At 41.9% G+C, this 119533-nt stretch overlaps 6 protein-coding genes across 14 annotated transcripts; 3 read left to right on the forward strand and 3 right to left on the reverse strand.

Moving 5' to 3' along the window:
- Positions 1-9284: 9284 nt before the first annotated feature.
- LOC121535190 (corticoliberin-1) lies at positions 9285-10823 on the forward strand. The gene is made up of 2 exons (XM_041841999.2): positions 9285-9551; positions 10148-10823. The coding sequence occupies exon 2, from the start codon at positions 10168-10170 to the stop codon at positions 10681-10683; it is 516 nt and encodes a 171-aa protein (XP_041697933.1). The 5' UTR covers positions 9285-9551; positions 10148-10167; the 3' UTR covers positions 10684-10823.
- Positions 10824-10879: 56 nt separating this feature from the next.
- LOC121535189 (E3 ubiquitin-protein ligase TRIM63-like) lies at positions 10880-21111 on the reverse strand. The gene is made up of 9 exons (XM_041841998.2): positions 20749-21111; positions 20208-20383; positions 18179-18359; positions 17750-17845; positions 17321-17554; positions 16903-16925; positions 16693-16817; positions 15080-15462; positions 10880-11495 (listed from the first exon to the last, which is right to left on the reverse strand). Exons 1-9 carry the CDS (start codon positions 20914-20916, stop codon positions 11400-11402), a joined length of 1482 nt encoding a protein of 493 aa, XP_041697932.1. The 5' UTR covers positions 20917-21111; the 3' UTR covers positions 10880-11399.
- Positions 21112-21773: 662 nt separating this feature from the next.
- On the reverse strand, positions 21774-33028 carry LOC121534615 (dnaJ homolog subfamily C member 5-like). The gene is made up of 5 exons (XM_041841191.1): positions 32974-33028; positions 30936-31059; positions 23383-23596; positions 23029-23200; positions 21774-22222 (listed from the first exon to the last, which is right to left on the reverse strand). The coding sequence occupies exons 2-5, from the start codon at positions 31040-31042 to the stop codon at positions 22137-22139; spliced, it is 579 nt and encodes a 192-aa protein (XP_041697125.1). The 5' UTR covers positions 31043-31059; positions 32974-33028; the 3' UTR covers positions 21774-22136.
- A 5481-nt stretch (positions 33029-38509) lies between these two features.
- Positions 38510-92220, forward strand: LOC121535191 (high affinity cAMP-specific 3',5'-cyclic phosphodiesterase 7A-like). 9 transcript variants are annotated; one of them, XM_041842000.2, is made up of 13 exons: positions 38510-39467; positions 79665-79734; positions 81400-81489; positions 82908-83062; positions 83180-83243; positions 83583-83678; positions 83855-83955; positions 84260-84391; positions 86878-86969; positions 89351-89495; positions 89751-89847; positions 89977-90057; positions 90371-92220. In XM_041842000.2, the coding sequence occupies exons 1-13, from the start codon at positions 39330-39332 to the stop codon at positions 90595-90597; spliced, it is 1488 nt and encodes a 495-aa protein (XP_041697934.1). In that variant the 5' UTR covers positions 38510-39329; the 3' UTR covers positions 90598-92220. The 9 variants fall into 9 exon arrangements, with proteins under 9 accessions (XP_041697934.1, XP_041697935.1, XP_041697936.1 ...); XM_041842001.2 differs by having other exon boundaries at positions 81403-81489; XM_041842002.2 differs by having other exon boundaries at positions 79665-79725.
- Positions 92221-92726: 506 nt separating this feature from the next.
- On the forward strand, positions 92727-100369 carry LOC121535193 (armadillo repeat-containing protein 1-like). Its single transcript, XM_041842011.1, has 7 exons — positions 92727-92904; positions 93495-93682; positions 93940-94031; positions 95537-95723; positions 95955-96071; positions 98374-98448; positions 98743-100369. Exons 2-7 carry the CDS (start codon positions 93521-93523, stop codon positions 98932-98934), a joined length of 825 nt encoding a protein of 274 aa, XP_041697945.1. The 5' UTR covers positions 92727-92904; positions 93495-93520; the 3' UTR covers positions 98935-100369.
- Positions 100370-101672: 1303 nt separating this feature from the next.
- Positions 101673-104441, reverse strand: LOC121535192 (piggyBac transposable element-derived protein 3-like). The gene is made up of 2 exons (XM_041842010.2): positions 104302-104441; positions 101673-103696 (listed from the first exon to the last, which is right to left on the reverse strand). Exons 1-2 carry the CDS (start codon positions 104433-104435, stop codon positions 102220-102222), a joined length of 1611 nt encoding a protein of 536 aa, XP_041697944.2. The 5' UTR covers positions 104436-104441; the 3' UTR covers positions 101673-102219.
- Between the last annotated feature and the right edge of the window lie 15092 nt (positions 104442-119533).

Genomic DNA, 119533 nt, shown 5'->3' on the forward strand with positions numbered 1-119533 from the left:
GTGAAGAAAAAGGATGGGGGGTTACGCCCGTGCATTGACTACCGTGGTCTCAATCAGATCACGGTGAAGTACAGTTATCCACTCCCGCTGATTGCGACCATGACGGAGTCATTGCACGGGGCGCGTTTCTTCACTAAATTAGATCTCAGGAGCGCGATAACTTGGTGCGCATTAGGGGGCGATGAATGGAAGACAGCCTTTAGTACCACCTCGGGCCATTACGAGTATCTTGTCATGCCATACGGGTTGATGAACGCTCCTTCAGTTTTCCAATCATTCGTGGATGAGATCTTCAGGGACATGCAGGGGCAGGGGGTGGTCGTGTACATAGATGACATTCTCGTGTACTCGCCTACCCGAGTCGAGCATGTGGCCCTGGTGCGCCGAGTGTTGCGGAGGCTGTTGGAGCACGACCTGTATGTCAAGGCAGAGAAGTGTCTGTTCTTCCAGGAGTCGGTCTCCTTTTTGGGTTATCAGTTGTCTGCGTCAGGGGTGAAGATGGAGGTAGTCCGGGTGTCAGCCGTGCGTAATTGGCAAACGCCAACCACTGTGAAGGAGGTGCAGCAGTTTTTGGGGTTTGCGAATTACTACCGGAGGTTTATCCGGGGTTTTGGACAGGTGGCAGCTCCCGTAACGTCTCTTTTGAAGGGGGGTCCGGTGCGTCTGCAGTGGTCAGCCGAGGCGGACAGGGCGTTTGGGAGGCTGAAGGACCTGTTTACCTCGGCCCCGGTGCTGGTGCATCCGGATCCCTCTTTGCCATTTCAGGTAGAGGTGGACGCGTCAGAGGCCGGTGTAGGAGCCGTGCTTTCGCAACGGTCCGGCGCGCCACCTAAACTCCGCCCCTGTGCTTTTTATTCCAAGAAGCTCAGTCCGGCGGAGCGAAACTATGACGTAGGGGACAGGGAGCTGTTAGCCGTGGTACAGGCCCTAAAGGTGTGGAGGCACTGGCTTGAGGGGGATCAACACCCTTTCCTCATTTTGACGGACCACCGTAACCTGGAGTACATCCGGGCAGCGAGGAGGCTGAATCCTCGCCAGGCGAGGTGGAATATGTTTTTGACCCGGTTCACATTTAAGATCACGTACATCCCTGGGTCACAGAACGGTAAGGCAGACGCACTGTCTCGGCAGTATGACACGGAGGAGAGGTCCGTGGAGCCCACTCCCATACTGCCGGAGTCTTGTCTGGTGGCACCGGTAGTGTGGGAGGTCGATGCTGAACTCGAGCGGGCGTTACGCACCGACCCTAGTCCACCTCAATGCCCGGAGGGTCGGAAGTACGTTCCGCTCGAGGTTCGGGATCGATTGATCTATTGGGCTCACACGTCACCCTCCTCTGGACACCCTGGTATCGGCCGGACAGTGCACTGTCTTAGTGCCAAGTACTGGTGGCCCACGTTGGCGAGGGATGTGAGGGTTTATGTTTCCTCCTGCTCGGTGTGCGCCCAGTGTAAGGCGCCTAGACATCTGCCTAGGGGTAAGTTACTACCCCTGCCCGTTCCACAACGACCATGGTCTCACCTCTCGGTGGATTTCCTCACTGACCTTCCTCCTTCACAGGGGAATACCACTATACTGGTCGTTGTGGACCGGTTTTCTAAGGCCTGTCGTTTGCTCCCTATGCCGGGCCTTCCTACTGCCCTGCAAACCGCCGAAGCACTATTCACCCATGTGTTCCGGCACTACGGGGTACCCGAGGATATTGTGTCTGATCGAGGTCCCCAATTTACCTCCAGAGTCTGGAGAGCTTTTATGGAGCGGTTGGGGGTCTCGGTGAGCCTCACCTCGGGTTACCACCCGGAGAGTAATGGGCAGGTGGAACGTGTGAACCAGGATGTGGGTAGGTTTCTTAGAACATACTGCCAGGACCGGCCGGAGGAGTGGGCCAGGTACGTTCCCTGGGCCGAAATGGCCCAGAATTCCCTACGCCATTCCTCCACTAACCTAACCCCTTTCCAATGTGTGTTGGGTTACCAGCCGGTTCTGGCACCTTGGCAGCAGAGCCAGATCGAGGCTCCTGCGGTGGATGAGTGGGTGCGGCGCTCGGAGGAGACATGGAACGCTGCACACGTCCACCTGCAGCGGGCCCTCCGTCGTCATAAGGCGAGCGCCGATCTCCACCGCAGTGAGGGACCGGTGTACGCACCTGGTGATCGAGTCTGGCTCTCTACCAGAAACCTGCCCCTCCGCCTGCCCTGTCGGAAACTGGGTCGGCGGTTTGTAGGGCCATTTAAAGTCCTGAGAAGGTTGAACGAGGTGTGTTACAAATTACAACTACCTGTTGAGTATAAAAGTATTAACCCCTCGTTCCATGTGTCTCTTCTCAGGCCGGTGGTAGCTGGCCCACTCCAAGAAAGTGAGATCAGGGAGACTCCAAAGCCCCCATTGGACATCGAGGGGGCACCGGCGTACTCCGTGCGGTCCATCTTGGATTCGAGACGTCGGATGGGGGGTCTCCAATATCTAGTGGAGTGGGAGGGGTACGGCCCGGAGGAACGGTGCTGGGTGCCGAGGAGAGACATTTTGGACCCGTCTCTCCTGACGGAATTTCATCGTGGGCACCCGACGCACCCTGCTCCGCGTCCTCCTGGTCGTCCCCGAGGCCGGAGTCGGCGCACGTCTGGAGCCGCGCGTCAAGGGGGGGGGGTACTGTCACGGTTTCGGCAGAGGCTGCCTCTCTTCCTTGCTCGGGCAGGCTTCGGCGTTCGTCGTCTCCGGAATACTAGCTGCCGCCGTTGCATGTTTCTATGTTCGTTTGCTTTTGTCTGATTGTTGTTACACCTGTTATCGTTTAGTGTAATTAGTGTCCTATAAGTTCTCGTTGTGTTTGTCTAGTGTTGTTTGTTATTGTTTTACTGTCGTGCCGGTAGGCTGTTATTCTACTGTTTGCTCGGTTGAGCTATTTCTCCATATTGTTTGGAGTGTTTTGTCGCACCTGTTAGTGCGCCCTTTCTTTTCGCCTACGTGCGGAGTTTTCGCCTCAGGGCATTTATTCGTGATTGTTTTTGTGTGCATCTACTAAAGTCTGTTGGACTAACGTTCTGCGTCCTGCGCCTGATTCCACCACCACACCCACCTACATCTACCTTGACAGTGACCCCATTTTCATATCAGGCGACCCCACATGGGGTCGCGACTCCTAGTTTGGGAACCGTTGATCTACTCTGATTGAATTTGATTTAACAAGTGACATCAATAAGGGATCATAGTTTTCACCTGGATTAATCTGGTCAGTCTATGTCATGGAAAGAGCAGGTGTTCTTAATGTTTTGTACATTCTGTACATCCATTTCCCATCAGTAGTTTTCAGATTCATTCTATATGTTGTTCTGGATACTCTAGTGTATATTATATGTATTCCATAGGGGAACTCTGTGCTAATACGTGTATGGTGTATTCTGCATGGTAAAGTCTGTCCACAGTTACAGTTAAGTGCACAAATGCCTGTATTGTATCTCAAGTGATGTCTTTGATCACCAAATCGTGGAGGTATTTAAGCTTGTGAGGACTATTACAATTGGAAATATTAAACCAATGAGAGCGAGCTTGTGTGTTTTGTCATCCTCAATCACTCATTGGCCGATAAAGGTCAAAGAGTGGCGGGGATCAGGCAGCACACCACACACAGCGTCAACAGACACAGGAGAGGAAAAGGCCAGAAAGCATGGATTTTTTTTTTTACCATCATTCAAATCTGATCATGAAACAAAAGGACAAATTATTCATAGGCCTATTCATAAAGGCCTATTCATGCAATCACTATACCTTGTTTACCCTAAATAGCTATATTTATGCACACATAGGATATGTCACACATGGCTATGGGCCCTGGTCAAAAGTAGTGCACTAAATAGGGAATATAAGGTGTCATTTGGGACGTAGTCCTGAACTTCACCATACAGATGAGCTCCTCTAATGACCTCTTCAGGGACTTAGGGGCTCATCCATTTTCCTACCAGCAGCTGTTGATGTATATGTACGTTTCGTCATTAACAACACAATTATGATTCCGACCGCATTTAAATTATTGATATTAATGCCATCGGATGACAAACATAAAGTCTTCAATAAAACATGATGTATACTGCTTGTGGATAAATCAAGCAACTGCAAAATGGATGAGGAACATACAAAAGATTAATTGACCGGAATGTTTTCTATATTCTGACCACGTCTGTAAACGTTGCATAAAATCAATATTTATTCACTCATTATAGCACAAAGAAAAAAAAGTACACATTTTCATATATTGTTGAATCTCACACTATCAAGCAGGTGCTTAAAAAGCTGTTTGTGAATGTAGTGAGAGCATCAGAGATACCCAAATACATGTCTTATCTTGTAATCATCACTAGGCTAGCTACACATACATATTGGAAAGCCTACAAATCCATATACCATCTATGCCTAGTGGTGGTCCAGCAACTAAGGAGCTGATTAAGATTGTGAGTGGGCAGCCTGGTTTCATAGACTAAACGTAACATAGTAAAAGTAAATCCTGGACACTCAAATTAGTATGATATGTTACGTTTGGCATGGTTACATAAGACAGAAGGTTACTTAAGGCAAAAACGAAAGGAGGATGGTTGGTCGGGGATGATGGGTGGGCGTATAACGCGAACATCTAGCAACCCATAAGTTGCATGTTCAAATCTCATCACGGACAACTTTAGCATTTTAGCTAATTAGCAACTTTTCAACTACAGTACTTACTACTTTTTAGCTACTTTGCAACAACTTAGCATGTTAGCTAACCCTTCCCCTAACCCTAACCCTTTTAGCTAACCCTACCCGTAACCCTAACCCTAACCTTAACCTTTTAACCTAACTCCTAACCTTAACCTTAACCTTAACCCTAACCCCTAACCCTAACCCCGAACCCTAACCGTTAGCCTAGCTAACGTTAGCCACAACAAATTGGAATTCGTAACGTATCATACGCTTTGCAAATTTGTAACATATTGTACATTTAGCAAATTCGTGACATATCATATGAAATGTAATTCGTAAAATATAATATGAAATGGATGATGGACATCCACAAATTAATACATACCATATGAAACGTAACTAAGTTATACTAAATGGAGAGTCACGGATTTACGTACAGAATAATACGACATACGAAAGTTGGAGGGAGGGAAGCGTTGTGTCTTTAAAGGCTGAGAGCGAGTGGCGGAGCTGACTGTTTCTCTGGCATAGATGCTAACGAAGCAACTTTAATTCATCCTTTTAAGCGACCTCTCAGAGGTATGTGTGCGTGCGTGCCTGTGTGCATCCTCCTCCCAGCCCTGTCCGACAGGAATGCACTTCAAAGACTATAACCCCCCTATACATATCTTATGCTGTCCCAATAGAAGTCCTCCCATCATGGTTCATTCATTGGATAATTCTGGGACTGTATAATGAGCTTGCTCAGGAGATGGCTTGGTAGAGCAACTTAACTCCATCTTGTATCTTTATGAGCTTTTGAAAACAGACCAATGATTTCTCCAAAATGTGAATGAAGCTGACAGCATTTTTGAAGTTATGAGGAAGTTCAAAGATCTCACTTAGATTATTCACTGTGGAACAAAGGTGTGACCCCCTAAAACTGTGGGAGTGTAACAGACAAATCCCAGGGAATGTGTCCTGCACTCCCTTAAGTTATTTCAAATACATGTACAATAGATACACATTTGATTCCAAGATCATATATTGGTGAATCATCATAATGCATCTTCTGTCTTTTTAGAGGCATTGAATTAAATTCAGATTTTGATGAATTGGCTGAGTGAAGAAAGCAGAGATGATGAATTAGAAACACTCATAGTCATTTACTGCCTTCATCAGACAGCCATCGGACTGCTGAACACCTGAGCCAACCACCTGCACGTCAACAGTGTAATTTCATTGAAATGACTTGGAAACAACGTTGATTCAAACAGTGTGTGCCCAGTGCGCTTGCACTGACTCTTCGTACCTTAGCAAACATGCACTCGCTCACACATTCACTCACACATCCTCCTCCCCTCCCTGGCAAATGTGTAAATATCCTACTCTGCATTTATTTGAGTGACTTCCTTGTGTTTATATTCTGCTAAATGTACTCTATTTTTATTACATTGAGCTTATATATTTGTCCTTGTTATGTTGCATTGTTGAGAGGTGAACCTGCAAGTAAGCATTTCATTGTACTGTGTACCATGTGTATCCTATGCATATGACAAATAAACTTGACTTGACTAATGATATTCCTGTCTATTTCCATTCCTGGATCTAGTGGAACATTTTGTTTGAACAGCTGTTTGTATTTCTTGTCATTATTCCCAATTAAGCCTAATATGACTGTAACTGCTGAATCAATAGTTTATTGAACTCCATTGTTGGTTAAGTGCTTGTAAATAAGTATTTAACGGTAAGGTCTACACCTGTTGTATTCGGCGCATGTGACAAATAAAATGTGATTTTATTGATTTTGTTTTATTTGATACAACATGAATATTTGGAGTGCGTCCCAAATGGTGTCTATAAATATGCACTACCTTTGACCAGATCCTGATCAAAATAAGTATAGATAATAGGGTGTCATTTGGGACGCAACCTGACCTTATTTATTGTGGGAAGAGAAACATTCAACAGCTCTAATTATGATCTTAGTGAAACTTGGCCCTTGAAGGGATGCATGACCTAATTTTCTTATAACATAATTCTTAGTGAAAATATGTCTTACATAGCCTGAGCTCAAATAATGTTTCTCATGTAACCATGAAAAGTGTTTGCCATGCTCGCCCTCTTCTACAGTCCAGTGGACTGTTCATTGAAATGCCAACTTCACACACCTACACTTTGTGCATGAGTGGCATAATGCCAGGGTTTTAGGCTGACCTAAACCCATAACCAGGCATGTGCACAGAAAGCGCTAGGGGTGCTGGAGCACCTGCCCTTTTGCCCTCCTATTTAAAAAGTTCCCTTTTGAACTAATTAGGCTACTTTTCATTTTATTTTTAGTCTCAATTCTCTCTTGTAACTTTAAATGCAACTAATTGCCTATCAAACTAGATAATTTCTCAAGAACTCATTAATCTTGAAAAACGTCCCGTCCTCCGCCCTTCTTCCACTGCTTCCAGTGCGCAGTCGCATGCACAAACTTCCTACCTGCTCGAGGCGGTGAGTTGGAAATGAATACCGCCAGTAGGTTACTTTGGAATTGCTAGCATGTTTTGTCTCACAGTCAGGGACAGGGAAGGGGGCAACTGCAGTTTGACTGTTTGTCAGTAACAGAGTAAATACTATAGTAGTTAGCCTGCTAGCCTATTTTGACAGCATAGCCTAGCTAACTCGCTGTTTCATCTAGCCTACATTAGCAATGATCAGCTGATATAGCTTAACCCCAGTAGCTGTTCTTCTAGCAAAGAAGTAGGCCTAGTGCTTCTTTCTAACTCCCTTTTATCTGTGGTTCTAGCTTTCTTAGCTGAGTTTTTTGCCGTTTTTTGCAGAAAAAAACAAGGGTGAATTTGGCTATAGGAGCGGCCCAGCCCATACCTTTATAATGCCTTGGATGTTGTTCATCTCTCCTCTGTGTATGTGCAGTCAGGGAAACATACAGACATGTGAACAGATTGAGACCTAGGTTATAAGGTCATATCTTTCATTATATATTATATACTGTATGAATGAACTATATGCATAACCTACTCTTTAATAGGTGATAATATGATTCAGTGAAATACTTGAGGAAATTGCTTTATTTTCTCCCTCAAATGCAACTTCTACCTCGTAATCTGTTCTGATATTTCAGGTTGTCCTGTGTGAAATGTTAATGATTCAATCCAAATAATTTCAGTTGGAAAAGGTCACAAGTGTCTTTCCTGTATTCTATAAGTGCAGGCCACCCACCTCTCTTGCCAGTTTGGCAGGCTGGTAGGTGTACCTGGACCTTTGCCATTGCGTTGACCCTTGCCATATCGAATCACCTGTTGTTTAAATATACTGAAGAAAAATATAAGCGCAACATGCAACAATTTTAACAAATGTATTAAGCTACAGTTCATATAAGGAAATCAGTCAATTGAAATAAATTCATTAGGCCCTAATCTATGGATTTCACATGACTGGGCATAGGCCCACCCACTGGAGAGCCAGGCCCAGCCAATCAGAATGAGTTTTTCCCCACAAAAGGGCTTTATTACAGACAGAAATACTCCTCAGTTTCAACAGCTGTCCGGGTGGCTGGTCTCAGACGATCCCGCAGGTGAAGAAGCCGGATATGGATGTCCTGGGCTGGCGAGGTTACATGTGGTCTGCGGTTGTAAGGCCGGTTGGACGTACTGCCAAATTCTCTAAAATGATGTTGGAGGCGGCTTATGGTAGAGAAATGAACACTAAATTCTCTGGCAACAGCTCTGGTGGACATTCCTGCAGTCAGAATGCCAATTGCACGTCCCTCAAAACTTTAGACATCTGTAGCATTGTGTTGTGTGATAAAACTGCACATTTTAGAGTGGCCTTTTATTGTCCCCAGCACAAAGTGCACCTGTGTAATGATCATGCTGTTTAATCAGCTTCTTGATATGCCACACCTGTCAGGTAGATGGATTATCTTGGCAAATTAGAAATGCTCACTAACAGGGATGTAAACAAATGTTTGCACATAATTGCTGAGAAATCAGCTTTTTATGCATATGGAACATTTCTGGGATCTTTTATTTCTGCTCATGAAACATGGGACCAACACATTTACACGTTTTTTACACGTCATTTAGCAGACGCTCTTATCCAGAGCGACTTACAGTTAGTGCATACATTATCAATCAATCAATCAATTTTATTTTATATAGCCCTTCGTACATCAGCTAATATCTCGAAGTGCTGTACAGAAACCCAGCCTAAAACCCCAAACAGCTAGTAATGCAGGTGTAGAAGCACGGTGGCTAGGAAAAACTCCCTAGAATTATTCTTTTTTATTTTTCATACTGGCCCAACACTTTACATGTTGTGTTTATATTTTTGTTCAGTATATAATACTTTGCATCCACTTTGGAACAAACAATATTGAGTCATTCAAAACCAATTCCTTACTTTATTGTGGGTAAAAATCTGTATCATAATGATGATGATGGTGGTGGTGATGATAATGAAGATTGCATTTTACTATTAACCCTGTACCACTGTCCATATAATTAATGAATGAATGAATTAATTAATTCATTCATTCAGGAGCAAGGCCACATCCATAGTTAGTTGAACAATGGCACTCTAGAAAACAACACATTCCAATTACTGTATGACTCATCTGATATTAACCCCATTGTGGGACCATTGTGGACTGAGGGATGCTCCCCATTCATATTCAGGTTTGCCTTGTCTTCTTTACATTAGCGCTTGCGCAGACCATCATGATTCATGTCAGAGCGCGATGATGGCCTCAGGTCTATGATATATAAGTCTTGTTTCAATGCTTTTTTGAAAACGCACTGTTGCAGGTTCATTGGAAGGCAAAATTATTGTAGAAGAGGATATCCTTTTCATAGCAACTTCAAAGAAAAATCTTCTGTCACAGTTAAACTCAGGTATTTGACAACATTTACATTTACATTTTAGTCATTTAGCAGACGCTCTTATCCAGAGCGACTTACAGGAGCAATTAGGGTTAAGTGCCTTGCTCAAGGGCACATTAACGTCATTTAGCAGACGCTCTTAGCCAGAGCGACTCACAAATTGGTGCGTTCACCCTATAGCCAGTGGGATAACCACTTTACAATTGGGGGACAACAACTTGAATTGTTTGTTTATTTATTTTAGGGAAATAGTTGTGGTGTTGTGTGCAGAGAATTAAATTATTGATAGAAATGTAGCCCATTTACCATAAATTGCAGTACTTAACTGTTGACTTTTATACAGTATTAAATACTATTATTCGATGAGGTGGACATAGTTAACATAAAAGCAATTAAATAATAACATATTATAGTTATACTGCTTTTATTTTGTTTTCAATGCAAATAAAATACAGATAAAATACAAAATCAGTCTTTGTAGCATATGAAAATACAACTTTTTGTCAAAGGGACACTCCCAGCCTAGGCTACTTAACATGCATCTTCACTTTAGTTAATTTGATTGTGATTATGCATATGATAAAAATGTGCCCATATTTTATTCTCAGAATCCTCCCAATCTCCTGAGATGAAGTTGAATGTCTTCGTTTCCGCCGTGGCTCTACTTGGTGCCTTCCAACCTCGCTATGAATGTAGAGCTATTGAAAACCCCGGGGCGGTCCATCCATCCCACAATCTACAGGCAGAGCTGCAACAGCAACTCCCTGTTCTTCTGCGACTAGGAGAGGAGTACTTCATTCGGCTTGACAACTCCAATACAAATTCACTCCAGTCGTCCTCGCCGAACACATCTCCTGAAGCTGCTGCGCCCTCAACAACGGTCAACAGGGCTTTACAACTTCAGCTCACGCAGCGCCTTCTGCAAGGTAAAGTCGGTGACATCAATCGGTTTCTGAACAGCTACGCTAACCAGATGGGTGATTCCATGGAGAGAGGAAAGAGGTCCGGGTTGGGCGAAGAGCCACCGATCTCTTTGGACCTGACATTCCACCTGCTGAGGGAAGTTCTAGAAATGGCTCGAGCCGAGCAATTAGCACAGCAGGCAAATAGTAACCGGAAAATGATGGACATATTCGGGAAATGAAAGGGTTAGAAATACATTTGCCAAATAATTTGTTTACATCTTGCACAAAGTGTACGGTACTATTCCATTTCTGTATTACTCTTTAACGTTCGTTATTTTATGTATCATTTGTATGTATTTAAACGAGAGCTGTAAAATCGAGTTGTAATTCGCTGTATAGTTATTACACTGTTTGATGAGAAGCACATTGAAATGCTGAAACTGAACAAATATCCTTTAATTGTATTAATTTATATTCAAGCATAACATATTTTGTATATATTGTTAGTCACACATTCATCATCTCTTTCTGAAATTCCTTCTCATTGTACAACTGGTTAAAGTTTGATAATAAAATACAATATGAGCAACCAATCACATTTGTTGTGCAAGAGAATGTCTAATATTTATATTTGTAATAAACAAGTTTAAAAGTTACATTTATTGCTTGCTGTGTAGCCTAAATTGAGTGTCTAAATACATTTCGACCGTAAATCTATTGCACGAAGGTGTGCCAAATTACGCCAGCTTTCTCAAATCAAATATCTGCCCAATGACGTTTGTTTTCACAGTATGACGAATATACTGTAAGTGCTAGAGAGCATTTACAGATAAATTACAGTTATTCAACGGTAACAGAGTACTTATTTAAACCGTTCCTGCAGCAGGATGCTGACTCAATCAAAACAATGTAGTATTACAACAATTTCATTATAGTCTTGAGGTAAGATGATAATCTACTTCTGGTTGTTCAGCCAAGAAAAGGAGAAGACATGTTTAGGTCCATCTTTGTCATCTGTGTTTTGCTGACTTGATGCGGTATCAGAGGACATCTGTGAAAAACATAGAGCAAAACCATTAGATGTCCCTTATGTCACTGAACTATTGCGAAGCTACTCGAAGTATAAATAGTAAATTGTTCAGAATGGGGTTTGTAAATGCGATCAAAATAAAAACTCGCAATGCATACTGAACAAGTAAAGTCTTATTTAGACAGAATACTTATAAATATTTCTGAAATCTATAAAATTTCGATATGACCATGCAAATTAACTAAAACGATGATAACATTTGACATTCAGAGTGGAATATATATTGTATTTTCATATTCCAAATCACTAATTTAACACAATTTTCATGAAGGAAATCAAGTATTTAGTAGTCTTAAGAGCTACTTTGAGATACGAGATTCAAAATTACTCTAAAATACATAGATGCCCACATGATTTCCTGTATCAATCAACATGATGTCCTGAATTACCACATCCATACCCATACAATAACTTCAGAGTATACAATAGCAGACAGCAATTTGATCTGATAAAATAAAATTGCACTGAATTTAAGCTTCTCATGTTTTCAATTTAAAGGTAACCTTTTAAGTGTTATAGACTGACTGCTTAAGTATTAGTCAGTGCACAAATGAAGAAATAAACATATCCTACCCAAAAGTTCAATAATGGTAGACTTTATCAGACTCCAAAGCTGATGCAGTACAATAAACAAAGCCACAACTGTGACACAGAAAGCTACTTCCTGTGAAGAAACAAAACAACCCAGCTTTATTTCTTCAGGATTATTAGAGTTCTTGTATGCAACATGAAGTGATGATTTTAGGTTATGCGTGCGCACACACACACACACACACACACACACACACACACACACACACACACACACACACACACACACACACACACACACACACACACACACACACACACACACACACACACACACACACACACACAAACACACTTTTACCACACAAAGACCCTTTATGATAATCGCCTCTATGAATCAGTAAGCTCTCCAAGCCATTTTTCCCCTCTGGAATGAATACAAACTGTTCCAGGTGGCTTTTCACTTTTAATTTGAATCCACCTGATTATGTTGGTGTGAACTCTATGCTCATTCAAATTAGCACTTCACATGTAAATTAACTCAATGGTGATGACATGTAACAGAGTGGCTGATAATTATCCCAATGAAAACAGCAGTGTCCCCCTCCTTGCTTCACCCCTCACACGCAGGACCCCGGCAACCAGAGAGCAGGCAGGTGTCTCATCATTAAAGCCTCCTGCTGAGGTGAAAGCCACTTCTGTAACCCTGGCCAGGTTCCATGCAGGCTAACTCGGAGCTGAGCAGAGCACAGCTGCTTTAAATAATGACTGGAATATTCTGATACAGACTGGATATTGACTGGTTTTAACAACCATTTTTTCCTCATACAGAGAGCAGGAGATTAAAGTCAAGCAAAATTAAATGTAAATGTTACAATAAATATATATATACAGTACCAGTGAAAAGTTTGGACACACCTACTCATTCAAGGGTTTTTCTTTATTTTTACTATTTTCTACATTGCAGAATAATAGTGAAGACATCAAACTATTATATTTGAGATTCTTCAAACTAGCCACCCGTTGCCTTGATGACAGCTTTGCACACGCTTGGTATTCTCTAAACCAGCTTAATGAGGAATGCTTTTCCAACAGTCTTGAAGGAGTTCCCACAAATACTGAGCACTTGTTGGCTACTTTTCCTTTACTCTGCGGTCCAACTCATCCCAAACCATCTCAATTGGGTTGAGGTCGGGTGATTGTGGAGGCCAGGTTATCTGATGCAGCACTCCATCACTCTCCTTCTTGGTCAAATAGCCCTTACACAGCCTGGAGGTGTGTAGGGTCATTGTCCTGTTAAAAAAATAATTGTCCCACTAAGGGCAAACCAGATGGGATGGTGTATCGCTGCAGAATGCTGCGGTAGCCATGCTGGTTAAGTGTGCCTTGAATTCTAAATAAATCACAGACAGTGTCACCAGCAAACCACCCCCACACCATAACACCTCCTCCTCCATGCTTCACGGTGGGAACCACACATGCGGAGATCATCCGTTCACCTACTCTGCGTCTCACAAAGACACAGTGGTTGGAACCAAAAATCTCAAATTTGGACTCATCAGACCAAAGAACATATTTCCACCGGTCTAATGTCCATTGCTCGTGTTTCTTTGCCCAAGCAAGTTTCTTCTTATTATTGGTGTCCTTTAGTAGTGGTTTCTTTGCAGCAATTCGACTATGAAGACCTGATTCACACAGTCTCCTCTGAACAGTTGATGTTGAGATGTGACTGTTACTTGAACTCTGTGAAGCATTTATTTGGGCTGCAATCTGAGGTGCAGTTAACTCTAATGAACTTATCCTCTGCAGCAGAGGTAAATCTGGGTCTTCCTTTCCTGTGGCGGTCCTCATGAGAGCCAGTTTCATTATAGCGCTTGATGGTTTTTGCGACTGCACTTGAAGAAACGTTCAAAGTTCTTGACATTTTCCGGATTGATTGACCTTCACGTCTTAAAGTAATGATGGACTGCTGGACAGAGTGTGGTCCTCTGTAGCTCAATTAGTAGAGCATGGCGCTTGTAACGCCAGGGTAGTGGGTTCGATCCCCGGGACCACCCATACGTAAAAATGTATGCACACATGACTGTAAGTCGCTTTGGATAAAAGCGTCTGCTAAATGGCATATTATTATTATATTATTACTGTCGTTTCTCTTTGCTTATTTGAGCTGTTCTTGCCATAATATGGACTTGGTCTTTTACCAAATAGGGCTATCTTCTGTATACTCCCCCTACCTTGTCACAGCACAACTGATTGGCTCAAACGCATTAAGAAGGAAAGAAATTCCACAAATTAACTTTTAACAATGCACACCTGTTAATTGAAATGCATTCCAGCTGACTACCTCATGAAGCTGGTTGCGAAAATGCCAGGAGTTTGCAAAGCTGTCATCAAGGTAAAGGGTGGCTATTTGAAGAATCTCAAATATAAAATATATTTTGATTTGTTTAACACTTTTTTGGTTACTACATGATTCCATATGTGTTATTTCATAGTTTTGATGTCTTAACTATTATTCTACAATGTAGAAAATATAAAGAAAAACCCTTGAATGAGTAGGTGTGTCCAAACTTTTGACTGGTGCTGTATATATATATATATATATATATTGTAAAAAATGTTGTCATTTAGCAGACAGTCTTATCCAGAGCGACTTACAGGAGCAATTAGGGTTAAGTGCCTTGCTCAAGGACACATCAACAGATTTTTTTACCTACTTGGCTCTGGGATTCAAACCAGCGACCTTTCGGTTACTTACCCAATTCTCTTAACCACTAGGCTACCTGCCGCCCATAATCCATACGGTTAGTGAACTCAAATATGACCTCGACTGTCACTGCACTTGGGGTTTACTTGAGAAATACACACTCTCTTTAAAGGCCCTTACAAGACGGCTGCTGGAATGGTTGTTAGCCAGGGCTCATGTATTATTGTTATTATATAATTTATTATGCAGAGACATTTACAGTAAGTCTCCTGGCTAGGCTGTAGTGTGTCACAGATGTTTCTCTCACCTGTGTCGGTGGCTCTGCTGATGGGAAGTTGACCGGGGTTGTGTTTGGGAACTGAACCGGGGTTGTGGTTGGGAAGTGGACTGGGCTTGTGGCGCAGGCCTGTGCGCTGGCAGTTGGGGTTGGGTTTAAGGATGGGAATTGTACTGGGGTTGTTGCATGGGTGGGAGCCTGTGGGGTGGCCAGGGTAGCGGTGGCGCCTAGGGTTTCAGTAGGTCTCTGAGGCAGGGGTGGGTGTGATGTCTGCTGGGGCTTTGGAGGATTGGCCCCAACCGTTCCCGCCACTGTGGCAGCAGGAGAGACCTCTGTACGGGTCACCCCTGTCACCCCACTAACTTCTACTTCCTCTTCTCCATCTTCAAACTCATCATCATCATCTTCATCATCTGAACAACAATTAGAGTTCAAAATAAGAGTTGTTTTTATTGTATAATTGGAAAGTGCTTCTGAGTTTTTCTTTTATCTTGTTCTTGTTATTTACAGTGCCTTCGGAAAGTACTCAGACCCCTTGACTTTTTCCACATTTTGTTACGTTACAGCCTTACTCTAAAATTGATTGAATAAATAAAAATCCTAAGCAATCTACACACAATATCCCATAATGACAAAGCGAAAACAGGATTTTAGATTTTTTTGGCTAATGTATAAAACTACGATTTTTTAATTTCTAGGATTCATATAATGTTCAGTAATTACCTCGCATCCAATTTGGACCAAACTTTTTTCTAACAATGAGCAAGACATGAGGAATCCAAAGAAATGGTCAAAAGCCATCCACTGACCCCCACGCCAATCCCACCCCAACAACGAGTATATAGTATCTGTTCTCTATGTTTGAGAAGTAGTATGGAGCTGCGGCTTAGAGTATATGTTACTTCATCCTAGCTAATGTATTCTCAGTGAATTTGGTGATGTCCCAGATCCTTGATGAAAATCTGCTCCAGAGTGCTCAGGTCCTCAGACTTGGGCGAAGGTTCACCTTCAAACAGGACAACGACCCTAAGCACACAGCCAAGACAACGCAGGAGTGGCTTTGGGACAAGTCTCTGAATGTTCTTGAGTGGCCCAGGCAGAGCCCAGACTTGAACCCGATCTAACATCTCTGGAGAGACCTGAAAATAGCTGTACAGCAACGCTCCACATCCAACCTGACAGAGCTTGAGAGGATCTACAGAGAAGAATGGGAGAAACTCCCCAAATACAGATGTGCCACACTTGTAGGGTAATCGCTGCCAAAGGTGCTTCAACAAAGTACTGAGTAAAGGGTCTGAATACTTAAGTAAATGTGATATATATATATATATATATTTTAATAAATTAGCAAAAAATTCTAAAAACCTGTTTTTGCTTTGTCATTATAGGGTATTGTGTGTAGATTGGTGAGGAATTTCTTTTTTGGAATCAATTTTAGAATAAGGCTGTAACGTAACAAAATGTGGAAAAAGTCAAGGGGTCTGAATACTTTCCGAAGGCACTGTATATCATTAGTTTAAACAGTCTCTATGGCAGTGGAAGAAGTGATTTTGGACACATCGTGAAAGAACATTGAAATGCCAAGGGAAGTGAAGTGGGTGTACTGGCACTGGTATACTCATAATACTCATTATACTCCCGACCTTTCACAAAGTCTATGGTGAGCAGTGACCTCCTCTCCCGCTCAAAGTTGGCTGTGTAGTGATCCATGTTGTCATAGCCCCGCTCCACTTTGTCCAGGTGGGAGATGATAGTGCCTGCAAGGAGCCTGGTGGACAGGGAGAGATCAGAGGTACACTGTTCTACAGATCAGCACTACAGACTAAAACTGGCGAACGGGTATGTGTACTCACTTTTGTAGAAGAGGCTTTGCAGTCTGTGGGAGCAAAGATGAGAAAGGAATTATTTCTCAGAAAGCTCTGATGTGAAACATTAGAAGACGTTGCACAACATGTCTTCTGGGAAGACATCTCAGAAGACATATCAGAAGACAACATGTTTGTAATAGCATGTTAACACTTTTTATTTAGACATGGTACATTTACATTTACATTTTAGTCATTTAGCAGACGCTCTTATCCAGAGCGACTTACAGTTAGTTAGTGAGTGCATACATTTTTCATACATAACTTAATAACTTAATAACTTAATATAATATTGATATATCACTGATGCAGAATTTCAGATGCCTATATTATGCTGTGGTTATTTGTTATTTTTTAGATAAAATACATTCTTGTCCCTCCTGGACAAAAAAAAGTGTATCATCACCTGCAGGAAAGTAGCCATCTCTGACTCCTCCATTGTCTGTATCCCTGTCTCCACGATCTTTGCCATGTTCTCCAGGTGCTCTCTATACTTCCCCATGAGGCCGTTTATATAGTCCAGTTTCTCCTGTTGCTCTGCGTTGATTTTCAGGGTCATGTCCCCTTTCTTCTCCTCCAGGATGGCATAAAGGTGATCAAAACTTTCACACACCTTGGATTTCTGCCTCCTGCCATTCTCCTGTAAGACAACCATGATTGTACTGTACGGTCGAGCTGACAGATAACTGGGTCATAGATATTGTCAGAAGTCAAAATTAGGGTGCATAAAAATTAATAATACATTTTTTACCATGAATATTATTGCAGTTTTATACAATGTGGAAATGCTGTTATAGATGGAACATAGGAAAGGAGAAAAGGTTGAATGCTTCACCTCAACGGTCTTACAGGTCTCATCCAGTTGACTCATAATGCCTTGAATCCTGTCATTGTTCCCCACTAGCATGGCTATACAGTCAGTCAACTCAGTCTGGAACACACACACAGAGGAGTTTTTTTTACAAAGAAGGACATTTTATGTACCAACTCTGATAGTCGGTTCATTTATTTCTATCTAGAACCTAAAAGGGTTAATCAGCTGTCCTTATTGCAGAAGAACCCTTTTTGGTTCCAGGTAGAACTATTTTGGCTTCCATGTAGAACCCTCTGTGTAAAGGGTTCTACATGGAACCAAAAAGGGTTCTTCAAAGGGTTCTCCCTTTTAGGTTCTAGATAGAAAAAAAGGTGCAAAGAGTGTATACCTGTAAAGCATCATTATGAAAAAGGAGATAGACAGATATAAATGTAAAATAAATAAGTTAACCTTTTGCTTATTGAACACTGTGTTGAGTGGTGCCACATCACAGTCTTTGTGGGCTCCGAACACCTTACAAAGAGAGCAGGTGGGCACGCCACACGTCACACAGTAGATGTTGATCTTCTCATCCTCATGCTCCTCACACATGGGCTGGTCACACTTGGCAGGCTCAGGCTCAGGCTTGCTGCTGCAGATTGAACCAGAGGGCTACAGTACAGGTTACAGTCATACTTTGGGGATCCCGTTTAATACACTCTTAGAAAAATTGTACTATCTAGAACCTAAAAGGGTTCTTCGGCTGTCCACATAGGAGAACCCTTTGAAGAACCCCTTTTGGTTCCAGGTAGAACACTTTTGGATCCAGGTAGAACACTTTTAAACAAGCTCAGTAACGTCTGTCACACTGGAAAGTCACAAAAACTGTAATTGAGACTAAAATACTAAGTGTCTCTCTTTAAGCCATAATAATGTCACTTAAAAGTCAATAAAATAATGTAGTACAGACAGACTTTCTCCTAATGGATAGTTGGCAAGTCAGAATAGCCATTACTTTGTAATTTATGTTTATTTGGCAACCAAGAGTATGTTAACATTTGGAATAACTGTTTTTAATAGGCCACTTGTGTATGTAAACCATGGTTGATTGATTATCACACTGTTGTGGCCAAAATGCTGGTACTTGGTACCCAGAGCTGTGCTTTTCACACCGATTCAAACAACGTGTCCATGTGAAAATGGTATTTGTCTTGTCGCTGCAATCTACTCAATAACATTACATTGATTATGATAGCAGGAGCAGATTATGTCTTTCCAGAGACTACCATGAATGTAGTTACAGTAAGTGAATTACATTAAGCTACTGTAGATACGTATTCTGTAGGGAATCTACAGTGTATAGTTAGTGACAGAAGTATTTTTAAAACATATTATGTTTTTGTCAACTACTTGTGTGTCTATCCCTCCTAAAAGCAGAATATATACTATATTGATGTCTAGAGAATGTAGTAAGGCTCAAAGTGCAATAAAAATAGGCCTCTCTTAACTGACTGCTGCCTCATTGGCCTACCTTATAAAAATAGATCAAACTAACAGGCTACTTGTCCAGCCACCCATGAGTCAAACCCTGATTTCACAATGGTGCTCTACAAAAACAAATATACACTGAGTGTACAAAACATTAAGAACACCTTCCTAATATTGAGTTGCACCCCCTTTTGCCCTCAGAACAGCTTCAATTCGTAGGGACATGGACTCTACAAGGTGTTGAAAGCGTTCCACAGGGATGCTGGCGCATGTTGATTCCAATGCTTCCCACAGTTGTGTCAAGTTGGCTGGATGTCCTTTGGGTGGTGGACCATTCTTGATACACCAGCAACGTTGCAGTTCTTGACACAAACCGTTGCACCTGGCACCTACTACCATACCCTATTCAAAGGCACTTCAAACTTTTGTGTTGCCCATTCACTCTCTGAATGGCACACATACACAATCCATGTCTCAATTGTCTCAAGGCTTAAAATTCCTTCTTTAACCTGGCTCCTCCCCTTCATCTACACTGATTGAAGTGGATTTAACAAGTGACATCAATAAGGGATCATAGCTTTCACCTGGATTCACCTGGTAAGTCTATGTCATAGCAGGTGTTCTTAATGTTTTGTGCATTCTGTATATTCTCCTTTAATTTTCAATTTCCCATCAGTAGTTTTCAGATTCATTCTATATGTTGTTCTGGATAGTATGTAGTCTTCTTGATGTCCAGATTTGTTGGTGTGGGGGTTTGCTGTATGTCTAATGGGCCAGACATACATGGGACTGCTACTGAGTGCCTCCGACTAGATTGTCTGCCGCAATATTTTTAAATAGGCCTGTAGTGTCTCACCTTGGGGACTCCTATTTGTATATATCAATGATATTCTGCCTGTCTTAGGCCCATTGTCTTAGACCCATTGTCTTAGGCCTATTGTCTTAGACCCATTGTCTTATACCTATTGTCTTAGACCCATTGTCTTATCTTATTAGGCCTTTATTTCCTCACCTTGAGGACTCCTGTTCCTGTTTGTACATATCAATTATATTCTCCACCAGCAGGTTCCTCTGGAGGCCATAGACACCATGCCTGTCCAGGACCACCTCATGTCTGCAGGACGGGCAGCGGAAACGCCCCCCTGAAGTCACCGTGGTTCCTCTGGTTGATAGATAAGGGTTTGAGGCCTACACAGATCAGGACAGCAGTGTATCAGTAATGGCGTTAGATAAACCCGGTCATGGAATTTTTAAAATATAGGCCTACCGTTAGTAGTATTTGCATTGGTTACTGAACATGTGTTTTAGATGGCATGTGTCAAGAGGTATACATGATGACAAAACACTTTTTATTTATTTTCAACATTACCAAATAAGTGGTAATTGAACAGTGACAATTGAAGGATGAGCAATACCTTCACGACAATTTCAGAATGCTGTACATGTATATGAATGGTTTTTGACAGAGATAAACCTTTAACTTTAAGTAGCCCATCAAGAGACAGCAGTAAAGGTTAAAAGTTAAAAGTTCAGCTGTAAAATAACCAACCTACCTGGAAAATATCTTGGGCACATTTTCGACAAAGATTGTGTTGACAAGGGAGAATGACCACCGGTTTGGTAAACATCTCCAAACAGATAGGGCAAATGAGCTGTTTCTCCAAGCTGTCCATGGTGCTGTCTTGATTTGTGGAATGTGAATACCCCAGAGAGATACTCATTGCACAGTGGAAAAACAAAAACACTACTGGTCTTTAGGGATACCAACAAATGGTCCCCCAACGGTCCCCCAATCCCTGAAGAACTGACTTGGCAAATATCAAAGACGTCTACTTCTTTAGAACAATGCAGAGTCACTGGGCCTGCTTAGGCGCTCGTTGCTGTCCTCAAAGTTTCTTCTAACGGATCACATTGCTCCCTAGCTGGCAATCCACTGAGTGTCACAGGCTGTTTTTAGAAACCCCCACGTCAAGGGTTGCCATGCTTACTTGCCCATATATGAAAATGTCACGAGAAGGGTTAGGGGGTCCAGCTGTTAGCACCTCTGAAACAGGAAGGGGTAGGCCCATACCGCTACTAAACAGAGTAGGCTGAAGTTGCCGCTAGACGCTGATCTTGGGTCAGTTTTGCATTTCCCCCACTAATGGTTAAGGTTAGGATTGGGGGAGGGGGAAATGATCCTAGAGCTGTACCTAGACTTCACCCCGGATGGAGCCTTTCGAACAAACACAGGCAAGTTCCTGCTTTGACTGTTGAATAGTGGGCTATAACTTATGTTTAGAGTTGTCAATCAGTAAAAATTGCACTATAATGCAAGAATGCTTTTGTAGAAAATATGCAAGTTAGCCTACATCTGCGAAATGATTGAGATCAATGTTAAAAGACTCCAGTCCACCTCCCAATGACAAACATGATCTATTGCGAAACAGTGGTCACCTAATTTTTTAAAACTAATTAATGAATGATACTGTAAGCAATACCCCAGTCCCACATTGACTCAAAACCTGTCCTCAGGCTATAGACTTTAAAAATATATATACCACACTCTTACCAATAAATCAGATACCCTTTCATGTTGACTGTATAGATAGATAAAATCATACATTTAATTTCGACAAAATGCTTTAGTTGTATTTTATACATACACGTAATCTTTACACACTGAGCTATTTGCAGTGTAGGTGACAAGCAAAACCAATGCACTCCAGAGTGTTTAGTTAAGTGAATGGAGATGATGGATTGGTTTTGCAGGGGAACAATGACATCAGCTACATCCAATGAAAACCAAAAAACTGAAATCAAGAAAAGTGAGAGAAGAAAAAAAAAAGCACTGATTTCCAGAGAATGTAATGGGGTTTGTGTGGGAACAGACATTGACATAGAAATGGGCTGTGTAGTGTTTAAGTAGTCTAGTGCCTCTCCTGTTTGTAGACGTCCAAGTTCAGGTGTAGCTTCGGTACCCATCCCCGATCAACTGTGTCTTCTCACTGGCATCAGTTGGCTGGTGCACAACTGGAGTGTCCACATCTAGGATTACACAACAATGTGAATAATGACACAAAAAATCCCTACAATATCAAATGATCAGCATAGATACATTTGTCCTTCTTATTGTGGTATTTTCTCTCATTCTGTTCAGGGATACATTGATGTTAAACTTTAAGCTATTTAACGGTATGTTTAGTTTTTTTTTTTTTTTTTTTTTTTTTTTTTTTTTTTTTTTTTTTAGTTTGTTTGTTGTTTGCAGAAGATATAAAGGTATGTTTAGAAATTATTTGTTCATCTATTATTTTCCCATGATGTTATGGGAAATTGTTCTGACTGGCACAAGAATGATGTATCACATCAACACAAATCCAGCACACCTACACATTGTAGATAATTGCTCCTTAACTTCCCATAATTGATGAGTTGGCAGAAATAATTAGCTATTTATCTGGCTACGCTGCTTCCCATACATTTTAAACATGTAATAAAACTAACATTCACAGTGATAATTAGTCTGGTCATACATTGTTGTGTATGTGGGCAGTAGTCATGAACTTTCACCTCCCTCCATGTTTGTGTAAAGTAAGCTCACCTTACCATATGGGCATTGGTCATCAGTTCCTTCTTGTGAAGTGTGTTAGTGGTGTGACGGGACCATCTGTCTACTGGTGCTTGCAAGCCGCACACTTTAACTATATCAGTTGTTGTTCCCTTTGCCTCTTGCCCTCCTCAAGTGTGAAATGCTTGTGTGTGAGCCTGTGTGAGTTTATGTGTGTGTGTGTGTGTGCGTGTGCGTGTGTGTGTCTCTGTATATGTGTCTGCCCTCACTGAGTGTGTCCCCTCACCAGTTTCCATGTTGTGCTGGATCTCCTCCTCCAGGTCTTCAGGGGAGACATAGCTATCTGTTCCCTCTCCAGGGTGCATGGGCTTTAGCTTCCCACAGCAGCAGTTACAGCAGCAGCACAGGCAGCAGCAGCAGTAGCACCCCGTTATCACGCCACACAGGGCAAAGAGACCCTGACAGGAGAGAGATATAGGTTAACACAACACAAACAAACCAACATTCAATCATGAACTAATGCACACACACACACACACACACACACACACACACACGCACACATGCAGTGATTCACAGCACTCTTTCCCCTCTATGCACAATCAAATCATCCAGGGACTGTATGATTGTGAAGGCTCACCTTAGCCCACCAGGTAGAGAGCATGAAGTAGGTGTTGACATTCTCCTCTCCAAACTGCTGGGCAACGTAAAGGCCAAGGGAGCCGTAGCTGTCATAGATGTTTCTCTTTGTGATGTCTGACAGAATGGAATTAGCGCTGTTGAGCTCCTTGAATTTATCTGCCGTCTCTGGGTTGTCAGGGTTCTTGTCCGGGTGGTATCTCAGAGCTAATTTTCTGAAAGGCATTCAAAAGTAAACTAATGAACACTCAATAATATTGATTTAAATGGATAAAAATCAGGGTAGAAAATGGACAGCAGAATTGGTGAACCTCTCATTTGTGGTTTCAGAAACTGGAGGAGAGATGGTGTGTAAAGCTAGAGGTTGTATTGTCTGTTTAGTGTTTACCCTACAGCTCTATGCTCGCTCTCTAGCTTGTATTTCATTGACATATCTAGACACACACTTGTTTGTATAGGTTAGTTAATGAACGATTTGATTAGCCCTGCTGGAGCTAAGCCCACCACCCCATCTAGTGTCTGGCAGAAGACAACACAGGGGAGATGTGGCGTCTGATGAGGTGAGTGAACATGAAAATGTATTTTTTACTATTATAAACTACTTCAGAGTTAGTGATGTTCATAAAAATGGCTAACGCAGGATCAAAATTCGGAATGAATACAGTTCAGAGAATATAAAACATGAATATGATTAAGGGTTATTCGTGTCTGCATTTACAGTTTTTCTCAGTCGCTTTGGTGCATTTTTCACATCATCCTAACATGTGCAAAATAATAAGTGCATTTCTCAGAACAATTTGTACAAACTGCAATATACAATAGATATGTTTCTAAAGCTAGTCAGTCACTAAAAATCCTTAGTACATCTCTCAAAAGTAAATATTCATACCAATGATCATGTCAGTGTCATCAGAATGATAAGTCATTGAGTCATTGTTCACGAACAAGGTTGTCAAAATGTTTAGGCATGTTGTCAATGGAACTGTGTACTTTGACAGTATTACCTGATGTAAACTTAGGCTACAGTTTGGATGACAGTTACTGTATTGAAAATGCACAAGGCTGCACTTCTATGGCATATATCAATTTCAACAGTACTATTTACATATTACTGTATGTGGGTTATTGATTGAAAGAGACTGGACAACCCAAGGGGCACAAAGGAAAAAAAACTAAATTAGAAAGAAACACAGGAAACCACCCCTAAGGCACAACTTTGCCCACAGCACTGTTCTAGTGCTGTCTCTACACATCCAGACGTTCCTGTCTGTCAGCCCACATATTCTCATCCACATCACACCGGATATTTTCCCTTCCAATGCAACGTGGAAAGAATCTTTTGGAATGCCTTATCCATCCTCTGCAGGCGTCTACTGTGGTGTCCTCACATGCTGCATCCATTGCAGCCAGCAGGGTCATCTGTGTGTGTGGCTGACGATCGTACACCTTCCACCTCCATGCTGAAAAGAACTCCTCAATTGGGTTAAGGAATGGTGAATAAGGTGGGAGGAATTCTATGAGCATCCTCGGGTGGGTCACAAACCATTGCCTTATGATGTTTGATCGATGGAAACTCACATTATCACAAATGACCACATACTTTGGCAAATCCTCTCTAAACAGACCCCTCTCATCATCAGGGATGAGAGCCCTGTAGAGAGTCTCTAAAAAAGTTGAGTAGATGCTGGGTGTTGTATGGCCCTAAAAGGGGGATATGGGTTAGGACACCATGCTCCGAAATAGCAGCACACATGGTGATATTTCCTCCCCGTTGGCCTGGCAAATCCACAGTAGCTCTGTGACCGATGATATTCCGACCCCGCCTTCTGCATTTGGTCAGGTTGAAGCCAGCCTCATCCACGTATACAAAGTTGTGAGAGGGTTCACTTGATTCCAACTCCATTATACGCTATATCCCAGAACACACAGTTGAATTTGTTTTGGTAAGGAAGAGTGACATAAAATGTACATATATTGCATGTTCCTTCCACAGCAATGGAAATGTGTGCAGTTTATGCTTACTGTACTATGTAACACTATAAAATGTTGCTGTAAAGTAGTTACATAGATATATGTTTTACCTGTACATACTGGTACCGTAGCTCCTTAACTCTGTCCTCATTCCTTTGGAATGGTACACGGTACAGCTGTTTCATACTCATCTGGTTTCTATGCAGCACCCTGTCGACGGTTGAGATGCTAACCGTATGGATGTTTTCAAAGACATCGTTGTCTTCTATAATGGTCCTTTGTATTTCCCTGAGTCTCATGGCATTGTTTGCTCGGACCATGGTGCAAATAGCCTCCTCCTGTTGAGGTGTGAAAAGGCGTCCTCTGCCACCGGTTTGAGGTAATCTTGCAGTCCTATGTGTGGAAAAATGCAGTGATGCATCGCACACTTTCACATAGACAAAAACTATGCGAACACACATTTTACTGTAAAACATACAGGTGGGTGCATGTAAGGTGCAGTATGTATCTGTATAGAGTATATTTCTGTATGCTGTGAAATACAAGTGGACTACTGTAATATGAAGCATTGTAGGAAGTATACAGTATACTGCTTATATACAGTAACAGTGCACTGTACATTGGTGGACATACCTGTTCTCTCTTCGAAACGTTTGTACTATTGAGGACACGGTTGATCTCCCAATATTCGGCTGCACCCTTCGACCCGCCTCAGCCATTGTAAGGCCATGATTGACAACATGGTCTACAATAGTGGCCCTTATGTCATCAGATATGCGCCTATGTCCTCTTCTGCCTCTTCCTCTGTTTTGCCTTCCACCACGCATCCTTGCTCCTCTTCTTCCTCCTCTTGGCTGTTGACCCTGTTCGTTTCCTGGTCCATCCATTATTGGAAAATTGCAACTCTGTGTTGTGGTCTGTCTATATATGCTTGCCAATTGATTCTTCATGAGATGCACCTTTGAGCAATTTAGACAACTGGTTGATTGTTGGTTGAACTAACACTTTACATTCCTTCATGAGTGAGGGTTAATTTCACCTGCACGATTCAGCAATTTACGTTTTTGTACAAAAGGTCTAATAGAAATGTGTAAAACTATGCTTGACAGTTTATGACAAATAGTTCAACAATTTTGCATGTAATGGCTTATGCAAGGAACTAATGCCTAGATGTTTTGAGGGGTAAGACTATTCAACAGAGACCCATCTACTATATTTTGATCAACATGACATGAGCAATTGAAAATGTGGAAAAAAGCTGACACTTGTACATTATCAATTGCAATATGTACAAAAGCAATTGCAATTTGTTCAAAGGAATAAGAAATTGCTTTAATGATGTGCACAAGTGACTAGATGATTTGGAATTTGTACAAGTAGTATCAAGAATTGCACTTTTGATCTAAGAAATGCACCAAAGCGACTGAGAAAAACTGTAATAATAGCATGTCAGCTACCATTTCCGACAAAATAGGTCATAGGGGCATAACACATACACTCCCCTACATACAGTGGGGAGAACAAGTATTTGATACACTGCCGATTTTGCAGGTTTTCTTACGTACAAAGCATGTAGAGGTCTGTAATTTTTATCATAGGTACACTTCAACTGTGAGAGACTGAATCTAAAACAAAAATCCAGAAAATCACATTGTATGATTTTTAAGTAATTAATTTGCATTTTATTGTATGACATAAGTATTTGATCACCTACCAACCAGTAAGAATTCCGGCTCTCACAGACCTGTTAGTTTTTCTTTAAGAAGCCCTCCTGTTCTCCACTCATTACCTGTATTAACTGCACCTGTTTGAACTTGTTACCTGTATAAAAGACACCTGTCCACACACTCAATCAAACAGACTCCAACCTCTCCACAATGGCCAATACCATAGAGCTGTGTAAGGACTTCAGGGATAAAATTGTAGACCTGCACAAGGCTGGGATGGGCTACAGGACAATAGGCAAGCAGCTTGGTGAGAAGGCAACAACTGTTGGGGCAATTATTAGAAAATGGAAGAAGTTCAAGATGACGGTCAATCACCCTCGGTCTGGGGCTCCATGCAAGATCTCACCTCGTGGGGCATCAATGATCATGAGGAAGGTGAGGGATCAGCCCAGAACTACACGGCAGGACCTGGTCAATGACCTGAAGAGAGCTGGGACCACAGTCTTAAAGAAAACCATTAGTAACACACTACGCCGTCATGGATTAAAATCCTGCAGCACACGCAAGGCCCCCCTGCTCAAGCCAGCGCGTCCAGGCCCGTCTGAAGTTTGCCAATGACCATCTGGATGATCCAGAGGAGGAATGGGAGAAGGTCATGTGGTCTGATGAGACAAAAATAGAGCTTTTTGGTCTAAACTCCACTCGCCGTGTTTGGAGGAAGAAGAAGGATGAGTACAACCCCAAGAACACCATCCCAACCGTGAAGCATGGAGGTGGAAACATCATTCTTTGGGGATGCTTTTCTGCAAAGGGGACAGGACGACTGCACCGTATTGAGGGGAGGATGGATGGGGCCATGTATCGCGAGATCTTGGCCAACAACCTCCTTCCTTCAGTAAGAGCATTGAAGATGGGTCGTGGCTGGGTCTTCCAGCATGACAACGACCCGAAACACACAGCCAGGGCAACTAAGGAGTGGCTCCATAAGAAGCATCTCAAGGTCCTGGAGTGGCCTAGCCAGTCTCCAGACCTGAACCCAATAGATAATCTTTGGAGGGAGCTGAAAGTCTGTATTGCCCAGCGACAGCCCCGAAACCTGAAGGATCTGGAGAAGGTCTGTATGGAGGAGTGGGCCAAAATCCCTGCTGCAGTGTGTGCAAACCTGGTCAAGACCTACAGGAAACGTATGATCTCTGTAATTGCAAACAATGGTTTCTGTACCAAATATTAAGTTCTGCTTTTCTGATGTATCAAATGCTTATGTCATGCAATAAAATGCAGATTAATTACTTAAAAATCATACACTGTGATTTTCTGGATTTTTGTTTTAGATTCCGTCTCTCACAGTTGAAGTGTACCTATGATAAAAATTACAGACCTCTACATGCTTTGTAAGTAGGAAAACCTGCAAAATCGGCAGTGTATCAAATACTTGTTCTCCCCACTGTATTTACAGTTGAAGTCGGAAGTTTACATACACCTTAGCCAAATACATTTCAACTCAGTTTTTCACAATTCCTGACATTTAATCCTAGTAAAAATTCCCTGTCTTAGGTCAGTTAGGATCACCACTTTATTTTAAGAATGTGAAATGTCAGAATAATAGTAGAGAGAATGATTTATTTCAGCTTTTATTTCTTTCATTACATTCCCAGTGGGTCAGAAGTTTTCATACACTCAATTAGTATTTGGTAGCATTGCCTTTTAAATTGTTTAACTTGAATCAAACGTTTCGGGTAGCCTTCCACAAGTTTCCCACAATAAGTTGGGTGAATTTTGGCCCATTCCTCCTGACAGAGCTGGTGTAACTGAGTCAGGTTTGTAGGCCTCCTTGCTCGCACACGCTTTTTCAGTTCTGCCCACAAATGTTCTGTAGGATTGAGGTCAGGGCTTTGTGATGGCCACTCCAATACCTTGACTTTGTTGTCCTTAAGCCATTTTGCCACGACTTTGGAAGTATTCTTGGGGTCATTGTCCATTTGGAAGACCCATTTGCGACCAAGCTTTAACTTCCTGACTGATGTCTTGAGATGTTGCTTCAATATATCCACATAATTTTCCTTCCTCATGATGCCATCTATTTTGTGAAGTACACCAGTCCCTCCTGCAGCAAAGCACCCCCACAGCATGATGCTGCCACCCCCGTGCTTCACGGTTGGGATGGTGTTCTTCGGCTTGCAAGCCTTTCCCTTTTTCCTCCAAACATAACGATGGTCATTATGGCCTCCAACCTAAGTGTATGTAAACTTCCGACAACTGCTGTGGGGATGTTTTTCATCGGCAGGGACTGGGAAACTGGTCAGAATTGAAGGAATGATGGATGGCGCTAAATACAGGGAAATTCTTGAAGGAAACCTGTTTCAGTCTTCCAGAGATTTGAGACTGGGACGGAGGTTCACCTTCCAGCAGGACAATGACCCTAAGCGTACTGCTAAATTAACACTTGAGTGGTTTAAGGGGAAACATTTAAATGTCTTGGAATGGCCTAGTCAAAGCCCAGACCTCAATCCAATTGAGAATCTGTGGTATGACTTAAAGATTGCTGTACACTAGCGGAACCCATCCAACTTGAAGGAGCTGGAGCAGTTTTGCCTTGAAGAATGGGCAAAATTCCCAGTGGCTAGATGTGCCAAGCTTATAGAGACATACCCCAAGAGATTCTTGATACACACAGGAAACTGTTGAGCATGAAAAACCCAGCAGCGTTGCAGTTATTGACACAAACCGGTGCGCCTGGCACCTACTAACATACCCCATTCAAAGGCACTTACATATTTTTGTCTACGCCCATTCACCCTCTGAATGGCACACATACACAATCCATGTCTCAATTGACTCAAGGCTTAAAAATCCTTCTTTAAGTGTTGGTGATCGCGTGCCCACTGGAGACGCTTCTTCTTGTTTTCATCTGATAGGAGTGGAACCAGGTGTGGTCATTTACTGCAATAGCCTATCTTTGACAAGGACCGACAAGTTGTGCGTTTCGAGATGACGTTCGGCACACCACTGTTGTACTGCGCTGTTATTTGTCTGTTTGTGGCCTGCCTGTTAGCTTGCACAATTTTTGCCATTCTTCTTTGACCTCTCATCTACAAGCTGTTTTCGACCACAGGACTGCCGCTGACTGGATGTTTTTTGTTTGTCGCACCATTCTCGGTAAACCCTATACACTGTCATGAGTAAAAAGCCCAGGAGGCCGGCCGTTTCTGAGATACTGGAACAGACGATCATACCATTATCATATAGATGTGATAAATGTGATAGTGATAGATATAGATGTGGACTCTACAAGGTGTTTAAAGCGTTCCACAGTGATGCTGGCCCATGTTGACTCCAATGCTTCCCACAGTTGGGTCAAGTTGGCCGACACTTAAATATTTTATCTTGCCCATTACATTTTAGTCATTTAGCAGACGCTCTTATCAAGAGCGACTTACAGTTAGTGAGTGCATATATTTTTCATACTGGTCCCCCGTGGGATTCGAATCCACAACCCTGGCGTTGCAAGCGCCATGCTCTACCAACTGAGCTACAGGAGGCCCTCTGAATGGCACACATACACAATCCATGTCTCAATTGTCTCAATACTTTAAAATCCTTCTTTAACCTGTCTCCTCCACTTCAACTACACTGATTGAAGTGGATTTAACATGTAACATAAATAAGAGATCATAGATTTTACCTGGATTCACCTGGTTGGTCTATGTCATGGAAAGTGCAGGTGTTCTTAATATTTTGTTCACTCAGTGTAGCCAGATAGATAGATAGATAGATAGATAGATAGATAGATAGATAGATAGATAGATAGATAGATAGATAGATAGATAGATAGATAGATAGATAGATAGATAGATAGATAGATAGATAGATAGATAGATCGATGTGAACTGCTGGTGCCTTTGTTGTCAATTCCCACCTGTAGGACTTCTTGATGTCATCATGGTTACAGCCTTTCTCTAGCCCCAGAACTTGATACAGAGACTCTCCCGAGGTGGACAGAGAGCGCTGCCTTGGTTCAGACATCCTACAACCATTACCTGCTGGAGAAAGAGGGGGGACAATGGTAAATTAGATTCAAACCAATACAACCATTCAAAAAATACACTCAGTCAAACCATGTAACTCTTATTTGACAGCAAAGAAATGCACAATCAAGAAATTATCATCCAAAGGTACAAAATAGATACCTGGCTTCCTTGTTCTAATTTTATGCTGCAGTAGCCATCGTATTTCTTTACAGTATTTAAGTACTCTCTACCTGGTGTATGGTAATGATGGAGTTGCAGTGGACTGCTAGCTACTGTTTGTCAGACTAAACCTGAGACGCGGTTAAATGAAACATTCATAAACTAGAGGGCTTGAGTTTCACAGGCCACCAATGGGCCTGCTATACACTCCTGTGTAGGCTTGATCAGGTTTCAGCCAAGACGGTCTGCTGCTTGAATTGTGTGTGACTGAATGTAGGCACGACAACTCCTGGGTAGGGGTCTGAGAGAACAGAGGGGAAGATGCTGGAGATGAACCACACTCAGACTACTGAGAGGGCTCTTCTTTATAATCACTATGACTAGGGACTGGGGGTCGAGAATCAATATGGAGAGAGGATTCTGTAGTTTCTGTATCTGGTTTCTAAAACAAGAGGTTTATGTTGATATGAAGTTCACATGGCAGGTTTACTTTTCAAGTTATCATCTCAAGTTAAACAGGTGTTTTGACCACCCAAAGATCACTCCATCGAGTGATTATGTGTACAATGATTATTTATGATGTAGTGAACCAATTTGTATCTCTTCTTGAGGCAAAATGTTGTGATTTCTGTTCACATTTAAAATATTTTAAGGTAGGGCCTACATTCACAATTTCATAGGAAATAGCGCCACATCCAGTAGTTCATGGAAATGGGTAGGGGAGGATAGTTGTGAATACTCATTTTCCCAGTGTGCAAAGGTTTGTTGTAGCTTACTGTCACTATTGTATGTAATAGCATATTTTCATCGCAGGGTGGTGACAAACACACAGGAATGTTTGGTGTATTGTTACATTACTGCAGTCTGGAGGCACTGAAGAACTTGGAAAAAATGTAATTGTAATGCCATATAACGTTGTACATATAATGTAATGCCAGTGACAGCTTAACAGCTTAACAGCTTCTACCCCCAAGCCATAAGACTGCTGAACAATTAATCAAATGGCTACCCAGACTATTTGCATTGACGGTGCTGCTACTCTCTGTTTATTATCTATGCATAGTCACTTTACCCATACCTACATGTACATATTACCTCAATTACCCCGACTAACCTGTACCCCCGCACATTGACTCGGTACCGGTACCCCCCGTATATAGCCTCGTTATTGTTATTTTATTGTGTTACTTTTTTTTTTTACTTTAGTTTATTTAGTAAATATTTTCTTAACTCTTATTTTTCTTAAAACTGCATTGTTGGTTAAGGGCTTGTAAGCATTTCACGGTATTCGGCGCATGTGACAAATAAAATGTGTTTTGATTTGATTTTACATATAAAGTATCACATTTGAAATGAGAATATAGTATCAGATTTGAAATGACAACACATAAGGCATATGGCTGATAAAGTGAACAAATGGCAGGAGGAGTGAATAGTTTGTCCTTCCTGTTTTAAGAAATGTCGTCTGACGTAAATGCAAATGTTCCTTTGGGAGAAAAAAACCCTGTCATTGATTCTGCTTAGAGTGCACCTCTGCTAATCTCTGAGCCATAATTGTTATTTGGACTCCTCCCTGTGGGATGACATGTGATGGTGGTGACTGAGCACACAGTACACACACACACACACACACACACACACACACACACAAACACACACATAAACACACACACACACACACACACACACAGAAACACACAGACAGCCAGACAGCCAGACACACAAAAACATGAGTGTGGGTCTCCTGGGAAACAATGGAAGACTCACCTGTGCTGTATTAGTGGCTTCCTGGCTGGCTCCTCTAGGGTCCCGTTGACGAAAAGCATGTCTACACTGGGACTAGTCTGTGGTGAAAACGCTGTGCTGGGGAAATCATTAATTGAAATGAATACCCTTTGACTTGGCAGTTGAAATAATAGGTGTAGTAAAGTTTCAGTTACAATCATAGAGAACCTGAAATGTAGAAAAGTGTATTAGTTGTGACGTCACGAGAGGCTACACAGCTTTCAGCGGGATTGCTCAAGTAGTGCAAGGAGACAAGGTTCAAACAAAACAAGGATTTTATTATAGGTCTTGGGAAATTAACGAAAATATAACAAAATTCTGTTCTCTTGTGGCTCTTTAAGGGTTAACAGTTCAGGGATGTCTCTTCCACATCCAAAGTCATAACTCTCACTCGCTCAGATAACTTTTCCCCAGCCTTACTGTAGTCCACGTTGCAGCTAGTGGCCAACCCAGCAAAACGTCCTTCCAAATGTCCCACACGTATTTCCACCGGTGCATATATCCAAAGGTGAGTATTTCCCCAAAGGTAAGTATCTCCAAATCCTTATATTCCTCCTGGAAGTGGACGTGCAGCACTCTTGTCCTCCAGAGAGCCCAGGTTGGAGACTGTGTCTCTTCCCTTCCCAAACCTTCAGCTCATCAGCTCCTCATTTGTTTCAGCTGCGTGGGAAGATTGGCCATAGAGGGGTGGAGTTCCCGACCATACCAGCAGATGGAGCCATAGCTGTCTGGGTTTGCAGCCACCTCAGGGGGATGTAACGTCCCTCCAGGACACAGCCTCTCGTGACATCACACATCCCCCTCCCTCGGGACCGACGTCCTCGTCGGGTAAAGGCAGCGAAGAAGGCATCCCGCCGGGAGAGGGCGTCCGCATTGCCGTGGTGCTTGCCAGACTGCTCTCTCTTCAACTCCTCCAACTCTAGGACCAGGGACTCAGCCTCCTGTTGTCTCTCCTTGAGTTTCTTACTGAACGCATCAGCCTTGGTTTTAGCAGAGTTTAGCTTCTGTTGAGCAGCTTTCAGTTCCTTCTCTCTCTCTGCCTCCGCATTCTTCATCTTGTTCTCCAACACCTTGTACTTCTCCTCTGCCTTCTTCTGGACCTCCTTACTACTGCGCAGGGTCTCCTCACACTCCTCGATGGTCCTGCGCAGCCTCTCCAGCTCCTCCTGTTGCTTAGGGAAGGAGCTCTGTTGGAGTTTAGCCTGGAGGATATCTAACTCTTCTGTCTTCATGTCTAACTGTTGCTTTAACAAACGATACCTCTCAGCGGTCCCCTTCAGACCAGACAGTTCTTTGTCCAGATTCTGTAGCTCCGTCTCTGTGTCGGTCTGGGCACCTGCCATCCCTATCAGAGCCCGGGCGGGAGTGAGTAACTCGGAGGATTGCACCGGAGCCTTCCCAGGATGAGTCTTGCCTCTCCGTTTCCGAGGTACTCGGGTTATCCTCTCCTGAGACTCTCTCCAGAGTGGGTAAAAGGCTGGGCAGTCTCGTCCAATTAGGACAGGGACGGGAGGGAATCAACCACCCCCGCCGTCGTGTGTATGGTTCCCCGTGTGCTGGTCATTGTAAGTTCAGTAATGGGGTATTCTCTGGTGTCCCCATGGACACAGGAAACTGGGAGGACTTTCCCCGGGGGTCAGACACGTTGGGCCCACCAAATCCTTACGCACCAGGGTGGCCCGGCTACCAGAATCCAGTAAGGCCTCCACATCATGGTGATTCACAGTTACCGGGCAGGTGGGGGGGTCGATCTGGGCCGCCATCTACGACTCCCAAGAGCGAGGCAAAACGGTGTGTGGGTGCTGAGCTGGAGGACTCCGCAGTGGGCATAGGTTCATCGGCTGGTTTCCCACACTGCCAGGAGATATGTCCCATCTCCCCACACCGGTAACACTGTCGAGTTTCCCCCCTCCTGGTGTACTCTTCTTGGACCCGCCTGGTTTCTGGCTCCCCCTGGAGCCGGGATAAGTCCTGACGTGGCTGGGTTCGAGACCTTGGGGGTCCTTTGGACGGGTTCTTCCCATTTGTGGTGGGGCCGCACTCCTGGGGTCTTTTTCGGGAAGCATTCAGCATCTCCGCTGTGGCCTGGTACTTTTCCACAGCTTCCACGGTCAGATCAGCCGTGGTCAAGGCCTGTTGACTGATGAACCGTTTTGCCTCATAAGGCAGGGCGCGTAGGTAACGATCCACCACAACGGCCTCCACCACCGCCGCTGCTGTATTCCTCTGCGGATCCAGCCATTTCCTTGCGATTCGGACAAGTTCATGCATCTGCGCCCGAGGAGGTTGGTCTGGTTGGAAGGTCCAGCTGTGAAAGCGCTGGGCCATACCAAACTTTGTGAGTCCATATCTGCTGAGGATCTCAGACTTCAGGGCATCATAGTCAGTAACCTGGTCAGGGCCCAGGTCCCGGACAGCATTCAGCGATTCCCCGGTTAGAAAGGGGGCTAACAGACCAACCCACTGTTGCTTGGGCCAGGCTTCCCTAGTGGCCGTGGCCTCAAATGCATGCAGGTATGCCTCAATGTCATCGGTAGCTCCCATCTTAGATATAAAGTCACTTGCCTTTATTGGGCGGGTATTTTGGACCACCCTCTGTCTCTGCAACTGCAATTCCTCTGCCTTCAGAAGGTTGGCTTTCTTTTGCTCCTCCAAGAGAGCCACGTTTGCTTGCATCTGGGCTTGCTGGCCAGCAACAAGGGCTTTCAATATGTCCTCCATTTCAGTCGGCGGGAGCCTACGGCCAACTTGGAAAACTGGGTGATCAAACCTTCGGTATCCTCCTCTGACATGCACTATTAACGCTTGAGCGTGCCCGTATTCTCCACCATCTGTGACGTCACGAGAGGCTACACAGCTTTCAGCGGGATTGCTCAAGTAGTGCAAGGAGACAAGGTTCAAACAAAACAAGGATTTTATTATAGGTCTTGGGAAATTAACGAAAATATAACAAAATTCTGTTCTCTTGTGGCTCTTTAAGGGTTAACAGTTCAGGGATGTCTCTTCCACATCCAAAGTCATAACTCTCACTCGCTCAGATAACTTTTCCCCAGCCTTACTGTAGTCCACGTTGCAGCTAGTGGCCAACCCAGCAAAACGTCCTTCCAAATGTCCCACACGTATTTCCACCGGTGCATATATCCAAAGGTGAGTATTTCCCCAAAGGTAAGTATCTCCAAATCCTTATATTCCTCCTGGAAGTGGACGTGCAGCACTCTTGTCCTCCAGAGAGCCCAGGTTGGAGACTGTGTCTCTTCCCTTCCCAAACCTTCAGCTCATCAGCTCCTCATTTGTTTCAGCTGCGTGGGAAGATTGGCCATAGAGGGGTGGAGTTCCCGACCATACCAGCAGATGGAGCCATAGCTGTCTGGGTTTGCAGCCACCTCAGGGGGATGTAACGTCCCTCCAGGACACAGCCTCTCGTGACATCACATAGTGTAAACACATCTTACATCCATTTAAAGAATCCTTTAAAAAATGTGAAACAACATTTTGCTTGTGAAATGGAGTACCTCTATTATTTCTACAAGATTGGTGTTATTTTTCTCTTTGATTCCTCTATCTATCTTGATACAAGCTGGCTGCCACAAGGACTGTACTGTATGCAGTGAGTTCATGTTGCAGCATCAGTACTGTAACAGTGTTTAGCTGCAGATGTAAATCCTTGCCCCATAGTTTGCCTTTGCTGGCCTGGAGCTCCCATGCATGACCTACTTTTGGACTGGAGCACTCTCTCACGCACACACACACACACACACACACACACACACACACACACACACACACACACACACACACACACACACACACACACACACACACACACACACACACACACACACACACACACACACACACACACACACACACACACACACATTACTGTACCAAATAATACATCCCTTATCCTATCATGACCTCATGGTTGGATGAGGCTTTTTCTCTCTCTCGAAGTCAAAGTCCAGGGGTCAGAAGTAGTGCACTAGGGGATAGGGTGTCATTTGGGAAGGGGCCAACGTATTTATTGTTCTGTGAGGCCTGTTTCTTGTTAAGGAATTTAGTGAAAATACTCTCTGCAAATGACATATTTGTTTAAAGGGCCAATCTGCAGTTGCCACATCCATGTCTGGACTTATGAATTAATGATATATACCCATTGATTCTTGAAGAATATAACTTATAAATGCCTCATGAGCTTAGTTCAACTGTTGTACCCCATCAGAACCCAAAATATGAGCTTGTTATACTCCAATGTTTGTAAACATTTGAAATGTAAACAAACCCTGTATAGCCTCAACAAGTTTAAAACTATAATTTTGATATATTGGATGGTCAGTCCATGCATCAATAGCTCTGTCTATGAATTTAAGAGTGGTTACATTTCTCCATGCTCATCCCTTTTTTTACCAAAACAGAGGTGGGTTGACGGCTTTGTTATTGTTTCATCTGCGGATTGCTCCTTTAAGAAGGTTTGCCTATACTCCTCACCCCTACTCCATCTAGGCCGTCCACCTTGATGACTTCCTTTAGAATCTGAACAATGTAGAACAACAATGCAATAAAGATACACATCTAAATGTGTCCAGACTAGCATATATCTGATTTACATTTGTTCCAAAGTAGGCCTATTAATATCATGACAAAGTAAGACACATTTACATTCTGTTCTCCATTGATGCAGAAGTTATCTCTGCAATTATACACTAATCATGTTACCTGTAGTTTACACTGTACAATTGGTATTTTAATATAAGAAAACCTATGTAGCCTATAAATACATTATATCTGTGACAGGGTCATCTGGTGATAGGATTATCTGTGATAGGGTAATCTAAACCCTATCTAACCCTAGGCTAGTATGTAAACAAGCAAGACCTACCCAATCAAATACGACCTCGGGAAATAGGGCAAAATGGTTGAGTCAACATTCTTTCTACACAATTTCACCAAATCACTCATTTGCATCATCATGCTTTTAGATTGAATCTTCAAAACGTCAACATAACACCATTTTATTTATTTCATCCAGTTTTAACCCAAAACATACAAGGTTCAATAAAGGTTTAGTTGAAATACCCTATATTTACTTGTGTTGACAACTCACTCAAATATCAGTCAACTTTGAACTGACTTCTTTGCCCAGGGGTATACTACAGCAGTGGTTCCCAACCTTTTTCGCTTACTGTACCACCAACTGAATTTTGCTCTGCCCAGAGTACCCCTGAAGTACCCCCTCATGTGCATTTTACCAGTACGCCTATGGTCACATGAGTCTTCTCAAGTACCCCCTGTGGATAGGCCAAGTACCACCAGGGGTCCTAGTACCCCTGGTTGGGAACCACTGTACTACAGTGACAAAGGGGGACGAGAGTGCGCTGCGCTTTCCATGCTGCCAATAGACTTATATGTATTATACGAGCTGTTCCTCTTCATCCAATCACAAAGAGGGTAATATCCCATAGGTAAATACAATTGGACGCTTCAGACAGGGCGCATCAGATAGTCGACAGCTCCACCTCTGGTGGGAATTTATGTTTGGGAAGAGGGTACAGTCAGCGAAAGGAAATACACGGACTCCGGTGGCGTTGTAGCCTTTGTTGTCGTTTGCGTCTTTACTGTTAATTATTGGACCGATGGTTACTTATTTGTTTCGAAGTGTACGGTCATGAAGAACCCATATTAACCCCGTGATGCTACATGGACAGTCTGTGCGCTACCTTAATCTATGGCAGCAACGTGGGGGAAATGGACTGAATGCATGCTGATTACTTTCTCTACCACCACCACTTCAAGCAGGGACAGAATAAATACACATTTAGTTGTAAATGTACGTTTTATATAACAGGGTAGATGACAGCTTTTATTTTCGGAATATATCTTTTTTCCGTCTCCGAATCGTTTTCATCGTCTGGTTTTGATTGCTTTGGCGTGCACAGTCCCCATTAAAGAAGGATATGTTTTTTTTTCAATATGAGGAAGCAATATATTACAGAGATAGCAAAAAGAAAGAGGCCTTTCCGTTTTCAGGGCCGGATTTGAGTTCAGTAGGGGAATAATGGTGAAAAATCCAAATGGATAAAATATGGATATTGGAACAAAATATTAGAGCAGTGGGATTTCTATCGATAACGTTACGTGCAAGTTTGATGCATCAAAAAAAGAGAACAACCCATTTATTCTACACTCAATAAATCTATTCGACTCAAATAAAAGGAAGTGGAACTGTTATTGGAATTGCCACATTTGCAGTTGTGCCAGCAGCTTAAATGCACATTTTTATATGAATTTTATGTTGCATTTTTATTGCAATTTGAGCTGGACCGAGCTTTGACTGTTCAATGGAAGTATGTTATCAGTTACCGGTTTTGCCTCTAGACAGGCCGGTTCCTAAACATGTTCTTAGCCGCAGGGGAGCCATTAGCTTCAGCTCCAATTCGTATTTTTTTGGAGGACCTGCCCCAAGACAGCTGGCCAAGGTAAGAGCAAGGGAAAGAGCAATCTGGGGTATAAACAAAAACAATTTGATGCTTTAATTTTCAGCTATCAAATCAAGGTTGTGCTTGATGGCAGGAAATATTTGTATATTTATATATTTTGATGGAAACTAAGTAGCCATATTCCTTCATCTGTTTACATTTTTAGTGGCCCACCAAATTAATTGTTATCACAACAAGCCTCATATTGATCTAGTTGACCCCTCCACAGGAATGCTCTCAATGGACTGATCTATCATTCTTTATAAATCTTTATCATATTCTCTTAGATCAGTGAGATGCCTGACTTGACCTGTGTGACAAAACCCTCATCCCTAATAATGTGACCAATGAAAACGTTAGTGATATTATTGTACTAATGTTTTAAGCCCCCCTAATCTGAAATGCATAGAGGTTTTGAGCCATAAAAGCTTATTGAAGTGAACCAAAACAGCTCATCTGTCTCTAAGTGAAGCACAATATTACATGGACTCGCTGGTCTGGGTTGTTGACAACATTGCACAGTAGAGGCCTTGTTTTTCATGCCATGTGTTCAAGACAGTTTTTGAAACGTGACAAGTGTTTCCGTATAGCTCAAACAGCTCTGGATAACTTGTGAAGATGGCACAGTAAACTTTTGAACTAGTCCATCATCTGTAACTGTAATGTTTTCCTTGGTGTTGAACCATCCATGCAGAAGGGTAGGCCTGGGATGGCCTGGTGTACGCTGGAGGTTTCTATGCTCCATATGACCTCTGTCTGCATCTGTATGGCAGATATACTGTAGTAGAAGCCTGTTGATATTTTAACAAACAAACCTACAGAAAACAGAAAAACGCATAATAACCACAATATAACCCTAAAGTATACACAAAGCTGTTATTTTAATAAAAGTTGCTCAATCTAAGTAGCCATAATAAAGGACATTGGATAACACATAAAGTGGAACTGACAGCCTTTTAACTACACTGCTCAATCTTATTAAATACTTTTTTTTACATAGTTGAATGTGCTGACAACAAAATCACACATAAATTATCAATGGAAATCAAATGTATCAACCCATGGAGGTCTGGATTTGGAGTCACCCTCAAAATTAAAGTGGAAAACCACACTACAGGCTGATCCAACTTTGATGTAATGTCCTTAAAACAAGTCAAAATGAGGCTCAGTAGTGTGTGTGGCCTCCACGTGCCTGTATGACCTCCCTACAATGCCTGGGCATGCTCCTGATGAGGTGGCGGATGGTCTCCTGAGGGATCTCCTCCCAGACCTGGACTAAAGCATCCGCCAACTCCTGGACAGTCTGTGGTGCAACGTGGCGTTGGTGGATGGAGCGAGACATGATGTCCCAGATGTGCTCAATTGGATTCAGGTCTGGGGAACGGGCGGGCCAGTCCATAGCATCAATGCCTTCCTCTTGCAGGAACTGCTGACACACTCCAGCCACATGAGGTCTAGCATTGTCTTGCATTAGGAGGAACCCAGGGCCAACCGCACCAGCATATAGTCTCACAAGGGGTCTGAGGATCTCATCTCGGTACCTAATGGCAGTCAGGCTACCTCTGGCGAGCACATGGAGGGCTGTGCGGCCCCCCAAAGAAATGCCACCCCACACCATGACTGATCCACCGCCAAACCGGTCATGCTGGAGGATGTTGCAAGCAGCAGAACGTTCTCCACGGCGTCTCCAGACTCTGTCACGTCTGTCACGTGCTCAATGTGAACCTGCTTTCACCTGTGAAGAGCACAGGGCGCCAGTGGCGAATTTGCCAATCTTGGTGTTCTCTGGCAAATGCCAAACGTCCTGCACGGTGTTGGGCTGTAAGCACAACCCCCACCTGTGGACGTCGGGCCCTCATACCACCCTCATGGAGTCTGTTTCTGACCGTTTGAGCAGACACATGCACATTATTGGCCTGCTGGAGGTCATTTTGCAGGGCTCTGGCAGTGCTCCTCCTTGCACAAAGGCGGAGGTAGCAGTCCTGCTGCTGGGTTGTTGCCCTCCTACGGCCTCCTCCACGTCTCCTGATGTACTGGCCTGTCTCCTGGTAGCGCCTCCATGCTCTGGACACTACGCTGACAGACACAGCAAACCTTCTTGCCACAGCTCGCATTGATGTGCCATCCTGGATGAGCTGCACTACCTGAGCCACTTGTGTGGGTTTTAGACTACGTCTCATGCTACCACTAGAGTGAAAGCACCGCCAGCATTCAAAAGTGACCAAAACATCAGCCAGGAAGCATAGGAACTGAGAAGTGGTCTGTGGTCACCACTTGCAAAACCAGTCCTTTATTGGGGGTGTCTTGCTAATTGCCTATAATTTCCACCTGTTGTCTATTCCATTTGCACAACAGCATGTGAAATTTATTGTCAATCAGTGTTGCTTCCTAAGTGGACAGTTTGATTTCACAGAAGTGTGATTGACTTGGAGTTACATTGTGTTGTTTAAGTGTTCCCTTTATTTTTTTTAGCAGTGTACTTTGCAGATGTGAAACAAACAGTCAATGATAATATCAGTAAATTATATCAAATTCCCAGTTGATGCTACAAAACCAACTTTATAAGAGGTTTTAAAAATAGGTTATATTTGACTCAACATTCCATGACGTACACTAAGGCATTGTTGGCAGAATAGATGGATGCAGTTCAATGCATGATTAATATAATTCACCAATACATTTCTTGCTAGTCCCAAAAATATTACCATCAGGTTGTAAATCACAGCCGGCCTGGTACATTGTTTGTTACCTCTATTCGGGATGCACTGTTTCAGTTTCAATTACTCAATATTTTGGACAAAAACGGACGAATGTAACTAAAGCTGGGAATGTCAATACAATCAGACTAGCAAGGGCAATGATCACAAGTCAGTCATAACGTGGCTAATAGGCCAGAGTATCTATTTATGTAGCAAGCTAAAAACACTGAGCCTAATGTTAGCTAGATAGCTAGCCAGCTGCTATGAGGATGTCATGTCATTGGAGGAGTGGGTGAGTGACTGACCTTTTCCCCTCATATAGTTTTTCGGTGGCTATACACTATGCTAGAGATGCAGGTGTCATTTGGTTAGCTAGCAAGAACTTGAAAGACTGTTATCCAGTTAGCTAGCATATCTCTTGCGTTCGCAAATTCACTCTGGCTATCTAGCTACTCCGATTTCAGAGCACTCTCATCTGAGTGTGCCGGAGCGCAGAAAAGCTGATGAATTTATGAACGTGCAACACCCGCTGAATATGACAGTGTCAGTAAACGTAGGCAAAAAAAAGTTAGTCAACTCTGCTAGGGCGAGTAAAATGGTCAGAGTGAGGTGTTCTCTCATTTGTGTCTGGAAGAAGCTAGCTAGCAAGCTAGCTAACTTTAGCCAGTTAGCTTGGGTGCTTGGTAGGGACAAGCGTGCATTGGCAGGCAAGCTGCAGAAGGACGAGTAGGCTACAATTCCCCATTGTTTATCAGTGCAATTTTGCCAGCCATCTAGCTGAAAGTTTGAGAGGGTTTATCTAATGTTCCTTTGTTAGATTTTAGCACATCTTGCTCTGGCTAGCATTAGTTGTTGATCACTACCTGCCTCCGTCCCATCTGGGCTGGTCCGCGGAATACCCCTTTCCCTCCCGGAGTGCTTTGATGGCGCGCCAGCGAGATGCAAGGGATTCCTTCTGCAATGCGACCTGTACCTTGCTTGCTACGCCGAGGCTGTCTCCGGGAGAGACAGGGTTGCCACAGCCATCTCGGCACTGACCGGACGGGCCCTGGACTGGGGTGCCATGGTCTGGGAGACGGGCGGACCCGAGGTCGAGTCCTATGAGCACTTCACCCTCCTCTTCCGCTCGGTGTTTGATCATCCTGTGGAGGGCCGAGAGGGGGGTGAACGTCTACTCCGACTACGCCAGGGATCTAGGACCGCCTCTGAGTTTGCCCTGGAGTTCCGGACCATCGCGGCCTCCACCGGATGGAACGAGTCGGCTTTGGTCACCGTTTTCCACAGCGGACTGCAGGAGGAGGTACAGATGGAGTTAGCCTGCCGTGATGACAACCTGTCAATTGACCAGCTCATCAGCATGGCGATCCGGTTGGACAACCTCCTGCAGTACCGAAAAAGACCTGCGCGGAATCCGGAGCCCATGGCTACATCTGCTCTAAGGCCAGAGCCGATGGAGGTGGGCTCTGCACGTTTGTCCGAGGCAGAGTGTAGGAGAAGGAGGAATCTGGGCCTCTGCTCCTATGGTTGAGAAAGGGGTCATTTCTCCCCTCGGTCCACGAAGTCCTGGATTCGAGGTGTCGGACGGGGCGTCTCCAGTACCTCATTGACTGGGAGGGGTACGGCCCAGTGGAGTGGTGCTGGTTCCGCACTGTGTTCCTGTGGTCGTCCCCGAGGCTGGTGTTGTCCTGCCGGGGGGTACTGTCACGGATCCCCCCTGTACTGCTGCTCATACCGTTCACCAGTTCCGGAGGTCTACGTCACCGGCTTTCTAGGCGTCACTGGCGTCACTGACCTGGTTCATTACCACCAACCCCAGTCTGTTCCCCATTGTCCTTGTCGATTATTGTCCCATGTCCGTTGGTCTCGTGAGTGCCGTGTATCGTGCTCTTGTTATTACGGGTCTCATCCTGTGGATTGTTTAGAGGTTTACACCTCGCTCTTTTGTTTGGTTTACAACCCTGTGTTTTATTTATATATATATATATATATATATATATATATATATATATATATATATATATATATATATATATATATATATATATATATATATATATATATATATATATATATATATCGTGTTTGTGTTGGGTGGAGTAATAAAAAACCCTAATACGTATTCCTGTGCCTGTCTTCTAATCATTATACAACGTGACTAAGTATATGTAATTCCCAAACATTCTACGAATTTATGAAAACGTTACAATTACCATATCTAAGTGCTCGCTTGTCAGAAAATTTAATATTTAAAAGTTTAATATTCTTCCTGGGGGTGTAAATCTAACTCTGTGTTGTTGTTTTTATCGCACTGCTTTGCTTTATCTTGGCCAGGTCACAGTTGTAAATGACAACTTGTTCTCAACTGGCTTACCTGGTTAAATAAATAAAAAATTATGAACAGATTTGAATAAGATTTCATGTTGCTAAAATGCTGTCAGTTCCACTTTAAGGTACCCTTTAAGGGGGTTGTAGAGAGATTTTTTTGGGCTGCATGTGACTGATAAAAGTTAATTTGATAGAAAGGGTTTATACAGTGGGGGGAAAAAAGTATTTAGTCAGCCACCAATTGTGCAAGTTCTCCCACTTAAAAAGATGAGAGAGGCCTGTAATTTTCATCATAGGTACACGTCAACTATGACAGACAAAATGAGAAAAAAATATCCAGAAAATCACATTGTAGGATTTTTTATGAATTTATTTGCTAATTATGGTGGAAAATAAGTATTTGGTCAATAACAAAAGTTTCTCAATACTTTGTTATATACCCTTTGTTGGCAATGACACAGGTAAAACGTTTTCTGTAAGTCTTCACAAGGTTTTCACACACTGTTGCTGGTATTTTGGCCCATTCCTCCATGCAGATCTCCTCTAGAGCAGTGATGTTTTGGGGCTGTCGCTGGGCAACACGGACTTTCAACTCCCTCCAAAGATTTTCTATGGGGTTGAGATCTGGAGACTGGCTAGGCCACTCCAGGACCTTGAAATGCTTCTTCGAAGCCACTCCTTCATTGCCCGGGCGGTGTGTTTGGGATCATTGTCATGCTGAAAGACCCAGCCACGTTTCATCTTCAATGCCCTTGCTGATGGAAGGAGGTTTTCACTCAAAATCTCACGATACATGGCCCCATTCATTCTTTCCTTTACACGGATCAGTCGTCCTGGTCCCTTTGCAGAAAAACAGCCCCAAAGCATGATGTTTCCACCCCCATGCTTCACAGTAGGTATGGTGTTCTTTGGATGCAACTCAGCATTCTTTGTCCTCCAAACACGACAAGTTGAGTTTTTACCAAAAAGTTCTATTTTGGTTTCATCTGACCATATGACATTCTCCTAATCCTCTTCTGGATCATCCAAATGCACTAGCAAACTTCAGACGGGCCTGGACATGTACTGGCTAAAGCAGGGGGACACGTCTGGCACTGGAGGATTTGAGTCCCTGGCGGCGTAGTGTGTTACTGATGGTAGGCTTTGTTACTTTGGTCCCAGCTCTCTGCAGGTCATTCACTAGGTCCCCCCGTGTGGTTCTGGGATTTTTGCTTGTGATCATTTTGACCCCACGGGGTGAGATCTTGCGTGGAGCCCCAGATCGAGGGAGATTATCAGTGGTCTTGTATGTCTTCCATTTCCTAATAATTGCTCCCACAGTTGATTTCTTCAAACCAAGCTGCTTACCTATTGCAGATTCAGTCTTCCCAGCCTGGTGCAGGTCTACAATTTTGTTTCTGGTGTCCTTTGACAGCTCTTTGGTCTTGGCCATAGTGGAGTTTGGAGTGTGACTGTTTGAGGTTGTGGACAGGTGTCTTTTATACTGATAACAAGTTCAAACAGGTGCCATTAATACAGGTAACGGGTGGAGGACAGAGGAGCCTCTTAAATAAGAAGTTACAGGTCTGTGAGAGCCAGAAATCTTGCTTGTTTGTAGGTGACCAAATACTTATTTTCCACCATAATTTGCAAATAAATTCATTAAAAATCCTACAATGTGATTTTCTGGAAAAAAATTTCTCAATTTGTCTGTCATAGTTGACGTGTACCTATGATGAAAATTACAGGCCTCTCATCTTTTTAAGTGGGAGAACTTGCACAATTGGTGGCTGACTAAATACTTTTTTCCCCCACTAAGTAGTTAATACACTTAATTATTAGGTAATATGTAGTTGATAAATCATTAACAAGCTGTTGTTTTACTACTTTTATTGATATAGAACCGTAGACTATACTTGATTTGTTTATCGTTCCTAGCGTTAGGACAATGACTGGAAGTCTATGGGTATCTGCTAACATGCTAGTAGATACCCATAGATTTCCAGTCATTGCGCTACCGCTAGTTAGCATTGGCTCGCGAAACTACCTCTCTTTCTTCATACTGGACGCAGACACATAAAAATGGTATCCACAAGTTCATTGCCAAAATACCGAAGTATCCCTTTAAGAGTTTCTGAGGGGTTTCTTTCTTTTAGTTGAAGACATCATCATTGAATATAGTTGTTTTCTGTTATTATTGAGATATTATCTTCATATACATACTTTATTCTAGTGACTCAAAGTGAGGTTAAATTGTTATATGTTTACATAATAAGATTGCAAATGGAACTATTCATGAGGCCGATATGACATGATGGTCCTTACCTCACACTCCCCTGCAGGCTTCACAGCCCTGCATCACTCTGTGTTCTGTGAGAGGCCAGTAAGGGTCTGTGATTAGTTTATGAACCCCTCACAATGCTCCAGTCCAGACTGTTTGCCTTTCCCCTATATCGCTGATTGTCTTTTATGGCCCTCCCTGAGCCAGACCACGTGGTCTGTCCCATTAAGAGAAGGGCCCATCCAGAGCAGACACACACACCCTCTGAAGTGGGATTTACTACAGGCAACGCACTGGAAGGAATGTGGAGATGCTCACGCTACTTTCCACACTGAAGTGCCACAATTCATGGGGATACTTTGAATTTGTGAAGCACCTTAGAACAGTTTTAGCTCTTGTTTCTTTTACAGTTTAGAGACCGCTTGTGTTTTGGGGACAGGACACTCAAAGGCTAAGGGAGCGTTCATCTGTCCTGTACTTTCCTCCTCTTTTCAGCTTTATTAGTTACATCTCTGTAGTCAGCCAGCCCATTAGAATTGATATGGGATAAACCTGAGCAATGCAGGGTTGACTTGCCCTAGAGTAATAGCCCAGATTAATAAGCCTGATTGGTCTGACTGCTTGATTGATGGATACAATTCAGAATTGAAATGTCAAGGCACCTCAAACACAGTCATTTGTTGCAATGGACTTACTGTACAGCTACAGCACAATGAAAATTACAGTCCAGGTATTTCTGAGTCGCTCAGTGACGCAGCTGCAATGCATTTTTTCAGAAGCACGCCAGAATGTGTCAACGGCTGTGGAAGTGAATAATCTGTTTTAGCTGTTTAGTCATGTAGCCAGCCAGCCAGGCTACTCATCAGACTAGCTCATAGTTAATAGACCTGGCTGTCTGTGACTAAGGTGTGTGTATACTAAACTTTGCTCAGATGTTTAGACCTTTTGAATAATAAATGATGATGCAGATGGAGATAAGGGGACTGCTGTTGAATGGGCAGGGATGGGCCAGTGACGTAAAGAGGTGTCAAGATGCTGTAAGAGTGATGTGGGTAGGACCAGGGAGCCTGTTTAAACATGACAGCCAAAGCCCCTGTGACTGTGTGAATGTGTGTCCATAGTTGAACCACATCAAAGGCATCTGATCTGACTGACAAACAGTCATCTGAACATGTGCATTGCATTATCTGTCCTCTGCAGCAACAAGATAGTTTTGGACTGCAGGTACTGTCTCTAGCCAAGTGGTATTGTCTCTAGCTAAGTCAGGGATGGGCAACTTTGATGGGTTAGAAAAATAAAGAAAAACTCTTGAATGAGTAGGTGTGTCCAAACTTTTGACTGGTCGTGTGTGTGTGTGTGTGTGTGTGTGTGTGTGTGTGTGTGTGTGTGTGTGTATGTACACACAGTGGGGAGAACAAGTATTTGATACACTGCCGATTTTGCAGGTTTTCTTACTTACAAAGCATGTAGAGGTCTGTAATTTTTAGCATAGGTACACTTCAACTGTGAGAGACGGAATCTAAAACAAAAATCCAGAAAATCACATTGTATGATTTTTAAGTAATTAATTTGCATTTTATTGCATGACATAAGTATTTGATACATCAGAAAAGCAGAACTTAATATTTGGTACAGAAACCTTTGTTTGCAATTACAGAGATCATACGTTTCCTGTAGGTCGTGACCAGGTTTGCACACACTGCAGCAGGGATTTTGGCCCACTCCTCCATACAGACCTTCTCCAGATCCTTCAGGTTTCGGGGCTGTCGCTGGGCAATACGGACTTTCAGCTCCCTCCAAAGATTTTCTATTGGTATCAGGTCTGGAGACTGGCTAGGCCACTCCAGGACCTTGAGATGCTTCTTACGGAGCCACTCCTTACTTGCCCTGGCTGTGTGTTTCGGGTCGTTGTCATGCTGGAAGACCCAGCCATGACCCATCTTCAATGCTCTTACTGAGGGAAGGAGGTTGTTGGCCAAGATCTCGCAATACATGGCCCCATCCATCCTCCCCTCAATACGGTGCAGTCGTCCTGTCCCCTTTGCAGAAAAGCATCCCCAAAGAATGATGTTTCCACCTCCTTCTTCTTCCTCCAAACACGGCGAGTGGAGTTTAGACCAAACAGCTCTATTTTTGTCTCATCAGACCACATTACCTTCTCCCATTCCTCCTCTGGATCATCCAGATGGTTATTGGCAAACTTCAGACGGGCCTGGACATGCGCTGGCTTGAGCAGGGAGACCTTGCGTGCGCTGCAGGATTTTAATCCATGACGGCGTAGTGTGTTACTAATGGTTTTATTTGAGACTGTGGTCCCAGCTCTCTTCAGGTCATTGACCAGGTCCTGCCATGTAGTTCTGGGCTGATCCCTCACCTTCCTCATGATCATTGATGCCCCACGAGATGAGATCTTGCATGGAGCCCCAGACCGAGGGTGATTGACCGTCATCTTGAACTTCTTCCATTTTCTAATAATTGCGCCAACAGTTGTTGCCTTCTCACCAAGCTGTGTGCCTATTGTCCTGTAGCCCATCCCAGCCTTGTGCATGTCTACAATTTTATCCCTGATGTCCTTACACTGCTCTCTGGTCTTGGCCATTGTGGAGAGGTTGGAGTCTGTTTGATTGAGTGTGTGGACAGGTGTCTTTTATACAGGTAACAAGTTAAAACAGGTGCAGTTAATACAGGTAATGAGTGGAGAACAGGAGGGCTTCTTAAAGAAAAACTAACAGGTCTGTGAGAGCCGGAATTCTTACTGGTTGGTAGGTGATCAAATACTTATGTCATGCAATAAAATGCAAATTAATTACTTTAAAATCATACAATGTGATTTTCTGGATTTTTGTTTTAGATTCCGTCTCTCACAGTTGAAGTGTACCTATGATAAAAATTACAGACCTCTACATGCTTTGTAAATAGGAAAACCTGCAAAATCGGCAGTGTATCAAATACTTGTTCTCCCCACTGTGTGTGTGTTATATATATATATATATATATATATATATATATATATATATATATATATATATATATATATATATATATATATACCACACACACACACACACACACACACACACACACACACACACAGTGCCTTGCAAGAGTATTCATCCCCCGTGGTGTTTTTCCTATTTTGTTGCATTACAACCTGTCATTTAAATGGATTTTCCTTTGGATTTCATGTAATGGACATACACAAAATAGTCCAAATTGGTGAAGTGAAATGAATAAAAATAACTTGGTGCGTACATATGTATTCACCCCCTTTGCTATGAAGCCCCTAATTAAGATCTGGTGCAACCAATTACCTTCAGAAGTCACATAATTAGTTAAATAAAGTCCACCTGTTTGCAATCTAAGTGTCACATGATCTCAGTATATATACACCTGTTCTGAAAGGCCCCAGAGTCTGCAACACCACTAAACAAGGGGCACCACCAAGCAAACGGCACCATGAAGACCAAGGAGCTCTCCAAACAGGTCAGGGACAAAGTTGTGGAGAAGTACAGATCAGGGTTGGGTTATAAAAAAATATACAAAACTTTGAACATCCCATGGAGCACCATTTAAATCCATTATTTAAAAAATTGAAAGAATATGGCACCACAACAAACCCGCCAAGAGAGCGCCCACCAAAACTCACGGACCAGGCAAGGAGGGCATTAATCAGAGAGGCAACAAAGAGACCAAAGATAACCCTGAAGGAGCTGTAAAGCTCCACAGCGGAGATTGGAGTATCTGTCCATAGGACCACTTTAAGCCGTACACTCCACAGAGCTGGGCAGAAAAAAGCCATTGCCAAAAGGCATGTGGGAGACTCCCCAAACATATGGAAGAAGGTACGCTGGTCAGATGAGACAAAAATTTAGCTTTTTGGCCATCAAGGAAAACGCTATGTCTGGCGCAAACCCAACACCTCTCATCACCCCGAGAACACCATCCCCACAGTGAAGCATGGTGGTGGCAGCAGCATGCTGTGGGGATGTTTTTCATCGGCAGGGACTGGGAAACTGGTCAGAATCTAAGGAATGATGGATGGCGCTAAATACAGGGAAATCCTTGAGGGAAACCTGTTTCAGTCTTCCAGAGATTTGAGACTGGGACGGAGGTTCACCTTCCAGCAGGACAATGACCCTAAGCATACTGCTAAAGCAACACTTGAGTGGTTTAAGGGGAAACATTTAAATGTCTTGGAATGGCCTAGTCAAAGCCCAGACCTCAATCCAATTGAGAATCTGTGGTATGACTTAAAGATTGCTGTACACCAGCGGAACCCATCCAATTTGAAGGAGCTGGAGCAGTTTTGCCTTGAAGAATGGGCAAAAATCCCAGTGGCTAGATGTGCCAAGCTTCTAGAGACATACCTCAAGAGACTTGCAGCTGTAATTGGTGCAAAAGGTGGCTCTACAAAGTATTGACTTTGGGGGGGGTGAATAGTTATGCATGCTCAAGTTTTCAGATTTTTTGTCTTATTTCTTGTTTGTTTCACAATAAAAAATATGTTGCATCTTCAAAGTGGTAGGCATGTTGTGTAAATGAAATGATAGAAACCCCCCCAAAAAATCAATTTTAATTCCAGGTTGTAAGGCAACAAAATAGGAAAAATGCCAAGGGGGGTGAATACTTTCGCAAGCCACTGTGTGTGTGTGTGTGTGTATATATATATATATATATATATATATATATATATATATATATATATATATATATATATATATATATATATATATATATATATATATATATATATATATATATATATATAGAAACATGTGGGTGGAAATGTATCTGCGGGCCAACTCCCGTGGGCTAAGTTCTTCTGAAAAAATACATTGATATTGGTTATTTCAGCTTTTAGCATAGGCTGTTTCACCTTTCAGCGCAATGGTCATTTCAGTTTTGTCGGCCTACACCCTAAGGTTCTATACAAAATAGCGATGACAGTACGCTACATGGTACATGGTGATGTGTCCGTTACAACCTTACAATACAGTATGCATTCCACAGGCCTGTACTTGATAGGATAGCCTTGTTCAAACTTCAGGTAAATTTACCTATCACACTGTTCATGGACCAGTATCCTGTCAGATTTGAATATATGGTCAACTTTAGTTTGCATTAAGTCTGAATTTGCATACTTGACAGCTCTGAGGCCTAAAGGAAGGATGAACTGATACTAAACGCAAGCCCAGGTTGCGTCCCAATAATCTGTCCTTTGATAAAGAAAAGTTTGTCTTCTGACCTTATTTGCAACTAGTTTCATTTGCTTGTTTGTGTCATGCCAAACCTGAATTACAGTTCAAACTAGTCTTCTTTCAAACCAGCTCACAGGTGATTTCAGAATGAAATGCCTTGTAAATCCATGAATGGGAGGGCCTAGGATGCGTCTTAATATCTTATTGTAGCTCTCCCCAACCCGCCAGAAACATGATGAGCTGGAAAAACAAACAAACCTGTGTTATGCTGTTTCCAGCACTCAGATGGCTTTATCATCATCACACTAGACTATGGGACAGAAGCTACGTCCCTATGGGCCCTGTTCAAAAGTAGTGCACTATATAGGGAATAGGGTGCCATTTGGGACGCAGACAAGAGACCTGTCCAGTATAAGATTGTTTGTTGTCACATTATTACACTGGAAAGTAGTATGTGGAATATTATCTATGGTGCATTCGGAAAGTATTCAGACCCCTTGACTTTTTCCACATTTTGTTATGTTACAGCCTTATTCTAAAATGGATTAAAAAAATTATATATATCCTCATCAATCTACACACAGTACCCCATAATGACAGTGAAAACAGGTTTATAGAATTTTTTGCAAATTTATGAAAAATAAAAAGCAGAAATACCTTATTTACATAAGTATTCAGACCCTTTGCTATGAGACTCGTAATTGAGCTCAGGTGCATCCTGTTTCCATTGATCATCCTTGAGATGTTTCTACAACTTGATTGGAGTCCACATGTGGTAAATTCAATTGATTGGACATGATTTGGAAAGGCACACACCTGTCTATAAAAGGTCCCACAGTTGACAGTGCATGTCAGAGCAAAAACCAAGCCATGAGGTCGAAGGAATTGTCCGTAGAGCTCTGAGACAGGATTGTGTCGAGGCACAGATCTGGGGAAGGGTACCAAAAAATTGCTGCAGCATTGAAGGTCCCCAAGAACACAGTGGCCTCCATCATTTTTAAATGGAAGAAGTTTGGAACCACCAAGACTCTTCCTAGAGTTGGCCAGGCATCCAGCTCTAGGAAGAGTCTTGGTGGTTCCAAACTTCTTCCATTTAAAAATGATGGAGGCCACTGTGTTCTTGAAATTGAGCAATTGGGGGAGAAGGGCCTTGGTCAGGGAGGTGACCAAGAACCTGATGGTCACTCTGTCAGAGCTCCAGAATTCCTCTGTGGAGATGGGAGAACCTTCCAGAAGGACAACCATCGCTGCAGCACTCCACCAATCTGGCCTTTATGGTAGCGTGGCCAGATGGAAGCCACTCCTCAGTAAAAGGTACATGACAGCCCGCTTGGAGTATGCCAAAAGGCACCTAAAGGACTCTCAGACCATGAGAAACAAGATTCTCTGGTCTGATGAAACCAAGATTGAACTCTTTGGCCTGAATGCCAAGCGTCACGTCTGGAGGAAACCAGGCACCATCCCTACGGGTGAAGCATGGTGCTGTCAGCATCATGCTGTGGGGATGTTTTTCAGCGGCAGGGACTGGGAGACTAGTCAGGATCGAGGGAAAGATGAACGGAGCAAAGTACAGAGAGATCCATGATGAAAACCTTCTCCAGAGCGCTCAGAACCTCAGACTGGTGTGAAGGTTCACCTTCCAACAGGACAACGACCTTAAGCACACAGCCAAGACAACGCAGGAGTGGCTTCGGGACAAGTCTCTGAATGTCCTTGAGTGGCCCAGCCAGAGCCCGGACTTGAACCCGATCTAAGAGCTTGAGAGGAACTGCAGAGAAGAATGGGAGAAACTCCCCAAATACAGGTGTGCCAAGCGAGTAGTGTCATACACAAGGAGACCAGAGGCTGCAATCACTGCCAAAGGTGCTTCAACAAAGTACTGAGTAAAGTGTCTGAATACTTATGTAAGTATCATATTTCAGTTTATAATTTTGCTAACATTTCTAAAAACCAGTTTTTGCTTTGTCATTATGGGGTATTGTGTGTAGATTGATGAGAAGAAAAAAAAACTATTTAATCCATTTTAGAATAAGGCTGTAACTTAACAAAATGTGGAAAAAGTCAAGTGGTCTGAATACTTTCCGAATCTCTTAAATGGATTTCCATTTTATCTTTGAAAGAGCTTATTTTACACAGTAGCTCAGCATGAACATGTTTTTGTAGGACACTGCATGCTTAGTTTTTATATTCCCATTTCCACCAAATGGAAAAGAGGAAGTTAACTCTACAACTGACATTTGATTGATATTTAGGTCTGCTTTCAAATGTCTGCAATCTTTTTGTATAAAAATGTTCTAACAACTAACCTTTTGAAATATGACATGTTTAACGTTGAGGTCTGATGTTTGTCATTATTAATAATTTCTAGGAATACGCATTTATCGTAGGGAAATCGTAACTGTCTTCGCCACTAGTGTATTAGTGGCCCCGCAATGACACTGAAGTCGAGGGAATAATCAGGAAACATCCCAAGTGTCCTGTTAGCTAGATTCTAGAGTGGAATGTTTGCATAGCTGTCCTTGCAGGAACTCTGCTGCAGCATGGAGGACAAGAATTTCCCAAGCCTTGTGTGTTGAGTTCACAAGACTTCCTGTGCCGTGCTGTGGGTTTGAGGCCCTTGCCTGATGATTTTTGGGCCGTCATGTGTCATGGTGGTCTATTTCTGGTCCCCGTTCACCACACTTATCAGCTGTGATGTCGACGTAGGTTGGGGGTCTAAATCGGGCTGTGCTCTGCCTGGGTATGAGGGCATACCTAACCCCTGTTTTGGGACAGCATTTATTCAAGGCTACAGCCCCAGAGCATCTCAGAGAAACTTTCCCCTTTGTCTCTCTCCCTACAACAGCCTGCCAGACTGACTTGTATTGCGTAAAATTGAAACGTATGTTAATAGTATAACTGAATCTTTCTCTAAGCTTATGTAGCGAAAGGAGCCACATTGTTCTGATGACGTTAAGTGCATAGTAGAACAGAGACTGGGAACGTCAGTGATCTCATTCCCCTCATGTTTTAATTGGGGGATTATTATCAGAGATGATTGCTCATAGTATAAACCTTTTGTCTTAATCTTGGCAGCAGAACCCACGCTTTTATATTGTAGGACTCATGTTGTGGCAAACTCAAGTACATGTACCGTAAGTGCAGGGAAATAACACTAGTTTGATCCTGGGAGGTCCAATGGGAATTGTTCTGATCTGGTCCTTGGTTGTGATTCTAACAAGGTGGATTTCCTAGAAGGTACAGTGAGGGAAAAATGTATTTGATCCCCTGCTGATTTTGTACGTTTGCCCACTGACAAAGAAATGATCAGTCTATAATTTTAATGGTAGGTTTATTTGAACAGTGAGAGACAGAATAACAACCAAAAAATCCAGAAAAACGCATGTCAAAAATGTTATAAATTGGGAGATCACGTGACCCTTGAACGAGATGGCCGCATGAACTAGGAGCTCCGCACAAGTAGTTTCCAATTCCTAATCTTACCTCCACTTCAAGTTTAAACTCATTTAGCTTTAGTCAAAAAGTCATGGCGGCTTCAAAAGGCAACACTACAGGGGACATTTTTACCCGGACTCGAGTACTAGCGACGGAAAAAGCCTCCAAGAAGCAGCTAGCTTCAGAAAAAGCTAGCGCCATTAGCCAGGAGAAAGAGGACCCGTCCCCCCCCGAGGCCCAACGAATGCCAACCTCGCACTCTGTCGAAGACATCTTTTCTGAGCTGAGATCCCAACGTACAGAACTCAACACTAAACTAGATGCCATTAACGCTCAGCTCAGTGCGATAGGGGGCAAGGTGACAATCCTGGAAAATGCCTTGCCTGACATAAACAACAAGATAACCATAAACGCGGGGCGCCTGGACGAGGCAGAGGGGCGAATCCTATCCACGGAAAACTTATTGACAGACGCCATGGAAACAATAGCATATGCTAAAAAAAAATAGAGCAGCTGGAAGAGAAAACAGAGGACCTGGAAAACAGGGGCGAAGGAATAATTGTGTTCTATTAAATCTGGGCGAAAAAGAAGAGGAAACATGCCACTGATCCGCTACCTGCAAGACAAACTTCCCGAGTGGCTCCACCTGTCCACCGACAGGCCCATAGAACTCGAGAGAGCTCACCGAGCACTGAGGCCCCCACCAGCAGCCAGACAACCACCGCGCCCAATCACCATACGTTTCCTGAGATTCACCGACAAGGAACGAGTCCTACAGGCGGCGAAAACCAACACCATTACAGTGGGAAACGCCAAACTCACCTTACTCCAGGACCTGTCAGCTGGAATACGCCGAAAGCGCCGAGAGTTTGACGAGGTGAAGAAATGCTCCATTGACCGAGGCATCTTTAGGGGATTCAAATACCCAAACGAGCTCAGGATTCTTCACCAAGGAGCCCTGCGACACTTCAAAACTCCCGAAGAGGCAAAACGTTTTTTTGAAAGACAACCCCGGTCAATGAGAAATGGACCATTGACTAAATGCGATTAATGCGATTACTGTTATTACTAAAGGAGGTAAGACAACATATAGCCGATATCCAAAGACCCACCGCCCTGCTAAATTTCATTATAGCCGTCCAATCTATATTTATGTTCCTTTAGCTGAGAGGGATAGGCCCCATATTATAACTTAGGCCTACTGTATGTAGGCTGGGCTATTGATTTTATTTTCTCCCCTTTCTTAATGTGGTCTGGACGGGGGCTATGTTGTCAGTTACTCAATGCGGGCGGAGAGGATGAGGCATTTCTTTGGTGGGGAGGGGGAGACGTTGTGCGTTGCTAACTGTTCCCGGTCTTTTTTTTTGTTGGAACACAGAATTGTGACTGAGCGGGGAGGTAATAGATCCAACGGGATATGTCGAGTTGTTTGGGAACTCGGCTGGGGTGTTCAGAGATTGTTATTTTATGTAAACCATTTATTTTCCTTTTATGTGAACGCAGCTGTAACTACGATCCACCTTTACCCAGAGATGACTTGCACTAAAGTTCGATTACTGTTCGATGACGATGACTAGTACCTTAAATCTATTGACATGGAACTGCCACGGTCTAGGCCATGCAATAAAACGGAAAAAGATACTATGTGCTCTAAAAAAGGAAAAAGCAGACATCGCGCTATTGCAAGAGACACACCTCTGTGATGCTGAACATGCCAAACTCCGCAGAGCTTGGGTGGGACAGGTGTATTTCTCATCTTTCAAATCCAACAGTAGAGGTACAGCAATACTTATCCATAAGAATGTTCCATTCATAATTGACAAAAACATATCTGATCCGGAGGGGAGATTTGTCTTGATAACTGGGTCACTGTATGGGCAACCAATTACTATCTTAAACATATACGCCCCTAACACAGATACTCCTGCTTTTATGTCGAAAATGATAACTCTGTTCAATGAGCATTGTGTTTCCTTTGGAGTGTTGGCCGGAGATTTTAATTGTACCCTGAACCCAACCCTAGACAAATCATCTCAAATCACCACCACAAATCCTAGATCTGCAAAGATGTTGAACTCTCTTACTAAAGAGATGGGACTGATAGATATCTGGAGAGAGACTAATAGCTCAGCTATGGACTATACATACTACTCTAATGTCCATAACACCTACTCCCGTATAGATTACATTTTTATCCCAAAGAGTTTCATAAATTCAGCCACGTGTACAATCGGACCCATAGCGCTTTCGGATCACGCCTTTGTCCACCTCCGCTTTGACCTCTGCAAAAACATCCCGAGATCAAAGAGCTGGAAATTCAACACCTCCATGCTATCAAACGAAGCATTCCATACATTGGTAACTACATGGATAGACAACTACACACAAGACAACAAAGATTCTCCTGTTTCTCCGGCCACAATGTGGGACGCTGCTAAAGCCACACTAAGAGGTCATCTAATTGCATATGCTTCCTCTAAGAAAAAAGCAATGGAAGCACACAGGCTAGATCTGGAGAGGGGAGCTGGAACGCTGTGAAAAAGTACATAAACAATCCCCAGACAGCACCTCCTGAGTCAACTTAAAGCAGCCAAAGCCAAACTGAATTTGGACTATACTCGGGAGATTAAAAAAAAGTTTTCTTTACTAAACAGAAATACCATGAGTATAGCAATAGGCCTAGTAGATTGCTTGCTTATCAATTAAAAAAAGAGCAGTCAGAGCGTACAATTATGGCTATCCGAACAGCAGAGGATGAGGTCACATATGATCCAAAAAAGATCAATTTAACTTTTCATGATTTTTACTGCAAACTATATACCTCTGAGAGAAAACACACGGAGGCAGAACTCCACTCCTTCCTAGAGGGAATCTCGCTACCTAAACTATCAGAGACCGACCAAGAAGATCTCAACTCCCCCTTCACTCCTGAGGAGATCCTGGAGGCAATTACCTCCATGTCACCTAACAAGTCCCCAGGCCCAGATGGATTCCCCAGAGAGTTCTACAAAGCTTTTTGGCTCCAGCTTAGCCCTATTTTCATGCCAATGCTGGAGGATTTTTGCAAAACGGAGTTCTCCCAGACTCAATGCACACAGCTCGCATTACAGTGTTGCTCAAAAAGACAAGGATCCCCTATCCTGCTCCTCCTTCCGGCCCATAAGCTTGTTGGATTTTGACTACAAAATAATCACCAAATTGCTCGCCAAAAGACTAAACACTCTTCTTCCCAAAATAATAAAAGCGGACCAGACGGGATTTATTAGAGACAGATACTCTTCTGATAACATTCGCCCGTCTTTTTGATATTATTGATCAAGTAAACGCACAGAAGACCCCTGTCCTGCTGGCTTCACTGGATGCTGAGAAGGCGTTCGACAGGATGGAGTGGAGCTTTCTGTTCTCAGTCTTAGAGAAGTTCAACATGGGCCCAAACTTTATTAAATGGATCAAATCACTATACTCTCATCCAAATGCCATGGTGACTACTAACGGACTGAACTCTGACAGATTCCCTTTGGGACGGGGCACAAGACAAGGGTGCTCGCTGTCCCCCTGCTCTACTTGTTGGGGGCGGAGCCTCTGGCAGAGTTGATAAGGAGCAATCCAAGTATTATGGGTGTTCCTGCAGGCGGCCTGCAGCACAAGATTTCGCTTTACGCGGATGATGTCTTGCTCTACATATCCAACCCTGAGAAATCCCTTCCTCCCATCTTAGATACAATTGCTCAGTATGGCACGTTTTCAGGTTATAAGATTAATTTTAACAAATCCACTGTCTGCCCTCTCAATATTATACTCACCAGTTCTATGAAGACACTATGCCCATTCCAATGGAAGACACAGGGGTTTCAATACCTTGGGATATTCATAACACCAGATCTGAATAGGCTTTTCAAAGAGAATTATCTTCCACTCCTGGATCAAATCAAGAACAACCTCCAAACCTGGATCTCCCTCCCAATTAGCTTAGTAGGAAGAATTAATGTAATCCGTATGAACATCCTCCCTAGACTGAACTATTTATTTCAGATGCTCCCATGCTATCTCCCAGCTTTCTTTTTCAAAACAATTAACCAAAGCATCACCAAATTTATATGGGGCAATAAAAAACCTAGGATCAAGCTTTCCACTCTATCGAAACCTGAATCTAAGGGTGGTCTTGCCCTTCCCTCCCTTCAATTGTACTACTGGTCTGCCCAAATCCGCAACATGCTAACATGGATCACAAACAGACAAGAGTCAACGTGGAGCCAGATAGAAGCCCAATCTTGTGGTTCATTGCCACTAAGCTCAACTATATTCATTGATAACTTTAGTGAAGTGGGCAACATAGCCAAAACATTTGTGATTTACAGTACCCTACGAGCGTGGAGGGACTGTAAGAAATACTTGGGCATCTCCTCCCAAATATGTTCTCACTCGCCTATAGTAGGCAACCCAGACTTGCCAAAAGCCCTGAGAGATGCCAACTTTAATCTTTGGCATACTCTAGGAATCAGGACCTTTTCAGACCTATTTCATCAGAAGACCACTACACTGAAATCCTTTCAAGAGCTCTGCAATGAATTCAATGTGCCAAGATCCCATTTTTTTAAATATCTACAAATTAGACATGTCATCTCCTCATTTACTTCCAAGAGGAGGTTTAGAACTCAGTTGAATGAAGTTGAAACCCTTCTTGTCACAGCACAATCCATTAAAGGCAAAATATCCTATATCTATAGACTCCTTTCTGAGAAAGGAGGATCCTCCTTTACTCCTTTGAAAATAATATGGGAAAAGGACCTTGGTCTGACTATCAGTGACGAGTTATGGGCGGAGGTTTGCGACAGGGTATACTGCTCCTCTACTAATGTAAAAATGAAAGAATCTAATTACAAATTTTTGTACAAATTTTATTACACTCCCCTGAGACTCCATAAAATGAAAACAGACATTTCTCCTAATTGTAATAGATGTACCTCTGAAAGTGGAACCTATATGCATGTATTTTGGAGCTGCAGAGAGATTGCCAGATTTTGGCAATCTATACATACTGCTGCACAGAAAATACTAGATGTACAGTTTGATATGACCCCGTGTCTCTATCTTCTTAATGCCCAGCAGGACTTTGTTCTTGATCCTGACAGAGAAAATTTGCTCATGACCATTACATACTTTGCTAAGAAATGTATTCTTCTATTGTGGGCCTCTAATACTTATCCTACATTTAAAATGTGGATTGACCAGATTGTTGACTTTCTCCCCCTTGAAAAGCTCACTTATGACCTCCACAAGAGACAGCCCAAGTTTGATAGACTCTGGTCTCCACTACTCAACTATATTTCAAATTGGACAGAGTGAATGGGGGAATCAGGGAGATGGGCAGATGCGTGTTGTGTAAGGTGCTGTAAAACCTAAAAACTAATTATTGGCTCGTCATCTCAGCTAAGGCTGGAAATAGCTAATAAGAACCTTGATAGTGCTGCTGCAAGTTCTATAATTTAAATTTTGTTATAATTATTATTTGTGTGTGTGTGTGTGTATGTATGTATGTATGTATGTATATATATGTATGTATATATATATACATATATAAAACATTTTTTTTTATTTTTTTTTATTATTATTATTTTTAAAAAAAATTGTTTAATTCACATCTGTGAATGTGGAATGTGTTTGGTTGGTTGATTGAAAACTTAATAAAACTTTAAATTGAAAATAAAAAAATGTTTATAAATTGATTTGCATTTTAATGAGGGAAATAAGTATTTGACCCCCTCTCAATCAGAAAGATTTCTGGCTCCCAGGTGTCTTTTATACAGGTAACGAGCTGAGATTAGGAGCACACTCTTAAAGGGAGTGCTCCTAATCTCAGTTTGTTACCTGTATAAAAGACACCTGTCCACAGAAGCAATCAATCAATCAGATTCCAAACTCTCCACCATGGCCAAGACCAAAGAGCTCTCCAAGGATGTCAGGGACAAGATTGTAGACCTACACAAGGCTGGAATGGGCTACAAGACCATCGCCAAGCAGCTTGGTGAGAAGGTGACAACAGTTGGTGCGATTATTCGCAAATGGAAGAAACACAAAATAACTGTCAATCTCCCTCGGCCTGGGGCTCCATGCAAGATCTCACCTCGTGGAGTTGCAATGATCATGAGAACGGTGAGGAATCAGCCCAGAACTACACGGGAGGATCTTGTCAATGATCTCAAGGCAGCTGGGACCATAGTCACCAAGAAAACAATTGGTAACACACTACGCCGTGAAGGACTGAAATCCTGCAGCGCCCGCAAGGTCCCCCTGCTCAAGAAAGCACATATACCGGGCCGTCTGAAGTTTGCCAATGAACATCTGAATGATTCAGAGGAGAACTGGGTGAAAGTGTTGTGGTCAGATGAGACCAAAATCGAGGTCTTTGGCAACAACTCAACTCGCCGTATTTGGAGGAGGAGGAATGCTGCCTATGACCCCAAGAACACCATCCCCACCGTCAAACATGGAGGTCGAAACATTATGCTTTGGGAGTGTTTTTCTGCTAAGGGGACAGGACAACTTCACCGCATCAAAGGGACGATGGACGGGGCCATATATCGTAAAATCTCGGGTGAGAACCTCCTTCCCTCAGCCAGGGCTTTGAAAATGGATCGTGGATGGGTATTCCAGCATGACAATGACCCAAAACACACGGCCAAGGCAACAAAGGAGTGGCTCAAGAAGAAGCACATTAAGGTCCTGGAGTGGCCTAGCCCGTCTCCAGACCTTAATCCCATAGAAAATCTGTGGAGGGAGCTCAGGCTCGAAACCTTAATGACTTGGAGAAGATCTGCAAAGAGGAGTGGGACAAAATCCCTCCTTAGATGTGTGCAAACCTGGTGGCCAACTACAAGAAACGTCTGACCTCTGTGATTGCCAACAAGGGTTTTGCCACCAAGTACTAAGTCATGTTTTGCAGAGGGGTCAAATACTTATTTCCCTCATTCAAATGCAAATCAATTCATAACATTTTTGACATGCGTTTTTCTGGATTTTTGTTGTTGTTATTCTGTTTCTCACTGTTCAAATAAACCTACCATTAAAATTATAGACTGATCATGTCTTTGTCAGTGGGCAAACTTACAAAATCAGCAGGGGATCAAATACTTTTTTCCCTCACTGTAGGTTATTTGACCCCAGCACACAGTCCGTTTGGACTACTAGGTATCACTGCATTTTTATCAACACTGAGTTGATTTGACTTAAATGATATCTCTCTCATTGTGTGTCCCATGTTTCATATTGACTATTCATACAGTTGAAGTCGGAAGTTTACATACACTTAGGTTGGAGTCATTAAAACTTGTTTTTCAACCACTCTACAAATTTCTTGTTAACAAACTATAGTTTTGGCTTTAGAAGCTTCTGAAAGGCTAATTGACATCATTTGAGTAAATTGGAGGTGTACCTGTGGATGTATTTCAAGGCCTACCTTCAAACTCAGTGCATCTTTGCTTGACATCATGGGAAAATCAAAAGAAATCAGCCAAGACCTCAAATAAAATATTTGTAGACCTCCACAAGTCTGATTCATCCTTGGGAGCAATTTCCAAACGCCTGAAGGTACCACGTTCATCTGTACGCAATAATACCCAAGTATAAACACCATGGGACCATGCAGCCGTCATACCGCTCAGGAAGGCGACGCGTTCTGTCTCCTAGAGATGAATGTACTTTGGTGCAAAAAGTGCAAATCAATCCCAGAACAACAGCAAAAGACCTTGTGAAGATGCTGGAGGAAACAGGTACAAAAGTATCTATATTCACAGTAAAACGAGTCCTATATCGACATAACCTGAAAGGCCGCTCAGCAAGGAAGAAGCCACTGCTCCAAAACCGCCATAAAAAAGCCAGACTACGGTTTGCAACTGCACATGGGGACAAAGATCGTACTTTTTGGAGAAATGTCCTCTGGTCTGATGAAACAAAAATAGAACTGTTTGGCCATAATGACCATCGTTATGTTTGGAGGAAAAACGGGGAGCTTGCAAGCCGAAGAACACCATCCCAACCGTGAAGCACGGGGGTGGCAGCATCATGCTGTAGGGGTGCTTTGCTGCTGGAGGGACTGGTGCACTTCACAAAATAGATGGCATCATGAGGAAGGAAAATGTATGTGGATATATTGAAGCAACATCTCAAGACATCAGTCAGGAAGTTGGTCGCAAATGGGTCTTCCAAATGGACAATGACCCCAAGCATACTTCCAAAGTTGTGGCAAAATGGCTTAAGGACAACAAAGTCAAGGTATTGGAGTGGCCATCACAAAGCCCTGACCTCAATCCTATAGAACATTTGTGGGCAAAACTGAAAAAGCGTGTGCGAGCAAGGAGGCCTACAAACCGGACTCAGTCACACCAGCTCTGTCAGGATGAATGGGCCAAAATTCACCCAACTTATTGTGGGAAGCTTGTGGAAGGCTACCTGAAACGTTTGACCCAAGTTAAACAATTTAAAGGCAATGCTACCAAATACTAATTGAGTGTATGTAAACTTCTGACCCACTGGGAATGAGATGAAAGAAATAAAAGCTGAAATAAATCATTCTCTCTACTATTATTCTGACATTTCACATTCTTAAAATGAAGTTGTGATCCTAACTGACCTAAGCGGGAATTTTTACTAGGATGAAATGTCAGGAATTGTGAAAAACTGAGTTTAAATGTATTTGGCTAAGGTGTATGTAAACTTCCGACTTCAACTGTATGTACTGTATGGCAACTCCCAAAACCGCAATGCCTTTAGCAAGGCACACATACTGTTGAAGCCAGGCAAGGCAGTCATCTCTTTCTGACCTTTTTGGTTTCTCAAACCCCACGTCATGAATAACGTGACATTGAGGTGTAGTACTCTGGTACAACGTGCCCCTCTACCCTCCCCCCTTCTCTGTGAGAGTGTTTATGATGGTGTTTGGCCGTTGCCACAGTGCAACACCATCCGTCCATATGGGGCTGAAGGGAGAGAGCGTGGTGTGTGCCCCTCACACCAGCCCTTCGCTTGACTGGCAGTCAGTCAGCCAGCCCAGCCAGTCAGTCAGGCAGTCCCAGGAGTGTTAGGACTGGGCAGTCAGTCAGGTGATAGGTAGCTAGAGCTGGAGTTAAGACAGCTGCACAAGGCTCTGCTTACTCCCCGTCCGTCCCCTCCTGCCTGCCTGGGCCTTGAGCTGTCCTTCATCTGCCTGTCTGCTAATATTTATCAGGGCTGGACCCACGACACAGAAACACGCATGTACATCCAGGGAGAGGGACTATGAACCTCGGCAACGCGGTCCAATGGGAATTGTACTGATCTGGTCCTTAGTTGTGATTCTAACAAGGTGGATTTCCCACAAGGTAGGTCCTCTGACACCAGAAGACAGTCAGTTTGGACTACTAGGTAAACTCTCTCTGCTTCTTTATCAACACTGAGTTGATTTGACTTTGAAAAGGTTATCTCTAGCGCAGACAGATGACTGTGTGTCTGTTTACTGCCTTACTAGGAAAGGAGGTGTGGTGAGTCACTATGATTTCACATTGTGATGGTGTGTACAGTATGTCTGCTATTCTCAGGTACTGATATTTTGACTGGTTTCATCAGGAACAGTTAAGACTTTATAATGATACAGTGTAAGCAGAATACCACATTAGATATAAGTGACATATATTGTTAGGAGTAGTTTTGTCAAATGTTTTTGTGTTTTTAGTTTAGGACACCAGTGGGGACCTGTTAAGGTTCCATCATGATTTGAGTTTTTAATGACAAAGGTTCTGTTCAAAATCATTGAGGCATCTTTGGGTGGTGGGAAAGTAAGTGAGTGGTTCTCTTTGCTCGATGTGGTTTGTGTGATTTCCCAGTGGCCAATACTGAAACCCATCCTGTTGCTGCTAATTAGACAGCATTCTCTGGGTGAGCAATTTCCCACAGGCCAGCAGTGTTTAGCTTCATTAGCTGAAACTGATCTTGGGTAAGGGTTTGGACAACAGTACTGAGAATCTTTCACAGATCCCTTTAAATCCCATTAACTACGTACTTTACCAAGAAGAGGCACATTTTAATTGAGAGTTTGTATTGAGAGTTTGACTACCATCTTAATTATAGGTCTAAGTTAAAGACAGTGATTTTTGTGTATGAAAGAAGTGGTAGTTAGTGGTAGTAGTAGTAGGGTAAATCCATGTGAATTCAATTACTTTTTGACAGCATCCCTTTTTGATTTTAAACAAAACATTTCCATACATGATTGCCCATGGAAGAAGCGGTCAGAAATTGACTTTTTGGACCTGAATGCCAAAACATTCAGGAGATAATGGCACTCAAAGTTGACCCATTTTGCATACACCACCATACCAAATTGCAGCAGTCTGAAGGGATAGGTCCATTCTATGAATTCCATTTCTATGATTGAAATTACACCTACCCTGTGTTCAAGAGCATGTTATGTCTCAACCGATGGCGGGCACAAAACAAAAACCTCAGATTATATAAAATAGGGTCTAAGCTACAACATATGCGAATATGATTTTTTTTTTACTTTACGCATTTTTGGATAATTGACAATTAAGCTTAATAAATGACATAATTTGTATAAAACAGTTTGACAACCCTGTTTGTACACTTTTAAATGATATCAGTCTCACCGTTTTTTATTTTCCAGTGATGAAGACATGGATGTCTCATGGTATGGTGGGGTATGCAAAATGGGTCGACTTTGAGCACCTTTATCTCCTGAATGTTTTGGCATTCAGGTCCAAAAAGTCCCTTTCTGACCACTTCTTCCATGGGCAAACATGTACGGAAATGTTTGTTTAAATCAAAAGGTATGCTGTCAAAATGTTATTGAATTCAAATGGATTTACCCAATAGTACTATTAGTAGCAGAAGTAGTGGTTGGTTTATAGGTTTATTGATTTAGCAGCAGAATCATATCATATAATCCATTTCACAAGACATAACATATACTGCACATACTGTACATACATTGCACAGGAATTTTTTGGCTCATTTTATTGGTGGCTTAAAATACGAGGTCTTGATAACACAGTCTTAGGAGTTTTGTGATGGATAACTGAATTGGGACAACACAGAGTTGAAGTAAAATATCTGAATGTGATGTTGAGTTGGAAGAAATTGTGGGTAACAAGGAATACCATTGCATTTCTGTTCATTCACCAAACTTGCTGGTTTGGATGAAATTGTACCACTGTGTGATGTTTTAAAGGATGTTGTATCAGTACCAAATGTCTGATTTTACTTTTGACAACCATGGAATCAATCATGATGACGTACTGAGATTTATTTACTGAATGATGAAGCCAGTCCACTTGCTTTGAAGAGAGCAGGGGCCGATTCCACAAAGCGTCTGAGTAGAAAATATTTTACTCTTACTCTTATGGGTAAAAATAAAAGCTATGCATGAAGTCTCTTTGGTCATTAGAGTCCCACCTAGTCTACAGATAGTTAGGAGATCTCATGAGGTGTCCTAACCAGTTAAGAGGTGTCTTGATAATAGAAGAATGCAGCGAGTCAGTGGTTACTGCGCCACATGCAGTTGCTTTGGAGTTGTTGAAAGAATGTTTTGATATTTCTATATGATCAATCCAAAAATAATCTAGACCTACATGCTTTTGAAAATGATTTCACATGAGCCCTATTTCACATGATATGCCTAAATACTTATAACCACATAGGGTAATAAATAATGTCATTTTTCTTTCAATTATTGAATTAACCGACATCATGTTATTTCAAGTTATCCCTTTGGAGCGCAATAACACGTTGTTAAAAAATATGCCTAAAATTGGGCATGCCTAGAAGTTGGGCAATTAAAGGCATCTAGGGCCTATGTTAACTTTATTGTGTTCAATTAAAATTATAGACCCTTCAAACGTTTTATGCAACATTATCGGCAAGTGATTTGATGCCAACTGTGCCAAAGCGTTGTTAAATGGTAGTGACGAGTGTGTTTGATATAACGGTAATATTATAGGACCTTTCCTGGGATGCTTTGTGGATACGGGCCCAGAGTCGTGAGCAGCAGTCGTGTGTTGACTTGTGAATGTAGCATTGAATGTCAAACATTTTAACAGGAGCGAGTGGCATGAGGGATGGAGGCATATGTCTGTTCCAGCCTGACAGACGCCACAGTGTTTGGAGTGCAGCGAGGCAAGCCGGTAGTGACGCACGCTGGGCCTGACACAGCCCACATAGCGCCATGTGAAAGGAGATGCCAGTTGCTTGTCTGGATAGCTTGTGTGAAGCACATATGGGCAAGGTTGGTTGTCTAACAGCCCCCGTCCCTGTGAGAGCCTGATATATCCCGGCTCTGGCTGCCATAAACAAAACTGATTTGTCTAAACACTGGCGTTGTTTGTGTAAACACTGGCGCCTTCAAACCAAGGTTTTTATATACTGCTTTGTCTGTTTAGTTCATATTAGATTAGCTTTTTTAAACTATAGCCTAGGCTATATGTAATGTTTGTAGTATTGTGTCGGCCCATAAACTAAGACCCTACTGTTTGTGCAATTGCCAGTATCTGGTTTGAATTGAGGATGATAAACTAGAGACAGTATCATGGAATAGATTACTCTAACTCAGTAAAAGAATAGTGAAGTAGTACAATGTCCAATCCATGTCAGCATACTGTATCATTAGCTGCCACATAAACACAATAGGAAAACACTCAGCTAACAGACACAGGGAGCAGCCAGTATTAACAGTAGCACTGTCAAACTTTGGCAAGGCTTCTCTTTTCACAGATAATCAAGCGGAAGAGACGTGCTTTGAAGTGTCAACAAAATCTTTGGCACGTTTTCTTGTCTCATAGTTCATACAACTGACTGTTTAACCCTTTACACTGCTACCCGTATACGGGTTGAAAATGGCAGATTTGGGCACTAAGCGGAACGTAGTGGCTGTACAGTAACATGCTATACACTGTATGGGTTTTGATTGACAGCCGTTCTGAACTTGACAATAGAACAAGCTTTCAAATCATGCCCACCTGACCCAGATTGCAATTTATAATGGGCCGTTTTTTGGATTGCATAAACAACAACAGTAATTGTGTGATGGCGGGGATGCAGGGTTGTGTTCCAAATGAAACTACTACAAGTGTGCTTGCACTAGTTCCTCAACGTTACAGCCAGGAGAGCTAAAAAAAACAGCATATATATATGCATGCATGCATGTATGTATGCATGCATGTATGTATGCATATACAGCGCAAACTGGCTCTAACCAGAATAGAAAGAGGAGTGGGAGGCCCCAGTGCACAACTGAGCAAGAGGACAAATACATTAGTGTGTCTAGTTTGAGAAACAGGCGCCTCACAGGTCCTCAACTGGCAGCTTCATTAAATAGTACCCGCAAAACACCAGTCTCAACGCCAACAGTGAAGAGGCGACTCCGGGATGCTGACCTTCTAGGCAGAGTTGCAAAGAAAAAGCCATATCTCAGACTGCCCATCTTAATCTTTTCTTTTTATTGGCCAGTCTGAGATGTGGCGTTTTCTTTGTTCTGTGAAGGGAGTAGACACAGGGTTATACGAGATCTTCAGTTTCTTGGCAATTTCTCGCATGGAATAGCCTTCATTTCTCAGAACAAGAATAGACTTGACGAGTTTCAGAAGAAAGTTATTTGTTTCTGGCCATTTTGAGCCTGTAATCGAACCCACAATTGCTGATGCTCCAGATACTCAACTAGTCTCAAGAAGGCCAGTTTTATTGCTTCTTTAATCAGCACAACAGTTTTCAGCTGTGCTAACATAATTGCAAAAGGGTTTTCTAATGATCAATTAGCCTTTTAAAATGATAAACTTGAATTAGCAAACACAACGTGCCATTGGAACACAGGACTGATGGTTGCTGATAATGGGCCTCTGTACGCCTATGTAGATATTCCATAAAAAATCTGCCGTTTCCAGCTACAATTGCCATTTACAACATTAACAATGTCTACACTGTATTTCTGATCAATTTGATGTTATTTTAATGGAGAAAAAAATTGCTTTTCTTGCGAAAACAAGGACCCAAAACTTTTGAACGGTTGTGTGTGTGTGTGTGTATATATATATATATATATATATACAGTGAGGGAAAAAAGTATTTGATCCCCTGCTGATTTTGTACGTTTGCCCACTGACAAAGACATGATCAGTCTATAATTTTAATGGTAGGTTTATTTGAACAGTGAGAGACAGTATAACAACAAAATAATCCAGAAAAACGCATGTCAAAAATGTTATAAGTTGATGTGCATTTTAATGAGGGAAATAAGTATTTGACCCCTCTGCAAAACATGACTTAGTACTTGGTGGCAAAACCATTGTTGGCAATCACAGAGGTCAGACGTTTCTTGTAGTTGGCCACCAGGTTTGCACACATCTCAGGAGGGATTTTGTTCCACTCCTCTTTGCAGATCTTCTACAAGTCATTAAGGTTTCGAGGCTGACGTTTGGCAACTCGAACCTTCAGCTCCCTCCACAGATTTTCTATGGGATTAAGGTCTGGAGACTGGCTAGGCCACTCCAGGACCTTAATGTGCTTCTTCTTGAGCCACTCCTTTGTTGCCTTGGCCGTATGTTTTGGGTCATTGTCATGCTGGAATACCCATCCACGACCCATTTTCAATGCCCTGGCTGAGGGAAGGAGGTTCTCACCCAAGATTTGACGATACATGGCCCCGTCCATCGTCCCTTTGATGCGGTGAAGTTGTCCTGTCCCCTTAGCAGAAAAACACCCCCAAAGCATAATGTTTCCACCTCCATGTTTGACAGTGGGGATGGTGTTCTTGGGGTCATAGGCAGCATTCCTCCTCCTCCAAACACAGCGAGTTGAGTTGATGCCAAAGAGCTCGATTTTGGTCTCATCTGACCACAACACTTTCACCCAGTTTTCCTCTGAATCATTCAGATATTCATTGGCAAACTTCAGACGGCCCTGTATATGTGCTTTCTTGAGTAGGGGGACCTTGCGGGCGCTGCAGGATTTCAGTCCTTCACGGCGTAGTGTGTTACCAATTGTTTTCTTGGTGACTATGGTCCCAGCTGCCTTGAGATCATTGACAAGATCCTCCCGTGTAGTTCTGGGCTGATTCCTCACCGTTCTCATGATCATTGCAACTCCACAAGGTGAGATCTTGCATGGAGCCCCAGGCCGAGGGAGATTGACAGTTCTTTTGTGTTTCTTCCATTTGCGAATAATCGCACCAACTGTTGTCACCTTCTCACCAAGCTGCTTGGCGATGGCCTTGTAGCCCATTCCAGCCTTGTGTAGGTCTACAATATTGTCCCTGACATCCTTGGAGAGCTCTTTGGTCTTGGCCATGGTGGAGAGTTTGGAATCTGATTGATTGATTGCTTCTGTGGACAGGTGTCTTTTATACAGGTAACAAGCTGAGAATAGGAGGACTCCCTTTAAGAGTGTGCTCCTAATCTCAGCTCGTTACCTGTATAAAAGACACCTGGGAGCCAGAAATCTTTCTGATTGAGAGGGGGTCAAATACTTATTTCCCCTCATTAAATGCAAATCAATTTATAACATTTTTGACATGCGTTTTCTGGATTTTTTGGTTGTTATTCTGTCTCTCACTGTTCAAATAAACCTACCATTAAAATTATAGACTGATCATTTCTTTGTCAGTGGGCAACGTACAAAATCAGCAGGGGATCAAATACTTTTTCCCCCTCACTGTGTGTGTGTGTGTATGTGTGTGTATATATATATATATATATATATATATATATATATATATATATATATATATATATATATATATATTACAAATCAAATCAAATTTTATTGGCCACATGCGCCGAATACAACAGGTGCAGACATTACAGTGAAATGCTTACTTACAGCCCTTAACCAACAGTGCATTTATTTTGAATAAAAAAGTAGAATAAAACAACAAAAAAGTGTTGAGGAAAAAAAGAGCAGAAGTAAAATAAAATAACAGTAGGGAGGCTATATATACAGGGGGGTACCGGTTCAGAGTCAATGTGCGGGGGCACCGGCTAGTTGAAGTAATATGTACATGTGGGTAGAGTTAAAGTGACTATGCATAAATAATTAACAGAGTAGCAGCAGCGTAAAAAGATGGGGTGGGGGGGCAGTGCAAATAGTCCGGGTAGCCATGATTAGCTGTTCAGGAGTCTTATGGCTTGGGGGTAGAAGCTGTTGAGAAGTATTTTGGACCTAGACTTGGCACTCTGGTACCGCTTGCCGTGCGGTAGCAGAGAGAACAGTCTATGACTAGGGTGGCTGGAGTCTTTTACAATTTTGAGGGCCTTCCTCTGACACCGCCTGGTATAGAGGTCCTGGATGGCAGGAAGCTTGGCCCCAGTGATGTACTGGGCCGTACGCACTACCCTCTGTAGTGCCTTGCGGTCGGAGGCCAAGCAGTTGCCATACCAGGCGGTGATGCAACCAGTCAGGATGCTCTCGATGGTGCAGCTGTAGAATTTTTTGAGGATCTGAGGACCCATGCCAAATCTTTTCAGTCTCCTGAGGGGGATTAGGCTTTGTCGTGCCCTCTTCACGAATGTCTTGGTGTGTTTGGACCATGATAGTTAGTTGGTGATGTGGACACCAAGGAACTTGAAGCTCTCAACCTGTTCCACTACAGCCCCGTTGATGAGAATGAGGACGTGCTCAGTCCTCTTTTTTTTCCTGTAGTCCACAATCATCTCCTTTGTCTTGGTCACGTTGAGGGAGAGGTTGTTATCCTGGCACTACACGGCCAGGTCTCTGACCTCCTCCCTATAGGCTGTCTCATCGTTGTCGGTGATCAGGCCTACCACTGTTGTGTTGTCGGCAAACTTAATGATGGTGTTGGAGTCGTGCCTGGCCATGCAGTCATGGGTAAACAGGGAGTACAGGAGGGGACTGAGCATGCACCCCTGAGGGGCCCCTATGTTGAGGATCAGTGTGGCAGATGTGTTGTTACCTACCCATACCACCTGGGGGCGGCCCGTCAGGAAGTCCAGGATCCAGTTGCAGTTGCAGAGGGAGATGTTTAGTCCCAGGATATACAGTGGGGAGAACAAGTATTTGATACACTGTTGATTTTGCAGGTTTTCCTACTTACAAAGCATGTAGAGGTCTGTAATTTTGTATCATAGGTACACTTCAACTGTGAGAGACAGAATCTAAAAATGTATTTCAGAAAATCACATTGTATGATTTTTAAGTAATAATTTGCATTTTATTGCATGACATAAGTATTTGATCCATCAGAAAAGCAGAACTTAATATTTGGTACAGAAACCTTTGTTTGCAATTACAGAGATCATACGTTTCCTGTAGGTCTTGACCAGGTTTGCACACACTGCAGCAGGGATTTTGGCCCACTCCTCCATACAGACCTTCTCCAGATCCTTCAGGTTTCGGGGATGTCGCTGGGCAATACGGACATTCAGCTCCCTCCAAAGATTTTCTATTGGGTTCAGGTCTGGAGACTGGCTAGGCCACTCCAGGACCTTGAGATGCTTCTTACGGAGCCACTCCTTAGTTGCCCTGGCTGTGTGTTTCGGGTCGTTGTCATGCTGGAAGACCCAGCCACGACCCATCTTCAATGCTCTTACTGAGGGAAGGAGGTTGTTGGCCAAGATCTCGCGATACATGGCCCCATCCATCCTCCCCCTCAATACGGTGCAGTCGTCCTGTCCCCTTTGCAGAAAAGCATCCCCAAAGAATGATGTTTCCACCTCCATGCTTCACGGTTGGGATGGTGTTCTTGGGGTTGTACTCATCCTTCTTCTTCCTCCAAACACGCGAGTGGAGTTTAGACCAAAAAGCTCTATTTTTGTCTCATCAGACCACATGACCTTCTCCCATTCCTCCTCTGGATCATCCAGATGGTCATTGGCAAACTTCAGACGGGCCTGGACATGCGCTGGCTGGAGCAGGGGGACCTTGCGTGCGCTGCAGGATTTTAATCCATGACGGTTTAGTGTGTTACTAATGGTTTTCTTTGAGACTGTGGTCCCAGCTCTCTTCAGGTCATTGACCAGGTCCTGCCGTGTAGTTCTGGGCTGATCCCTCACCTTCCTCATGATCATTGATGCCCCACGAGGTGAGATCTGGCATGGAGCCCCAGACCGAGGGTGATTGACCGTCATCTTGAACTTCTTCCATTTTCTAATAATTGCGCCAACAGTTGTTGCCTTCTCACCAAGCTGCTTGCCTATTGTCCTGTAGCCCATCCCAGCCTTGTGCAGGTCTACAATTTTATCCCTGATGTCCTTACACTGCTCTCTGGTCTTGGCCATTGTGGAGAGGTTGGAGTCTGTTTGATTGAGTGTGTGGACAGGTGTCTTTTATACAGGTAACGAGTTCAAACAGGTGCAGTTAATACAGGTAATGAGTGGAGAACAGGAGGGCTTCTTAAAGAAAAACGAATAGGTCTGTGAGAGCCGGAATTCTTACTGGTTGGTAGGTGATCAAATACTTATGTCATGCAATAAAATGCAAATGAATTGCTTAAAAATCATACAATGTGATTTTCTAGGATTTTTGTTTTAGATTCATTCTCTCACAGTTTAAGTGTACCTATGATAAAAAAAAAATTTTTACAGACCTCTACATGCTTTGTAAGTAGGAAAACCTGCAAAATCGGCAGTGTATCAAATACTTGTTCTCCCCACTGTATATATATATATATCATAAAAATGCATTACAATTGCTTAGGAACTGTGCACACTTTGTGTGGCCACTTGGAGACACCAGTTAGGCCTCTCACTCAAGCCCTTGTCATTTCTTTGTCTTATGTTGCACCTACCCCACGTTTTCCAGGAGTAGTCTTATCATGTTACTGAATGTATCTAGAGTATTTTCAGATTTCGTTATCAACAAATGCGTCAAAGTACAGTAAATGTAAAATGCACATAAAATCAACAGTTTAATGTTTAGATTCAGTCTTGTGTCAGGTGAACTGTTGTGTCCTCACCTTTTGGTCTAATAATTTTCCCATTATCTCCAAACTGTTCCCTTTTAATTGCTACCATGGTTATGCATATACTTTTCATACTTTCAATTTAGCCCTATCCATATAGGCCAATTCCCACGAGTGTAAAGGGTTAAAGTAACGAATTACAGTACGTGTGATGCCCTAAGCTAAGCACACAACACAGTCCATACATGCACTAACAGGGTTGATTCTAGTTCATTGCTGTGCTGGTGGCCTGCTACTCATGGTCAGTAGGTTTCATATAGCGTAGAAGCGCTTGATGACCCACTAGGGCTGTTGCGGTGACCGTATTACCGCCACACCGGCGGTCACGAGTCATGAAGGCAGTCAAATTCCACGTGACCGTTTAGTCACGGTAATTAGGCTTCTCCAAGCTCTGATGCTGCTGATGGTCATTAGTAGCCTACCAAACTTGCTAACTGCCTGGTACTCAGCACTCTATTGTCCCTCTAATCACTCTGACATCAATGCAAATGTAATCGAAAATCCCATCAAACACTTCATGAGAGCCCATGAGCTCATGTCGCGCAACATTTCTATAGGCTTTGCAATTGCGCGAGAAAACAGAGTGATGGCCTCTACTAAAAAGAGGAGGATCCCATCACCTTTCTACAGATTTATTTCTCAACTTTCCTAATATTAAGCACATTGTTTATCTTTACAACAGGAGTATAGCCTACCTGGCTGGCATGAAAATGAACCACAGGAAAAGCGTCCTCCATTCGCTATTTAAGTGCATAGATGACATGTATTTTTTCCCACTGCCCCTGTTTCGAGACAGGTGCATGATAATGGTCCATTCTAAATCCAAACAAATTTCACACATATATTATTTAGTAGATGTAAAGACAAGATTAAATCAAGAATAGTCTGATGGGTGACAATATTAGCCTATCACTTGTGAATTATATATTATCACTTGTGAATGATGCCCAGCATAAGAAACAGCCTTTTTTTTGCTACTTTTTCGAATCATAGTCGCACACCTCATGTAGCCTAGCCCATAAGCCTATATGTTTTGATAAGGTTTGTATCACAACTAAAGTGGCCAAATAACTTCTTAAAATTAAGCACATTAATCCGCTTTACAAGGGGTATGGAGCCTATCTGGCATACATAAGCAGTGCGTGAGTTTCAAGTTTGGGGAAGATAATTTTCACCATAAAGATACACCTTTATAATAAAAGCATTACATGCATAATCGCATTTGCAGTCACTTTTGATAGTTGTGTTTTCCCGCTAATGGAACATTTGTGCTTATAGCCTACTGCCATGTGCGCGTTGCTGCGCTTATAATGTGAAGAAATAGCCTAATAGTTTAACAACATTTTAAGCTGAGTGTTCTGATCTGTTGCGTCAGCCACATTGTGTAAAAAAGTTTTTTCTGATGCTAGTGGTTGTATTAATTTGGGATCTATTGCACCCCACAACTGTCCCAGACTATGTTTGGAATATGTATTTATTGCACAGAATAGAATAGGTCGACTTTTGTACTATGGGGGATAGTAGATTGACATAGGCTAGTGCTTTTGCTGTTCGTTAGGCCTACTCATCTTGTTGGCTTACGAAAAGTAAATGTGGACAGTTTTTCCAAAATCTTCAATATGCACCTCGGAATTGGGTAAGGACGCGCGCAGTTGTGTCCCCGATGTGTCTGTCTTCACTTGTAGCCTGTGAGAAAGACCCGATCACGTGATGGAGAGCCATGTGAGTGAGAGGTGCTTCGGATTGTGCAGCACACTCAGGGAGAAGGGCACAATGCACCACTCCGGCCCGCAAATGGGATGCTGCCATGAAATTCGAGGCATTATCAAGTGCTTGTCAAATTGTGAATGAGAGACTGAAGTGTGTACAGCCTGTGCAAAAAACAAAGCAGAGCTCATGCCTTTCAAGCAACTTTTTTCAAATCATCATTAGTCTCATCATGCAGCCTTACAATGTATTAAAAATCAAAACATATAGCCCAACGTTTGTAGAACAACTTAAGTTACATTAATACCTCTAAATTAAGCATATAGGAGGACCTATTTCTTTGTTAACCGCTCAACACAGAATAGCCACATGTGCGCACTCCCTCAAATCGTTTGTAGAAAATATTTATATTTTATTCAGCTTTGTTCAATTGTATTCTCCATACTATAAAATAATATAAAATAATGCCACGGAATTCTAAGCAAATCTTGTCTGCTAAATGAACTAGTGTAGCCCACAGCCCTTTGGCATAGCCACATCAGGACCTAACATAATGACAACTCAGAATGTGCTATTCTTTTCTTCTGAAATAGACTACATTTTCTTCATATCATGCTTCTTTAGACCTGTCTGAAATAAAGAATGGATTCATTGTGAAGGTGTAGGCTATATTACATGGATTTATTAGACCTTTTAAAATGTAGATGTTCCAAAGGTCTGCATCAGTGGCTTGTAGGCTGTGTGTGGAAGCCAGGAGATGCTAAATGTGTTTATGTTAATTAACGGTAAATTACCATGAGACCAACAGTTATTTGCTTGACAATCACTGGCTGATGAAATTTCGTGACCGCCACAGCCCTACCCACCACCACAGTTTGTGTCGTCTGTCAGCTGGGCCATTCCATACGAGGTTGGCGCAAAGATATTTATGATGTTTAGGATCTTCCTGAAATGAAGTCCATAGAAAGGTCATTTGGTGGAAGGATGCATTTGGCATACTTTAAAAATCTGTATCCAAAATAACTACTGTAAAGTTGGGAAACGTGTGTGATTTTGGCCTTACCCAGGCCTTCTTTAAAACACTACAACGATGAGTCTGTAGATGCTACAAAACCAGTCTTGGTGTCATTTGAAACTTACTGTGTGCTCTGAACTGTAAGTAGTGTTTAGAGAAAGAATACAATTTCTGTACATTCATTTATGGATACTAGAAAATATATGTAAATATCTTAAAAGTACCCTTTTTGAGATTGAACTTCACTCAACCTTCTATGCAAGACTTAGTATGCAAAACTAACTATGCAAGAGATTGTCTTGTAGGCAGAACGCACCGGAGTAGGATTCTATTGCATTGACAGGCATGACACTACAGACCAGTGCGACATAACCAATCAGAGCTGCAGTATCCCTATATGCAAATAGACCATTGCCATACAGTTTATGGATCTGTGCCATTCCTTTGAACTGGACTGTGTTTACAGCATGAGTGGTCGCAAGTAGATGCACTTGTTTTGAGATCTGCATGTAGCCACTTGTGCACATTTGTTCATATTCTTTGCTAGTAAGTGAGTTAATGGCCCAGTTATAGCTAATTTCTAGTCATAAGTGGGGGAGGGGTTGCTTCCTACAAGAGCACAAAACGTGTGCATTTCTAGGCATTTTTGAAAAGCGAGTCAGGTAAAGAAATGTTTTTCTATCTTAAAGGGGCAGTGTTGTATTTTGAGACATGCTTGAATAAGCTAAGTAGCCAATAGGCAGAGGGTAGCATAGTTTGTCTGATTCACTGTAATAATGGTATGGGATTAATAATTAACTTTATTTTGTAAATGTTGTAAACAAATCCAGTCACCTCCTTGTCTGAAGGACAAGTGGATAAACAGGTTGTCAAGCCCTGCATATTTTGTCCAAAAGTCTCACTGAATCGAGGCCTACATTGAACACCACACATTGGCTGCTACTGTAGGCTGAATGATAGAACAGCTATTTCCATGTTCAAATGTTATGGGATGCATTTTCTCCATTGTTTATGTTAGGCCACTCTGATAGGCCTACGTTATGATCAAATAGCCACAGTAGCCTACTTGGCCACTGTTATAACAGTAACTTAAAGCGGGTACAGTCTCAGTGTTCATAATAAACGCGCGTCAGAAGTTGCATAGAATTTTCACAACCTTCACGTTTGCGCTCAGCAGACCTGGAATTTACTCAGTGCCGAAAAGAATGAGGGAACATTGTCTACAAGTACCACACATTTCAGGTCTTGTAATCTAACCTAAGTGCAAGGTCACATGCGAGACTTTATAAGTACAGCCACTGGCCAGAGAAGCCGGTATGGCATCTGTCTTATGCCTTTGTATTCAACAGCACTTATGCGGCTAGGGCTTGGCTGATGGAGGAATATCAATTATGCAAATACGTTCAGCAGATTGACGTCATAGTTCGAATTTTATGCCATCTGGGGAGAGAGCATTTGCATCAGAGGGCGAGGGGAAGAGCAGGAAAAGAGAGGAGGGGAGGGGGAGGAGAGGAGCATTAATAAATATTGTTAGTAGTTTTGTCAAATAATGTTGTTTTTGTTGTTTAGGACACCAGTGGGGACCTGTTAGGGTTCCATCATTTAATGACAAAATCATTGAGGCGTCTTTGGGTGGTGGGAAAGTTAGTGAGTGGTGACATTTGAGTGGTTCTCTTTGCTCCATGTGCCTTGTGTGATTTCCCAGTGGCCAATACTGAAACCCATCCTGTTGCTGCTAATTAGACAGCATTCTCTGGGTGAGCAATTTCCCACAGGCCAGTTGTGTTTAGCTTCATTAGCTGAAACTGAGCTTGGGCAAGGGTTTGGACAACAGTACTGGGAATCTATCACAGATCCCTTTAAATCACATGAACTACTTTACCAAGAAGAGGCACATTTAATTGAGAGTTTGTATTGAGAGTTTGACGAGATGGATAACTGAATTGGGACAATACAGAGTTGAAATAAAATATCTGAATGTGTTGTTGAGTTGGAAGAAATTGTGAGTAACAAGAAATAACAGTACATTTCTGTTCATTTACCAAACTTGCTGGTTTTTGGAAGAAACTGTACCACGTATGTTTTAAAGGATGTTGTATCAGTACCAAATGACTTACTTTTGACAACCATGGAATCAATAACAATGAGGAGAGAAGAGAAGACAGGAGAGGAACTGATTGGGCTGTGTGCTCTAGGGGCCTCTCTCTCGCTGCAGGGAGCTCTGCATGACCCCTGTAGTGTAAAGAATGACCGGGTCCTGCAGAGGGCTTTAATGTCCTCCACTGTCACGTGGCTATAGCTGCATGTGACACAGCAGAATGGCACCCCCCACCTCCCCTGATTGTTACAGTAGAAGTGCCACAGGGCAGTCGGGGCGGGGGGGGTTCGTTCAATGTTTCTGTTTTTACTGCGTATTAGGTTACCAACTCTGTGAAATGTGCGTCATTAAAGTTTTTATGTAAATGCTTTTGTAAGACCACCCGCTGTAGACTTATGACTGCCGAAATTTTTCACACGATTCTACATGTAAAATCGGTGCGCACTCGGCCAGCAAACCTTATTGGTGTGTCTGAGCCCTTAATGATCCCTTCCTTGTGTCCTTGCAGAGACGAGGGGCGATCTCTTATGACAGTGAGGATCAAACAGCTCTCTACATTCGGATGCTCGGTACGTATGGTATGATATTCACTTGATTTTTCTCAATCCATAAATATTGAAACATTGTATGACCTTTTTCACCACCCATATGAATATTGATGATTTAAGGAATGGTTTGATGCATGTTTGTTAATTAGTAGATAAGCAATAGCCCTACTGCTGCAATATCTTCCATGTCTAATCTTATGTGTACATCTATGGGTACTTTTACCCAGCAAGGTGGCTGGTAGCCTAGTGGTTAGAGCATATGCCAGTAACTGAAAGGTTGCCGTTTAGAATCCCTGAGGCTCCTGTAAGTCACTCTGGATAAGAACGTCTGCTAAATGAATAAAATGTCAATGTAAGGTCTAATAGTACTTTAGCCATGCTGACGAAGAAAGGGAATGTGTTTCTGTTTTACGATCATGTCTCTTATGAATACAGGATCTTTAACACGTGCTCTTTCTTAGTCAGTATGGCTAACAGTTCTTTTTTTTTGGGGGGGGGGGGTAGATCAGCTTAATATTGCAGATAGAATGTAACTTCCATCAATGTAATTGTCTGCATCACTTCCAATCCCCCATGTTTATATATATATATATATATATATATACACACATACACACACACACACACACACCCACATACATACATACATACATACATACATACATACATATCCTTTAAAATATATATATTCCCCTTTATTACTTTCCAACCCCGCCACCCCTTCCCCACTTGGAGTAAACTAGTGAACAACAACACCTAGGCCTCTACTTCCAGCCCATACCCACTATCTACATTTTATGGACACAGTCAATTTTACAATAATTATATTTTGTTTGTTCTTTCTCCTGAACTTCTTCTAGTCTCAACCTCTCTGATCATTTTCATGATGTCCATCCGGTTTGCTTCTATATGCCATATCTTTCTAACTGTGCTCCTTCACAAAAGCTCCCAACCTACAACCCATACACTTATTATGGACACAGCGTGCCTACATTATTAGTTATCTTGTTATTGTTTGTTGTTAGTTGTTATTAGTCCCATCCTTCAATTCCATTCAACACCTCCCATCTATCTTTTAACACCATCTATATAAGATTTCTATTTGCCATATATATTTCAACTGTACTGTGATGTCTTACAAAAGTTCTGAACCTTTCTATTCTTATTGTTTCTACAGATTGTGAATTGAAAATAAACATGGTTGCTAATAGTATTATTATGTTATTGATCGATTGACTATGACTTTTCAGATCACCCAGTAGTGCTATCTGCACAGTTCTTAAGATATTTTAAATCACAGGCGAGGAATGCAAGATGTCTCCCAACTAGATAACTACCTAACTCTATCTAATATAACTGCAGAGTCTGTTTTGATCTAGTCTGAATAGAGAAGCCTGCCTCTTCTCCAGCTCACTGACACCAGTGTGAATACTAATTTGTCACAGCCATGCTTCCTGTTCAGCTGTGTCTGTGTTGCCTCAGCCTTTGTCTCCCAAATGGCACCCTATACCCTATGTAGTACACTACTTTTTACCAGAGCCATATGGGCCCTGGTCAAAAGTAGTGCACTACATAGGGAATAAGGTGCCATTTGAAACAAACACACCCTCAGTCTCTGCAGGCCCAATGCTTTATTAAATGAAACCCCTCTTTATTGCCAGTACCTTGAGGACCATGTTTTCCCATTCCTTCTAGGAGATGTGAGAGTCAGAAGCAAGGTGGGGTTTGAACCGGAGCGAAGAGGGTCCCATCCCTACTTGTATGTTGATTTCCGAACTTTGCACTGTAAGTATGAACCAAAAACTCCCATTCAATGTGCGACCACCCTTTAAAACCTATTTTATCAATAAAGAAGCTGAACCATTTTGCAACCCATGATTTGTTGCTTGTTGCTCTTATGATTGAAGTAACCCTGTCTGATACATAGACTTATGAACTAAATGGTAGATGTGAAGTGAACACTCAATCCCTAATCTAAATGTTGGCAAGATACACATCCACATACTGTAGTGGGTATAATGGATATGAGACTTAAGTGAGTTCTATTTTTGCTACATTTAAACTGTCATGTGCTTGAATTAATTAAATTAAAGCATTTGATATTATTCACTTGTCAAATTAGATTTTCTGAAAAGGTCTAGGAAAAGACCATTGTACAAAGTCTCTCTAACAAATTGATAAATGGAAGCCATCCAGCTGGCTGTCCTATTGACGTGATATGTGTTGTGTTTGCTGACTGTTCAAAACTTTCCAGCAATCAATATTGCATTTTAGAATGTTTTGGGACCATCACCTATTAGACATTAGACATTAATTTGTCCTGGCTTTGTCTGTTAATGCCTTGATCTTTCCAAGAGTCTTCTAGAATGCTGGTTTGCTGCTAGAGGCCATTTGAAGCTTGCTAGTCTGCCATGGTTGGTGAGTGTGCGTTGACAATGCAGGACTCAGATTGGTGGGCTGCCAGCTGGCTGGAGAATGGGCTGCTGTGTCAGCAGCATGTCTGCACACTCACACCTCTTTGCACCAGTCACAGTGGTGGGGGTGGCCACGGCATGGCGGGCTCAAATCCTCTCTGTGTTTGTCCTCTGTCAATGCTACTCACTGTTTGAATTGACTTGGGATTCTTTACACTTCCCTCGTCTTTTCAAAAGGTTTCACAGTATACAGGTTAACTCTTTTATGAAATGCATCTGTTGTATATTGAGGTTAGTACAGTACAGTACAGTATCAACCCTAATGTTATTGACTTTTTTTACGTGTTTTTGACTTTTTCCTGAATGATATGCTGTGCTCTGCTTTTAGTACAGAGAGTGTAGATTAGAGTTGTGTACAGATATGGAGAATGAAATTCTGTAATAGAACTTTGTTTGAAAACCTTTCAGTGTTCTAGAGCTCCAAAAGCCAACAGACAAATGGTGTTTGTTTTTTAAAAATCATAACAATATTGCATGTGAAGTAGCTAGCTAGCTAACTGCAACTTGAAATACTACTTAGCTATGGAAAAGAAAGGTAGTAAGTGAACTTCTGGCGGTTGTGGAGATGGACATCTCTTGAAAGCTACTTGAAAAATAATGCAACAAAGCATCATGTTACTCTTACCTGTAAATGAATTAAGTTGTTAGCTATATAAACTTGGCTTAGCTTTAGAGCAAAGTGAGTACATTTCAACCATAGCTAATCATCCTGTGCTTTTGTTTCCACAGCCCGACCCCAGTCTGCGGGGCCTGTGTCTGCTAGGAATGTCCGCAGGCAGCTGAGCTTTCAGAGGTACCTCCACTCGTCACAGTTCATCCGCGGTATCCCAGCCTCCAACTCTCTAGGCTACATCCTTGACGATGACTACACAGGTCAAGCCAAGGTCAGTGGCAATCTATCCAGCAACAGTCTTTCCTAAATATGTAAGTATTATAGTATCACTGAGTAATAATTGGTCAGGTGATAATTGTAACCCAATATATTTCTTCATGTGTTTCAGTTAATGCTGGAGAAGGTTGGAAACTGGAACTTTGACATGTTCCTTTTTGACAGACTTACAAATGGTAAGGTGTTTTCCTAGGTGATTGTTGCCCTCTGCTGTTTGAGAATTACAAATGCAATGCATGCCTGCTTTATTTTCTGACCCTGACACATATTGCTCTCTATTTTCATTTGCAAAATGTTCAATCACATAATAGTTTTCTATAAATGCGGATGGAGAATGACGTGATGTTTTTGTGGATGGCGTTTTGCTAGTCAGACTAATTAGATGTGGTTGGAGTTCAGCTTTAGATTAAGGAGTAGGACTATTACATTGTGTGTCCCTTCCCTTGTCTGTTATTACAAACTGTAGTGTTATTATGCATTTGTTGATTCATTGTTTCTGTTCTGCTTACTTACAGGGAACAGCCTCGTCAACCTGACTTTTCACTTATTCAACAGTTATGGGTTAATTGAGCTCTTCCAGTTGGACATGGTTAAACTTAGAAGATTTTTAGGTATTGAAATACATACATTTGAAATGATTAAATACACCATATTGCACTGGGACATGGGTTTATTTAAACCCAATATTGTCTACTTGAATGAAGTGGTGATGCATAGTTGAAACTCTACAAATGAAATGAATACCCAATGTGTTTGTTTTTGTGGTTGTTGTTGTTGTTGTTATTAGTCATGATTCAAGAGGACTACCGCAGCCAGAACCCCTACCACAATGCAGTCCATGCTGCAGACGTGACTCAGGCCATGTATTGTTACCTGCAGGAGCCCAAGGTGAGAGGAAATTACACTGTTTACCACTAACAATTGACTCATCTACAACTGAAAAGGTCATTCAAATATATCAATACTCTAAGCTTTTCAAATGTCTTTGAAAATGTGTTTATTTGTTTGTAATGTTTTGTGATTTATTTTGTAGAAGGATGTGTAGATTTTTGTAAGACATTTGAGCTTGTATCCTTCAAAATGTGTGGACAAAACAAATAAAATAAAAAATCTACAAGTACACCTGGAGAAGTTTGTTCCAACTGTAACTATTCATGAGGAGTCTGATGAGGAGGGTTCTGTGTGTTTGCAGCTTGCTGAGACGCTGACTTCCTGTGATCTCCTGCTGGGTCTGCTGGCTGCTGCCACCCATGATCTGGACCATCCAGGCGTCAACCAGCCTTTCCTCATCAAAACAAACCATTATCTAGCAGCACTGTACAAGGTAAGGCCCTATACTGGAAATAGCCCATGGGCTCAATGCTGATGAAAAAAAAAATCCAAACTGGGATCAACAACGTACTACTCTACTTTCTCTACTAGGGCTGTCCCCAACTAAAAACAATCGATTGGTCGAAATGTTTAAACCTATTTTTCCATATATAGACAGACACGCGCTGTGTTTGAATAAAACCAACTACATATGCATTGAGCTTGTCTGAAGCTTTAAGCACACTGTTTGATTAAATAATTAAAACATACAAATGACTCAAGGAAGAGCCCGATGGTCACGCTGTGTTAAAAAACGAGTGCACGTTGTCTTGCTCTCCTCCCTACTGCAGCGAAAAGGCAGCACAGTAAGTGTTTATTGCGCTGTCTGTGCTGAAGCTGCAAGATCATTTCAGCCATTTAGTTTCTGACTGAAAAGTTCTGTTACCGAAACATTCCCTATTCCCTCCACCCTTGCTCTCTTTACGTGAAACATGTAAGCATCGCATGCATGTGACCAATAGGGCCTGACCTATAGCCTATCCTAATCACATCAATAAATTGCTTATAACAAACTCCGAACACAGTAATGTCGACAGCAAAATGGATGCGGAGGACGTGAAAAAGAAACTCTAAATGGGCAAATGTTTACTGGTTGTTCAGGAGGGAAAGGGGAAGTCAGATCTGTGGTAGACATTTGACATAGTTGTGGAAACTACTGGAGATCAAGAAAAAGGAAGGTATAGGAGCAAGCGTTGTGTGAGTGTTATGTGTGCCAAACAGTTGCTGTTAGATTACAATATTTTTTCTGACCATTTGGAACATTGTTAACAACACTAAATAAATAAGTGTACCAGAGAGTCTTTGCTAACGCAAAAAAATTAATATATAAAGCCTTTATTACAGCAGAGTATGCATTCGTGAATTGCGGTTTATTTATTGTTTAGGCTAATTATTAAAACAATTAAATGCTTGATTTGCATTTCAAAGCGTGAATGTCTCGTATGCTGTGTGATGGCATGAACAAATAAATTATTGATTGATTGATACAGTAGCCTGTATATTGAAAGTAAGTTACGATATTAAGACTAAACAGGACGCGCTCTTAGGCCTACAGCTAGATGGTGGTTATACAAGGCTACTATACAAAGGCTACTAATGATAACGACATTACTTATTATTATAATGATGATCATAATAATAATTGTAATAATAACAATAAGAAGGAGATCAAGAAAAAGGAGGGTATAGGAGCGAGAGCTGCGTGCATATTATGTGTGACAAACAGGTGCTGTTAGATTACAATAAAAAATTTCTGCCTGTTTGGAACAGTAATACCAATAAGTAATACCGGTCTGTTCTAACCAAAAAAAAATGTAAAGCTTTTATTACAGCATAGCAAAGATAAAAAAACAGCCAAATCTGTGAAATTGCTTTATCCGACATTTTGCCATTGCATGAGGCTTGGTGTTCATGGAATCAGTATGCTATTAAACAAACACTCAAACAGGCAACAGAAGCAAGATCTGTCTTATTTCTGTAGATATACAGTACCAGTCAAAAGTTTGGACACACCTACTCATTCCAGGGTTTTTCTTAATTTTTACTATTTTCTACATTGTAGAATAATAGTGAAGACATCAAAACTATGAAATAACACATATGGAATCATGTAGTAACCATAAAAAGTGTTAAACAAATCAAAATATATTTTATATTTGAGATTCTTCAAAGTAGCCACCCTTTGCCTTGATGACAGCTTTGCACACTCTTGGTATTCTTTCAACCAGGTAGTCACCTGGAATGCATTTCCAACAGTCTTGAAGGTGTTCCCACATATGCTGAGCACTTGTTGGCTGCTTTTGTGTTTTGTGCTTGTGCACATAATTACATTACCCGACCACCCCCAGTAAAACTAATCCCGTTCGAATAGGGCTTAAGACAAGGGCTGTTTCCTCGTCTCTGCTGCTGCTGCATTGTTTTCAATCCCAATATGCTAGTTAATTTTGCTATTATGCACATATCAACATAGGGAAAGGCGCCAATTCTACGGCGCACTGAAGATTATGTTTCAGAACTGTGGACAGCGACCATATCCAACGCGGGAGAAAGTGCATTTGTTATAAAATATGAGATTTAGATTGCACCATTATTTTTACATAATATAACGATATATAATTTCAGTATCACGTCGGAGACAGATGTGAATCAGACAGGTGTCTTGTGCACCATGAAAAAATTCATTAATTGCGACTGCTCGACTAAAGAAATCTCGGTCGAACATCAGCCTATCGACCAAACAATCGACCAGGGGGTCAGCCCTATTCTCTACTCATTATTTTAGTCTCTTTGATGGATAAAATGCTGATATAGTTGTCCATAAAATGTTGAATGACTTTAAAATTCATGTTAATGGCTGGCATCAGACATCAACTAGCCCATGTACAATATAATGATCTCTTTAATACTCTAAGTATTTTTTGGTTGTGTTTGCCATTGTAGAATATCTCTGTTTTGGAGAATCACCACTGGAAGTCTGCTGTGGGCCTGCTCCGAGAGTCAGCACTCTTGTCCCACCTTCCCACTGAGGACAGGTCAGTTCACAGACAGAGCACCTACTATAACAACTTTATTTGTCCCTTTAGGGCAATTCTAACAGGACAATATGGAAAAAGTCAAGGGGTCTGAATACTTTCCGAAGGCACTGTATATAGCGCCTGTAGGAGAGACCTGTAGGAGAGATGTTTTTGTTTTGTTACTGGAGACAGAGAATGACAGGACATCCTCTGTGCCTCTGAATTGTGTTTCCTCTAATGTGGTGTTGTATTGCATGCCATGAACCATTTTTGATTGGATTAGGATCGTTATGTAATGTGTTTGATTTGGTTTTAACAGATGAATGCGATTACTGCTTGCATAGACTTAGTGTTGTGTTCGGAACTTCTTGCAGCAGTTAATTTGCCACAACTTTGTAGAAAAATATGAATTGGTTAAAGCCCTTGGAGTTTTTCATCTTGTTTTCTTTAACTTTATTACATTTATTTTATCTAGGGAGCTACAGTATATTAGTGAAGAGCTAGGGTTCTTTCCAAAGTATAATTTCATCCATTCATTAGGCATAACCCATGTTACAGTGGGGAGAACAAGTATTTGATACACTGCCGATTTTGCAGGTTTTCCTACTGACAAAGCATGTAGAGGTCTGTAATTTTTTATCATAGGTACACTTCAACTGTGAGAGACGGAATCTAAAACAAAAATCCAGAAAATCACATTGTATGATTTTTAAGTAATTAATTTGCATTTTATTGCATGACATAAGTATTTGATACATCAGAAAAGCAGAACTTAATATTTGGTACAGAAACCTTTGTTTGCAATTACAGAGATCATACGTTTCCTGTAGGTCTTGACCAGGTTTGCACACACTGCAGCAGGGATTTTGGCCCACTCCTCCATACAGACCTTCTCCAGATCCTTCAGGTTTCGGGGCTGTCGCTGGGCAATATCGACTTTCAGCTCCCTCCAAAGATTTTCTATTGGGTTCAGGTCTGGAGACTGGCTAGGCGACTCCAGGACCTTGAGATGCTTCTTACGGAGCCACTCCTTAGTTGCCCTGGCTGTGTGTTTCGGGTCGTTGTCATGCTGGAAGACCCAGCCACGACCCATCTTCAATGCTCTTACTGAGGGAAGGAGGTTGTTGGCCAAGATCTCGCGATACATGGCCCCATCCATCCTCCCCTCAATACGGTGCAGTCGTCCTGTCCCCTTTGCAGAAAAGCATCCCCAAAGAATGATGTTTCCACCTCCATGCTTCACGGTTGGGATGGTGTTCTTGGGGTTGTACTCATCCTTCTTCTTCCTCCAAACACGGCGAGTGGAGTTTAGACCAAAAAGCTCTATTTTTGTCTCATCAGACCACATGACCTTCTCCCATTCCTCCTCTGGATCATCCAGATGGTCATTGGCAAACTTCAGACGGGCCTGGACATGTGCTGGCTTGAGCATGGGGACCTTGCGTGCGCTGCAGGATTTTAATCCATGACGGCGTAGTGTGTTACTAATGGTTTTCTTTGAGACTGTGGTCCCAGCTCTCTTCAGGTCATTGACCAGGTCCTGCCGTGTAGTTCTGGGCTGATCCCTCACCTTCCTCATGATCATTGATGCCCCGCAAGGTGAGATCTTGCATGGAGCCCCAGACCGAGGGTGATTGACCGTCATCTTGAACTTCTTCCATTTTCTAATAATTGCGCCAACAGTTGTTGCCTTCTCACCAAGCTGCTTGCCTATTGTCCTGTAGCCCATCCCAGCCTTGTGCAGGTCTACAATTTTATCCCTGATGTCCTTACACAGCTCTCTGGTCTTGGCCATTGTGGAGAGGTTGGAGTCTGTTTGATTGAGTGTGTGGACAGGTGTATTTTATACAGGTAACGAGTTCAAACAGGTGCAGTTAATACAGGTAATGAGTGGAGAACAGGAGGGCTTCTTAAAGAAAAACTAACAGGTCTGTGAGAGCCGGAATTCTTACTGGTTGGTAGGTGATCAAATACTTATGTCATGCAATAAGATGCAAATGAATTACTTAAAAATCATACAATGTGATTTTCTGGATTTTTGTTTTAGATTCCGTCTCTCACAGTTGAAGTGTACCTATGATAAAAATTACAGACCTCTACATGCTTTGTAAGTAGGAAAACCTGCAAAATCGGCAGTGTATCAAATACTTGTTCTCCCCACTGCAGCTGTCAGATCTAGTCTATATTTAACTACATTTACATCCACTAAGACATTTAGTTGATGAAATACTAACTATGGAGTCCCCAGATTTAGCTAATTTAAATGTATCTTCAGACTTAAGTGTAATCACCCATTGCCATTGGAACATTGCAGTAAAAAAGGGCTTTATGTTTATGAAAATGACTCTACTTCATTAGTATGTACTAATGAATATTGATTGGATGCTGTTGTCTTTTAGATTGAACATGGAGGAGCGGCTTGGATCCCTGATTCTGGCCACGGACATCAGCAGGCAAAATAACTATCTGTCAGAGTTCAGGACACACTTGGACAAGAGAGACCTCTGCCTCAATAGTGGAGGACATCGACACTTTATCCTTCAGGTGAGCAATGGGTACCACCTAACAAAAATAGCATTAATGACTGTATTATCCATCGCCCTTTTCCACTTTTGTGGCATTAAGAGATCATCATCTCAGAGGCAATGAAGTGTTGCAAAATGTGCTGCTTGAAACAGTAAAAGTGAATCATCCGTGCGGTTGAGGCTGATGGAGGAAAGAGAGCGAGCGAGACATACTGAGCGATATGTTGTCCTTTTCCTGAGTCTCCGCTCTGTTTTCCCCATTGACCCTGTAAAGATAGCTCTGAAGTGTGCGGACATCTGCAACCCCTGCCGACCGTGGAAACTCAGCAAACAGTGGAGCGAGAAAGTGACAGAGGAGTTCTTCCACCAAGGTACTATATCATGAAACCCTGTACTGGGCTAATCCCTTTTAATCTTAGTCCAGGTATTTATTAAGAGTGCACACAAGCGTGACAGTATGGTTTATATAATGAGTATTAACCAATCCTTCTTTTCATCAGGTGACATTGAGAGGAAACATAATCTTGATGTAACCCCACTCTGTGACAGGCAATCCAACTCGGTTGCCAATATACAGATTGGTAAGTTTACCCCTCTTAATCTAAGTCCGCTATAAGCATATGATTAATTGATATTTTATTATGATTTGGTGTCCTGTCCAGGGGATGTACATCAAGCTGCCTCACGCTACAGAAACAATAGATACTCCTGCCCTCTGGGTCATTCTGGCTCAGACAAGGCTACTTACTGTACTTGTAATGATTTAAAATGTGCTCCTACTTAATATTTGTACATTTGCTTGTGGTTGTGTTTTTCTCCTCCTGACCTTAGCAGCATTGTGTGATTTATTAGTCAGAACTTGCTCTGAATGAGAGATGTCTTCGTCTCCTGCAGGCTTCATGACGTACGTGGTGGAGCCTCTGTTTGTGGAATGGTCACGCTTCTCTGACACACGGCTGTCCCAGACCATGATGGGCCACCTGAGCCTGAACAAGCAAGGCTGGAAGGAGGGTAGGGACAAGCAGGAGGCTAGTGCTAGTAGGGCCTCAGAGGAACAGAGGTCTTCTGCTGCCAAGGACTCAAACTCCAAAGAATTACCTCAGGGAAGCAAACGGTCATGACACACCAAGAGAGTGAAGTGTCAGGAAGTTAAGAGAATCTCCACATAGGACAGAAACTACATTACCCATCACTCCCTGTACCACGGCACCTCAGCCACATGCTCCCCATCTAGGTTAACCACTGTTTTTGTTTTTCACATAATTTAACTTAATTTATTGAATTTGGACCCTTTACTTTAACAACATAGAGCAATACATAGATACCTCATGTTGCTTCTGCTGTATTTTGTTTTTTTATTTCATATTTTATTTATTTTTACTGTAGTTTTGCTCTGACATCACTAATTTGACAATCCACCCTTTGAATGGAGACCTGAAGGGAATGTTTTCAAAAAGACCCTTCTGATTAAAGTGCCATTTGCAAACATTTTGTTTTAATGTTTTTAAAGTGAGAAAGTGAGGAAACCTTGTATTCAGAGAGAGGTTCATGTTGAGTGATTGAGACAAACTTCTGTGGGTTTCTGCATTTCAGACTAAAAGTAATACTTCCTCGTACAATAAATAATGTGAAGAGCCCACTTCAATGCTGCCTCTGAAGACTGTTTACAAGCATCTACTTTGTGTTGTATTTTACAAATTAAACATTGGTTCTGTAAAATAAAAAAGTACATACTGTATGTGAATAACCACTCACATGATATAATTGTCCTGTTGACAACATACTGAACAAACATCTGATTGCAGATCAACACACCAAATGCCCTGAAAGGACTGTTTTGGTCCGTTTGTTGCTCCTTGCACTGTGAACTATAACATGTTTTATGACCCAAGACTCAGAGACTAATTGTGTGAAAAAAGTATATTTGATGTGGTATGAAATCAATTTCTTTCTTTACCTGTATGGTGTTGGGGATTTAACCATAGCCTGATGTTTTGTAAGGGGGAAAGGGGGCATGCATGTGGCCTTAACCACAGAAATAGAATCTAGATTCTATTTCTATGGCCTTAACATTCTTTCAACACTTGAATAACCACTCTTCCATACTATTAACAGATGACCAGAGTTATAAGGAATAAACAGCAAGACTACTTATTAAGAGAAATTAGGAGGTTGAAATTAGGAGGTCTGCCTCTGGTAGATCTGCGCCATGACATACAATGTTATTTTAGAGAGTTGAAGCCCTTTCTAGAATGCAAACAGGCAACTTTTAAGACTGGTAACAGATACTTTAAGCTATGCACAAAACTAAGTGACCAAACCAGTTGTTTTTTAATAAGGTGGATCATGTATTCTCAATGCATTGTCTGACTGTTTGCCTCTGGTGTGGAAGGAAAGTACTAGGCATTAGTAGATTGGACAGTGACTCAGTCAAGATAAAACATTCCATATTTAATTTATTTTTGGTATTGTTTTTTGATTCTATACACAAGGCACGATCGTGTCTCTGGTTGGACTTTCAGTATATTGAATGAAAACCGGTGCTTTTCATTATTATGGCAAAACATTTTATTTTCTGGTAACTGAAAGACTGTTTGATATAACTGTTTACCATGTTAATGTAAGTCATTTTGGGCTAGATACTTGCGTGGCAAACTATTTTGTGAAACGCTTTGCCAAATTGAAATTTTGATACATGCCAGTTGCAGTTACATTTTCATTAATAAAACAACTTGTCACACGTGCGTGCTTTCTTTTCCTCTCTTTTCAGCAGTCTACAGTTCTATAATGTTTTTATTAAAGATACTGGGGCGTATACAGTAAGCTGATTCTGTTACAAAACGCTTCTTAAACGCAATCAAACGGGGAGGGACCTAGACAGAATTAGACGTTAGTAATTTAACAGGATATCTATGGGACCTACCTGAATTTGTCCAAAAGAAACTCGTTATAGTTGCACGTTTTGCAACTGTTTGGACTAATGATTACACCACAGATAACTAAGCTTTCCTATGATATGTGGTTTGTTTAAAAATAGCGCTTTGTAGAGGCCTGACAATACAGATCTAGGATCAGTGCATTGAGGATCAGTGTTAAAAAATATAAACCGCAAAACTGATCTTAAATCAGCATACCGAGGCATCATCTGACATCAGGCACCAGGGCCAAGAACAATGAAGCTGAATGGCTTGTGAAGTGAGCATGTAGCCTCCAACGTCCAATCGGAGACGTTTATATTGCAGTGGCCGCTTCGAACAAGTCCTGTCCAGTTTGTGGCTGGCCGAATACCACATTTGTAATGCAATAATAACAGAAAACAAAAGCGTCTGGCTACATTTGTGTTATTTCACCCGTTGGATTTTGTTCATTCTGTCTTTCTTGGACGCTGTGAGCACATTGTGCAGGTCGGAAGAGGCATTTCTTTGAAGGTATGCGGCTGTGTTGCTAGCTTACGTTCGTTAGCTAGCATACCCTAACTAGCGAGGTTGTGTCCAATCGTCATGATTTGAGCCATTGTTTTGCTAAATACTTTTGTAATTGCCTGCCAAACATAATGGTGTATCTATATTGCAAGCTTGGTAGCTAATATCATACCAATTATTGCTAAATTAGTAGCTAGAGTGAACACGGTCACCCAATCCCACCAGTATCGAGTTAACTAAATGCACTAACGTTAGCTAGTTAACTATCTCTTCCACGTTGGCTCGATCATAAAAACAATCTCACATATCCTCCTGACAAACACGTTAGCTAGCTAGATAGGTAAGAAGCACGCTTGGTAGCTAGCTAAGTTTGATCCTGGCAGTAAAATAAAAACCTAGTTATCTTTATCTACTAAACACATATTATATTGGAGTATAGAATGTTGCCCTGCGGAATGTAGCTAGCTACATACTGTGTTTACAGTATACTATTGAACTTACTATTGAGCTAGCGAAGACATTTAACAGCAAAAGTTGATGACATGTTTCTTAATGTCAGCCCCTCCATATCTTCTCCTCTCCCTCTGTCAATTCAGTCTTGTATGGGTCTGTAAGAGGCATCATGAGTGGGGAGCCAGACGCTTTGGCTGTGGTGAACCATTTGAGGGATCTTGCTGCAGATCCTATGAACAGAAGAGCTATCGTTCAGGACCAAGGTTGCTTACCGGGACTCATCCTTTTTCTGGACCATCCCAACCCCCTGGTTGTCTACTCAGCACTCATGGTAAGGTCCCCTTGAGTGGATGCATTGCATTAAAAGAGTCAATGCACCTGGTTACTGAAGTGACTGGGACGCTTTGAAGTCTGTGTACTAGATACGTACACCCAACAACAACAAAAATGGTTGTTGGGTATCTAATCGTAATCTTAATTCAAATACCATGCTCCTTAACCTTGTATGTGGGAATGTCATTTTGCTGTGGGGTGAATGTATTCTCTTGTGTTTCTTGTGTTCCTAACTTGTGATTGTGTCCCCTCCAGGCTGTGCGCTACCTCGCAGAATGTCGTCAAAACAGGGAGAAAATGAAGGGAGAGCTGGGGATGATGTTAAGTCTTCAGAATGTCATGCAAAAGTGAGTATATGACCCTTGCGGAAGCCCAGATCATGATAGTGTTGTCTCACTCATCTTGTCTGTTGATCTTTATCAAATAGAAAATATGTTGTATTCTTTGCAACTTATATTTTTCTCTGTGAGACCCAAGGTTGCAAAAATGCAACAGGTCCTAAACTCTTGTCAAACACTACATACCTCATCTCCTTAGACCCATATGTACAGTGGGGGAAAAAAAGTATTTAGTCAGCCACCAATTGTGCAAGTTCTCCCACTTAAAAAGATGAGAGAGGCCTGTAATTTTCATCATAGGTACACATCAACTATGACAGAAAAATTGAGGGAAAAAAATCCAGAAAATCACATTGTAGGATTTTTAATGAATTTATTTGCAAATTATGGTGGAAAATAAGTATTTGGTCACCTACAAACAAGCAATATTTCTGGCTCTCACAGACCTGTAACTTCTTCTTTAAGAGGCTTGTCTGTCCTCCACTCGTTACCTGTATTAATGGCACCTGTTTGAACCTGTCCACAACCTCAAACAGTCACACTCCAAACTCCACTATGGCCAAGACCAAAGAGCTGTCAAAGGACACCAGAAACAAAATTGTAGACCTGCACCAGGCTGGGAAGACTGAATCTGCAATAGGTAAGAAGCTTGGTTTGAGGAAATCAACTGTGGGAGCAATTATTAGGAAATGGAAGACATACAAGACCACTGATAATCTCCCTCGATCTGGGGCTCCACGCAAGATCTCACCCCGTGGGGTCAAAATGATCACAAGAACGGTGAGCAAAAATCCCAGAACCACACGGGGGGACCTAGTGAATGACCTGCAGCATTTCAAGGTCCTGGAGTGGCCTAGCCAGTCTCCAGATCTCAACCCCATAGAACATCTTTGGAGGGAGTTGAAAGTCCGTGTTGCCCAGCGACAGCCCCAAAACATCACTGCTCTAGAGGAGATCTGCATGGAGGAATGGGCCAAAATACCAGCAACAGTGTGTGAAAACCTTGTGAAGACTTACAGAAAACGTTTGACCTGTGTCATTGCCAACTAAGGGTATATAACAATGTATTGAGAAACTTTTGTTATTGACCAAATACTTATTTTCCACCATAATTTGCAAATAAATTCATAAAAAATCCTACAATGTGATTTTCTGGAGGAAAAAAATCTCATTTTGTCTGTCATAGTTGACGTGTACCTATGATGAAAATTGCAGGCCTCTCTCATCTTTTTAAGTGGGAGAACTTGCACAATTGGTGACTGACTAAATACTTTTTTCCCCCACTGTATCTCTTAGTTGCATTTCTTGCGTGTCCTGTCTTCTAAGATGTAGTGATTATATAGAAAAATAAGTAGAGAAACAAACATTCTGAGCCAGCGCTATAGGTATTTTTGAAAGTGTTGCAAAACTGTATTTGTAATTTTGCTTGGGTCTCACAATTAAGAGCCAGTATGTTAATACTATGTTGAGACTAAAGATTTTAGTCGTCTAAAATCAATATTTTCCCCCCTTAGGACAACCACCCCAGGAGAGACCAAGCTGCTGGCCTCAGAAATCTATGAACTCCTCCAGGCCTCTAACAGTGAGGATGTAGACAAGCCAGAGGGGCCCTCTTGCAGACGCAAGGCCCAGTTCTTCCTGGGCTCCACCAACAAGCGGGCCAAAACAGTGGTTCTCCACATAGATGGCCTGGATGACTCTGTGAGTGCCCCCATACTGACCAATAAGTGTATCAATAAGGAGACGGGACACTGTCATATTAGCTCCAGTAACATCTTTACTAAGATAAAACTGGATATGTTACACAGAGCATTATGGGTTCTGTAATACATCATGCTACAATAAGTAGCTATTAGCTCAGGTGACAGTTCTTGTAGTCCACTATAAGAGGTGAGGTGAGTTTATACAGTTATTCCCATTCATCTCCTCCAGAGCCGGAGGAGCCTTTGTGAAGAGTCCCTGTTGAAGATCCGAGGCGTCATCAGCTTTACATTCCAGATGGCCATTAAGAGATGCATCGTCAGAATTCGCTCAGACCTGAAGGCAGAGGTGAGTCACATCCTGTCTGTCCTATTAGCCTACAGCATACTCTAGGGAGGCAATGGAGGAGGGCAGAGACGAGTCTGTCTAATCTCGGCAACCCAGAACAAAAATCTCGCAGCTACTCGATTAGGTTCTGGGGGGGAGGTATGAGGGCACATCACTGCATTCTGTATCAGAAAGTAGGTCTACCCTCCTTGAAGTCTCGTATGCATTGCATTATTTTTTGTTTATAAAGCCCTCCTGCATGAACTTCCGCCGTACCTTACTTCATTGTTAACTTATAGACGTACGAGATACCAGACCCGATCTCAGGAATGGCTAACTCTGGAGAACTCTTCAAACTCCACTGAGTTAGGTAAATCTGCTTTTAGTTTTTTTGCACCTTATGGGTCTCTAAAATTGGATGAATTGGTGCCTCTAGGGCAATTCAAAAGGCTGGCTGAGGACCTTTTTACTGAAGAATGTGTTTGTTTTCTATGATTGTGTTTTGCTTTTAGTGTATTACATTTTAGTCATTTAGCAGACGCTCTTATCCAGAGCGACCCACAGTTAGTGAGTGCATACACCTCTTCACACTGGCCCCCGTGGGAAACGAACCCACAACCCTGGCGTTGCAAGCGCCACGCTCCACCAACTGAGCTACAGGGGACACCCTTTAATACCTTGGGTTCCAGTTTAAAAGCGAGGGACAAATGAATGGCACAAGATCACTTAATACTTGAAGCGCTATATTGGATTTGTAGTTTATTTATTTTTTGCACTTGTACAAGTAGTGACCAGTAAACAAATCAAAGTGCTGTTTTCATAAGATTGCTCTTTCACACTGACTAGTTCCTGAAACCCGTCACCTGACCTCTACGTGACATCACAACTTGCCCCAGCAATATGAGTCTTGTAGTTAATTTTTGTGAACTACTTTATTGAAAAAATTGATTTGTAGCTTAGTGTTTAATTTGTTTTATTATTAATTGCAGGCATCTTTAGTCACTATGATCAGTGAGTGGATGGCCTGTAGAGTTTAGGGATCTTAAATATCCAGGAACTACTTCTTGGGCTGCGCAATCATGCTGTACCAGGCACAGGACCCGTCGCTTACATTTACATTACATTTTAGTCATTTAGCAGACGCTCTTATCCAGAGCGACTTACAGTTAGTGAATACATATTTTTTTATACTGGCCCCCCGTGGGAATTGAACCCACAACCCTGGCGTTGCAAACGCCATGCTCTATCAACTGAGCTACATCCCTGCCGGCCATTCCCTACCCTGGACGACGCTGGGCCAATTGTGCGCCGCCCATGAGTCTCCCGGTCGCGGCCGGCTGCGACAGAGCCTGGATTCGAACCAGGATCTCTAGTGGCACAGTTAGCACTGCGATGCAGGCCTGAGGTCCACTTTGGCCATAGTTGGACAACCAGTCCGTCCACAGGCACTCATCCGGGGAGCTGATCGGACAGGGGAGGGAAGAGCAGGGGATGATCTTGCAATCGCAGCCGCTTTGGTAGCGTTGAATCAAGCGCATCATTTGTGTGTCACTCGAGGCCTCCCAGGTCCTAATGAAGTTACACATCATTATTTTCACCATTCCATCAGTATTCAGCCTGCCTGTGATGAGGAACTCCTTGTTGGTATTGATGTATATATTGATGTGTATATTGATGTTTTAATGTCTATACATGGCTCATCTGAGAAAGAGACCTTGGTCTCAGCATGACTCCCTGTCGAAATAAAGGTTAAATAAAAAATACATAAAACTAGAGTGAGGGGCAGAACCAGGATGGATCCTCTTTGGTAGCTCAACCCAACTCTCTCTGAAAGTCTCGGGCAAGTGTATGGGCCAAAAGTCCCCTCCTGAAAGATGCCAGGTGTAGGCTCACACACGCAAAGTCTTGATTTGTCCAAATAACCAGTGACAAAAAAAACTGAAAAGTTGTTCCTCGTTTAAACGCCTGTCCACGAGCATCCTCAGCGGGGTCGGAATCCGGATGCATCCAGTTTTCAGGCGAAATGAAAGAGTATTTCTGCATTAACAATGCGACACTCCATCTTAACTCTTCCACATTTACTGGACTGGTTGAACAGTGCAGAAGAACCTCCCCCGACAGTTATTTTTCTCTCGTCAGGACCAGTAAGAAGTAAACTTCGCTCAGACGTTTATTCTACGCTACGCTTCATTAGATTAGTCCACGAGAGATAAAGGTGTCAGACAACTTGCTGTCCTGTTACAACATTCTGGAGAGGGGATGAAGGAGGGAATCATGGCTGATGTGTTGTTGGTGTTAATTCAAAACTCTGCTTCCTTTGTAGGCTCTGTGTTCTGCCATCGCCTCAACCGAAGTAATGAAAGCGCAACAGGTGGTCAGGGGAGAGGATGGACAAGAGGTTTGTCTTTCTGAATTAACTCCCAGTGTTTTGTTTGTTGTCTTAACAACAGAGCCTTGGTTGAATCAATGTTTTATAGTCTTTCTGTTGCAATTGATTTCCCCGAGAAGGTCTGTTTTTTTGGTCTACAAATATTATCAAGGAATTATCTTATCTCAAGGATAAAGCTTACAGAAAGGAGTTGGATATCTAATTAGAATCTAAATTCAAATACCATGCTAATTGACCTTGTATGTGGGAATGTCATTTACCTTTTGGTGCACGTTGAATTGAGCACTTCCTTTTGCCGTTCAGGTAATCATCCCATTCCCGGAGGATGGTTCGGTAGCGGTGGAGCAGAATGTGGATCTGCCAGACTACCTTCCAGAGGAGGAGAGCCCATCCCAGGAGCCAGACAAGGCTGTGACCTGCGTGGGCACAGGGCAGGATGGAGCAGGCTGGCTAGGCACTGCGGCTAACTTCCTGTCCCGCTCGTTCTACTGGTGACACTCCCAGGCCACCCACACCTCTTCAGATACTACAGATACAGAATCAGGCTCCCAGCTGCCAAAGAGCTGGACTGCCAAAGGCAATGTGTAACAACAAACTAGTCCAATGCGTGCAGTACACACATGCACCCACAATCTCACACCCACCTTGCACCATACAGAATCACCAAGCCATTAAGGGAGAGGACTGGCTTCCGGAATGGATTCTTATTTCTTATCTTTTGGGTTCTGATTCAGAGCTAGACTATTCTTTCTGCACATGTAAACGGGTCCATGTTTTTGAACACCAAAATGTCTTGTTGTGAGGAGCGTTATTGTGGTAGCATTAGAACTTGATCCATCATAAAGGGTCCAAACTTTGCCACAAAATGAAGTTCCTGTAGTTAGAAATATTTTTAAGGGAAGGATCTGAAATCGCGTTTGCATTAAGGGTCTTTTCCCCCTACCTTTTTATCTGACTTTTCTAATTCTTTGACCAAGAACTGACCCATCCTCCCCTTTTTTGTCAATGGGTGTTCCAGAATATGCTGTAATCAACGTGTGTTCAGTTATCGTGCCTTTCGTTTCATTCTGTTTACATGGATACCCTTGTGACTGACTCAGCTTTAGTTCTGAAATGTATTCTGCCTGTAAGGCTCCCTCCTTTGATATATTCCAAAGGTTACTGACGCAGACACTGTATAAATGCCAATGTGGGTACTCTTAAATTCCAATGCCTACTGAAGTCATTAATGGAATCTGTCGTGGGTTATGAGAAATGTTTACAGGACTGTGTGGCTGGTTGGAGACGAGACATTTTCTCTTCAGAAACAGCATGGAGATTTTGCACAGTGTGAACACTGGTATTCTCTAACAATGTGGTGTTGTGCATTGTTAGCTTGGTTTATGATAAGTATTACTCATTAAAATAACAATATTAGAATATCTTTCCTAAGGAAGAGCATTGTTCCTCTTTCAGGGACAGCCTCTGACATTTCCCCAATGTCTTGCGTGATTTAACACATAGTTAAAGAATATAAGGCTAAACGTAATCTCTCGTGGACAGACTACATAAACATAAATGGTTAAGCTTCTGACCAAATTACGCAATATTTAAGTTCTGGTTTAACCGAGATTAGGCTAAACCTAACATTAATAATTTTCTCTGAATATATGTTGATGGAAACACATTGTTAGATTTAATTGGAAATGGATTGGCCAGCAGTGTCCTTAAACCTGTGGTTAAAGGGAGCTCATGTGGGTTCTGCCTTAGGTCAGGGTTATCTGTAAGTGTAGAATGGTGAATGTTCTGGATGGTTCAGTCAATATAGTGGATCACTTGCCCATTGCCCAGCCTCTGAAATAGCTATGCTATCAGTGCATGTTAGTGTATGAATGGGAAATGTTTGTGCTGAGCTTATTATTGTTCAAAGTAAATCTCTGCATGAGAAGTATTCAGTTTGGACCACTTATTTTACAGATAACAACCTCTTTTTATAGTTCTCCCACTGCCTTATAGAAAATTACAAATTTTGCCAAGAGTGTTTCTTGAAAGTCATTTTCTGTCTGTGGAGGAAAAAATCCTTGTATAGAATTGTCTAGAAATGTACCGTTGTCCTCTTCTGTGTGTTGTTGTCCTATAGACTCTCCCACCTCGTACAATCAAACCTGACTAGATTGTGTTCATCATGCCAGGGCAGCATGCATCTTATTTGTGAATACTGTCTAGTTCACACTCATCAATACTGTGCATTGGTTGCCAATGAAGTCATTCACCAAAAATATATTTGTCTTGGCGTTGACATGCTTTTTGTTCAGAAACCATTATTCAACTATCATAAATTAAGTCAGCCTTTTGTCAGCTTTATTAGACTCAGGTGAAATTACTATCACATAATCTACAATCTAATCACTCATGTATTTAAAATTAACCCCCAAACATTAAGTATTTCCTTTCCCTCCTGACTATTAAAGGGCAATTCAACCACTTTTCAATCAAATTTTCATTATCTCCAGTACTATACCAGTGTCTCCATATGTGACAATTGTGCATTTCTACCCGATGACATCAAAAGTTAACACATTTTAAAAAGTGTTTTTTAAACACTATGAGATTCATGGGGACCAAGAAAATACCCTCGCTCTGGCTAGAAACTCATTGCAGGTTTTGAAAAGCACTTTAAAAATTATCCTACACTGTGATGTCACAGAGAAGCATTTTATAGGACCTTTTATATTTTTAACCACGGATCATAGAAACACACTGTTTTCAGATATGTAGACACTGGTTTGGTGCTGGAGATGAGGTTGAAAAGTGGCAGAATTGCATTTAACATTACAACCTATTTATGTTTGAGTTGTGTTTCTTTTCACCAATACAGTATTAACACCTATCACACAGGAATGTTATGTACAGTATGTATGCACATCACAGGCATGTTTGCTGCCTGTCAGTTTGTCTGTAGTATTATGGGCCATTGTGGTTTTGATGTGAGTTATGATTCCTAAGTGTTATATCAAAGAATGTTAAAAACCAATGTTATTTTATGAAATATGTAACTGTTCACTTTGTTGACACTGATGGGATAGGGTACTGCCTCGTAAACGGAGGACATGACAGTTTATGCAACTTAATCAAAGATGAAAGATATTGACCATGTTTGGTTTCAATGAATGAATGAAATGTCCCTTTTTACTGACAACTGATGTCCTTCTCTGAGAAGTGTCTTTCTCACTTTCATTTAGTGTCGATAATGTTCTGTATCCTCCTGAGAACCAAGGAAAATATTGTTTTTCCTAATCATATTTTTTGTGATTCAATAACTGTTTAGGGTTAAAAAAAGCATCCTACAATTTCCACATTTTAATTTTATTTTTTTATTTTACAGCATGTCCACTGTAGTGGACAACAGGATCATTTGAGTACGAAAAGAGACACATTTGGTAGATACACATTTTTACAGAGTTCTTACAGATTACAGAGTTTTTATGAACTAAGAATACATACATTTTGGGCTGTAGATTGATTATTATCCAAGAATACAGACATTTTGATTATACAATACACATTAATCATTCTTGAATCATTTTCCTTACATTTCGCAAGGATAGCTTTACTATTAAAGCTTAACACTTTGTTATGTCCATATCCTTTGATTGGTCCCCTTGAATCCTTTCAGTGTTATTTGAACAATGAACATATAACTAATGTGTAACAGATTTATTTTGGATTTTTCCTTCTGTCAAACTGAATCCAATCTAGCTTTTTCCTTCACTCTTCATTTTGTTCTTAGTATTTTCTTTGTTAGTGGTGAAAGTCCTGGAAGCAATTTCTCTTTTTGGTAATGCAGAGGAACATCTTGCATTTGGTACATCTCATGTACGTCTTGCTCTTGCAGCCCTTATTTCTGCATCTTTCTGCATGCTTGGTATCCATCATCTCAGGCATGTGCATGGCTCCTAGTCTGCGCACAGATGGCTCTGGTTGTGGGATCCTCATTTTAGATGGTGGCTCATACTCATCCTCACTCTCTTCACAGCTGTTTTCCAGTTCCGGACTCTCCAACAGCTCCTCAGCTAGGAGTAGTTTGAAGTCCAGGTACTGATGTGTGTTCTTGGATGGTCTGTGCAGAGCTTTGCTGTCAGACTGGTATTGTATCCAGGAGTTGGTGATGGCAACATCAAAGAAGTGACTGATCACGCGCGATGTCCACTTCTTGGTCCTGCTTGACATACGATAGAAGCTAAGCATGCGATCACAAAGATCTACGCCACCCATGTTATCATTATACTGCTTAATTACTGCTGGTCTTTTAACCTGGACCAGGTGCTTTTCTTTCTGGGACCATCTGGTACAGATGTCTTCTGGGTCTTTCCCATGTACAGTGGATGCCATGAGCACTGGTTTGTTGTCGAACCATTTTGTGATGGCCAGCTCAGGACTCTTTCTGGCCACTGACACTGATGTTCCTCTCCCCTCTTTTTTCAACTGTTTGTCTACTGGCAGCTGGCACAGCTTTGGGACACGGTTCTTCATTATAGTTCCAGTTGCAGGAAGGCCCTTTGCCAGCAATGCATCCAATAGATCTATGGTTGTGAAGTACCTGTCAAAGAATATGTGGCTTCCTGTTGGAACAGATTCAACCATGCGTAGAACTGCTGCAGCTCCAACTCCTAACCTTTGGACTGTAAAGGTATTCTTCCCTTGGTAGACTTCAAAATCAAGCATCAGACCATTTGGGGATGCAAGGACAAAGACCTTTAGGCCAGTAGGGTTTGGCTTGCCGGGAACATATTGGCCTGTGAATGGGATGATTTGCTCATCAATGCAGACCCTTTCTGGCTTTGCAAGGCTGAGACAGCCTTGGCGCACACGATCGAGTATTGGCCTGACTTTCCAAAGAATATCTGCCTTCTTTGTTTCCTCTGTTACAGCCAGGTCATTGACAATCTTGAGGGAATTTCTTATCCTGAAGAATCTATCCCTAGTCATTTTGCTACTTATGACTGGCACTTTAGTTTTGTTGGCCCAAAACATTTTAATTCTGGGATAGCCAAGGCAGGCCATGTGGACTGAAATGCCAAAGAAGATTTTTATTTCTTGTGGCGTGGTGTTCATGCACACTCCTTTGATTTGCAGCTCTCTTTGATTTGTGTATGTTGCCAAATCTTCAAAGACCTTGTTGTCAATGTACTGTGAAAAGTATTCAATTGGACTCCAGTCTGCACGTGTTGTAGGGTCATCTTGACACACAGGAAGCCCAGGTAACACAGGTGCAAATCTGATATGAAGGAAAAAAGAATAATAAATGATAAGTAATAACAGTTTAAATTTACTCCAAGTAGGGAAAGGATGGTGGGGTTGAAAAGTAATAAAGGGGAGTATATATATATATAAAAAAAAATAAAAAAAACATGGGGGATTGGAAGTGATGCAGACAATTACATTGATAGAAGATACAATCTATCTGCAATATTAAGCTGATCCATTCCCCCCAAAAAAAAAAAAAAAAAAAATTGTTTAAATACTCAATGCAGCTGAATTTAAAATTGTGGAACTGCATCAAACATACATGTTACTCCTGGCCCACAGAGGGCGACGAGTTTCCTGTTCATCCCTGTCTGTATCTGTGTCTGTGTCGGCATCTGTCCCTTCAACTGAGCCTTCTGCTTCAGTTCTGTTTCCTACGACAATGTGGAGTCATTATTTACATGAAGATAGTCCTGATGTCCACTATAATTGACATTCATAAAATGGCAAATCTTTCAAAAGATACATAATTTAGTTGCTATCAGAACTAAATATATGATTCCTAACACCTTCATGAACAAGAAAATATATGATTATCATAGTAACAAAACCATAGACATTCAATATTTGACTTACCTCTCATCTTTCCATAAAATGTGCTTGTTCCTATGCCGTCCATTTTGAAAGGAAAGATAGAGGCGGTTCCCGGCCTCCCAGCCAATCAAATGACATATCACTGAAAAGCCCAGGATGTCCTCTGTACAGTACATCAGGAATTAAGAGACTTGCACAAAAGATTCTGTAGTTACTAAAAGAAACACTTTTGCTGGTCCATGCTTGTGATGATAAAGGAATCCGCCGACACTGTACTCTGTTCACAAAGGTTTATTATAACAAAAGTTTACAGTGTCCAATTTATCGATACCTGCAGATATCGGGAGACAGCAACAGCCAAATCAATAATTTGCTATCCTCCTCTCTGTTCAAGACATGGCATTATATCGTACATGGCCAGAGCATGACGTGATTCTAACATCCAATCCCTGGCCATTACATATCCTCTTTTCCAGGAATTTAGTAATGCTTTCCAGATGTTTCAGCAAAAAGAGCCACGTTTCCTATAACACACTTTTGTAAACGTCAGCACAATCCTAGACTCTTCAGATACTACATATTTCCCCCCTTCGAGACTAATTAAGTCTCGAAAACAAAAAGAATAGGATTATGACAAATAACAATTCTTGCTCTTGAGTAACTTTAACAATAAACCAAAATTTATGGAGATTAAACACATGTTTATATAGACACATTTTTGTATGTAGTGTAAATACATTATTATGGAGTGTAAATAAATTGTCATGGAGTGTAAATAAATTGTCATGGAGTGTAAGAGCGAAAAACCTGTCTGGCAGCTTTCATTCCAAATATCCATCAGTCAGTCAAGACAGGAAAATTCTCTCACGGCCCCTCTGCCCTAGGCGACCACCTAAGTACTCCAGATCAATTCATACATCTTCATGAATACATTTTAAGCTATGATGCAATTGAATACATATGAAAACCCCAGCAAACAAAATACAATCAAAATGTCCACATTCAGGCTGGTCGACCCATCGGACCCTCCTGTGGATTCTCTCTGTCCTTGCCTAGACCCCATATCCCTAAACTTCAACGAAATAAACAAAAACATCTGAGGTCCCCACATGTACCCAACACAGAAAACATAATTGTTCAGAAATTAATACAGAAAGAATATAACACTGGAATGTAGTAAGAATATAACACTGGAATGTAGTCCACTACACTTCATCTCCTCCACAGTGTCGTCTTTCAATGCGACGTTGATGATGGAATCGGAACATTTCCACTCCTTCCTTGTTCCACTTCCTCCAGTCCATTCATATTGTCCATGTTTGAGTATTTGAGTCCCTCTACATATTCCCCCATATGCTTCTGGAAGAAAAGAAAATACCAAACAGTATCTTTTGCAAAACAACACATGCAAATTAAAACATCAATGTCAACTAAAATTGATATATAAAATTAGATATAAAATGAATCACATTCCATTTCCCCCCTTTGATTCATCACAATAATATAATTATCCCACAATCAGATATTCCAAATTTCCTAGAGTTATTTCAACCCTAGTTTTCATAACATTTTAGTCTGACTTTTTCCAATTTTTCTTTATCTAATTTTTCAAAAACCATTTCACTGATTTATTCACAAAACTCTTTCCCATTTTCTTTTGAGTATATTAAATCGGGAAATTCCCGCCTGCTGATGACTTCTTTACACAATAACTCTGCAACCGACTGAGCATCTTTTAGCTTAGTTGAACATCTTATGCACCACTTGGTATATGAATGTAACCAAGAATAACAGTCACACATTATTTTTCAGACAGATTATGCACCTACCTATGACATAGTCAATCTATTCAAGAAAATATGGTTCCCAAAAACTCTACTCCTTTGTGATCTTTATCCTAATCTCCCCTTTTACAACATTAGCTAACCCATAGCTTACTAAATCATCATGGTTTCTCCAAAACAATATTTGATTGCTACTCTAACGATTTTTCTATTGTCTTCAAAACACTTGCTTTCGAAAGTCCTTCAATTTATGGTTCAATCCCTTGACTTGCTTCATCTTTCAATTGATACTGATTCTTCCAAGGAGGTCTGGCTCCTGGTCGAAGTTCAACTTTCACCTCAATTGGGCTGATTTCACAAATCCAATATCAGTACTACTTTGATATCACAAACATTCTTGAACTTTTTTCAACATCTCTTCTTCCATAGATTCTCAATCCATCTTCACACTTCAAACACATTCATTTATCTTCCGTATAGCTTATGACTCTCCTTGTCCTTGAGCCAAAATCATCATTTTCAGAAATCGCTGATTTTCACTCCTCCAAATCCTTCTCATAATTAGTTGATTTGACATAGTGAGATGTGTAACCTCTTCAGGCTGAACACAGATAAAAGCCTTTCTGCTATCCATCATTACTTCCCATAGTCCATTGTTTATTTTCACTTCCATTGTTGGATCTTTTTCTCTTCTTCTCTAATCGGTGCTATCAGCTGAAACTCCTCCTTTCGGATCTTCTGGGCACCTCTAGAATTCTTACTCCTTTCCTCTAAAGGGTTCACCTGTCCTCCAGATGATCTTCACTTGCTCCTGTATCTTCCTCTGAAATTATTTCTTTCCAGAAACTATCTATGGATATGAAACAACTTGTACCACTAGTTGTGGCTGGTACAGTTGCATTTGACCTTGTTCAGTTGAAACTGTAGCAGTGATTGTTGATTCGGTTCACACTGATTCTGCATAACCAAAGCATCTCTTCTCCTTCTTCTTCTCAACCAGTTGTATTTGATTGAGTTTTCGGAGAGTTTCTTGGTCCTGTTCTTTCTGGTTGTGTTCTTTTTTCCGGTACAGATCCACTTGATGGGCTATATGATCTGTATAGACACCTTTTGTCATGCTCCCAAGTCCAACCACTTCTGCCAGTTTGCTCCTTACCGGTAAGGGCAGTCCCATCTGTAGTTTAGCTCTCAAGATTGACTGCTCAATTTGACTCACATCTGGATCATTTCCGGTAATATTTCTCCACACTTGATGAACTCTTGACACGTAGGCTCTTGGATTTTCTTGTTGTCCTAGTGGGTCAATCAGAATGTTGTCAGGATGCACATTTGTTGGAAACGTATCCTTCAGTGCTCTCCACAGCCGATTCCTACTTGCAGCCAACAATTCAGGATCGTTCACTGCAGTCCCCACATATCTATGAAGTCCAGCTCTCTGAAAAATTTCTTCCATGCCTGGAATCCCAAGGAGATTAGCCAAAAGTCTCTTGATGTCTCCTATGGCAGACTGTGTTTCCACCGTAATTTCTTCCAACTTTGAAATCCAAGGATATGCTCCATCTTGAAGAGTAGGCAGCTTCTCAAGTATATCTGACATATCGGTATTCTGCAAAGGCTTATATTCTAGGTTTTGTCCTCGAATGATCACCGGCATAATTTTCTTACTAGTGCCATCTTTCCTTGGCCTCAATGTATATCTCTTCTCAGATTCTTGGGATTCTTTTCTCAGCAGCTTCTTTTCCTTTGTCTTCAGCTTTTTGAGTCGTTCTTCCAGTTCTTTTACTTCTTCTAAGTTATTGGCCTTATACAGGTATGATACGCATCGGTCTATATCTCTTTCTACTTCTTCTGTGTTAGTCATTGGAGGATAAAATCCTCTTGAATATGAAGCACCTTTAGTCTCCAAATCTTCATCGCTGTCTCCATCTTCATTTTCATCAGGGCTTGAATCGCTTGTATTCTTCTTCTTCCAACTTCCATCACCCCTTCTTTCCGCTCTGGCCAACCTCTGTCTGATGACAGGGTCATATCCACCCATGATCTCTTCTGAATCACTCTGATCATCATCATCATCATCATCATCATCAAGTTCCATCCTCCTTGATCTCACTCTACCCTTAGTCTCCAGACATCTCGTTGTCTTCCTGCCTTTGGAGTTTGGATTCATCTTTATGGTCGTTTCTGCTTGTCCTCTCTCTATTATTCGTTCATCCTCATCTCTGATGCAATAATCACCTTCCTGAATGATCACTGGAAGCTGAGGATAAACGTCCTTAAACTTGGCTTCTTTCTCATAAGGTGGGGGTGTTTTTGCTGAATCCATATATGAGAAAGGTGTATTGACTTCTGCAATCAGTTTTTCTGTCACCTTCACCTCTTTTGCCATTTTCTCTGTATCTCTGTCTCTCCTGTCTTTTGTATCTTTTATCAGTTTTTGTCCTTCATTTTCAAACAGCTTAAGAACATCCAGCTCTCTTTGTCTTTTTTTCTTTGCGAAGTTTTCCCTTCTTCCCCTTCTTTTGTTCTGCCTTATACGTGGATACAAGCACTTGCATTATCTTGATGACGTCTGGATTAAAAGTGCCTTCCAATGGCCATGGTTGTTCAATGTCAGGCCAACGTTTATTCCATTTCTCAGATAGTTTTGCTATACCATTAACTAGAGGATTACTATTCTGTACTACATGAAGAGGAGTAATTGCTTTTGTAGTTTTGATGTCCTTTTTTCCCATTGTAATGACTATGTTATGTGTTTCCCTCTTGTTTCCCTCCTTTTTTTTTTTTTTTTTTTTATTAAAAAATAATTAATCAATTAATCCAATCAATCAATTAACCAATTAAATCAATCAAAAAATCAAATCAATCAATCAATCACTAATCCAATCAATAAAGTAATCAATCAAGTCAATCAATCAATCACTAATCAAATCAATTAATCAATTAATCCAATCAACAAACTAATCAATGAAATCAATCAATGAATTACTAATCAATCAATCAATTACTAATCAAATCAATCAATCAATTATCAATCAATCAATCAATCAATCGATCACCAATGAAATCAATCAATCAACCAGTCAATTAATTAATTAACTAAATCAATCAATAAACTAACTAAATCAATCAAACAATCAATCCAATCAATCAACTAATCAATCAAATCAATGAATTACTAATCAATCAATCAATAAATCAATCAATCAATCAATCAATCACCAATCAAATCAATCAATCAATCATCAATCAATCAATTAATATATCAATTTGTTTGTGAATTTTATTTTACCAAATTATTGATTGGTGGCAGTCTTACCACATCCGATCAGGAAAGGTAAAGGAAAGTAGTCAACTCCAGAGCAATTAAAAATAAAAGATCTGTACCAACTCACAACCCAATTGCTTAATAAGCACCTAATTACCTTAATTTTACAGAATAATGTTAATGCTGGATTTCCAACACAACTCTAATCAATACAAGTCATTCACGGAAACTGTAATGTGCAATTATCAATTACATAAATTCATCAGTCTGTTGCCAAGCTCTTGCGAAATGGTCACAACATGAAATATTCTATGTAAACACAATGTATCAATTATATCCTGTAAGGGAAAGTAGATTTGTGAATAATAACAGCACTGGCCTTGATTTGGACAGGGTTGCCGTCACTGGTGTCAGTTGATGTCAGCCCCTCCTCTTTCTCTCTCTCTCTCTCTGTCTCCTCCTTCTCGTCTCTCGTATGACATAAAGACAAAAGCACAAAGAAGAGTTTAGTGTATATATATTTTTTCCACATTCACGCTAAGAAATAAGCAAACAGCTTAATTCAGGAATATTATAAATAGCTCAATAACATTTTATTTTATTCATTTATTTTATTATTATTATTATTAATCCGTCAATATATCTGTCATTCACCAACTCAACCGATTATCAACCAAACAGTTTTACAGTCAAGCAATAGTTAATTCAAGAGAAGATTTCACTTGTGTGCAAAATTCCCCCTCCCGTTTTCTATTTTGTCTGCACTGAAAACGGACTCTCCCGTTCTCTCTCCAGTTCAGTGCAGGGGAGTGGCTAAACTCATGAATCCTACGCGTGCGCAGTTCAGTCACCAACGTGATTTCAGAGTGGAAGGAGCTATAGACAGTTGCTCCGTTCTCTTCTCCCATAGACAATAACACTTAAGACTTTAACAGAGCTCACAAACTGAACACATAGAACATACAGAACACAGAACACAAACCCACTACCAAGCTTGTTATCTTTCACTTATCTGCAGATTTATAGTTATGCTGTTATCAATTACAAAACATCTCTATACACTCTTAAAAAGTCCTCCCTGTAGGCTCATGATTCGTTAGTAAACGTTCTCTTTTTATAGAGACTCATAAGATCTTTAAACTTATAGTCCTTCCAGGGGGCTCATAGTTTATATAGTTTAAGAATTACAAACGTTCTCACAAACAGAGACTCATAAGATATTTAACCTTAACTGTGTTGTAGGGGTTTCAACTTTTTACTCTAGGGGGCTTAACATTTGAAAACCAAGATACCTAACACATTTATTTACAAGAGACTAAAAACTCTGCTCAAAGCCTTAGTCGACACACATCTGGAAGTCATCAAGCACGCAGCCACACTCACTCTGTTCCACACACACACACGCTGACAGAGAAATGTGCTTTTTCTCCTCTCAGACACACACATAGTTACATACAGGATCCATTAATACAAAGCAAACTTGCTCATCGCCGTTCCTTTTGTCTTTTAAATTCTTTTGCTAAATTTCTGCTACCTTAAGTTGCCAACATTAAATGAGAGGTTACATTGGGCATACAATCCGTCAACCATATTCCAAGAGGTAACATACAATTTAATATATGTCGTACAACTCACTGTTCCCAGAACAGACTTGAGAGTTAATTCTAATAACTATCAAGATTTATGGCCATCATATGGATGCCTTGGTCTCAAGGGCTTGCTTAAATTAACGGCGCCTAAAAGTATACTGTTAACTCATTTCAAACGTTATCCTCTAAGCCTTTCATTGGACACTCCTTTCACTTTTATTCAAGGCAAAATATGTGTGTCCAAATCGGTGTGCCCTACAGACACTCCCCACTTTTTGCGTTGTTCTCAACGCAAACTAATTTAGAGAATTTAGAACGGAATTCCTATCACACAGCAAACACCAGCAAAACGCACACACAAGTTCTTAGACGGTGCATCCCCCCCAGCGCACACACACACAGCCACACGAACCGACCAGCGCCCAAAGTTTGTGAGAAAGCTCACCTTTTTTTTTTTGCATGCTTCTTGAGCGGGAGTCACTTCGTAGCCCATGAATGGAACGCTGAGAGAAGATGCAAGACGCCCCATTCCTCGTCGCCATTATGTAGTTACTAAAAGAAACACTTTTGCTGGTCCATGCTTGTGATGATAAAGGAATCCGCCGACACTGTACTCTGTTCACAAAGGTTTATTATAACAAAAGTTTACAGTGTCCAATTTATCGATACCTGCAGATATCGGGAGACAGCAACAGCCAAATCAATAATTTGCTATCCTCCTCTCTGTTCAAGACATGGCATTATATCGTACATGGCCAGAGCATGACGTGATTCTAACATCCAATCCCTGGCCATTACATATCCTCTTTTCCAGGAATTTAGTAATGCTTTCCAGATGTTTCAGCAAAAAGAGCCACGTTTCCTATAACACACTTTTGTAAACGTCAGCACAATCCTAGACTCTTCAGATACTACAATTCCAAGAAGAGGGATGAAACTCAAATGTCCACTACAGTGGACATAAGTCAATGGGCTGGGTCTCTTCTGTATAGTAGATAACTAATGCCCTTATCAGTATCGAAAGAAAGTCAAACCCACTGACTTGGCTTCCCTCTAATGTACAGTACAGTATGATTCACTTGTGATTGTATTCCCAGAAAAGTGGAGAGAAACAGAATGTTGGTTCCCTGGGACATTACTAAAGGGCCTTGTCTTAGAGCTCCTTCCCAAAATGCATGCTCTTCTCGCTATTACTTTGGATCCAATAGGCTTGGCAAATGTCCAACCTCCTACATTTGAAACTAGTGGGGCCCTGGAGAGGAGAACAGAACATGAGGATTATGCTATTGTCCATCTTGGCCAAGGGCCTCATTTATAGGTTTAGATTTCAGCTCTTGCCACTGACTTGCTGCAATCCCAGCTCTCATGGAAGCTGCTCAACTGCAACCTGCTCAACTGGAAGAAAAACGTGCTTCAACTTGCACTTCCAAACAGCTACAGTGGCTTGCAAAAGTATTCACCCCCCTTGGCATTTTTCCTATTTTGTTGCCTTACAACCTGGAATTAAAATGGATTTTTTTGGGGTTTGTATCATTTGATTTACACAACATGCCTACCACTTTGAAGATGCACAATATTTTTTATTGTGAAATAAACAAGAAATAATACAAAAAAACAGAATACTTGAGCATGCATAACTATTCAGCCCCCCCAAAGTCAATACTTTGTAGAGACACCTTCTGCAGCAATTACAGCTGCAAGTCTCTTGGGGTATGTCTCTATAAGCTTGGCACATCTAGCCACTGGGATTTTTGCCCATTCTTTAATGCAAAACTGCTCCAGCTCCTTCAAGTTGGATGGGTTCCGCTGGTGTACAGCAATCTTTAAGTCATACCACAGATTCTCAATTGGATTGAGGTCTGTGCTTTGACTAGACCATTCCAAGACATTTAAATGCAACCACTTGAGTGTTGCTTTAGCAGTATGCTTAGGGTCATTGTCCTACTGGAAGGTGAACCTCCAGCATGATGCTGTGTTCTAGGGGTGATGAGAGGTGTTGTGTTTGCGCCAGACATAGCGTTTTCCTTGATGGCCAAAAAGCTCAATTTAAGTCTCATCTGACCAGAGTACCTTCTTCCATATGTTTGGGGAGTCTCCCACATGCCTTTTGGCGAACACCAAACGTGTTTGCTTATTTTTTTTCTTTAAGCAATGGCTTTTTTCTGGCCACTCTTCCATAAAGCACAGCGCTATGGAGTGTACGGCTTAAAGTGGTCCTATGGACAAATACTCCAATCTCCACTGTGGAGCTTTGCAGCTCCTTCAGGGTTATCTTTGGTCTCTTTGTTGCCTCTTTGATTAATGCCCTCCTTGCCTGGTCAGTGAGTTTTGGTGGGCGGCCCTCTCTTGGCAGGTTTGTTGTGGTGCCATATTCATTCCATTTTTGAATAGTGCTCTGTGGGATGTTCAAAGTTTCTGATATTTTTTTATAACCCAACCCTGATCTGTAGTTTTTTTTTTTTTTTTTTTTACATTTTAGTCATTTAGCAGAAGCTCTTATCCAGAGCGACTTACAGGAGCAATTAGGGTTAAGTGCCTTGCTCAAGGGCATATCGACAGATTTTTCACCTAATTGGCTTGGGGATTAGAACCAGTGACCTTTTGGTTACTGGCACAACGCTCTTAACCACTAAGCCACCTACTTCTCCACAACTTTGTCCCTGACCTGTTTGGAGAGCTCCTTGGTCTTCATGGTGCCGCTTGCTTGGTGGTGCCCCTTGCTTAGTGGTGTTGCAGACTCTGGGGCCTTTCAGAACTGGTGTATATATACTGAGATCATGTGACAGATCATGTGACACTTAGATTGCACAAAGGTGGAATTAATTATGTGACTTCTGAAGGTAATTGGTTGCACCAGATCTTACTTAGGGGCTTCATAGCAAAGTGGGTGAATACATATGCACGCACCACTTTTCCGTATTTTTTTTTTAAATTTCACTTCACCAATTTGGACTATTTTGTGTATGTCCATTACATGAAATCCAAATAAAAATCTATTTAAATGACAGGTTGTAATGCAACAAAATAGGAAAAACGCCAAGGGGGATGAATACTTTTGCAAGGCACTGTATGTCCACACAACAAGTCTAGATTTAGTTATACCGCTGGGTTGGTCATTTATTTAAGTAGATGTGAAACAGAAAAGAGCAGTGCCGTAGTCGTCATGGCAGACTGTCTGTGACTGACTGACAATCATAATGAAAATGCAGAGGAAGCAGAGCCCCATGTGACAGCATCAATGGGATTCCCTTTGGGAATCTGCCCGCTGTCATCACCATAGCTTCCCTTTTGTTCACGTTGCAACAATGGGCAAACTCCATTCACTCCATGCATACTGTAAGAACAATCAAAAAGGAAGCCTCTGCTTTTTACCCTTGTATTCAGGAGCTTACCTCAGTCTGAAATACAATAAAGTAGACATAAGGTGTCAGTGTTGCATCACCACTGTTGGCCACCAAGCTGCTTGAGGTGAATGAACGGAGAAATGCTTGATCATATAGATTGGGCCTATATGTTCTCTTATTTTGTAATGTTAATATGTTTTGTTTAAAAAGTGATCCAAAATGATCAATCAATTACAGTAGCACATAATACTTCAGGTAATCTTATGTGATATTACAGTAGAAAGAGCAGAAAGAAACATGCAGAGCCATGATATGTAAAAAAAAAGGTGGTAATTTACCGCCTGACAATAGCTATTCCCATACAATACAATATGTTGTCTGCATGAATGCTGTTATGTATTAGGCTTCCTCTTAGTACCCTCTATTCGTAGTTACTAGAGGGGAATACTTTTATCGTCAGAGGGGCGTAAGAGAGACCTGTGCCAGGACCTACTGAAAGCTGTTACTTAGCAACACAGAAACTACCACAGGGGGTTCTTAGGGACAAGAGGGAGGTGGCATGAGCGAGGCCACAGGACGTTGATATAGCTATGCTAAATAGAATAGTGCTTACTGTGAGTGCATGCAACATTATTTTGAACGAGAACCACTAATACCATTATTGGTATTAACTCTATCAGAGCCTGTCTGAACTTGCTGTGGGTGGAACAAGCAAATGATAATGGCCATACTGAAATCTCAATAGAGGTTGTGGATGATTTGTTGCTGTCACAGCAAGTGTGTCCTTTAAGAGGGGCTAGAGCAGGGTTCTTCAATTCCGGTCCTGGAGGGCCGAAACATCTCTGTTTTTCATCCTCTCCTTCTAATCAGGGGCTAATTCAGACCTGGGACACCAGGTGAGTGCAATTAACTACCAGGTAGAAATAAAAAACAGACGTGTTTCGGCCCTCCAGGACCGGAATTGAAGAACCCTGGGCTAGAGTATGGGGATCACATAGCTCAGAGTATCTAAATAATATATCACCATGCAAATATGAGAGGGGGTTGAGTAGCCTAAAATGTGAAATATTTATGTTTTAACAATGCTATGAATGCCAGCATAACCCTGACCTGCACTTAATTCAAATGACCTCGTTTATCCCCTTTCCCTGTTTGGTGGTGTGCAATCAATCAAGATCAATTAACCAAAATGTTGAATCATTAAAGTCATTATCATTAGTTGAGGTAATTAGGTAATTATCGCTATTTGGAAAATGAATGGCTCATTAGCTTTGTTGTATATTCAATCTCCTGCGCTCCAGATTTGTTGTGATAAACAGTTTTTCAGAGTATTACATCTTTCCCCCTGAAGTTGATTCTTTACAAAAATCATTTAGATCTGAATGATAAGATCAACATGTGATCCTGTATCAACTCACCTGAACTTCAAGAGTGATGTAGTGTTGGAGATGAATGAAAGCAAGACTAAATAACTGGTTGAACTGGTTGTGCACTGTTAACAGACAAAACATCCTGGCCTCTATTATGTTGGTCAGATTAATCCACATTTACATACAGGTCTTTTTTTGTAGCTTGTCTGTTGGACGCTAATGTTGTAAACTGAGGATCATGACACATTGAAGGTCATTCATGCCTGGTTTCATCTTGAGGGGAGCCTATGTAAAATAAGCAGAGAGAACAGACCATGAAGTCCCAGCCCATATGGCACTCCTCCCACACCCAGCTGGGCTCGCCATGTGTAGCGGCAACACACTGCAACATGCATGGAACACACACACACACAAACGATTACCATTCAGGTCTTGCAGAGTGTGTTTATTTAGTCATAACTGTGCCTGAACCAAAGGACTCAGGTCATCAATAGACTGTAGAGAGAGTGTGGACTCTGCTGAGGTGACTACAGTAAGTGTGTGTAAATGGACTATAGTACCATTTACACACTCTTACCATAGTAAGAGATTGGTATTGGCTTATTTAGAATAGACTTAGTGAAGCTGATGCTTCATTTCCCCCAGAGTGAAATGGAATGCAAAGATTTGCAGATGGTACTGTAAAACTGTGCATTACATTGCTTTACTTTAATAAAATTACATTTTGTTCCAAGAGCTAGCCACCCCCCATGGCCATTTTACTGGAGGCCAGAATCTTTATACCCCTCAACCTCATCAATTTGGCCATAAGTGTCATTGGACCTGAGCCAAGCCAAGATGTAGTTTTGGGTGGGAGTCATTCGAAAGCAGTTATTGTCAGTGATGGCCAGCTGTTTTCTAACAGCCTGTGACTGACTAATAGAGGCGTAAAGTTTTTTTTGACTGTATCTTTCCTTGGCCATTGTCAACATGTCTCACATTCCAGAAAATAACTTTTATTTATACAGGGTGGGTCACCATTGAGACCAGGGTCTCATTTACAAGGGAGCACCGTGAACATGAACATACACAATAACATGTAATACAACAAAATGTAAAATAACAATATCAATACAACAAGATGAATCAAAACAAACACAACTCTCACATATCACCTCCTAAACTGTCCAATATAGTTTGTATTTGTATTTATTAAGGATCCCCATTAGCTGCTACCAAGGCAGCAGCTACTCTTCCTGGGGTCCAGCAACATTAAGGCAGTTGACTGACTTAACTCATAAATCTCAAATTAATTAAGAAAAAACTCTAATCACACAAAAGGCTGGAGCATGTAGACCTGTAATAAAATGCAGTAGGCGAACGTTAAATATGAATATCTTGGCCTTTTCACTCACGAACACATTCGAACACACAGTGTCTAGGACCTGATGACCGGAGGTATACACTGAGTGTACAAAACATTAAGAACACCTTCCTAATATTGAGTCAGAACATCCAGGCCTTGGGAGAAATGCAAAGCAAACAACGTTGATTATAGCGATGTGTGAATCATCTTTCATGGCAGAACCCATGCCAGCTAGGAGGCCTGTCTGTGTATGTAGGAGGAGGAACAGCTTGGGTGTACGGAGGAGTGAGGCTCCTAAGGGGTATGGTTGTACACTCTAAAGACTCAAAATAAGCCAGTGTGTGTGTGTGTGTGTGCCCACCACCATCTGGCTCTGTGCATGTGGTCCGACTGGAGGCCAGAGCCCAATCTGTACCATCATGACTCTCCAGAGATGCCGGCTGCCATGCAATTATGGTGACAGATGGCAACGCTGCTGCTTGCGGCCTCACCAAGGAGACCAAATTCACCTTCATTAAACTCTGACTGGCATCATGGGCCCTTCGCCTCCTTCAAAACATTACTTGTTTTTTTTTTCTTGTGGAAGGAATCGTGGGTGAGATGTGTGATCTATGGAAGCCCGTTCCCAACACCCCCACAAAAAATTCTGACTACGAGTTATGAGTACGGTGCCGTATTACTGCCACTCAGATTATTATTATTATATTACTAGATAAGATCACGTTATTACAAAATAATTCAATTACTTGGTATAACCAACTTGGTATAACCCGGAAGCCAGCCGCACCAATGTGTCGGAGGAAACGACATCCAGCTGGCGACCGAAGTCAGCTTACAGGCGCCCGGCCCGCTACAAGGAGTCGCTAGAGCATGATGGGACAAGGAAATCCCGGCTGGCCAAACCCTCCCCTAACGCGGACGACGCTGTGCCAATTGTGCGCCGCCTCATGGGTCCCCCGGTCACGGCCGGCTGTGACACAGCCTGGGATCGAACCCGGGTCTGTAGTGACGCCTCAAGCACTGCGATGCAGTGCCTTAGACCGCTGCACCGATTATACCATTTCTAGCACAGCCAACTAGCTAGCTATAGCAAGCTATATGAATGATGCACTGAAATTAGCTACTCTCAATGGGAAAACCTTTTGTCATCATTTTGATGTCGCCAGACTGACTTTAGATGCATTATAATGTTAGCTAGCTAGCTAAGATTGAGGGGAGACCACCACTATGGCACTGCCAGCAGAGGGCGGCTTGAGAACATTCATAACAATGGCATGACGCGACCCAGTGACGGAGGTGCAACCTATGAATAGCAACATTTGTTTTGCATTTGTCTATTTTGCCCAGCTCTCAGACTGTGTGTGTGTGCAGGGCCGGCTCCAGGCATAAGCAACGGCCGCTAGAGACCCCTGACCCAAAACCATTTTTTTTATGAACTCAGTCGGGGTCTCAACTTACTTTTGAGAGTTAGAATAGTAGAATACAAGTTCAAAATGTGGTTGTGCATCAGCAGTTTCTCTTGTTTTGTCAGTCACCTGACAGTCACTCAATTAGCCATGTCAGCGAACAATATTTAGATTGGTAAATTAGTTTAGCCAGTTCTCAACTTGTAGTAATTATGGCCGAATACCTTGCCCAGGGGCCCTAACCTCCAGGGGGCCCCCATTGATTTTGTTAGTCACTCTCACTCTGATATCATTAATATGGCATTAGTCATGGCAAAATGTGTAGAATTGCAGGAAATTAACTTTAAAACTAGAATTTTTATCTCCGCTGTCAAGATGGGGGACACAATTATTTTTTTGGGCCAATTTCCCCCCGCTTGGAGGGGGGGCGGACCCCCAACCAAATCTCGCTTAGGGCCCCCAAAAAGCTAGAGCCGGCCCAGTGTGTGTGTATGTCTGCCTGCCAGCCTGTCTGTCTTGGAGTTCCAGATGTGGCTGGAAGAATAGTGGTGGCCACTGGATGGCAACTTTAATACTGTAGCACATGTACTGTAGGAGCGCATGGTCATTAAGTTAATCTATAACAGTTGATACAAGTATCCTATATTAGGTATTACTACAATGCTAAATAGTACTAATAATATTTTATTAATATACAGGGTCCACTTTGACCCAAGAGAACAATCCAGACTAAGAATTTGCAAAAGGTAAGATCATAATGAATACTACAATACTAATATATGGACAGAGTGGACCTGATCCTAGATCAGCACTCCTACTCTGATGGCAAATTCTCTCTCTCCCTCATCCTTTCTATCTTCAGATTGACCCACTGGTCTATGATTAGTAGATGTGGGTGATTGGACATACAGATTTGGGACTAGCCTAGCAACATAAGCTCTTCTCAACTATTGGCAAGGATTTATTTGACATCCAATCACCATGAGAGATGCTTTATTCTGCATTCAACCTTCTAGTCTAGGAGTGGTGTTCACCTATTAGATCCCTCTGCTGTCCTTCACCCCTTGGTGCAGCATGCTGACCATCGCTGAGGCCAGGAAGAAGTCTGCCAGCCGAAGTAGGAGCCAAGTTAATCGCCATGCAATGCTCTACTGACCAAGGTAGACTATGC

Source organism: Coregonus clupeaformis, chromosome 21 (assembly GCF_020615455.1).
Source record: "Coregonus clupeaformis isolate EN_2021a chromosome 21, ASM2061545v1, whole genome shotgun sequence".
Lineage (NCBI taxonomy): Eukaryota > Metazoa > Chordata > Actinopteri > Salmoniformes > Salmonidae > Coregonus > Coregonus clupeaformis.

Coding starts and splice junctions, on each gene's coding strand:
- LOC121535190 (XM_041841999.2), top strand. CDS start 10,168: ATGAAGTTGAATGTCTTCGTTTCCGCCGTGGCTCTACTTGGTGCCTTC.
- LOC121535189 (XM_041841998.2), bottom strand. CDS start 20,916: ATGAGTATCTCTCTGGGGTATTCACATTCCACAAATCAAGACAGCACC. Junction 18,360..20,207: donor CAGGAACAGGAGTCCTCAAG/GTGAGGAAATAA, acceptor TTCAATCTGCAG/CAGCAAGCCTGAGCCTGAGC. Junction 15,463..16,692: donor CACCATAGACTTTGTGAAAG/GTCGGGAGTATA, acceptor ATTGTTGTTCAG/ATGATGAAGATGATGATGAT.
- LOC121534615 (XM_041841191.1), bottom strand. CDS start 31,042: ATGTCTGAACCAAGGCAGCGCTCTCTGTCCACCTCGGGAGAGTCTCTG. Junction 23,597..30,935: donor GACATCAAGAAGTCCTACAG/GTGGGAATTGAC, acceptor AATGCCTTTCAG/AAAATTAGCTCTGAGATACC. Junction 23,201..23,382: donor TCTCTACCTGGTGGGCTAAG/GTGAGCCTTCAC, acceptor CTCTCCTGTCAG/GGTCTCTTTGCCCTGTGTGG.
- LOC121535191 (XM_041842000.2), top strand. CDS start 39,330: ATGGAAGTATGTTATCAGTTACCGGTTTTGCCTCTAGACAGGCCGGTT. Junction 39,468..79,664: donor CCCCAAGACAGCTGGCCAAG/GTAAGAGCAAGG, acceptor GTGTCCTTGCAG/AGACGAGGGGCGATCTCTTA. Junction 83,244..83,582: donor TTTTGACAGACTTACAAATG/GTAAGGTGTTTT, acceptor GCTTACTTACAG/GGAACAGCCTCGTCAACCTG.
- LOC121535193 (XM_041842011.1), top strand. CDS start 93,521: ATGAGTGGGGAGCCAGACGCTTTGGCTGTGGTGAACCATTTGAGGGAT. Junction 96,072..98,373: donor GCTCAGACCTGAAGGCAGAG/GTGAGTCACATC, acceptor CTTCCTTTGTAG/GCTCTGTGTTCTGCCATCGC. Junction 98,449..98,742: donor GGGGAGAGGATGGACAAGAG/GTTTGTCTTTCT, acceptor TTTGCCGTTCAG/GTAATCATCCCATTCCCGGA.
- LOC121535192 (XM_041842010.2), bottom strand. CDS start 104,435: ATGTACTGTACAGAGGACATCCTGGGCTTTTCAGTGATATGTCATTTG. Junction 103,697..104,301: donor ATTTTATGGAAAGATGAGAG/GTAAGTCAAATA, acceptor CCTTCATATCAG/ATTTGCACCTGTGTTACCTG.